This window comes from Anomalospiza imberbis, chromosome Z (genome assembly GCF_031753505.1).
Source record: "Anomalospiza imberbis isolate Cuckoo-Finch-1a 21T00152 chromosome Z, ASM3175350v1, whole genome shotgun sequence".
Lineage (NCBI taxonomy): Eukaryota > Metazoa > Chordata > Aves > Passeriformes > Viduidae > Anomalospiza > Anomalospiza imberbis.
In genome coordinates, this window is record NC_089721.1 from 11,714,558 (window position 1) to 11,822,521 (window position 107,964).

Consider the following 107,964-nt stretch of genomic DNA (forward strand, 5'->3'; position numbering starts at 1 on the left):
TTGGGTGTCTTTGTAAACCCACATAACCAGGTAAACTAAGATAGTCTGAAATAACACGGCTTAGAACTTTTATGGCTGTTTCAGTGTTAAAATAAAATAGAGTAACAAAGCTTGTCTTTGTTGGCAAAGAGATTTTTAGTGCTTCCTTTTCTCTTTTTTTTTCCCCTTCTTCTCAAGCCTATCACAAAGTGACATTCCCTTTGGAGAATTAAAATATTTTCATATTTTCAGCAGTTGCTGCCAAAATCTGGGGTTCTTTGATTTCATATTTCAACTTATGACATATCTCAGGGGAGACTTTCTAGCAGGCCTGGGGTGGAAAAGGCACCGGAGACTCTGGCTGTACAATGCGTACTGAGGGGAAATTTGCTGTGTAGTGATAAGAGAGCAGTTGAGGAAACGGTTTAGATACTGACCTTCAAGTTAGAAGGGAGCAAAATCTAGGACAGCAGAAGGAAATCTAGTAATGTAAAAGAAACAAAGAGCTTGTGAAAGATGTTTGAGACAAGAAAGGAAAGAAGATTCTCTTGAAGTTGGGAAGGTTTTGAACAGACCTAAGCTTTTCAAAAGCTAGGTTCAGCAGTATTTTGGGAAGGTGAAACAATAGTGGGAATAAAGATTCATGAGGTGTAAGTCTGGCTTTCTGTGGGACAACACCTCATTCATACTCAATCCAGCTACCTGTGGAAACATCTTTATTCTTGCCCCAGGATTAATCCTGTCAGAGGACTTACTCAGACATTTACTTATTTGCTGATTACTAATGTTCTAATTCTCAGATTAAATGTGTTCCAACACCATTTGCAACCATTTTTAATGTCATAGATTCATAGGATATCCTGATTTGGAAGGAACCCACAAGAGTCATCAAAGTTGAACTCCTGCCCCTTACAGGACAGTCCCAAGAGTCACACCATGTTCCTGAGAGCATTGTCTAAACAATTCTTGAATTCTTTCAGGCTTGATGCTGTGACCAGTTTACTAGGGAACCTGTTCCAGTGCCCAACCACCCTCTGGGTGAAAACCTTTTCTAATATCCAACCTGAACCTCTCCTGACACAGTTTCAGGCCATTCCCTTAAATGCTGTTACAGAGAAGAGATCACTGCCTGCCCCTCCTCTTCCCCTCATGGGGAAGTTGTAACTGCAGTGAGGTCTCCAGGCTGAACAGATAAAATTACCTCAGCCACACCTCAATGACTTCCTCTCCAGACCCTTTACCTTCCTCGTGGCCCTTCTTTGGACACTCTCTGACAGTTAATATCTGTTTTATGTTGTGGCACCCTAAAGTGCCTCCAGGACTTGAGGTGAGGTCGCCCCAGAGCAGAGCAGAGCAGAGCAGAGCAGAGCAGAGCAGGACAATCCCCTCTTGCCCAGCTGTTGATGCTGTCCCTGATGCCCCCAGGACAGGGTTGGCCCTCCTGGCTGCCAGGGCACTGCTGACTCGTGTTTAACTTGTCATCGACCCAGAGCCCCAGGTCCCTTTCCCCAGCACTGCTTTACCAGCATCTCCTTCCCCAGTCTGTCTGTACATCCATACATCCCTGGCCCAGGTGCAGAATCCAGCACTTGTCTTATTTAAATGGTTGGTGATTGCCCATCTCTGATTTGTCAGTGTCTCCCTGCAGGTTCTGTCTGCTCTTGCTGACGTCAACAGTTCCTGCCAGTTTAGTGTCTTCAGCAAAGTTGCTCAGTGTTCCTTCCAGTCCTGAGTCCAAGTCACTTCTGAAGATGTTGAAGAGCACAGGACTGAGGATGGGGCCCTGCAGAACCCCTCTGGTGACAGGTCATCAGCCTGATGTCACCCCAGTCACTGTAACCCTTTGTGCCCCACCCATGAGCCAGCTGCTCACACATCACAGGATGTGTTTACCCAGCTGTGGGCTGGACATTTTGTCCAGAAGGACACTATGTCACAAGACCTACTGGAATGCAAAATATTCCATCAGTTGTCTTCATTTTATCAGCTGGGTGGGGTAACTTGCCATGAAAAGAAATCAGGTTTGATAAGTAGGACTTTCACCTCATGAAGCCATGCTGGCTGTGACTGAGGACTGTGTTGTTCTTCAGCTGTTTGCCAATATCTCCCAGAATAATTTTCTCCATAACTTTACCAGGAACTGAAGTGAGGCTAACAGGTATGTAGTTTCTAGGGTCATCCTTCTTGCCTTTCTTGAAAACAAGGGCAACTTCCAGTCAAATAAGACCTCTCTAGATTCCCAAGACTGCTCAAAAATCATTAAGAAAGGCCTTGTCATGACATCAGCCAGCTCTTTGAGTATTCTCACATGAATCCCATCAGGCCCCATAGATTTTTAAGGGTTCGTCTGGAGTAGCTGATCCCACACTACTTCATGGTCATCTGAGAACTGGTCACTGTCACAGCCATGTTCCTCCAGCTTAGAGCACTCAGTCCATCATCTGTGTTGAAGACAGAGGCAAAGAAAGCATCAAGTACATCTTCTTTGTCTCTGTCCCTCATCAGTGAAGTGACCATCCTCATCCTGTAACAGGCTGTTATTTCCACACTGACTTCTGTCAAAACTGAATTTGAAACTTTTTGTTTGCCCCACATTTCTGTCCAGCTTCTACTCCAATTGAGCTTTGGCCACATGAATTTTCTCTCTACTGTAGTATATTTCTCCCACACCACCTAACTTGCTTTCACTGGGAATACACTTTTCTTTGTGCCTTAGCTCCTTATCCCCATTCCTTTTCTCAGTGCTGCCCTTTATTTTAAATAACTTTTTACTTTCCCTCATTTTTACTGTTAGAATATAGTCATAGAAATCATTGTGTCAGACATGTTTTTTTTAAAGTACTTAATCCACTCCAGTAACACAGAAACTCTCTCTTTTTTATATTAAAAGATGTGTCTTATTTGCACATCTTATATTTAAATCTGGTACATTCATAAATGTTTGAAAACCACTACTGATTATCTATATCAGCATAACATGAAATCCACATGACATATTTAAAAAGAAATGAGACTGCATTACCATAATTTTTTTAAGTACCTGTAAACATACTTGTTCTGCCAGATTGTAAACTGAGTCTGTCCTGAGCTTTTGTAAAGTAGATTTTGAAGCTGAAACATATTATCTTAAGGGCAGTATTTTTTACACTTGTTTTTATTTTCTCAGGTCTCTGTCTTTGCAAATATTTTGTTTGGTTTTTTTCACTATAATGGATTGAGGACTTATATTTTCATATTAGAAAATATTTGCCTGATTGAAGTAATATTTCAATTAGGTACCACGTTTTACATTTCAGAAGAATGTAACACTTTCCTTTTTTTCATCCCACTAAGTTTATTTTGCAGTTTGAAAATACATTTTCTTCCAAGTATCTTGTGAAATGACACCCAAGTAAAAAGTGCCAGAAAGACATCAAGTTTGCAGAGTTAAAAGAGTTTTTATCTTCCTTTGGTGATTTGTTGCCATTCTTGAAAAAGTCCTTTTGGAGTTTTGTTCTTTTGATGTAGAGATCTAGATAAAAAAAAAAAAAAAAAAAAGAAAAAAGAAAAAAGAGAGATGTGTGTTATTGGTTTAATATGTACACTCAAGCCTGATCCAATACACAGAGAAAGCAAAAGCCTTCCATTAGCTTTTATGAGCCCTTTAAACATTAGCATATCCTCCAGTGCAGCAGCTGATAAATTGTTGCTGATTGTGGCCTTTGAAAATGAACCATACTGGGGTTTTTACCACTTCCAACAGAATCCCATCAAGGTAATCATTATTTACAAACCTAAGTAAGAGAAACATTTGTTCTGTAGCATATTATTTATGTTTCTCCCCTTGTCTCACAGTATCTCTTTCATTACACTCCCCTTTCCTATTTATTATCTCTGTAATCAGATTTTTTCAGTATGCATAATTTGTTGGAATCTAGTTGGTATGAAAGGCACCATAGGAAATAAGGTTTTATTTCATAAAGAATTGTTTTTAAATGTTGGGCATATTGGCCATTGATTTAATTTTTATTGCACTGTGAAATCATAAGCCACTTGAACTCTTATATCCTTCATAGCAAATAAGCATTGAAGTAATGAATAATACATTTTTTATTTACGTTGCTTCATGCAAGTTCCATCTAAGGCTATTGGGTGGATTTAGTTTTCATTGCACTGTGTAGCTAGCAGTTGTACATCCATAATCTATCATAAAATAAACATTTGTATTGCTGCATTTAAAAACAAAAGGAAAAACTTGGTGGGGGGGACTGTGCTCCTGTTGAATAGTCCTGTTGGACTGTGCTCCTTTCCTTTTGTTTTTGATATCAGTTTTTACCCGGAGATGCTGCTATGGACAGGTATGGTGAGTTTCCTGTTTATGTTTTATGTGAATGTGAAAGTAAAATGTATTTAGGTATCTAAGGAAATGGTTGTGGATAGACAAACTCTTAGGTATTCAAGTTAACATTGCTTTGGCAATGAGGGTCGATGTGCCTGCTTTGCAGATGACACATAAGTGTTAGAGCAGCCTCTTGATTATTCCTACCTTAGACATTAGACATATCCAACACATGGGAGCCTTAGGAATTTGAGTGTCTTGCCAACACTCAGATGGTATCTTGATGTTTGCAAAATGAAGTATCATTCCCCATCACCCTCCCTTTCCCATCCATCCTTCCCTTCCACGGCTCATTTCCTCCATTTTTGCTAGTAAAATGACCCAGGGTTAACCTGAGATATTTTTTGGTTTGTTTTATTTTGTTTCAACAGACAGAGTCTTATCCAGCCTTTTTTGAAAATCAGATTTTAGGGGTTATCCAAATAGCTACACAGTCAGTTCTAAAGGAATAAGAAGACAGGTAAAGGCACATGCATAGGATCAGAAAAACTAACTGAAGCACAGATGTGGCAGTTTTTCAGGTACTGGAATCTTTCCACTAAGTTACAGGCAAATGCTTTTTTTAACCCAAATGCTTATATTCAAACTTTCCAGGGCCTGTTTCGCCTATAGATCTCATCTGTTAAGGATGAGGAACTCTTTGTAACACAAGAAACATTCAGAGGTGGCCTTTTTGATGACTTAAACCATGATTTTCCCACCTTTACTCCAGCCCTGGACCTGATTATGCCTTTCCATATTAGGCTAAAAACCACCAGAGCCAATACTGAGGCCTCTATTTGTTCTAACTGATGAAACACCTTAAGACCCATCAGGGTATCTACATCTGTGCTCCAGAGGCACAGATGGAACAGAAGCACCCTCATGTCCTAGAAAGACCAGATCTTTCTGGAGACCAGAGGTCTGGAGTCCACTGAGTAGTTCTGACCCTGCCAAGGCTGAGAGGCCTCCAGAAGGTCCCTTCCTTCTCTATAGCTCAGTTCTCTCACCAGCTAGGTGGGTGTAACCCCTTCCTAGTAAAACACTTTCAGGCTCACTGATGGTGGTCTAAGAGCTGGGGACTGTCAAACTGTAATGCAGCATGAGAGTGTGTCCACAAGACTCCAGTGACATTGCAGGTAGGCACTGAAGATAAAACAGTTCTGTGAAGATAGTCAAAGACCCTTACTAAGTCACTCATGAAATTGATCTTTGTTTTCTTCTACTGCCAAATCAGAGCAAGTAGAAAGGCTCTTCTAGACACAGTATCATGTGTATAACAGTTTCCTTTCTTTCAATGAGCTGACCTTATAGCTATAATTTCTGATGCTGATAGGCAGAGCTAGGCTCTTGGTAGCCTGTTCTTCCTGGTACCCAAAGAACATTGGTGTCATCACATTGAAGTTTTCTTCCATGATTGCCTTTAATACCCAGAAGAATGATACAGAAGGTCCTGATAGTCTTGTGAGTCTGTGCCAGGGGCCCTTTTGAACTCCTTTTTGTCCTACAGCACCACGGGTGTTTTCCCGAGACACACAGTGGGCTCATACAGGGGTAGCTCTTAAGCTTCACTACCACATATTCCAGTTACTTGTATCAGTTACCTTCATGTTTATAAGCTTTCCTTCTTGCTGCAAAGGCTAGGATCTTACTTATTTTCAGTGGAAGCTGCACTACTGAATTATCTTATGCCTCTAGAACATGGGGCTTTCAGTGTGGTATGGTAATATTTACAGTATGGGTTGAACCTCCTAAAGAAAAAAAGATCAGATAAATTGTTAGTTTATCTGGGGGTAAGAATTCACAGTGGCTTCCAGTTTTACTGGTATAGGCCCCCTACTTGTGATCATTTGTTGCTAAGCTTAACCCCTCTTCCAAAGATTTCTTCTTGTTCATCACTATTTTCAATTTTAAATACCTAACCTCCACTCTGAAATAAGCTCAAAGCTCAGATCCTACTTCACAGCTTCTCTATCTTTGTGCTTCTTTTGGCCTCTCAATGCCTTTCCATTGCTGTCACCAGCTGCTGTCTTTTTCTCATCTCTCATGCAAGACTGACTTCGACATGCTCAATTAGAATTGAAGTGCATTAGGTGAGTGCCTTCTCAGCACCTGACATGATGTTCACAGAAAAGGAAATTAAAGCTCCCAGTTTTTCTAAATATTCCTGTGTGTCTTCTACTTAGAAGAGGGTGAATTTTGCATCTTGTACATCTTGATTCTGTTGCTTACCATCTCTTGGGCCATTGAGGGTTTATTGCCCAGGATCCCTTGCTGACATACACATTTTCCTTGAATATTGTAGCAGAAGTTAGGATGCAGCTCTGCTGATTAAGCAGTGGTATTGAGCAACAATAGCACTATACATGATCAGAAGTATTTTTCCAACCAGCAGCTCTTGGCAGCACAAAGCTCCCTCTCATCAGGCAACGCCTATGGATATGTGGAATACAAAGTCAGGCTGTGTGCAGGAGATGTTTAACAGAACAGCACCATGCACTTTACCACCCATAGGCAACAGTGGAAAGGGGACCAGGGCATGGAAACTCAGACCAAGAACAAAACTTAGCTCTTGGACACTGAGGCCGAATTTGGTAACAGCTAAGCTTCTCATGCAAAAGCCTGTTCAGTACAAGCAGTCCTCCTGAAAACGTATCACTGCAAGTGTTCTGCCACAGAAAGAATATGTGTCTGTCCTATTTACCACATGGTAAATTGGATACAGCACAGCTTTGCATCCTTCTGCAGTAGGGAGGCCCTGTGCTATAGGAGAAAGGGTAGTCCAGTAATGTCTGTGCAGAGATTTCTGAGAAGTCAGCACCAGAGTGAAGGAGATTATAGGACTGCTCAGAAGTACCTTTCACAATGAAAAATGATCCATGGGATGTGCAGGAGTACATTATAATGCCCATATCTAATAACAGTAAGTTTCCTCACGTACCCCACAGAAATCTCTTTTGCCTCTACACCACTGCTATACAAATGTAAGAAAGGAGATGGGAGTCTCCTTGTTCTTTTAATCTGAATCTGGGCATAAGTGTGAGACTGAAAACTTCAAAGTTACCTTCAGAGCAAATGCTACTTATTATTTGATGGCCACTTTCCACGTAAGAATCAGTCATGCTTAATTTTCTTCTGCCAAAGCTGGATTAAGGGGCTGGGTGGGAGGATGTGAGATGTCTCCTGATTACCGTCTCAGCACATCCAGATGAGTGCCACAGGGTTTCTTTGAGGTTAAATTGCAGTGATGAGGGAATAACCATAACCTGCCAATATGTTGTTTCCTCCACAGGGTGTAAATGAGATGAGCACTCACAGGGGAATTAACATGAGATAACCAAAATACTGCAATTCCCTTGCCAGTCAGTGACCCTCCTGGCAGACAAGCCTTCTTTACACCATGACCTTAAACCAAAGCAGTGAAATGTGTGCTTAGCATTGCTTTGCTATAAACTGTCTGCTGTCCCAGTAAATGTTTTAGCTGCTGGTGTCAAGCATGCCTATCCTTGGCTGAAATACTAGCATTCACAGAGAAATTTGCACAAGCTTGGCTGAAGAGCATCTGTGTGTGGACAAATCTGGGCAGAAGGACCTCTTTGGGGTTCTAGTACAGTGTGGCCGTGCAGTATCTTTGCTCATCTGTAACAGCTGGGGTCCTCTAGGCAAAACAGAAAAAAACCCACATCTTTTGTGTGTCCAAAACCCCATCTGCACTCCTGACCTGTGACAGAAACTTCCATTTCTGTATGCAGGGTTTTACACTCAGATTTTTCTTCGCTGCTGATCATTGCAGCACAGAAACAGCTGCACACAGCAACATATTCATGATCCCAGCATCTGTGTACAGAAGGGCAGGAACCTTCTGCTGCAGTGCAGGAATGCAGCTGCCGAGTCATATCTGGTATCTTTAGGAGTGCAGCAGGTAGACAAGAGAGTGGAGATTTTTCCCCAGAGTATTGAAGCTTTTTTTCACACACATTTTCCATCAGTAACATTACCTGCTAGCTTAGCATATTTAAATTACTAGAAATTTAGAGAATATTACACTGATTCACTGACAAAGACACTGACCAAAGATAGGGTCAGTCAGGTGGAGCCAGTACAGCTAATGCAAGAAAGTACTTTTGTCTTTTATTGTCACCATGTGCTGTTGTTTGTGTTTGAGAGAGAGAGTGTGTGTGTGTGTGTGTGTGTATTTTTAGCAGCTTGGGTGTAGAATAAAACTAACTTGATTCCCTTACAAAAAATATTAAACATCTGACAAGAAGTGTATGTTCAGCAATTGCATTCCACATCTATTTTCTTTGCCTTTTAAATTATTTATACAATTACACCCCCCCATAGCTTCACAGTGCTTTGCACTCAATGCAAAAGTTTCTCTGTGGATAGGATTCACTCTTTTGTCGTGTCTTACCTGCTATAAGACATATAAAGTACAATGCAATAACAAACAAATGGCAATGAATTATACGAAAAAAATTAGATTTTTATTACATGAATACCTCAAAGACATAAAGAAGAGTTTATTTCTGCAAAGGGAAAACAGAGAACAATAATATAAATACTGTAGCAAAACAAGTAAATAGATCATATTCCTAGGCTTGCTCTTCTGATTAATTCCTAATGAAATACACAGATTTTTCTAGATTTAATTCCAGACATAACATGAGTGGCTTTTCACTGATGAAGTCACAGTCTGATGGCCTGAATTTAAGAGAATGATGGATTCTGAATATCCAGCATCAGCTTGTGAATCAGGTTATATGCAGTCAGACAAAACACACAGGTAATATAAAATTATAGAGGCAGTGAACCTGAGACTGCACCTTGTCCTTATCAATGCTGATGGCAAACTTCCCACTGGCTTTAGTCTAAATCTTTGCTTGTTTGTGAGGTTGGATAAATTATTATTAACTTGAAGCTATGTCACAGAAATGCTAACAAGGCAAAAAGAAATAACAAGGACACCAATTTTAGCAGGAATACTAATCATTATATATTCTGTAGAAAATAATTTATGTTCTTGAAATGTAAATTATCCTTGGATTCACTCTTTTGCAGATTTCTCTAAAATCAAACATCAAGGAAAGATTTAAATTTTCTCTCTAGGAACTTCCTTGTTGCATTAGAGAAAATAAAGTCTGACTTAAAACAGAAATTTGAAACTAAGCACTGACATTTTGAAATAAGCACTTTGGTTAGTTTCAAAATGTTGTTTTGAAAAATGGAAATATTTTTTCAAAACTGCTATTTCCCCAGGGGGGGATGGGACTCTTTAAATTAGGAAATGCAGGAAAATTTTCTCCTCCACTAATTCATCTACTTTGACTTTGGAATTTGAGAATGAAGCTGAAGCAGTTCTTTGAAGGAAAACTGAGTGTCTATAAAGAAGAATAAACTCCAGTGCACCTCTCCATCTGCACAATATTATATCATGTAATATATTTTCTGTATTTTGCAAAGCAGGAACAGAAACAGACTATACATCTGTGCTGTGCTTAACCTAAAGATATCATGATTTTTGCCACAGTGCTAACAAGAACCAAAATGAGTTTGTCCAGTTCACTGTAATGTTTAATAAGCCAATGAATAGAACTTCTACACATCCTGGGGAGGTAGATTAAAACACTCACTCTACTATTTTCTTTTTTTCTAAATATTCCTCAGGAAAGCATCAGGACCTTCTGCTGCTCTTCAGCATATTCCCACCTCAGTTGTAGTTGTGTCACTTACATGTTTCAGAGCTCTGATGACAAACATATATCTGCTCTTTCCTGCTTCAAGGCAATCACTTCCCTGCACTGAGTCTGATTTTCTGCAGATTTTCCTGAGGTGAAAAGAACTCATGCTCCAGACAAACTCAGTCCCCTTGTGCTGCGTACAGAGCTGATACTAATCTTGCTAAGCCTAGAAGCTCAGCTCTAATGTCCGATACGGTAAGTCAGTCTCATCCTGTTCCAGTTTCATAGCTGAAGATTTGGAATTTAACCTCACATGATGGTTTTCACCCGGAGGAGCCACTTGTTTCAGCTGGGTGCACTAAGGACATGCCTCAGATGACCAAAAGCAGTCAGACAAGATTGGTGATAACTGCCAGAGATGTGCTATGCTTAAATTCACTGTCCCAGCCTCCGCGCTGACAGAAAGGCATTGGGATTATACCAGTGGGATAATCTTATATATATATATATATATAAATAAAGAAATGGCTGGCTAACTCAGTCCTTCACAATCGACATTGTTCTGTGTTTCACCTCTTCCTACTTTTGCCCTAGCAAAGAGACAAAGTAGCCATCAATCCTGGCTTTCCAGCTGGCTCCAGTAGCCTCCCCACCATGCTGTGCCAGGGTCTGCATCAGGCTTGGGCCACAGCACAAAGGATATGTGCTCTTGATCATTTCTCTGCTCTTTAACTCCCTGCCCCCTGAACTTGAACTTGCTGATAGAAAATCACAGTCTGTCTCCATATGTTCCACACAGCTGTGCTTTACACTACAGCCAAGAAGTCAGTAATGATTCTCTGGAGCACAGGAGAATCCACATTTCCCCTGGGATAACATGTCACTTCCTTTCAGGTATTAGCTTGCAAGCTTTCCACTGTCACAGCATGAAATCACAAGTCTGGACCTTATTTTGATTTTATATTAGCTGATTGACACTGGTAGCCGAGTAGAAAATAAGACTGATATCTTGGAATAGAGTGAAAAGCAAATGGATTTGACAGTTGCTGCAGATACCCCAGGTTATCTTCTCATTTCCTCACAGAATGGGAGAAGGTTAATTTTTCGGGGTTTTGCTGTCATTTGGGCATGTGAGTAAAAGTGAAGTCAGTGCAGCTGCATCTGACTGTATGGGTGCCAGGCAGAGCATTCCAGCCTCAGGGCCACCTTGGATGAGCAGCCCTAGGGCATCTTGTTTCTCCATCACTGATTCTCTTTTTTTGATTTTTTTATTTTTTATTTGAGGTACTAAACAAACACGTCCTTGTGAAGACATAAAGCCTCTTGTTAAGTGCTAAGTTGTAGTGGGTAAGGGAAATCCCAACACTTGCAAAATCCTTCATTTCACATTCCCCTCCTTTAAAGGCATGTGAGGGAGTGTGGTAATGTGTGTTCTGTCATAGCATCCCCTCTCCTCAAACGCAAAAGGATATTCCTGGGATAATCCCAGGAATACAAGTTTGTACATGGATATCTCCTTTGAAGAGGATTTTTTTCAAGTAGAACTGCCTGTAGAGATAGGAGAAGGGGTAATGGTTTTAAAGTGAAAGGGGGTTAATTCAGACTAGATAGAAGGAGGAAATTTTCTATGCTGAAGCTGGTGAAACACTGAAACAGGTGATCCAGAGTAGCTGTGGATGCCCTATCTATGGAAACAATCAAGGTCCAGTTAGATGGGGCTATGAGCAAAATGGTCTAGTTGAAAATGTCCCTGCTTATGGATGTTGGACTAGACGACCTTTAAAGGTCCCTTCCAACCCAAGCCATTCAGTGATTCTGTGATTTTTTTTCAGGATAATGCTTTTAATATATGTATTTTCTGGTTCCAATGTGAAACATAGTAACACCTATGTCAGACAAGTAGTCATCACTGGGCTGTGAGGGGGTATGAAAAGGACTGGAGAGGTTTCTCTTTGCTTCTCTGAACTTCTGTCCTCAGAGTGGGACTGGGGAATAGATAAAACTGTGGATGTTCAGGAATAATATTATTTGCTTTAAAATTATGTAAAATTACCCAGTTTAATAAATTTCCTTCCTGCTAATTGCCTTTTGCTGATGTTTTTTTTTAGGATTTATGCAGAATACTTCGTTTTTCCTCCAATTTAAACCACAACAACTGAGTTTTAAATTAAATCTTTAATCTCTATATGGTCATGTAACTACTGGAACTCAAGTTTTATAATGCAAAAATTGTCACTCCAACTTTTTCCTCAAAAAATTGAGGGATTCAGAGCTCCTATAGAGCTTTTCAATAGAGATGCAGTTCTGAGCTGGTTCTTTTATCTTCATCTTTGACTTGCTATCTTTAGCACTCTCCCTAGACTTATTTTATGTCTCTGATCTTACATACCCTGCACACTTATGTACTTGGCTCTAGTTTTTTCCCCCTGGAGTTTGCTCTTCACTGGTTCTTCTCTCTGGCACTCACTTTCTCTCTCTATCAAGATACATCCTCTTTTGGAGTGTGCATCTCAAATCTCCCTTGTTTTCATTATGCTAAACCCATTTCAGGCCTGTGTCCATGTACTTTTATCTTTGCCTTGCAAATAAAGCAGATTTTATCATCTCTTTTAGCTGCTTTTTTGTTTTCTTTTATCTTCTGTATTTGTACAGTTTATCTGTTTATAGTCAAGGCTATGCTAAAAATTCTTGCACTCACCTCCGATGAAGCTTTTTTTGACTCTTTGGATGATACAGCCGTATTATGGTGTTGTGAATGCTAGTACCCCTTTCTTGCATGCAACCATCACTAGTAATTTCTTTGTTGTTGATCCTTCCTTGAAGAGATTTATGTTAGGTATTCCATTACCTTGATTATGCATGGATGTCATTTACATATGCACTTTGGGCAACTGGACCATATTAATATTGTTTTGAAATGATGGCTCTCTCTCTTTCACAGATTAACTCATTACACAGAACATCCTGTCATTCACTTACTAGAAGTTAGGCATTTCACATCTCCAGGAATTTAGAAATACATCCATTTTACCAAAGAATAGTTATTGAGCTATACAGACTTCCAAGGGAAGAAATGGGGAGCTGGATCATTTTGATAAGGCCAAGGACATCTTATAGACCTAATATCCTATTAGCAAGGAAAAGTTTTCAAGAGTCTGTGTCTCGTCTGTCATCGGTCTCCTTTGCTTATGGAGAATGGGAGGAACAACACAGTCACTGCTGGTACAGAGCCCTTTCTCCTTATCGCTTTGTTCATTTCAAAAGGGAAAAGTTTAGCTGTCCTACCTCATCTTTGACCATCCTTTCTCTGTCCAGTTGCGTGGGAGGAACAGCAACCATCACAAAAGTAGTTTTGTACTTCATACTGCGCTGCTGCACTGCAGTGCATAAAAGACAGCATCAGCTGTACCTACCAGATTCTGCCAGGAGAACTGTAACCTCCCTTTAATTTATTTACACAGATAGGAGTCAGTTGAAGGTTTCATTTCCTTTGTTTCCAAGAAGTGGTCTGGAAAAGAAGTGTCCCAGTTTCGTAAAGCTGTCCTTCAATTTTCTAATGATCCACTAATTTTCCCTTTTTGTGCAAGTTTTTTTCTGGAACTTATTTCACCGATGTTTTCCTTTGTAAAAGCCTTTGTATCCTGTCTAACATCTTCCAAGATCCTCACTCACAGAATCATAAAGTAGCTGAAGTTGGAAAAGATCTTTAAGATCATCAAGTTCAGTCTAGCACACCACCATGTTCACCTTTAACCCGGTCCTCAAGTGCATATTCACATGTTTCTTGAAGACTTTCAGGGATGGTGACTCTACCACCACCCTGAGCAGCCCATTCCAATGCTTAATACTGTTTCAGTGATTAAATTCTTCCTGATGTCTGACCTGAACATCTTCTGGCACAGCTTGAGGTAATTTCCTCTTCTCCTGTCACTGGTTGCCTGGAAGAGGAGGCTGATCCCCACCTGGCTACAACCCTCTTTCAGGAGGCTGTAGAGAGTGATAAGGTCTCCCCTGAGCCTCTTTTTCTCCAGGCTGAACAACCCCAACTCCCTCAGCTGCTTCTCAAAAGACTTGTGCTCCAGACCCTTCCCCAGCCCCACTGCCCTTGTCTGGACACTCTCCAGCACCTCAATGTTTTTCTTGTACTGAGGCACCCAGAACTGGACAGAGAACGTGAGCTGTGGCCATCACCAGTGCCCAGTACAGGAGAACAATCACTGCCCTGGTCCCGCTGGCCACACTGTTGCTGATGCAGACCAAGATGTCCTCGACCTTTTTGGCCACCTGGCACCCACTGGCTCATGTTCAGCTGTTGGCAAGCACTCCTGGTCCTTTTCCACCCAGCAGCTTTCCAGCCACTCTTACCCCAGCCTATAGCACTGTCTGGGGCTGTTGTTACCCAAGGGCAGAACCTGGTTTACTGAACCTCATACAATTGGCCTTGGGCCATGTACCTAGCCTGCCCAAATCCCAACTGACCCACCAGATCTTAGACAAGAGAGCAGTCCCTTAGGACTGGATTGTGAATCTCCAGTCTAAGCTGAGATGGATGGGAGGAGCAGCATCACTTTGTGTGGGGATCAAAGTATAGGCTTTATCCCTAGCTCTTGTCCCCTCATTTGTTTTGGAAAAGCTGATATCACAAGCCTACAGAATGGCACCACACTGTTCCCTGCCCTTATACTGTCAGCCCCCAACAGTGGCTGGCTTCCACAGAAATGGGAGGCACTAATTTTTCCCTGTTCTACTGCTATCCTTTTCCTAAGTCACCACTTTGCTTCTTGTAGTGTGAGGAGAATGAAGGTCTTTTTTATTTTCTTCACTCAGTAAATTGGAGCAGTGTCAATTTAGTTCTCAGAGAGCAGGTCACACCAGCCAATAAATAAACCCCAATGATCCCCTACAGCTTTCACAGGCCTGCACTTTGACATTTGATTTCTCAGACTCCCACTGCAACTGAAAAGGTCTGTTCACATTTTGTTTCTAAGAGCTCTGTATGACATTCAAACTATCTTGTGTACATACAACATGGGTGAGGAATTTAATTGTTTAAAATGTGGCTAGGTATTCATAAGTGTTTAAAGAGTCCCTAGACCAAGCCCCCAGTGCATGGTTGCAATTCTAAGTCCCATTTGTTTTTAAAATCTTTCTTGTTCATATGAAGAAGACTAAGCACTGTTTTTTACCACCTAAACCAATTTTTATTTTTGTTTTTCCAGAGTTCACGAGCAATGGGTTTGCAAATAGCAAGAGAAGTGGTTACAGCATGCCTGGATGGTTTGTCACAATCATCATGACACCAACCCTATTGCACTCAAAGACGACAGATAGGCCAGCAGAGTTCAGATGTCTGTGCTGTCACAAGTAGTTCAAAGTCAGGGGCCAACAGAACAGTTTGCTATATCTTGGTGTTGCAGAACAGTTTGCTATATTTTGATTTTGGTTCTGGACACTGGTAGTGAGTGCAATTGCAGTGCAGCTGAGAGCCACAGCCCAAAAGCCAGAGCATTCTGGTGAGATCAGAGGCAGAACACTGCAGAAACTGTCTTCCTGATGTGCCTTTTTGACTGTGCTGGACAGAAAAAATAATAGCTATTTAAGAGTTAAATTCTGCATAAAGTCAGCATTAGATTGCTAGTGGGAGGAAAGGTTACAGTACTGGTTTTCAGCAGTACGTACTAATATAATATCTATAAAAATGCTGATGAAAATATTTTAGGCTCTTAATTACATGCCACATGCACATAACACAATAGATTTGGTTAGCTGAGATCTTGACAAACTTACAGGCTACAGAAAATGGAAATATATATTAGTATATAATTAGTTATATTATTATTATTAATAATTATTATTATTATTAGTTATAGTTATTAGTTATTAGTTATATTATTAATATTAATATATTATTAGTCAGAGAAATTTAAAGAATGAGCCTCTTTAATGACTGCCATTCTATTGCATGTGAAGAATACCACAGATAGATCCAAGTGGTGTTCTCTTAACAGAAAATAGCATGGCTTACCTCTGGGATTGGTACAGGAATAGAAATGAATCAAAGAAAAAATTAGTTTAGGAAGATACAGAGTGGTATTCTTGAGGAAAGATATCTAAATATGACACCAACAAAGCGGCATTCAATACATTTTAAATTGTCTTAATCCAAGAGACAGTGTGCTGCCTCACAGATATGATACACGTGAAGCAAGCTTCTATTATTTCTGTTAACAGAGTGCATCTGGATGGTCCTAAAGGTCTGAGAAGTTTTTATGGGCAAAACTTTCTTTCTTTCTTTCTTTCTTTCTTTCTCTTTCTTTCTTTCTTTCTTTCTTTCTTTCTTTCTTTCTTTCTTTCTTTCTTTCTTTCTTTCTTTCTTTTCTGATGGTAGACAAAGGGAGAAAAAACACAGCTGTTCTTTCACCTTGTAAAATAAAAATTAAAAATAGTTTGTAATGTTAAATATGATGTTAGAGTGCTTTTAATTAATATGAAAACTCAGTCATTGTCTTCCTCCTGGATGAGTGAGAAAAAGAAGGCCTTGATGACAGTGAAGAAGAGTTTGGAAAACACAAGCTACATAAACACTGGAATCTTATTTCATGGGCATACTGTCCCTTCTCCCCACACTGCTACAAGGTAATGTGCTAGGGCCAGACCCTTGGTCATTGTGAGAGGCAGTAATTTTCTGAAGCTGATGGAGCATCCTAGGAGCTGTCCTGACTTAAGTCTACAAAGAATCTGATCTAATATATTACAAAACATAATATGGCTGATGTAAACGGGATATACTTATATCCTTATTGGTCATCTGAGTGTTTGGCAGAAGCAAAGTGACCTCAGGAAACACGGCTGCAAAGCAAATATACAGGTGGCACTTGTTGCTAAGGCAGTTTCAGACAAAACTACAAGCTTAGAGTTACATAGCAAAAAATTACTTGGTACCTCCTCTTAATAAAATCCCAGGACCTCCTGCACCCAGTGTCTTTGAGATTTTTCTCTTTTATATGGAGGGTCCTTTAGTAACTAGAATAGAGAAATACAGCCTGGATAATTCCACTTAATCTATAGTTATGTATACTCCCTTTATCATTGCTCTGTCTTGAGCCTGACCTGAAAAATGATCCTGAATGAAAAAAAAGTACTATAAATCCAGAATAGCTCCACAGATATGGGTAGAGATGGACAGATCACTCTGAGTATAAACTGTTGTATTTTCACTTTCAAATTGTGTAAAAGTTAGCATTTACTTCCTTCTACAAAAAAGGTAGTTTGTCTAATATTTGATAGAGCTCATTGCTTACTAGAGTATAAACATGAAAGAGGCACTATCCAATGTTAGAGGAGCCATTTTTCTGGCTACTCTTGTTCTGTCTGGAAATTTTATCTGGACAGAATTTAGGAACTTTTGTACATTTTTACAATCTCTCAGAATCAGGCCCAATGAAGCAGCAGACCTGATGACACTCATTAAGTATCCGTATCCCACCCAGTACACATGCTCTTTAGACCAGCAGAGTAGGCGCCAGACCATGCACACAGAGGTGAGTTTCTGAAAGGAAAACCTGGTCAAAGCCACAGTAGTACCACTGAAATTATAATATTACAGAGTATTGCAATTCAAAACAATTTTTAAAAAGTGTTGCATATAGTAAGGAAGTCTCTCAAAAATGTGAAGTTCTCAATTCCTATAGAAGAATGTTAAAAAAAACAAACAAACAAACATAATTTTATTCTTCCCTTTAGCTCTTTATTTTCAATATTACAGCTGATTTAGTTCAGCCTTAGGTTTACTGTCCTTGTTACAGCATATCTGTGCAGATATTAAGACTATTTAGGAAACCCTAATAATCTGTAGCACATGCACCTGAAGAAATAGAGCAGTCTTTAGGGGGTTGGGTCAATGGCTTCCTCTCTCCTGTCTTGTAAGGCAAAGCATAATTTGTTGTTTCTTAACTCTTTGTTAAAAAATAAATTTGATGGGTTCTCACAGTGTCCACATCAGCTTTCTGGTCTCACTAAGACTACGCAAGAGTTTTGCTCTTGCACAAGAGCAGTGTAGCTCCGAGACCTTCACACTGTTTGGAAGCTGGATACAAAGTGCTACATATGTGCATAGATCAGAATACAAAGTAGCATTTCCCAACTACTGCACTTTTTTTGCCTTGAATAGTGACAGAGTGGTTGCAGCTTCATGCATCCCCAAGCACAGAGGTATTAAAAATCATGCCTGAACACCTTAACATTCATCTGACAAATGCAAAATCTACTGAAGCCACTAAAAGGTTTTCAGCTGACTTTACCAGCTTTGATTCCAGTCCAGTAAAGCAATTGCATTAATAAGTTTTCCAGAACCATGTGGTCTAAGTTACAAAGTGTCTTATTTGTGTTAGATCCATAGCAAAAAATGCTAAATCAGATGGAGAACTCATATTTGAATTACAAGCTGAATATGCCATTCTGTTCCCTGTCTCTGGGAGAAAATAAATAGGTATGTCCATTGGCAAGGGGCCAGCTGGCCAATTTAATGCATAACTTCAAGTCCAAAACCACTGCCTCACAGTGACTTTGCCTCTGCACTTGGGTTGCCATACACCTCAGCAGTGGAGAAGCAAACAGAGAAGCAAACCAGAGAAGCAAACAACAAAGTGGTCAGCATTGAAACTGGGGTGGCAGTTTTAGGAAAAAAGCTCAAGAATGACATTGGGACAGGAACACAGAATCCTACACCCCACCTACTCTGCAGTATAACAGGACTGTTGGGTGGAGATGCATGTCAAAACTGCCTTGGCATTAGAAAACTGTGCTGGAAAAATCTGGCCTTGAATTTCAAAGTGAAAGGAAAGGGAGATGCATGAACGGGCCAGGAGGCAGCACAACTGACCAAGACTTGAGACAGTTTTACATACACTAGCATAGATATCCCACATGATGTGAGTGCACAGCTGCCCTGCACAGAAACCAGCAGACACCTTCCGAGTTATGGTTGCATCAAGGGAATAGTACCTTCATCTCCTGAAACCAGCACCATTTCTCTTGTACTGCTTTGCAGCCCACCAAGACACTTGGAGCCTGAAATACTGATCCACAACATAGTCATTATAAACATAAATAAGATGAATTATGACATTTCCTACTCCATAAAATCTGCTGCTCTGTGACTACTCAAGAGTTCATTTGGTCATGTGCTCTTGGGGAAACAAAGAATCTCCCAGATTCCTTATGTTAACAGTCTGGGCAGTTCTTGTGCTAGCAACTGCCACCAAGCAGTTGCCCTTGGTAGCCACAGTTGAACTTGTCCCTCTAGAATTTTGTGGAACCTAGATATTAACCTATGCAGGTAAAGCAAAAGGAAATTGGTGTCTTGCTTAAAACTTCTTTCAGGCTAAAAATAAGAATCATGATTTTAGGATAAAATGAGTACCTCAGTAACCCACTGTTTTTGTATTTCCACAAGTAGGGGGCTTTTATAATGACAAGAAAGATGTAAGAACATGTTGAGTTAAGCTTGTGAAATAAATAACACATCCTGTGAAATAAATAACACATCTTATTTTTTAATTTTCATAGTCAAAAAAAGAAAAAGTTAAAAGATTTCACAACTTATTCACCTTCTAATCCTATCCTGGTGCTGTTGGTGCCTTTATGGTTTATTGGCTGGACTTCACTACCAGCTATTTTTATATAAACATTACTACTTTCCTAGGGCAAAAAACTGCTTTTAAAGATATCTTCAAAAAGTTATGATTTCCAAAAACTCCTTAGAGGCTTGTCAAGATGCAAGACAGCTGGAGTTATCTCTATGGTATTTTCTCTGTGTTTCAAGACAGTGAAAAATGTGCGACAAGAGAAGTTTTCAGTGATCTTTGGAAAGAGACAGAGGAGGAAGATCATAGATGAATCAATGATCAAAATTAGCTGGACACCTCTTATTTTTTATATTCATGTAAACTGGGAGACCATGTGATACCTACAAGAGTGTTTTTTAGTTTCAGGTTCAAGAGGTAAACTAGTATATGATGTTATATCCATGGAGTGTGTTAGCCCACCATGACTGGGCTCCTACAATGTACATGGCACTCATTCAGCAGTTTTCTCCTTGACTTGGAAAGAAAAATTCATCTTATTAAAACTTTTGTTTTTTCCTCCAGTGCTTATGTTTCCCTATGGAAGGAGGAGAAGAGAATGACTGAGTGAAAATGAACAAGCAGATCTTGTGGTCTTCCATTCTTCAATGACCTTCCCAGAAATGTTATTCCTTCCGCAAATTCATCTTTTAGTGCTCTCTCTGACAAGTAAGAAGGGAGTAGTGGATGATACCCCAGAGTGCTGCACAGCCCTTCAAAAGAACCTTGACAGGTAGGAAAGATGGACAGAAAAGAACAATCTGAAATTCTACAAGGGCACATACAGAGTCCTGCACCTAGGGAGGAACAGCCCTGGGTACCAGCATAGGCTGGGGCCCAACCTCCTGGAAAACAGCTCTGTGGAGCAGGACCTGGGGGTCCTAGTGAACAACAAACTGTGCACGAGCCAGCAGTGCCCTTGTGGCCAGGAAGGCCAGCAGAATCCTGGGATGCCTCTGGAAAAGCACTGCCAGAAGGTCAAGGGAGATGATCCTGCCCTGCTGCTCAGCTCTAGTGAGGTCTCACCTGGAGTCTGTGCTCAGCGCTGGTCTCTGGAGCACAACAGAGACGTGGAGCTCCTGGAGTGGGTCCAGCAGAGAGCTACAAAGGTGATCAAGGGACAGGAGCATCTCTACTATGAGGAAAGGCTGAGAGAATCGATCCTGTTCAGCCTTGAAGAGGGATAACTGAGAAGGGACCTCATCCCTGTCTGTCAGTGTCTGCTGGGAGGGGTCAGTGCAGAGCAATAGGACAAGAGGCAAGGGGTGATGTAAGTGATGCACAGGAAGTTCCACCTGAACATGAGTAGGAACTTCTTTACTGTGCAGTGCCTGAGCAAAGGAACAGATTGCCCACAGAATCTGTGGAGTCTCCCCCTCTGGAGATATCCCATCTTTTTGGATGCAATCCTGTGTCATGTGCTCTGGGATGGCCCTGCTTGGGCAGGGGATTAGACCAGATGACCCACAGTGGTCCTTCCAAACTGACCTGTGATTCTGAAATTCTGATCACAAATGTGGGAAAAATATCCTGGGAAATGATATCCTAAGCAGGAGTTATACACCAATTTGTGAAGTTAACAGATGAGAGGGTGGGGAGATGATACATATTATATTAAACAGAAAAACAATGAAAGACAATCTTTGAAGTCACTTTTTTTAGAGCAGCAGAAGGACTGAAATGGGAAAACAAATATGAAGATGGTGCTCTGAGCTCCTCAAAGCATTGTGGATCATTCATTTTTCATTATATCATTATCATAAATGGAAAAGACAAAAAAAACCCTTTTTTCCAACACCTCCCACACTTACAAATAATAAATATTTAATATTTGCTGCATGTAGACTTTATGAGTGTCTAAAGCAATATCAAGTTTGTAAAAGACCACATTTCTTCCTTCTGCTGCTTTTCATTGCATTTACCATAGGTCCAAGGAACTGACTTGGTAAGAGGAGAACTTGCTCTGCTAAATCGCCAGGAATAAACCTGGGAATTATTGACTTATCTGAGATTCAAGGGTGAGAGAGATGTATAAAAATATGCTTATATTCTTAAGTGAGACTTTTTTTTGTATTTTGGTCTTTGTGCTTCTGCTGTTTCTTTATGAGTTGAATAAAGGACACTGTAAAGAGTGTCTGAGTTCAAAACAATGCTTTCCCCACCTTACCAAAACACAGCCAAGGAAGAAGAAAGGAGAAGGAAACCAAGGTTATTAAACCAGGAACCTACAAATCCACAAACAAGTCTGACAGAAAGAATAACTAAATAGCTTTCTCATAAATAACAAGTGTCAGGTTTGGCTCTCACAAGCTACCACACATGTTGTTGGGCCCCATTTCCAAGGGGCTCCTTTGCTTAATCTTGTAGTTATATTTACTCAGATTGAATGGTCTTTGGAGCTTACTTTGGACATCTGTAGCACACTAAAACCCGTAGCACACCATCTGTAGCACACCTAATCTGTGACCAAAGAGCTGGCAAATTCTTTGCTACAGGAGTCAGAAAAAGTAATATTTACCAAAAGAAACTACAGGATTACATTTTAGGATTTGAACACATAAACAACAACATCAATTTTAGTGTGCTGGCACAAATGAATGATTGTGCTCACTCCTAATCACACTTATTTTAAATTTTAAACAAAGTAACAAAGTTGGCCCACAAACAGAACACCTACTGTTTATTCCCTATAATCTTATTGTTTTAGCAGTGTAATGCATACTAGTTCTTAATTATAAATTATTATAAATTATAAATATAGATGATCTTAATTATAAATATACTGCAATGTGTGACTAATAAAAATGTATAGTGTGTTAGGAAAGAACACTTGATAACATGATAAGTACTAATGTGGCATAAAATAAAAAGTGAAAATTAGTGAGGGCGAAAGAGTGAGACAACAATGAGGAATGCAAAGTTTTATACTGGCCAGATGACTGCAGGGCTATGACCTCTATTTTCCTTGTTGCTCATCATCCTCCTATTCCCCACTTTTGTTCTCAGCATTTTCTTCTGGCATGCTCGGAAGTCTGGGCCACAATGAGACCTTTCTGTGTTATCTCCTGGTCTGGGTGTGTAGAGCTACAGGTCTTGGCCATGGTTTGTAAGTCCTGATGGAGTATGAGTAACCCATTAAATGTATTTAATAAAACCATCCTTAAATATCATAGGAAGCAAAGAGATGGAGGGATCAAAACATAACCCAGAATACAGCAGGAAGCAGGGAGGTTAGGAGAAAGAGCTGACAGCACATGAATGAAGGTTGTAAAGACTCTTCTCTGTAGCACAATCATTGCTTGCAGATACTCATGTGTGCTTTCTGGCAATGCTACAGCCAGTCCATACGGAGAACAGAAAGAATCTGAGCCCTTGGTGAGGTTTATGGAGTTAAAGCCATCAGTTTGGGTAGTAAATATATGTCAAATATTTATTGATGTGACAAGAGAAGGCTGATGCTGTTTGTTGGGTCTTGCTTTTTCAGCATTTAATAGATGTACATGTGTAGTATGTGTCTGATGTATAGTTGTTTCTATATTAAGATATCAGTAAATGGCAGGCAGAGATTGTCTTGGGTTCCTCCCCCTAAATTAATTAAATCAGGGCTTCATAGACTGTCTTATGGAAAACATAGAGATAGAAAGAGCCTTGAAGGCTCAGCTGAGATCCAGATCTAAAATAAGTTGATGGTGTCAGAAGCTGGGAACCTAACAGGATAAACTCATCCCTTCACTGTTTCAAGGTAGTTTAAATTTACATAGACCTTTATTAGTTTCCTAACAATATCCTGAGGAAGAAGCCCTACCAACTCTGCAGGAAAACTAGTTTCCATGACCCTTGCCCTTTGAGTTTGTTGGGCAGCCTGAACTTCCTCTTCAGATGTACAATGGCTGAAACAGTAAAATATGGCTGAAACATGGAAAATAGTCCTTCTATTTTCCATAAATGTATGAAGTTACTAAAGTCAATAAAAAGATCTCTTCTTCTATATAATTCTATTTAGCACATATACAGATTGGTATAAGTCTTAATCAGTGTCTCATTGGAATAAATACCAGGATGGTAAAATAATGATCTTGGCATACTAAAGGGACCTTAATAGGTCAAAAGTGTATGCTCTTCCTTCAAGAAGTACCTATGAAAAACTCCTGACAAAAAAATCTATAGTGGATCATGAACAAATTGACACAATGCTACATATTTGGAATTTGTCTTTTAAAAAATGCTGATTATTAAAAAAAGAGGGAGAACAACAGAATTTTTAAAGCTTTAATTAATGAGAAAATAATCCATTCTTCATAATTATGAAAATGTCCAGATTCCAAATGTCTTAGTCTGACCCCATACACTCATCATAAAAAGAATTATAAAGGTATATCCCATTTCAACATGAGATGCCCCCATTTGTACACTTCTACCTCAAAAGACTTTATCACTGTTTTTCTTTTAATCCTTTTCTGGACTAAATGTATCCACATGTTGAGCAACTCTGAAAAAAGTTATAAATTTACACTCCTCTTTCAAGTGGAGACAAACTCCAAGGCAAAGACGAGACTCTTATGAATTACAGTGGAAAAGCCTGGTAACCTCACTGGCCAGGTTCTTCTGCTACCCAGTCTCTCCATCTGCTCACTTAACTGCCCACTAACAAAGGTATCTATCCTTGCTTCTACCAAATAGTTTTGGGGTAAACATCCTGTTTTAGGTCCTTCCACAGTGATTTATTGTAAAATAAATCAGGTGTTGAAAATAAGTGTAGGGATCTATTTTTAACTATGAATGAGCAATGGTCTAGATGCCTACTGAACACATTTTGTTCCTTAGAGAGTCTTGATGCGTCAACTTCGAAATTTACCAAAAAAAGGAAGTCCTGTTACACTGGACCTCCAAAACCTGAAAGGGAGGTTATGGTCATGCTTGAAAATTTGGTGCTTTGCATTTATATCTATTTTTATCTTTTCAAGGAAAAGGGGTGGATCTTGATTCGGGCGCTTGGAAATCACATGCGGATATGTGGGTAGGCTAATGTAGCTGCAAGATGAATCAAGTTGATCCTTTTGGATGTAGAGTTTTTAGAAGGGTCTGAGGACATAGAAGTATAAGACGCACTCTCTCCTGCCTTACCAGGACATCATTCCTTGCATCCCTATTGCTAGATACACATGCATTGCCTCTTAAGGAAATGAGGTGAGGGGAAAATTCTCTGTATTGTATCCCTTTTTTTCACTGAGTAAGAAACATTGTGGACTGGAGTCTGATTCCTTCCCAGAGCTACAAAGCAAGAGAAAGAATGGAATATTCAAGCTGAACACAGGGCTAGTATATCCAAATTCATCTGCTAGCTTAGTTAGCATCTTTCCTAGTGGAGGAGATAATGGTGGAAAACTGCCTCCACCACCACTAGACTCCTGGGTTTATGGACTTTTGAAAGACTGCTCCTCAGTCCTTTTCAACAAGTATTTACAACCACTGGAGAACCAAGCACCTGAAGGATATTTTACATATTCTCTGGAACGAAACAAAAGTCTCATCACTGGTATAGAGGTGGCTCTGAGGCTGAATCAAATTGCCGACCACTGATTAAAGCCAAATCCAGACAGAACAAGTTTCAGGTGAGAAGCAGCTGAATGAATATGCTGACAAGAGGTACAATTAGTAACTGTGCTTTTCTGGTACAACAGACTCCTCCATGATAAAGGAGGATGTAAGATGATGATGTATCTCACAAGATGGTCTGAAACAGGCACAAAACCCAGCAACAGTCTAATCTCCCAAAAATCATCACTGTCAAATGTTCATCTTCACTCATCTTGCCATCTCCAAGATCAATGAACAGCAAGGCATACATTTATCTTTTAAACAAGCTTTAATTCTACATACTCCCCTAAAATGCTTCTCCCTCTGACAGGGGTTGCATTAACAAATATGTGCCAAGTTTTATTAATTTTAATCAGTATGCTACTAGAAGACAACAGGGACTATGCCAATGAGGAGAGTGTAAAAATCTTACCAGTGAGAAAGCCACTGGAAGTCATGTTGTTATTTAGAGGGAATTCACCAGGCTTGTGGTGGATTACATTTGTTGGTAGGATTTTCAGGAAGAGCACCACTCCATACATCCAGAACTGAGTATCCTGCTCCATCACAGCAGAAGGCAAATTGCCAACTTGCATGGCTGCAGAGATAATCTCCTATAACTGTAATTAAAATTACAAAATTTGTCTGGATCTTACAACTGCCTGAAACTCAGCAGTATCAACTTCGGTGTTCCAATCATTTTGGCCTCAATATGTCCAACTACAACTCAGTCACAGAGTACTTTGGGTAGATAGGCATATGTGAGAAGACAAACTACAGTGGTTATTATGAGTACTGCCAGAAAAGAAAGTCAGAAGAAGGCAGTGGGGGAGTGAAGGAAGGGAGAAGGAGATCAAGAAGAAAAGCAGAAATTGTAATGGATTTGATGACAGCACACTGTACAAACCACAATTACTTGGAGTGTATATAAAGGACAGGCTGTGCTTTTCTCCACCCTTGGCTGTGATCTGCTTGCCATTTTTGTCAATGAGTGAGCAGTTCATGCGCCTTTTGGGCAAATATGGAGTCCAGAGTTCATCCTCTGCCCTGTCAACTACAGTTTCTTAGCACACTGCAATTACTGACCCTGCCAGGAATTCCTGCCATGAGTCCTGCAGCTCTCCCACGTGTACTGCAATTCCTCTGCCTCTGCAAAGGCAGCCTGATAAGAGTGTGAGACAGACATACCGCTGGCATCCCAATCACGCTAACAAAACTACTCATCATCTTTAATTCCTGTAGTCTTGAGCATATTCTCCTGGCAGTGATCAGTCTGGAACTTGGATGCTGCCCTTTCTAAGGGGACCAGTTTCTGTCTCCTCTCCTTTCCTGAGGTAGGCAAGGGCTGTCCTCTCCACTGTCTCCTGTAAAGGCTTTGATAACTGCCTCCAACTTCTTCATGAAATACTTGCAGTACTTTTACAGGACAGAGGATCAAACTCCCTTCCTCTGATCTTCTGTCCAAAAGGACTTCATCACCATTTCCTTGTCTCCTCTCATACCCTAAAGAAGTACAGATTTCCTTATTTTCCTATATCAGCATTGCTCCCACAGAGAGATAGTTTTTCTTCTGATCTCTTCCTGGTTTTTCTCCACATGTCATAAACTTACAGCATGGAACTCATTGAACAGAGTATCAGTTTTACAGATTCACAAAGCGACTGTATAAACATACATAATTTATATGGACATCAAACACACTGAAAGTTATCAAAGCAAACAGCAAAATAAACAAATGAAGCAAATTTCCAAACCAAAGCACACACAAACCCTCAAGACATAACAACTCTGATGTTTCAGGGTTTATACTGATCTCTAAGTAACCAAGATTAGGATGAGACCTGGAGCAGAGGACAGATAATCTCATGTCTGCTAATACAAAGTTTCTGCACTTCTGTCTTTTAAATTTCAAAGATGGGATACTGAACCAAGTGTATTTTGTCCTTCATCCCACCAATGTCTCATTGGTCTGAAGAGATGCTTTGGATGTCTTGATTATCTCAGTTTTTTTCTGGTATGGTCAAACTTCAGCACTTCCCTTTGCCTTCCTCCCCCTGCCTTCTCCATCCCCTCTAATCTCCACAGGGTTTCTATATTAGTCTGAGTGGCTGGATAGGTCTCAGCCTCCATCTGGGGGGGGGGGGGGGGGGAGGATTAAACTTAATTTATCCTCTTAATTCAGCAACAATTTCCTCACCAAATCCTCTTCCTAGCTTCGCCTTCGCCCCAGCAGTTGGCTAACATTTCATGTCCGTACCTTCGGGGGAAAAAAAGGAAGAAACCCGTGTCAAATGCCGATGCTCCCTGGGGAGGGCAGCACTGGAGTTGGAGTCCCTCAGGGCGGAACGGGGGTCGGGGTGGGGGAGGGCAGGGGTCCCCGCTGAGGAAGGGGCGCCACACTGCCCCATGGTACCTAGGGGCACGGGGTTTTCCCGGCAGGGGACGCCGCAGCCCCTCCAGCGGCGCTGGCTCGGACGAGCCGGGGCGGCGGCGCCCCGCGGGGGAGGTGCCGAGCCGTGCCCCGCGCCGGGCGGCCGTAATCCCATCAAAGGGCCGGACCCAGCCTCCTCCCCGCTTCCCTCCGTCCCTCCCCGTCCCTGCCCGGCGCGCGTCCCAGCGCCGCTGTCCGCTCCTTGCCGCCCCGGCTCGGCTCCGCACCCGGCTGCCGCCCGGAGGGGACGCGCGGCGGCGCCGGCTCCCCTCGCCCGCGGCCAGCGGCCCCAGCTCCCCGCTCGGGCGGGGGGACTCGGCGCACATGGAGGTGCCGGGCGGCTGTCACCGCCGCTGCCTCGCCTTGGTGCTGCTCCTGGCTTCGTGCATCGGATGTGCGGCCACGCCGCGCAGGAACATTCCCCGCCGGCAAGGTAGGACGGGCGGCAGCGCCAGACGAGGGGTGCCCGCTCCGCGCACGCTTGCACCGGCGAAGTTCCGCGTCCCTTTGATACTGGGGCTGCCCCGGGTCGGACACAGGCGGCAGCGGGGCCGGGCGGCAGCCCCCGGGTGGGCAGCGGGGCAGTGCCGGAGGTCGGGCCGCCGCGCTCCCCGTCAGGGAGCTCGTCCGGGAGCTCCGGGTGCCCGGCGAGGCGTCCGCCTCTCCTCGCCCTTTCCCTGCGAGCCCCTGCCGCCCTCTCACGGGGAAGAGAGGATGCCCAGGCAATAGCAGGGACCCGTGAAGTTGTGGGATCGGTGTATGACCCTTCCGACATTTTACACCCAGTGCCGGTGGGCGCACTCGGTTTACAAACCAGGACCAGGCTGCAGCTACTGCGGAAAAAATCGGAAAAAAATTTAGCTGGTTTTCCCTGGATGCCGAAACCTGCGGTGTGGCGTGAGCGGAGTTAGAAGTCAGGTGAACCTCTAAGCCAGTCAGGGGTAACCTGTCAGGAAGGCTGTTCCGTGGCTGTGACATTTGTATGTGTGGCAGCGAATAGCCTAAGACACAAAGTAGTAAATGCGAAGGAAAAATTACTAGAGAAGCAATTATTTAGTCTCAAAAATGTATCTATCGTGTGCCAAGCATGATGTGGTGTGCCTCCTGGTCGTGCTCCTGTTCTGTGGGAGAATTCCCACGGCTGTCGGCGGGACGTTTGCGCGCTGATCAAGGAAGTCCTGCAGAGTCCTTAGAGGTTGAAAGTTAAAACCCCGAGTCTGTTAAAACCCTTTTACAGTCTGCAGCATATGAAACAGTGAGGTAAAATGTAAACAATGAGATGAGACATCGTGCATAGTGAAGTTTGACATTCTGTATACTTTACAAATTGTTGTGTTAAGAGAAGAAAACTATGCCTGGGACTGTCTCAAACACTGGGACTGTCCTGAAGTCTTTGTGACCAGCACCGACTCTTATCACTGAGTTCACTGAGATCAGTTCAGCTGAAAATACAGAAAGTTTAGTAAGTTCTGCCTCATCTCACAAAGTGTTTGTAGATTTAGATCCTTTTTGTATCTATCCCAAAGTACTGAAAGATTTTTATTGCTGTTTTTTAGAATCACTATTGTGCCTTTTCTTGCTCATATGAGAAGAAAACAAATGCCTGTACAGTTGGAAACTTAATACTTAAATACAGCCTAAGCTTAAAAGCCTTACTGGACAGATGGCTAATTTTACTGGTCTGACCTTGTCTCAGGGATCTAGTCCCATGATCCTTGGTTGTCATAATAGCCACCATTAAGTACTTGAGGAAATTAGGCAGACAGTCATTGTGAATGAGATGATTAGTAGCTTGCATTAAAAAATACTGGATATGTGAAGTTGGGGAGACAAATGTGTAAATATTTTAAAATATTCTTTGACTGTAACATACTGTTGTACTTGTTTCCCCTAGTCACAGGAGAATGGCAGACCTGGGGAAAATGTATTTCTGTGGATTAAATTAAAACACCTTAAAGCCTGGAAATTTAACTGTAGTGTTGTGAAGGAAATGAATATGTTTGTATTGTGTTTACCTTACTTTTGTTAGCACACTTTTTATGTTAATTTTTATAAGATGCTTCAGATTCTCTGATTGATTCAGTCATTCCTTTCTTGCTTCTTTTGCTGAAGAAGTAATGAGTTTTATTGGACAAAATTTTTTCAAAATCTGTGCAAACATTTGAAAATCCACTTGTAGCAAGATTTGAAGAGGGAGATCCCCCACAGAGATTGTGTGCAGTATATATATATATATATATATATATATATATATATATATGTATATGATTTAAATCCCATCTGCATTTTGTGGGGACTGTTGGAATTGAGGGTTCCCAAGCATCCCATGACTGGGTCCTTACTGTGAAATGTTGCTCTCAAAACACTCAGAACAGGTTTAAAGTAGCTGGAACATCTCTGCCTTGTTTTGCAGCATATCATGCTGGGTGGTTAAGAGTGGAAAAGAACTATCATTTACTCACACATCCAAAATTACACATTCAGTGAGTAGAGAAGAGATAAGATAGTAAAAAGTTCTTCAGGATTTTTTTTTCCTTTCATTTTGCCCTTGTAATAGTGATAGAAATGAGACTTGTACAGGAATTTTAACTGAGGTGAAAGCAAGAGGTTATATCAAGAGAGAAGTCATAAAACCAGTTGATCTTCAATAACAGAAGCTGGATAGGTCCTGTGGATCAAAGGAAAAAAGATAGTAAAATGGATCGCCATTTTTCCCAAGTTTCAGTTCAGGGTTTAGCTTACAAAGATCAGTTCTGTAATCCCAAGAAAGCAGCAAAGTGAACAATCTGTTTGTGAAGTTAAAAATATGTAGTAAAATGGCCACAAATGCAACTTCTTAAATTAATCTTCAGGGAAATAGGCTGTTGTACTCAAATACAAGACATTCTGATGACTGCTAAAATAATTTGAACATTTTTTACAGTTACATAATACATTTTCTGGAGACAAGAAAACGGGATGACAGACGCTTTGGGAAGGGCTTAAAACAAATCCTTAGACACCATGTGGTGAATAGTATAGCTGGGAACAGATTAGCCTGGGATTCTCTATATCTTGTTCTCCCAGAAGCTGGCACTCAAACTGCTGCTTTCACATTGTTTTCTTGCTTTTGCCTTCTGCAAAAGCACAGGTTTTTGCCATCTCTGTTTCAAGTTTCAGCTGGTTGAAGAATTAAGAGTCTGAAGCTACCTCCCAGTGTGTGTTACTCTGCTACTAATATAAACACAGTATTTAATTTTAATGGTTGTGTTATTTTAGAGAATTTTAGGGGAAAGAGCTGACCGGTCCTGTGGATGTTCATGGCATAAAGTTGTTGCACTGTATTACATTCATGCTTCTTTAGTAAAAGAGTGTAAAATTCCAACGCCCTGTAGAATAATAAAATGGGTAAGTTGGTCTGCATGGAGAATAAAAATAATCATATCTGATGCTCAGGAATGTTTCTCCTTTTATAAATATATTATGCTTTCCAGCTAATATAAATAAAGACTTTGGTTTGTATCTCTTTCCCAGATGTCCATAGCAGTAGATATCACCAGCCTTCTGTGCAAATGCTGGAGGAATCAGACCAGTTAAAGTCTGAAGACTTTACAAGAGAGTAGCACTCAATACCAGGGCCAGAATTTCAAAATAGTACAGATCCTTGGTCAGCACTACAGTAAATGACTTTTTTTTTGTCAGGATTTGGCACTGGGATACTTGAATTATTTAGAAAATCTAACTATAGTAAGAGCTGCTACATAAAGAACACTCTTGAAGGTCTAGCCATATTTATGTATCAAAATAGGTCAAACTGCCTTGCAATCAGGTCTACAGATAGGAAAAATGCAAAGAAGGTTCTTACTTGAGTTTTTAAATATTACAGTTTTTTGGAACAACAATAGGATGAATTCTTATTCACTGTCATAATAAATCCCACACGTAAATCATGCAAGGGTAAGGTTGATTTGTTGCTAGATGTGAAGTGTCTGAGAAGAGGAATGACTTGGAAACTGAATGATTTCTAATGTGAGGGATGTAGAGCTGTCAGAGACAGTGCATATCTGTGAGAACTAATACAGTTCTATACAAGAACTAATATCTGTGAGAACTAATACAGTTCTATACAAGAACTAATAAAGAAGATGTGAATAATTTATTTGAGGGAAGATTAGTATCATCCTCTTACAGTTTCAAAAATGCCTGATTTATTCAACACCAATAAAATCAAGCATTCATTATATATGTATTTGTTGTTTTTGTCACCTTCAGGTGTAAGTTGCATCACAGCATTGTATGACATTTGCATTTTGATTGAACTTCCTCTTGTACCTCTGGGGTCCATGGTCTGGTAAATTCTAAAAACTGATCAATCACATCACCACATCATACAGATGGGAGCATTCTGATAATACTTCCAGGGCAGCAATAGGAATGTGGTGAATTGGTCCACTTGAACATGTGACTCTGTGGGTCACTGTTACTCATTTTGAAGTATGTTTTCTGACTTTAGTTAGTCTCACTTGTAGCAAAATATCTTGTGCCCTTTCCACCATGAAATTGCAATCTTCTCTACAAGGAAACTTTCAGTAAATGTTTTTCATTGGCACTATTTTGCCAATGCCAATGTCTGAAATGACTATTCAGACTTCTATCAGTGTTCTGAAAGGTAAAATTAGCCAAGACATTCTATACCAGATACTGGGATTCACAGTGATGCTTTGGAGAGGAGGGGTTGTTTTGGAGTTAGGGTACTAGAGTGATCCTTGGGAAATCTTTCTGCCTTGAGACTGTCACAGACTGTCTTTGATGGCTTGGCAGTCCTTCACAGGCCAGATTTTTATTTTTAAAAATGGGAATTGAGTGGTTTTATACTTTTATCCTTTTCCAGCCATGCCACTTTAGACAGTGAAATTATTGCTATAGGGTGCTCATCATAGCAGTACCCCAATTTTAGTCAATGCTTCCAGGCTTTAACTGAGTGATAATATGTGGGTGATTTTCATGGTGTCTTCTGGTGTGTCTTGCAGAAAAAAACCCTCTTTTTCTCTCAGTGACATTGGACTAGACAGGACACAGCACTGTGTACTGTTTGCAGCTTATTAGATGCGAACACATCCAACAGTCATACTCACCTTAAACTTAGTGGCAGGGATTCTGAATGTCAGTCACCCAAAAGACATCCTGAGGAACAGAATAGTACCTTGTTTTCTTAAACTGGAAAATTTAAGTGCATGAGTTCTCTTCAGTGCCCCTTAAAACTCACTCATTAGCTGAGAGAATACTTGGAAGTTTGTAACTCCTCAGGTCATGCTTAAATTGGGACTCAAATTTTTGCATGTTTCTATTTATGCTCTTTCAATATGTGTTTATGCTCTTTTTTTGCTCTTTTTTAAATTGAAAAAAAAAATTAGTTTTAAAAAGGTGACTATCATTGCTTCATGTCCTCCATACAGGGTTGATAGGACCTTTTCACAACTTTTCCATCACAAGAAAATGAAACTCCGAAATGCTTATAGAAAGGTTTCATATTAAAAAGTCATTAAAGGATATGAAAGATACCTGTAATCTAAGCAAGCAACCATGAATAGGTCTTTGCAGAGTTTATTATTTCATTATTGAGTGTACAGTTGAGTGTCATATCTATCAGTGTGATGGTGGCATAACAAAAGACTTCCTAAATCACAGGGACACGGGAGATTATGTTAGATGTGTGATCTTGAATGAAATTTCTTAATTGTTTTTTGTGCAAACAAATGATCTATCTAAAAACAATTCCCACAAACCAAACAAATCCCCAGACCTTTTCTTCATGACTAATTCCAGCTGAAAGGAAATACTTTTGGATAAGGCTAGGCAAGATTTTATTTTCTTTTATTTTTTACTTTTAGTGAAGATGCTTACACATGACAGACAACCAGATCAGTTATTTCATACAATGTGACCATCCAAACCACAGCCAAATATCAACATTACTTTTTCAGACTTCTCAGAGTCACCGAGCTGAGAACAAGCACGTCAGAATTCATCTTTGAAAGTAACTGCTTCAGGAGGGCATAAGCCACTGAAAATTGAAGGCTTAGGGGGAAAGCTTTCGCACAGCCAGGTGCCTAACTCAAACCTAGATAATGATATACTGTGTGATGATCCATAAAACTCTGCAGGTGAGAGGTGTATAGTGTGAAATACACCAAGTTCATGCCAGTTCTTCCACTGAACATAGGGTAGCTACACCCAGGAGTAAAGACTAATGTTGAGAGAAGTCCCTCAGGATATTGGCCTCTAATGAAAAAACGAATCCACACAATATTGATAAAGGGAGTCATTTGCTCAAAAGGGAGAGGACAGCTATGTGGTCATGGGAGGAACCCTTTTTTCTCTTGGGTTGGATCCCTGTAGGTGGATAGCCAAAATGCATTGGCTTTCTTTTCTTAAAAAGATGTCTCACTCAAGCATCACCAAAGTTATCCTGGATAATTTTTTTAAGCTAGGAAATATAAACCATATGGAGGTGCTAAACCACATGGCTTTCTGACTGTATATACCCCCAGGCAGTGGGGTCTTTCCCCTTATATATGTTAACCTTACAGCTAATAAACACATTTTGTATAACAGTGCAGCTAGCAGTCGTGTCAAGAACAGTTCTTCTGAGAAGAAGACACTGAGTGGTTCTGAGTTTCCCCACATCCTCAGAGGATAGTTAGTCCAGTGTTGTTTACACAAAAAGATCTCTGAAGCTGGAAGACAGATTACTTGTAACACCTCTCTCAATTTTAAAGGTAGGTTAAAATCGCTGGCATCTATGAAAATGATGGTATATATCAATACTTATGTACATTTGGAACTTGCAAAATTGTCTTTCTAAAATGATGGGAAATGAACATCCCGTGAATGTTGATCATACTTCTTTCAAATACAGAAATCATTCTGATCTTTCTGCTGTGCCAGAGGTATTGTTGCACCATTTAATACAATGTTTTAAATCAAGACTGGCTTTGTGTTCCTGTGCTCAAAAATATTTTGACAAAAAATCCTAAGGGCAAAAATTATACAGTATTTCACTCAAGTTTAATTGCTTTTATGCATGAAACATTTCAACTAGAATATAATTTTAGGAAAAAAGGAGCAAAACTATGAACAAAACCCATCAAACTGTAGATGATGGAAAGTACATGTCTAGAACCAAAGTTTTTGTGGTTTAATTAGAGATTGCAGAAGCCAAAATCTGTTCCTTGGAACTGAAATGTGAGGTCTCTTTCATATTCTGCTTTCTAGACAATTACAGGAGAAGGTAACATGTTTCCAAAAATAAACAGGCATTTTATGAAGATGATTGCTTACAGAGATGTTGGCATTGCAGTTGATATGCAGCCATGCGTGGAGATGGATGTCCTGCTGGCATTTTTAGTTCCTGTTCCCATTTCATGATGTTCTCATTCCCACATGAACCTGTGGTGTGCAGGTTGCTAATGTTCCCATCTTAATTGGTCAGTCACAATGGCAGAGTTGAACTTTGCAGTAAAGAACTGTTTCTCTGTCCATGTGTGTGCCAAAGGACTCACTCAGTAGGGTGAGATGAGGGCTTCCAGCCATTTACCCCTGCAGAGCCATAGGGTCATAGGATGGAAGAAGAACCCTGCAGAATATAAACAATTCTTTTGGGACTTCCGGACAAAGAAAAAGACAGCACCTAAAATGGCTTTAAAGGGGAAAAAAAGCGAGCTGTTTGGACCAGCTGATGCCAAGTAAAGGGTGCATGGTTTGCATGAGTTAGCCCTGGTAGAGGCTTGGGACAAAGGGTTGGACTCTATAGGCTGCAAGAGACACTGAGCAGGGAATGCTTTGAGAGGATTAGGGAGCGTTAGATACTAGCTGTGTGGACATCATAGCTGTGCCTGGGTCATGTGCTATTTTCTGCCCTATGTATTTGTTCTTTATGCTGGGATATATTTCCATGTCTTATTGTCTTTTGCACCAAAGAGGGTTTTGTCCTTCCCTGTCAGTCTCAGCTCTCACATCCTGCTACTTGTTACTGGTTCTTTGAATGCACAGGCCATGTCCCACACTAAATCAGTGCAGAGATTCAGGTTTAAAAACCACAGTTATTTCAGTCACTTAGTACAGACAAAGAATTTCCTCTGGTTTTACTGATAGTGCTGGTGACTGGAGAGACTTGCTGACTGCAGAAGGTATTGAAATTTCTTATGGAGGAACTGAGTTGAGGAAGAATTTCCTGCTCCTTGAGAAGATGCCAGATTTTCTTCAGAAGTAAAATATTTGTAGGAATCATACAAGTGTATGAGGGAGTAATGAACATGGAGTTAGGCTTTTCTCAGTGGTGCCCTGTGATGGGGCTGGAGGGAATGGACCCAAAGGGAAAGCAGGATATTCCCTTTAAAGTGAGCAAATACTTTTTTACTGTGAGGGTGACTGAGAATTCAGCCTAAGAGGTTGTGGAGTCTCTGTCCTTGGAGATACTCAAACCCCTTTATGCAAAGTCTTGGGCAACCTGTTGCAGCCGAGCCTGCTCTGAGCAGGGGTTTGGACTAGTGATCTCCAAATGTGCCTTCCAGCCTCACTCCCTCTGTGATTTTGCAGAGTGTCACAAGGATCTCCTGAAAACATCTGTTTCTTCTTGCAGATTTAGCTTCCTTTGAGCTCTCCTCCACCTTGTCATAGACTGAAAACACCAACTGGAACAACTACTCTGCTTTCTACAGAGAAATTAGTGTTTTCTGGCTTTGTGATCAGTATAAAGTGTTTGGTGGGAGGTTGCTACAATTTGTCTTGTGTACCTCTGTGAGGCCTGTGCCAGAACCTCAGGGATAATAAACCCACATGCTGATTTTTGTGATACTTTCTGGGGCAGGACCAGATCATTTGTGTCCATAAATAATGAGCTTCAGAACAGTCACTCAGGACTTGGAAGGATTGTGGGAACCCAAATGCTGCATGTCACGTCCTACCCCTGCACATGTGTTGCCTGTCATGTGGTCAGCTTTGTCCTCTTTACACTTTAATCTTTTTGCATGTGTGTACGTAATGCACGTGTGATTGTCTGATTGTAATTTTTTTCTATCTGACCACTACTCAGGAAGCTCCCCTTTAATTATTTTTTTGTACCAAGTAAGATGTTTCTACAAAGGCTGTTTTGTTCTAGGTTTCAGCAAGAAAGAAATGTGTAGTAGATAAAGTGAACCAATCATCAAGGAGAGCACTTTTCAACTATCATGAACAATTTTGCCATGTGTTCCATTGAGTTAATAAGATTTGGACAGCAAACACCTGAAAAATAAGTTATATTAATTGATGGGATAATAAATTTTCAAGTTATTTATTTGGCATTTTTACAATTTCACTATCTTTTTACTTTTCAGCGTGCTGTGGTTTATGAAGCTCCTCCAGTATTTGTGCTTCCTACCACCTCGGATGCATAACCCATGAGATAAAAGAGGTGGGACGAGATGCCAGGATATGCTACTGGAATGCTGGCTCCTAAGCAGCCCGTCCCACTGATTACAAAAGTCTATTACACAGACAGTGTACAACATTACAACATCAAGTACTGTTGCTTAATGTCAGCTACCTTCTGGCACTTAAGTTAAATCTCTTAGACACGTTTTTTCAAAGTTATTTGAAAACTGCTGAAGGAGCTGACGAGAAGGCTGGCTGCGGCAGGGCAGGCAGTGCGCTGGCAGCAGGCAGGACTGGCTGCAGCCTGCCAGTCACTTTGCACATCTGCAGGGACAAGGCAGGTTGGAGCCCAGACAGGAAATCCCAAGCCAGGAAAAATGTTGAGCTTTGCATTCAAGCAACTTGTAGGCTGGAGAAGGGAAAATAGAGCCTCAGTGCTGTCCCATCCCTCCTCCAAGAACAGGAACCTGGTTACCAATTTCCTCTGCCAGGCCAAGATGCTGCAGAGATATCAGGAGCTAGGACAGCCATGCCCCAGCACTGGGCCTTCAATGGGCAAAGCACAAGTCTGGTTTTAGAGGAGTAAGCTTTAGATTTTGACTCAGACTTCCAGAAATGCACTGGAATTTATGTAAGTGGAGTGTCTTGGTGGGTTTTTTTACAGGCACTTATACTCCATTTCCTCTGGAAGTAGAAAATGCTTCCATTAGGTGAAATATTTCACCAAGTTATCCAGGTGCGGTACAAGGTATGAATGTATACACTTTTGTGAATCAAACTGGCCTCTGAGCAGTAATTGTTAAAAACACAAGCCTGTAAGAGTTGCCTAGTAATTGCCTGATGTGCTCATTTTGACTAGGGCAAGACAGATACAAACTAGACCTTTGGTCAGAGATATGATGTCCCCTGCTTTTTATAACCTTCAGCACGAGGAATTCTTCAAAAGTGTGTCCAGAGCATAACCATCCAGAGCCAGAAATTTTTATATATAGCTCTCCAAAAGTTTGTTTTTTTTTTTTTTGTTTTTTTTTTTTTTATTTTTTTTTTTTTAAAGTAGCCACTGCTTTTCCTTTTCAGTCCTGAAGTCACTGTTGCACTGTGCAGGGCTCACCTCCTCTCTCCTTCCCTTTGCTGCAGCTGGAGCCTTCCTGGGAGCAGAGCCTGGCTCCAGGAAGGAGTGTAAGAGAGAACATCCCCTTGCTGCCTTCCTGTTCAGTGATCTGCAGGGCCAAGGTACAGCAGGAAAAGCCACAACAAAGCCACCAGTGACACTGTGCCTGTTTGTTCTTAATGGGATTTGTGGTGTTGCACTGTAGCTTAAGTTCTGAGCTTTGTATCCTTCATTCCCCTTCGCTGGGCTATAAAAATCCCAGTGACTGTCACCTCAGTTGTCCCTGGGGCAGATAACAGATGCTATATAAACATCAGCAAAACATCACATGAGTCCAAGCCTGTTATTTATTAAAATGTTGAGAGATATTTTTCATTGTGGTTTCTTTTGCAGTATTTTAAAAGGACTAATGAAGGTCAGGTTAGTCTCCCCAAAGATTTGTGCACTGTGGTTTGAATCAAAAACCATGGTGCATCTCTAGGGCCATGTTACCTGCCATCTGTGCTGCAGGATCTGATGCAGTGGTAGGTGATTCATTCAGAGAAACAACTATCAAGATTTTCAGTGTGTGGATGTTGCTGCTCTAGGTGCAGAACCAGGACAGGCTGGCTGAGATTTTCCAGTTTCGAGTCTTTGTCCTTTGTAGTTGTTGTGGCTGCAAAATTCTTGCTCTCTTACGTACTGCTGCTGGGCAGTGGGAGCTGGAAAAGGCTTCAAAGAAATTTAAGGATGGCATATTTTTTTCATTTAGGATTTCCTGACCTTTTCAGTTTGTCATGTTGCCTTCCTTCCACTGTGGTGTTTGCATAACTTTCAGTCTGTAAAATAAGGGAAGCAAAAGACCTTATCACTGTTTATTTTTTAATAAATAAGAATTTCAACAGTATTTCAGTGAGAGAGTGAATGGACTGTTCTACACTTTGTTTCACCTCTTGTTTTTTCCCTTGAAAACAGCCATTACAATGATTAAATGCTATTTTAATAAAATTCATAGGGAGGTTTTTTGTGAATTGGTGAACACAAATAATGTTTCAAACAGAAGAAATTCAGAGGTATTTCTGGAAAGTGGTTTTTTTTTTTTCCTGAAAACTTCAATTTAGAATTAGTTTGAATAGTTTTTCTTGAGCTTTTTAAATTCCTCTTTTCTTATATTGTGACATGTTATTAGTGACAGCCAGCATTTCATCAACAAGTTTCACTTGTTTCATGGGACACAAATGGGAGACACATCAACCTGGAAAATAAGGAGCCCTTCAGTCACTACCTCTTAGGCTGTTACCCACAGAGGTTTAGGAGTAAAACAGTGAAATGCTTATCTCCTTTCATTGGCTTATGCTGTCTTGTTAAGAGTAGTACAGAAAATGTAGTATAAAGAATTTGATTTTCTAAACTACAAACTCATAAAGATGGAATTAACCATCTATTTTCCCTTAAATGTATTACTGTATTATTGCATGTGGATTGTATCAGTGAATTTGCATGTTGTTTCAGGATCTGCAAGTACCTGTGACTACCTGTATGCCTTGATACAGCAACAACATCTAAAAAGAAAAGATTAAATTCAAAATATTATTAAAATTCTAAAAGAAAAATTTCTAACACAAATCCTTTCAGATATTCCATTCATCAGTATTTAAGATTAGAACTGTTTCCAAACACTAGTACTTTTAATGTAATTTAAAGTTTGAATCAGTTTTGAAATTTGCTCTAAAATAGTAGTAGTAGTAGTGGTAGTAGTAGTAGTAGTAGTAGTAGTAGTAGTAGTAGTAGTAGTATATACTAGTAGGGATGAGATTTATCCAATGTATCCAAAGTGCTTCAAATGTGAAGCTTATGAGCATTAGAAATGTATTTGGTTTGAAGTTGAGGTTTTTTCTCACAACTGTTCATCACTGTAGTAAGATTTAGGTTTCAGTCCAGGACTAGAAGGAAGGAAGGAAGAGCTTCCAGCATAAGCAGTTTTTTTGCAGTAGCTGGAGGAAAGGATCTGGATGAAGTGGCTGCTCCTGAGCCCTGCATAAGGCCAGCATGATTGGCCTGGGAGCAGAGGGTGGATTCACTGGAAATGTTTCTACTGTATACTCAAGGTAACTGCACAAAATCACAGGGCAGACGTGGAAGTGACATTGCTACTGGTGGATTCAGTGATGGCAAGGAGCACCAAGAGGCACTGGTACACAGAATCATAGAATGGTAGAATGTTAAAGGATTGAAGGGACCTTAAAGACCATCTAACCCCAATCTCCTTGCCATAGGGACACCTCCAACTAGACTGGGTTGCTCAAGGCCTTATTTAACCTGGCCATGAGCATTGCCAAGGTTGGGGCGTTCACAAACTCTCTGGGCAACCTCTGACAGTGCCTAACCACCCTCACAGCAAACTGCAGTAAAGGATAACACCACTGATGGGCCCAGGCTGGGGACTATTCCCAGGAGGCACACATTCAGCCTGTGGCCACCCTGATGGTAGCCCATGGGTGTTTAATATATGGGCAGAGGCTGTTGTATGTAGCAGTGAGAGCCACAATGGAAGTGACACTTGCATTGAAGGCATAAGCATTTTCACAATTTTGAATTTGATTTGCTTTTGTGAAGCAGAAATTTAAATAATGGTCATTTTGAAATGGTAAAATTTACTCCATCTCAGGGAGACTTCTTATGTATTCTTCAGCTTACTTGGAGAGCTTGTTTGGTGACCTTTTTACCTGTTTGGTGGTTTTTGCATATTTTTAGAAGTACAGAACCAAAGATGTATAAACACCAAGGAAAGTAGCTGTAAGCAGAAAAGTAAACACAACATTGTCAGCTCAACATTGTTTATCTAATGAGGCTAAATCCTTGTTAAGTTCTTGTGTTTGATATACTTTCACAATGTATAGACATAATATGTGTGAGAGTGCTCCCCCTTGATTAATGGCTTCTTTGCATGGCACTGGAGTCTTTGCTTCCATTACCATAAAAGCATTTTGGACAGAATTGAACTTTCTGTGCCTGATGGGCCAGAAAGGAGAACAACTGTGTTTGTACAAAACGTGTTAAATTTTATTGTTTATATAAATTGGCTCCTTGTTCTTTATGATCAGAGCAAATCTCCATGCCTCCTTAGGTATTCACTGACCGAACTGCAGAGGGCACTGGCAGGGGAATCATCACTCAGGCAGATCTTCAGAACATGTACAAGTAGTGGATATGTCTCACTTGTCTGCAGATTCCCAATCCACAGGTGCAGAGGGGAGGAGGCTCTGCTTGTGCCTGGTGCTACGAGAATAACAGAGGTTTCACGCTGAGTTTTGAGAAGAGGTATTTCTGACCCCAGTTGTAGGAGAAACTACAAATACCCCAAGAGTTTTACCCTTGAAAACTTTTTATTATTTTTAATAGTCTAAACATGACGTTTGACATAAAGACGTAAATGTTTAGACCAGCTTCAATATCTGTGTTTAGTGTGCATAATACATGATGCTCTGTAAAATCAGGGAAAATACGTTAAGCTCAGATTTATCTCAAAATGGCTTGTCAGTAGAGCAGTGACATGCGCTGCAGCAGTTGTGGTCAGCTGACAAACTGCTTTGATATGGTTGTTCAAAAGCCATGGCATTTCCTGCAGCTCAGTGCTATAAACAGTGCTTGTGTCAGATTCTGCCATCACTTTGCCATGGCTGCAAAGGGAAAGTTCAGTCCAGAAATGGACATTTTTTACTTTCTGCCAGGTTGTGAGAAATTCTGACAACCAGAAGTGACTCTGAATCCCCAGATGCACATCACCGAGCTGTCAGGCCAGGAGTGGTGACAGCAGAGGACTCTGGGACTGCCATGCTGTGTGAGATACTCCTCTCTGCCTTGCCCTCTAGCCTCCCCAGGAAATAACTCTGTGCATGGGCCACAGCTGCCACTGGCTTTCTTTTTCCTCTTGGCTCCTGGTCTGGGCATGAGGCAGCAGGTCCCCTGCAGTGTGAGTGCCATGCGCCTGCCTGTTGCACGGCTCTGTCTCAGAGAGGGCAGGATGCAGTGGTGCAGTGAATGCTGGCCATCACCTGAGGCTGCTTGCAAAGACAGTGCTAGGGCTGATGGTGCTTATGCCTGGTTCCCAAGCAAGCACCCAGCCATATCCCTGTTGTGTTAGGGGAATTCCCTAACTTCTAGGGAGAGCCAAACAGGGAGGAAAAACTATAGGCCTCTCTGGCTCCTTGCTCTTGTTTTCCCTGGCATCGCCCAGGGCTTTGTATTTACTCCACAGTGACAATTTATAGGCCAGTATAACTGAGGTCACTGTTTGGCTCTCTGTGTCTCTTTCATCATCTGCAACCTGGAGATAGTAGTGTTTTCTAGGGCTAAGTGAATAATTCATTATTTGGCTCCTTATTAAACAGATGTTGTCTCTCTGTTTGCAGATAGTCTACAAATGGATTGCATTTTGTTCAAATTTATTTGTTGTCCCAAATTATTCACCAAATACTTTCAGTAAATAATGTTATTGGCCCATAGTGCATTCAGAATAGAAAATTTGTCATTTCGGCAACTATGCCTTCCAGCAAATTTGTCTCATAGAGCTTCTCCAGAAAGTAACACAAGGATGCTATGAATATGTTAAGAGTGAATGTTCAGGGGGTATTCTTTCTTCCTTATTACTAATGCAGCTGAAATGCTAATCTGCCTCCTCGGGTGTTGTGAAGGCTGGAAAGCTGTTTTCTGAATGTGAAATGCTTCTTAAGTGACACTGATACACCAGCCCTGGCAGCTCATCCCTGCCACTCCTTTAGGTAGCAGGTGGTGTGTGGTTCCAGCTACTGCTGAGTGCAGGGCAGAAGGTGAGCATAGGAGGTAGCACATGCTGTGTTCAGGGCCCCTGGACCAAGCAGGAATCCATGGGACTAAGTCTGTGCTAATGAAGAAAATGGGTGAGGGCCCAGGGAACATGGCATGGTTTGGCTCTCTTCCACACTTTCCTTCCCCAAGATGTCCATACTGACTTACAGATGTGGTGTGTGAGAGGTGCTGTCTTCCAGACCATTCCTGGGAGATGTTCCCAGTAGTCTGAAACTGTGCCACAGCTGTACTGTACAAGCAGTATGAATGTGTGAATGTCCCTGTCTTTGGGTCCTGGGTAGTATCCAGCATTTCAGGAATATATTTAAAAGCCTATGAGCTGTTCAATGGCATTGCTTGAAGCACTGGGTGCTCCTAAGCTGAGAAACATCTTGCCCACTAAGAAGAGGAGATGTCCCCCTTTGCACCCTCTCTCCTGGTGTTCCACTGCTACCTTGTAAGTCAGAAGTGGAGAGGGAAAAGGGGGACCCAAGTCAAATCTGAGTAGTGGGCTATGTTTGACAGTTTGGAGTGAGGGCAGCACAGGCCTATTCTTCAAAGACATACCTGCCAGGCAGCTAAAGGAGAAGGGTTTTTCCTATGGCTCCTTATACAATGCCATTTTGTTTTTAGCAGATAGGCTGGGGCCTCCTCTGGATATTCTGCTGGATTCACTGAACTGCACAGCGTTCAGCGTGCAGTGGAAGATGCCAAAGCAGCACGCGAGCACCATCACGGGGTACACGGTAAGTGATGCTCTGTGCTGCTGCCTGGTCTCAGGCTGCACACACTGAAACCAGCAGGACAGCTCCTTCTCCTCACAGACAGTGCCACTGCCCAGAAAACGGCCAGGGGACAGTGGGCTTGAGCGGACTGAGCTGTAACCTTAAAAAACAAGCAGCTCGTTTTTAGAAACAACGTATGATGGGAATTTGGGTTGGATTACAAGGGTCTGCATTGGATATAGATTGCTTTTCTGATGTGGTTTTCCTGCAAGGGTCTCAGTGCTCTCTGATAAAACAGTAAAGTAGAGCAGAGCAGGTCGATATTGCACTGTGCAAGTGAGAGACATGCACATCCTTTGACTTGTACTTCCAGCCTGAGGATTACTTTAGCAGGAATATGTATTCAAACTAAGCCTCTAAAACTTCCCAGACTTGCAGCAGGTACAAGGGAAGGACTGTTTCACAGAATCTCTTCCTGGATAGGTACTGTACTGCCTAGAATCCCTGGGAACCCACCTGCAGCCCCAAATATCAAAAGGGCTTTTGTTTTATTCCCCCCTACCCCAGAAGTCAGTTTCTGTTAAAGAAGCTGAATGTTTTTCCTGCTATACTCAGCAATTTTATTGGGAAGTCTCTGACCCCCATCAAGCCTCTGCCATGTTGCCTTCTGCCTGTAGGGCAAAAAAAAAGGGCTAGGCTAAACTGGTTACTGTATTTAGTGTGCAAGAAGAAAAACAATGAGCACTAATGTGCCATTCATTCATTTTTGTTAGGTATTGTTTTAACAGGTATTCCATGGCAATGAAACTCAGTCCCAAAATGCAAGTGAGTCAGTGGAAATTAGCACCAAAGGTGTGAGATGTTGACTAAAATGTGTTGCTTTCCCCTTCAACAACAACAAAAACCGAATAGCAGTTTTTCTTATTAGCATTTTCTGTGGATAGATTTGAAATTTCCAGGAATAAAATACCCAAAATTCAGTTTTATGTAAAAAGGTGGAAAGTAGAATACTACCGAGTACCTTATTATTAATGTACACTAAGAGAAAAAAATCCCTGCAATAGGTATTTCTGGTACACATGCTCCTTTATCTCACAGTCTTGTAAATGACACTAGTGCAGCCCAGTTGCAGAATTAATTTTATTGTTATGATAGTGCTATGAACTAGCATATGGTAGTCTAAAACTCCAAAAAGCACTTGCTGTGGCCAGGAGCTGCCTCAGGTGGGCTCTGTGTGTAGCTGGGTCCACCCTTCTCTGCGAAAACAGAGGGGCAGGGAGTAACTGGCCTGAGTCATAAACAGTGGTCACTCTTCATGCATGCAGATCAAGCATCTGAGCTCCACTTGTTTTTTTAAGCCTTGAGCTGGTGTGTGGCATGATCATAAAACCAATGACAAGCAGCATCAATAGTGCTCTACCCAAAATGCCTTCACTGTAGTATCTTGATGCTCTGGCATGTCTGGGTCTATGTGCACAACAAAGCAGATTGTCTGTCTTGTTAGTCTCCAGTACATGGCAACAGACATGGAGAGACATTTTATGATTGAGCAATTTTTATAATGTCATAATCATGGAATGTCAACATCTTTCTTACATGAAGTAAGGTGCCTGTGTAGTGCAGACTAGTCCCACAACTGTTCAGATGTCCATGTTAACCACAGAAAAATGATGCACAATGAAACAGCTTAGGCCTGTGCTACAAGCCCTACAACTGTGTTTCACATTAGGGAAGTGTATACACTGTGTGATGGTGTCCTTAGGTCACACTGACAACTTCTAGCAAATATGTAAGGAATGTTAAAGGACTTCGGCTTTTCCTGCATTTGAAAAGGCAGGGGATCATGGGCTCAAATTCTGTCCTCAGTGTGACAATGCAGTGGTCCACTCATTCTTAAGTTATTCTGAAATACTGAGTTATTGCTGTAACTGGTTTGACTATATCTTCTTCCCAAGGTCTTTTACTCAGAAGTTGAAGGTGACAAAGCAGTTAAACAGCTCTCCCATGATGTTCCCCTGAGTCTGGATATGATTAGCATGGTGAGTATTTCTTTTCATCAGCAATCAGAACACTGGAGCAGAACATGCAAGTGGAAACTTGCAACTGTCCACTTGTAGTTTTGTCTATGGTGGCAAAATATGGTGAGGATCCAAGCCCCAGATCTGCTCTGGGTATTGAGCAAAAGGAAATCACAATGTTTTTGTGTTTGAGTGATGCACTTTTTCTCCTTCTTGTCTTACTGTTTTATCATGTAAAACTATAGGAAATTGCTCTCAGCTTCCTAGTACTGACCTTTGTCAGTAAATCTACTAAAAAGAACTTTTACTCCTAAATGCATGCATTTTCACACATGGAAGGGGTGGAATTGCATGAGTCTATGAGGGAGAGCTGCACTATCACCATATGTGTATTGCAGTGTCTGACACAGCTGTGTGAGTTAACACACAGAGTGTTTTTGCTTCTGTGTGAGACTGTGGCCTCCTGAAATATGGCTGCTTTAGTTGCAGTTCTGCAAGTTCATATTCTAGAAGATTCCCCCAGCTGCTGGTGTTTATTTTGCTCTTGAAAGGACTATTTTTGTCATTTCTCTTCATTGTTTTTAAAGTTATGTTTTTTTCTTTTATACCTCTTTTGCATTCTTGCTTTGGTTTGTTTGGTTTTTTTTTTTTTTTTTCCATTTCATTTTTCCCTTCTCTTTCCTCCTTCCCTTTTTCTGCCCCACTTACTCACTAGAAGTGTGAGCGAGGAGGATACTCAGATTTCCTGCAGGTTTCCATCACTCTGGTTGTCAGTTCTGACTTCTGCAGGATTCTGGGATCACAGTGAATAAAACAATATTGCCATCATGATATAACATTTCTTTATTCATGCATTATTTTCTCCCTTCTTATCTTTATCTCGGTATTCCTTTCTCACCTCTTTTGTTTCTTAAAAACTATTTTTGCTAGTACTGCCAAGAAAGATCAAACACCACTAGGTTTTTTATCTTTATCCTAACAACAGTACTTCTTAATCAGTGGGAGAGGGAAGTCTGTATCCCAGTACTCGTGCAGATGATTAACAGCCACACAGACTGCTATATGCTGCAGCATTGGTCTTGTTTAATTCCCTGACCCATTATTTATTCTGCTTTTGCCATCACTTTTTATTATTTTAGTTCTTAACAAGTCCTATTTGCTTTTTCCCAGGGTCAACTTGAAGGACAAGCAATTTTTGTAAGTATTGCTTCACATGAAACTTAGTCACAGATGTGATTTAAAATAAAATTGAATGTTTCTGACTTGGTTTCTCCAAAGACTCACACAGTCAAAAATTGATCTCAAATGTTAATTCTATGTAGCACTTATACATGATCTTTCGTGGTCAAAATGTAGCAGATACTAGCCTCAAAAAGCTCAAAAATCCACAGGTGGATAAGGTGGATACCTGTAGGCAAAGTAGCTCCCTTTTTAGCAATGGATAAACCTTTTTATCAGTCACCAGAGGTATTTATGGATGCCTTGTTTTGATGGAGTAAATTTGTGTAAAAAATGAGATATATCCAGGCAGTGAGGATTTAGAGATGATGGGGATGGTCAAGTAGTCAAACAGACAGTAGAAGGGAAGAACAAAGTCTGGCAGTTGGAGAGGAGATGAAGAGGGAAAAACCTGAGCCAGTCCAGAGAGAGCCAAGGAGGAGGAGGAGGAGCACAGGAAGAGGCCAGCCTTGCAACACCCAGGAGGAAGGAGTGGGAGACTAGCTACTAGTATAAAACAAGTTTGAAAGAAATACCAACTCTCTTAATGGCTTTGCAGCTGGTGAATTAATCAGATTGATTATTTCCAGTCCTGCATCCAGTCCAGTCTGCTTCCTGTGAGCAGTAAACAGGTTGGGTTTATTGTGAGCAAGAAGCAAGCAGGAGGTGCTCGGGTTTGGATGGGGAAAGGACAGTAATTTCAGTGTTTAACTGAAATCCCTAGCATCAACAGCCTCTTGCAGACTTTTGTTTTCTGAGAGCTATTTTAGGAATAGAGAAATCTCACATGGTTGGTGGAGCTCACAGACCTTTTGTGGTCTGAAATATGTGGAGTTTGGTTGGACTATTGGAGGCTGAGTCCTCAGGATGAACTTGAACCAGGACTATCTGGTTCGATCCTAGCTGAGCTGAGTCTGGATTATGGCATTTCAGAATTGAGGTTCCATGCTGGGCACTTTTTTTCTGCTTGATAAAAATAACACTTCTGAGGCGTACTTGTGGAGAAGTATGAATGGCTGGAATTAATCAGCTCCCAGCTGTCATTAATCCTCCAGGAAGTGGTGTTCTCGATGAAATGCTTTTTGTTGTATTCATACCAAACTCAACAGAAATCTGCAATAGTTTTGTGGTTAAGTCTGCATAGTTAATGTTTCCATCACTTCTCTCCTGGTGCTGGGTATCACCCTGTTGCTTTCTTGGAGGCTTCCCTGGGCCATGTGGCATTGCTGTAGCAGCAAGAGCTGATTTGCGCTGCCTGTTTCTGTTCATGTGTTTGTGTGTTAGCAAAGTGGATAGTGTATTATTGTGTATTATATCATCTCTACTGTAAAGTAGAGAATATGTAAGTGACAGCAGCCAGGGGAAGTGCAAGATGCAGTACCATTTAGTATAGGCGGTTGTTCTAACTGGGCATAATATTCAGGACACATAAAAACCAAGAAAAGTCAATAAAAATTTGTAGGCTTTAAAGGTGGGAGGTTTTAGGTTGGGCACAGAGCTCTGGAGAGCAACACCGCTCCCTGTCAAATCACTAAACATACCAGTACAAAATGGGACCAGTAGTTCAGGGAAGGAATTGTTGCCAGGGGAGAGAGTGTCATTAAAACCAGCTCTGTTCCTGCAGCTGTGCTGTAATCCGGAGTCTGATGGATTTTGGATTAAAACAAAGCAGAAACCAGACATTCTTCTTGAAAACAATTTGTAATCCTGGTTTCTGTGAGGCAGCTTACTGAGCCTCACAGTTTCAACACACTTGTAGGGGAGGCAAGCTGTGTGGCAGGGCAGGGAGGGATATATGGGATAATCTATGTGAAATTGGCTCCCTTACTGCAGAAAAGGCATCACATTGCCTCACCCCATTCAACAGTGTGAGATTGTAATTAGAATACCAAATGTCATTTATCAGGATTTTAACAAGAGAGTCGTGCAAGGCAAGAAAGTGACTATTGCAGCATCATCAGCAATTGAGTGTTGAGTTTGGGCCACCAGGCTTCAAAATATAGAGCTAATCTGAGTGGAGGGGGGACTACAAAAATGATGGAGATAACTCTTCCACATACTACCTAAATTTGTTATCTATGAGGCCACTCTGTCTCTTCTGAGAGGGACAGAACTTGGGTTTAAGACCTGTTTTCTAAATACAAGCAAAAAAATAAATTAAATATGTACTCCCAGACTATTGGACAGTGGGGCACAAGGAACTGTACTTCTTTTCCAGGATCTGATTTGAAAATGTTCCTGGTGTGAGGAGGGTATTCCCTGACATTGCCACAGGTCAGGGTAGCTTGATGGTGTCCTGAATTTTTACTTATTCACTGATATCCCAATCCTTGAAGATTAGATGTTTGGTTTCAGAGGTACCCACTGTGTGTTCCAGGACTGTGCTCATGGAGAGGGCACTGCCAGAAGGAGGCAGGTAGCCATGTGTGTAAAGCATGAGTACACCTTGCTGAGGTTTTGAGAGCATGCATGTTGAACTTGCTGAATACCTTAGTAGATATTAGGGCTTTGATCTTGACTGGCCAGGCACTCAAAGAAATTCTCTCTGTTCAGTTTATTGTAGACTTGAGTCTGGAGGTAATAATATGAGGCACATACATGAATATCTAACTCTCTCCAAGGGCCAAGGTCCTGAATAGTGTGAAAACAATAAGGCAGATAATGAAGGATTTTTTCCTCATAAGCATGAGTGTAATAAAGAGGAATACTGTCAGGAAAAAAAATGCACATAATTTAAGGGCAGACAGACAGTACGTATGGCATGGAGGATGGAAAGGCAGGAGCAGGGGCATCAATTCTGTCACCAGGAGGAGGTCATGGTTTTCAGCAACTGGCTTCTCAGGTTACATTGTAAAAGACCTCAGTCCCTTCAGCTATGAGACTGAAAGACCCAGATTAATCTTTCAGAGTGAGCGTTCTTGCTGCCTTTCTCTGGACAGTTACTATTCCAGCATTGTCATAAGCTCAGATTAATCTCAGACCTGTCCAGATCATTTGAGCAGATCAAGGGTGAATGATGGAAAAACATGATAGTGGTCAGGTGGTCCATGTTAATAGGAAATCAGTGTTGGAGCTCCAAAACCATGTCCAGAGAAATGACAGATGGTAGGGTGTTGCTGAACAATGTTGTAGTAATAATATAAGTTCCCCAAAGAGTAGAGAGGAAGTATTTTTTTCCAAAAGACCATCAAAAGGAAATTTAGCAGTTAATAAAATGTGGGGCTTGTTTACTATTTTAATGCAACTGGAAGTGCAGATTTAAAGTCTGTTCCAACATGAAGAAAAAGGAGAACTCTGCATTTTCAAATGCACTGTGACTAATGTGTTTAATATCAGAGAATGAAAACCAGAAGAATAATAGCTGTAAAACTGTTTTTTTAAAAGTGCTTATTTTTCGCACTAGAACAGTCTGTGGTATAGAACATGATATTTCTGTTTCCTTGTATATGCTGTCAAAATTCATAATTCTGGGATTAACATAGACATTCCAGGTAGGCTGCAGGTAAAGAATACTCAATTTTTTTACACATGTATGCACTCTCCATTAAAGATCAGATCTAAATGTCTGAGTCTGGTCCATGCTATGTGAAGCAGCCAGTGATGAAATGTAATGTTTTGGTGATATTTTCTATTTTCTGGGAGATTTGAACAGGCTCCTCTAAAGAGTATTCATCATCCCAAGCTCTTCACATGGAGCTGAGCATTGCCTCCTTTACAGTAGTTGTCTGTGGGTTAATCTTTCTGTGTTTGTGGCAGAAGGACAAATAAGGGAAATGCTTGCTTCAAGTCAAGGCTGTTAGCTGAGCTCATAAAATTGTGAGAGATGATGGGATAGGGCTCTGCTCCGTGAGAAATTAAGGATCATCAGTTCACACTGCATCAAATTGCTTCACTCTCAGGAGGTTTTATGGCCTCTGAATTTAAAAGAGAAATAAAAACAAACAAGGAAAAAAAAAGGGGAAAACACACCACACTGATACTAAATGCTAGCAGTTGGCTCAACTGAGGGAATAATATGTGACTTTGGCTTCACCAGTGAAAAAGCTGGATATAAAATGCAAATATCTGCAACCTTATAAGTTATGCTGAGAAATGGGTCCAGGTCAACCTTGTGGATTCCCCTGGGGCGAAGCTGCAGCTTGAGAGGAAACATGGTTCTATTTGTGTTTGTTGTTTCTGAGCTGTACTGGGCAGGAGACAATCTTCCAAGGAGAGTACAGGGAAAACACCATGCAAGATCCCTGAGTCCCAGCTCACAGCACCATCCCCAGTTACACAGAACTGCTGTCACAACGTGCTTGTCTGCTCTTGACTTGGCAGGATGTTGTTATTGGCGACCTGAAGCCAGGCACTCCACACCGCGTTAGCGTTGGAGCGTATGGCTGGGCAGGGAAAGGACGGCCCAGCGTGCCCAGGGAGGTCACAACTTTATCCCAAGGTAACTCTGCCTGCAGGGCTTTGTTGCAAAACTGGAAGGGTAGATGTCTGTAACTCTCACACCTAACCTCTGACATGTGCAATATCATGGTGTTTCACTCATACTTTTCCACATATGTAGGGTTTTAGAGGGGCAATAACATGAGGGGAGAAGCCTATGAATTTGATTCCTAAGTCTGTGGGTGTTGGATATTGTGTGTAGCAACCCATCTGCTTCTCTAATGCTACTCCTTTGCACTTCTTAGATAAGTGCATGCCTCCTGCGCCACCCTATCAGCCCCAGATCGTGGTGGTTTCTGATTCAGAAGTTGCCTTGTCCTGGAAGCCTGGAGAGAGTGAAGGAAGTTCTCCCATCCAGTACTACACGGTGGAGTTTATCAGGCAAGTTTGCTAGTGGAGTCTGAGTTTCAGTGTTTGCACACTATAGTGTTTTGGGGTTTTTTAAACCTAAACTGCATTATTCAACTGCATATAGATATGATTTATTTACTTACTGTGTATTGTATGCTTAGTTTTCCTCTAAGTGTGTGTTGAATTACCATGGAAATTTAGTGACAAAAACAGAAAGGATCCAATTTGTTATAAAATCACCAATAAGTTGTACTTTCTGATGGAAGAAAAATAAGGGCTGATTTGATCTGTTTCCTCTAATAGTGGCTTGGATTAATGAAGTTATAAGTTTCTCCTGTAATCAAATGCTGTCAAACCATGCTGAGAAAAGAATGTTTGGCAGAGTGGTTGCCTAGGCTGCTTTAGAAAATAATCTGAGGACTGAAAATTCAGTATGTTGGACAGTTTTACCTGACAAAAGTTATAGAATCATAGAAATACCAGTTTTGGAAAAGACCTTCAAGATCATCCAGCCCAATCATCAACCTAACACTGTATCCCTTAAATGTCTAAATCACATAACCCAGTGCCAGATGCAGACGCCTCTTGAACATAAAGTTGTTTGGGTCTCAAGCTTGCAGGATTTAGACTTGCTTTGTTATGCTAATGCAAATCAAATTTACATTAAATGTTCATCTCTCTGTTTAGATTTGGGGGGGTAAATGGGATGCTGGTGGGGTGCTTTTTTGTTCTTTTGTGAGGAACTCTTAAAATTCACAGTAGTAGAACTGAACTGTCAGAAGTTTCAAGTCAAATTGCTTTTACAAGCTGCATAAAAAGGGCCAGGAGGAGGTGATTGTATCTGCAAGCATAAACAAGTATCTGTACTTGACTGTTCATATGCTTGTGTGAGCTAATATCTGCATACAAATCTATTTATTTTTATTTGCCTCAATGTACCCTTACAGTGAATGTAAAATTCACCCTTTTAATTCTTTGAGTGAATACTTGATTATAGGTTTTAGTTGAGGTTCCTGAAAATGAAAGAATTGATTCTTACACTACTCTGATCTGTAAAAGGTAAAAAAAAAAATTGTTATTAAGGAAAACATGGTAATTTTTAAAAAAAAGAATTGTTATTGTTAAACACACAGGAAGAACTTGATTTCAAAGTATGGGTACAATCTAGAAGATACTGATATAGCAAAAAGATACTGATATAGCAGAAAGAATACCCAGACTGAAAACCTACTTGTTAACTGATGCACTTTGTATTTGGGCTGAAAGCCCCCATATTTAGTTGGAAGCAATCCAGTATTCCGTGCACTGCAAGGTAGGACATGAGGGCTGAAGATATTTATCTCCTTCGTGTAATGTCTGCTGTAGACCTACAGTGAAATTTCTTCAATATCTATTTTTGAACACAATTTTTATCTGAGCTTTTTGCTCTCTCTGCATCTCTTCTCTCCAATTTGCTTAGTTGATGGGGAAGGGATTTTCTTGCGTTCTGAGTGACTGCACAGTGGAACCTGAAGGCTTATATACACTTCTTCATAGCACCAGGAGCCTACTAATGGAAGAAGTGGGCACCATCATCTCCATCTGACACACTGAAAGTGCACCCTTGAATGTTTTTGTTCAGCCAGGGAGTGGAAAGCTGCTGTTTAGGTCAAAAGATGCAAGTGATTGAAATTTCAGTGTTTCATTGGCTTTAGACTTTGGGAAAGAATTTGCTAACAGCAAAATGTTTTGATTACACTGTTTAGTTTGAGGTTTAAAGCTAAGTTGAAAGTGCCTTTGTTAATCTTGGGATAATGCTCTCTTAGACTTGGAAGCTTGCTTGTATATTTGGAGTAAGTTCAATGAGCCATAAGCCCTAATGGCAGCTAAAGGTAAACATTTAACTTTAAGCTTCATTGTATTTTGCTGCATATAGTTTTAATTACTATAAAATGTACTATCATGAGTTAAAGCTAGTAAATTAAACCAGTGTAAGGCTAAAACAAATCAGTTCGAGTAAATTAGAATTGGGTCCTCTTGTGTCAAAGAAATACACCATTATCCTGTGATTTTGCAAAATTAATAACTTTCCAATGCAAATCTGTAATTTTGCTTTGGCACAGCAGAGATATCTAAAAACTATGACATTGTTTAAGTAATTTCCATCTCTTTAGAATTAACTTTATGGTTTTAACCATAGGAAAAACATGTTGCGACAAAGCACTCCTCTCAATTGCTCAGCTGTGATACTGGGGAAATTCAAAGCATTCATGAAAACTCAGTATATTAATTGTTTTGAGATACCAGAATCTAATCAGAACCAGAGCTAGCCTGCATCCTGTCTCTATTCAGGGTCTAAATTTGGTGCTTTATTTAAGCACTTGCCTAAGGGATTTCCCTTGGGACCAAAGGAAGTAGTTGGTTCACTACAGGCAGTGGAGGGTTGCAGGCAGCTTCAGATATAGGATGAGCTGAACTAATTCAGGCTCTACTGTGCTGCTGACTAACAGAGGATGCTAAGGAGATCACAATCCCACTTGTCTGAATGCTGAAAGTCCAGAGGGAGACTGTAGGACTCTTCACTGGATAGTTCTAAGGGAATGTGCAATGGAATATGTTAAAATCAAAATATACATGTCTGTGCAAATTTATAGGCTCAGTGCAAATATTTTATTGGTTAACAGTGAGAAGTATTTAATGAAAAATTACATTTTTATGAAAGTCTTTAAAGCGAGACCCCAGACTTAAGCATATGAGCTTGGGTATTTTTTCCTAAAGATGCTATGCAAAATTAATTCTTAAAAATGTCTTGGTTATTTTTCACTCAAACACTCCAAATACTTAATTTTTTAATCTGTTGAATGCCTACATGATCTTTTAAACTTGGTGATTAACTTATCTGAATTTTTATAGCCACACAGCAGCTACAGAACCACAAGGGTTTAGCAGCACATGCCCTAAAACAATCAGGTCACTTTATTTTCATCTCTTTGGTATGTAGATGAAATCAAAAGCTTTTAATATTAATCTTGGCATGCAAAGGAAATTTTTCAGTATCTTGGTAGTGACATGAAACTTCTGCTGCAATGAACTAGGCAGGTTCTGCTGATAAAACTGGGAGATTTATTTGTATTCAGATGTTAGGGTGGTGCAGATTCAGCATAGTGTTGTGCACAGATTTCTTGATTAGTTTGAAGCCTTCCCTCTCCCTCCCAGAAAAATCTATCCCTGAATCCATTCCCTGCTGAACTGTCTGTCCCTGGCACTGCACTGAACCAACAGTCATTGTTTGCTTTTGTTTGCAAAGAACCTGAAACAATAGATCTGACCAGGGGGACACCTCCCAGTGTCTAGGAAAAAATACTTTTAATACTGTTTCCCTGATTATTGCATGAAACAGGTATATCTGACTTAGTATTTAGCTCACTGCTTGTGAGATTAACTCCTTGAAAAGATAACTGATGAAGAAAGAGGAGTGAAAGATATTAGGGAAGAAATGCTTAACAACATTAGACAGCATCAGAAGAATATCTAACAAGAGAATGAGTTACCAAAATTGTCCACTTTTCCTCACAGCTGACCTGGCATATCAGTTGATCTGTTTTGTACAAAGTGTCACAGTGATGTGAAATAATAATAGTTACTAAAAATAATTTATTATAGTGCAGTATATTATACAAGAGATTTCTCTATTGTAAATGATGATGTATTGTACTTGTCATCATATTTATTATTTGCTGGAATACTTTTTAAAACCATTTTAAGATGAACTTTCCCCTTGAGATGAGTATGAATACAGCATGGAAGAAAAATCAGAAACGTTAAAAAAATTGGATTGCTAGGGGGTGCCTCACACTTAAATAATTTCCAGGTGATTTAAAAAGGAAGTTCAAGTGACTATAAAATTGCTGTTCTCTGCATCAGAAAGAATTCCCTTCTTTAATTGCATCAGTTCCCAAGTTACAACATAAATCAATAATCCAAAATTTTTGGGTACATTTGGCATGGAATTCTGCCCGTGGTTTATACGTATCCAGTCCTATTTGCTTTAGCCATATATTTATTATTTTAAAACCACTATGACTTTTGTTTGATTCTTTCTGCATAGCTTTTATGTGTTGGAGTTGCACATTTGCAACTGTGAGTGGGCAATGTCCATGGAAGTTGTCTGATTTCCCCATTCACAGATACAATGTTTGGAGCTGCCCTGCAAGGTGTTGTTCCCTGTGTTGGGGAATGTACTGCTGCAGGAAAAATGAGAAAAGTGGTAACAGAATGAGCCCTTCCAGTGTAAAAGTTGACAACACACTGAAATATGACATAAAAAAACAAGACCATGGAGACAGTTTTCAACAAAATGTTCTCATCTCAGGGAACATGGGAGCTGGCTTGCCCTGGATGCACTCACCAGCTGAATTTGTGTTCCTTTCCCCATCTGTTTGCCATGTTTTCATCTCATACTGTTTTGTTCACACAGGGAGCATTCTGGAGAAGTAGCAAAGGTCAAGTGATAAATCTCCCTCTTTCCTTCAGCTGCAGATCCTTACATGTTTGCAGGCATTTCCTTTATTATAAACTTCTGCAGAAGGAAATGTTGGGAGGGACAGTCAGTGTATTTGAAGCCTAGCCTGCTGTTTGTGTTATCTCCTAGATCTTTTTAGGGTGCAATGCCTCCTTTGGGTCCCTTCATCAAAGGTGTGTTGTTTCCACTTGGGTGGACACACGGGCAAAGTCTGTTGCAAAGAGGCAGCTCTTGAGCTAGTAGGAATTCCTTGGATGGGAATTAGAACCAAAAAAGGATGTGTACAGGAAAATTGAAAACACTGCTAAGCAAGCCTTTGGAAGGAGGCAGTGTTAACAGCTTTCATTTGGAAAACACTATATATTTTCATTTTGGCCCAGGCATCAAAAGCTCAGAGGAGGGAAACAATGGAAGGGTAGCCAAAATAAATGCTCTTCTGTCTACCAGGAAATGGTGGTGAAGGGTGACTTAAGATGGTCTGTTTAGCTATCATTACGTCTTGTGTGTTTTTCTGATTTTGTTTTTATTTTTAGCAAAATAATGAAATACTCATGTCCTGTGTGCCACTGTGCACTTGAGACAGGCACCTGGGAACTGCTGCTTTGCCACGGCATTTGCCATGGTGGCACAAAGCAATGGACTTCAGCAATCAATAAATCTTGTATTGACCACTAAAAAAAAACATACATTAACTTTGGCATTTCCTTCCAGCTGAAAATAAACAAATACAAAATGCCTGCCTTGTGCTATAATTTTTAATTTGAAGCCTGTTGGAGACATTTGCAGCTAGTCCTGTGTAAACACTTGTAGATTCAGGGTGCACTTGGAGGCTATTTCCTGTAATAAATATTGCAAAAACAGTGGAATAATTTTCTCTGAAAGCTATTTCTGTCCTTATTTTACTTTCATAAACTTTAATTATAATATTTTGGGTGGCCTAGAATGAATGTTTATATTATTATGTTGTTTGTATTTGTTTAACTTCTTATTTTGTTCTCTCTTTGATAAGAAGAGGCCACTTCTGTAGAGAGTGGAATTGGTGTGAAAGCTTCAGAATACTCTCTCAGAGTACTTGAAGTCACCCACCCCTTTACAATGTGCCTGTATGCATGAACTTAAAACACTTGATAACAAACTGCCATGTGAATGGTTACACTGGTTTCACATGAAATATAATGGCACCTAGAGAAGTACTTATTGGCAGTTGGCTTCCAATATGAATCAGGAGTTAACCAGGGACCAGGGATTGTCCAGAAGCAGCTATAGGAATGTTGTTACAAAATCCAGGTACATAGGCCATGTTCTCTGCATTATTGTTCTGTGGGTTTTGTGTATTTTCTGTGTTTGTGGGTTTTTAGGTTTTTTTTTTTTTTTGGTTTTTTTTTTTTTTTTTGTCTGTTTTTTTTTCTGAAGAGAAGACTTCGGCTCTGTATGTTCCTATGTGAGTGGATTAACCTGATTACCTGGGAGAACAAATGTTGGATTCTCATCTTGCTAATGGTTGTATATGTTCAAAGGGACTTACTGGCATTAGAACACAAACTATTATATATAAACCAAGATCTTTCCCTCTATTGCCCTCTATTGCCTTATACAGCCACACAGGGAGGTGGGTACTGCGGGTAATAGACTCTTACTTGGAAACTCTAAATCCAAAATCCACAAAACAGATAAACTAAGTGGATTTGTCAGTTGGTTCTTGGCTTTATAAGCAAAATCTGAGTAATTGGGTTTGTATGATTATACAGTTTTGACATCACAGGCTTCACAGCTTGGTAATGGTGGGTTGCACAGTCTGATCCTTTAAGAGTGAAGGGTTTCAGTGATGATTTAGTAGACTTCTGTCTCATTTATTAGTGGATTCCCAAGAAAAGTATAAATGCAGCTAATATATACAGCCAGCTTTAATTGTTCAAGACCTGGTCTTTGTTTGATCCTCAAGGCCAGACCTTGACAGCAACTGGACGGTAATAAGAGAGCAGATCCAGATGGAGTCCATGGTTCTCAAAGGACTTCTCCCAAACACGAAGTATCAGTTTGCCATTCGAGCAGCAAACTCCTTTGGATCCAGCCCTGCCAGTGCACCGAGCGACGTCATCCGCACATTCAGTGAGTACAACCACCTTTCTGTTATTGAAGCTAAACAAAAATGAAGTACATCTGTAAATAAAGTATATCTGGGGTATCTGTGGAGGCCTGCTGGTGGAAAGAGTTGCTCTCCAGGCACAGTCACCTCCATTCTGACACCTCTCAGTCCTGTCTGAGGAGTTTGCAGCAAGCACCCCATGAAAGAAAGCCAAGAGCAAAGATCTGAAAAGACCCAGGCAGCACCACTCTCATGCCATTTCTTTGCTCTGGAGGTCATTGACAGGTATTTTTGGACCACTACTTTCTGAATTTTGTGCTGGCTTAATGCAGTACAAATAGGTGAATATCATGGGGAGAAATGAGAGAGACAGTCTATCGTTCATTTTTTCTGTTCTTTGGAGGATAATCTTATATATTTCATTTATAATTTCAGCAACTCGGACCAAATCAAACTTGTACAGTTTTCTGAGGAGTAAGACTCTTAACTATTAGCACAGTCATGAAAATAATGATATAAGGAAATAAGCACCCCTTTTTGATCAGAAGCTGCATAGCAAAAATATTACGTGAACCTGCTGACATACTAACTTGTTAACTATTATATTTACATTTGTGTAGCAATATAGACCATGCACACTGCTAAGTGTTAGTCCAGTTGCTGCTGGGCTTCCTCAGGATGCAATCTTCTGCTAGTACCGGTGTCTCTGTAGACTGACCTTAAGGGGCTGTTGCTCCTCATCACACCCAAATTCCTGGCTTGCATGTGAATTCCTGAGAATCCCAACAAAGCCAACACAGAGCATATTGGGAATTGCTCAAATCACATCTTCTAACAGCAAAACCCCAATGTCATAAAGAGAAACAATGGAGGAAACAGAGCTAAAGCCAGCAAGGTATGGAGACTGAGCTAAATCATTAATGTTCCAAAATTTTTCTATAAACATGTGTATCAGTACTTTAAAGTGCCTTTTTTTTTTTAATTTTCTCACTCTCTCAATTGCAAACTATCTCCAATTACCTAGTGAAAGTGAGCAGCAAATATTCAGGTAGGACTGTGATCTCTGCAAGAAGAGTTTGCACGCTGCAAAAACATAAAAAACATGCTTAGTGATCCACCAATTTAACCTTAGAAAGATTGCTTTCTAAACTGCCCCTCTGTTGTGGAATCCCTTTTTTCATTGAGTCTTATATGGCAGTTTTTTTTTGTTTTTTTTTTGTTTTTTTTTTTCATTGAGTCTTATATGGCAGGTTTTTTTCCTTTTGTCTCTCTGTCATAAATTCAGTCACTTGAACAGTTTGCATGTAGTTTGCCATGGCTGCTGAGCTCATAGTTTAACTTCTGAAGTAAATGTTTGTGAAAACTTTGTGCAGTGTACTCTGGAGTTCCTCGGCCCATGGATCCTCCAGGGTCAACTCCAGCTGCCTCAAGCACACATGTGCTCCTTGGTATCTTGTTTATCTTTGGATGCTAGCAGCTGCTTCCTTTGGTCAGAAAAAGATAAAGTGCTTCGCTCTATTAATAAGGGTGGAATCATCCTTATGCTGAGCTTATTACTGCAGTACTCCAGGGAAGGCACTTTGCCTTGGAAACTGCTTGTTCCACAGAGGCCTGCCAAGATATCTCTAGAACATGGGTTTCTGTCATTAGAGCTTGGAATCAAATTCACATCTGGTATGCATAAGCACTGATTTCTAGAAAGGTTCATAAGGGACATTAGCTTGGTTCTCTATGCCTGGATCAGACCTGAAAATTCAGTGTATTATGCATTTTGCACTGATCTTTGATTGGGCTTAAAAAAGCTGGCCCAGGGTAGGTGCATCAGTGCTGCAGTGGCTGAGAGGTTGGTTTCCCTGCTCCAAGGGCCTGGCAGTGCTTGGCAGAGACCCTCATGACCAGGCAGATCTCCTGCAGGCCAGGGCCATGTCATGTCTGTGATGTGCTCCAGCCCTGCTCTAGACTTGTACTTGGGGCTACTTTGGCGCTCTGGACCCTTTGGCAAATGCAAATGTTGTTCTTTTGTCAGTGTGCTATTTGAAAATAGGCTTAAAAACTACATATAGCCACTATGCATGAAAACCTGCATTATCTTGTGGATACCTGTCATCAGAACAAGCAGATTTGTGCAGAGCAAGGAGTGCTGCTCAAACGTGTCAGGGATGCATGCCTTTAGAAATAAATTATCTGGTTTTCTGAAGGGAGGAGTGTAGCTGAGATGATAGCCTAGCTGATACCAGCTCTCACTTCTCTCTACTTGTGATGTCTGTGTAGGAGACTGACTATGTTAACCAGATACACAAGTATTCTGCATGTTAGTAGAAAAGCTAAACAATTTATGAAAATTGTTCTTCATTAAAGCTGTCCATAGCCTGAACATACATTTTTTCCCCAAAACATTAAAAACCACCACAGAATGATTCAATGGACAAGTTTCAGAAAAAAAACAGGAACAGAAAAAAACCCCAAACTACACACGGTGCTCAAGGACATCCAATCAAAACTCAATCCTAATTCATATTATGTATCTGAAGGTACCGTCCTGCTTCTAGCAGCCAGAATGCCCAGAATTTTGGTCCAGTTAATCATTAATTTCAGTTGCTCAGGTGTTAAGGTTCAGCAGATTTGAGGTCCTCAAATTTTTGTGGTTTTCATCAGTCACTGCAGGAGGGCATGTGCCATTCACAGACACTTGATAGTCTCCTGGGGCTGGCTCAGGTGGTACCAGTTGCTTGACTGTCTCAAAGTGCCAGTGAGTGACCTATTAGTCACCTTCCTTTTTGAAAAGATGCCAGACAGCTAGCATCTCTGAAACTGAAGCACCTTTTTTCTTCAGAGAACACATCATAAGAATTACTACCTTCATTACTACTGTGGTTCCTCCTTCCACCTAAGCAGTGAAACATGCTACATGCCACAGATTTTTGATGCTATTTTCTGTCTGCCTATGTATTCTTCAGAAATTCCTGAAATATCTTAGAAAACTGGCAGAAGTTATGTCTGACTCCTTTGCATTACATTTAGCTCACATGGTGCTGACACTAAGGTGTTTAATGTGTTTCGATTTCAAAAATTTGCAATTTTACACTTTTATATGCTGGATTTTTTATGCATGACTTGAAATAAGTAGTGCTTTTCTGATATTTATTTTAATTGATTAACAATTTCCCAACATTACCTCAAATGCAGAGGACCTTCAGGGTCCATGACATCTTACAGAGGTTCTCTTGCAGCTCTTGTAAGGCAGACTGAGGCAGAGATGAGTCCATGCTACCTGGGGATGTTTTCTGTTGTGGTTTATCTCGTTCTCGCAGGTAGCTCACTCATTTTGTTTTTAAAATGGAGGTGGATTTGCACTATTCCTGACTGCATTGTTTCAGGTCAGCATAGGAAAACCTGTGCTCCCCAAAAGGGATGCTGACAGTATCACCTAATGTGACAGACCTCCCAAGGTCCTTGAAAATAGAACATGTGGCCTTGATTATAAGCAGTTACCCCCTTACCTACTAAAAAATGCATGCTTCGTTAATTGCTCCATTTTCAGGGAGTAAAGAGAGGGCAAGTTTCCTCAAGGGTTCTCATTTATTTGTGATTTGGTTTCATTAATTTTTTTTTCTAGAGTGAAATGATGCAATAAATAAATTTTTTGTTGCCTTTCTTAATTACAGTTGCATGTTGTGGGTATTTCACCTACATGGTTGTTGGGATTTTGTTGTATAAAATCTTTCAAAATGTCATGGACAAATCACTGGAAAATAAAAGATTGCACATACTCAGTTTAGAAATAATAAAATAAACTGTCCTAAAGAATAAAACAAACAAACAAAAAAAAAAGTCATCACCTGCATTGCTTAAATACCCTTCATCTCCTCGGGAAACAGATGGGGTTTGCACTGTGCCTGCAAGGTCACCAGCTTTGGGCTTTACCAGACCAACAGAGGAAGTGTCTTCTGTTAAAAATACCCTCCTGCTTGTCTCCACAACAAATGTGACAGAAATGACTGCTTAAGCAGGGCACATCCCTTCCTCTGGTCCTGGCTGTCACTGCCAGGATCACATAGAGTAGGGCATTGCCACAGATGCTTATAAATTCTGCATGGAGCTTGAATGTGTCAGCTGAGGCTCAGGCACAAAAAAAGGGCAGTCTCTGGGGCCCAAACCTTGATTTAAATGATGGTAATGTGTCCTGGAGATAATAAATGGAGAAGGTTTTCCACAGAACTGTTTCCCACACACCTCCAGAGAATTTACAAAAGCAGTGTTGGTAGTTGTAGGGACAGTGACAAAAAGCAAGGGACAGGACAAGAGACATGCAGTGTCACACTGTGAGTCACTGAAAAGCATAAAATGTGTTTTAAAATGTTCCCAATGTATTTTGGATTAAGAAACCCCTCCTGTGGGGGGTTTTGTATGAAGCCAGTCAGTCTGTTAACACTTCCATTCAATCTGTCTGTTATAGTGCCCCCTGTTCTACCTCCTACACTCTCTCATGTCTCTTCATCAGTAGGATGATGGCAACATAATCAGCAAAACAAAAGTTTTTGCGGCTTAATATTTGTTTTGAGAAGGATTTCTTTTGTATAACTTAATCCCTAATTATTTGGAAAGAAGCTGTCTAAAGTTCATGACCCCCACAAGTTCTTAAATTATTTGTAAAACAGGATTATAGGACCTGGTAGAAGGTCTTATTCAGACTTCATCTCCTTGTACACTGGAACACTGATTTAATTAAATATAGCCTGCTTATAATCTCTGCAGTCATTGTTTTGGTATTTGCAGAGTACCACTTTGCTTAATTGTCCCTGATTTACCACCCATTACAAGATGAGCTCTCCAGGAAAGCCACACAGTGCACTTGAGAGATGGGCTGATGTAGTGGTTTATTTACAAAAAGTCCTGTTAATTTCTCTGCATCCTGTTTTGTAGTTATATTGCATCACATCACATGTGGCTGTCATGATGTTTCCAGTGAGCAAAACCCAAATGTAGGGAAGAACAAGGCAGCTGAAAAGTACCTCATCAGTTGTGTGTGTACTCACCTATGTAAGTTCAGACATGGTCAGGAGTCCATCCAGAAGCTGCATTGCTCCCAAGTGCATTACATGTTACCAAAGCTGCTCACAGATCAGCAGGCAGAGCAATGTAGCATGTGCTGGCTGAAATGCAGATAGCTAGAGTCAGGAACAGGAAAAAATTGGAGAGTTGGAGACCTATGGATATTAGGACATCTTCTGAAGTCACACTTATTCTGGTGACACCAAACGTACACAGTGAATGTCTTTGAAGAAGGGTCTCAAAGCAGTCTTTCTACCAGATACAATCAGCCATACCTTTGTTGTTCTCTCCAGGCTCTAAATGTTGTACCAGTTACTAACGTAAAAGGAACCATTGTCTGGTTTTACATAGTGGGTACATTTGGTCTTCTGAAGTCTTCTGTTGGAAAAACATGGAACATTTTGATCTACTGGACGAAAGAGGCACACCTGCTGTTTGGAGAACTGCCAGTCTCTCCTAAGCTACCATGTTTCATTGCATGCTGGTGGTTATTAACGTGTTTAGTGATAACCACTCAAATTTCTGTGAAACTGGCATGACATTAAAATCATACCCATACATGCAAATGCATTTATCTGAATATGAATTTGAGATCTAGTGTTTTCCTACATCATTTTCTGCATTGCTTCACTTCTTCCATCCTTATTGAACTTACATCCCATTAAGCCAATAGAACGTTTGATTGGAAAGAGAAAAAAAATATGACAGCATTTTGACCATAACAGATGTTTATTTTGTAGCTTATGAGTTCTAAGTTAGAAAATGGAGTTTGTTTATTACAGCTTGTTTGAGTACAGATTAGATTGTTTCCCTTGACACATCATTGTGTCAAATTATCTTTATGGCTTCCATTGCTCTTAGGCAAATTATACTTTTATTCATTGAAAGAACAATATTAGCTCTGAAATACTTTCAGACACATAATATTAAGGCAATAAGCAATAGTGTTGGAAATTATGCAACTAAAATTTTTAACTAACTTCATTTAGGGGTTTTCTTCATCTTTGCCCTGGGGGGAAGGAAATGGAAGTTTCTTTTTAAGAGACTGTTCTCTGGGCAGGGCTTGATGAGCTTGACATCTCAATGGACTGGGAGCTGCCAGAGGATGCACAAGGAATAAGTGACCATTAACAAACATCAATGCCTTATCTTCCTCCCTGGTGTGCCAGAGACATCTGGTCTGAGAAAAGATCATTAAGAGAACCAAGAATGACGTCCTAATTAGCATCGAAGACATCAGTAACCAATAGGAAACCAAATACTAAGAACTGTGTAACTTAGGACCAATGAACCAATGGATTTCTCTGGGTTTTGACTGTATAAGTATGTGAAAAATCTAGTAAAGAGACATGTGTGATGGAATGATTTTCTCTGCACAACCCAGACAATGTGTGGATGAAATTATTTCTGTTGCATATCCTGGCCAGAATAAAGTAATGCCTTAATTCTCTAATACTTAACAAATGTTGTTGGAGAGCTTTTATTTCTCCCGCAGTTTTGGTCACAGTAGCATTGACCTGATTTAAAAGCAACAGTGTTGAGGGAGCTGAAAATTGCTGCAAATGCTGGGAGCTGAGTTAGTGCTGTCCCTTCCCATGGCATGGAGGTGTGAGCATGATGAAGCTGAACATCTCTTTCCCAGCCACTGGCTGCCAGAAGCCATTGAAGTGGATGATGGGTGTGAGCTAAGAATGTTTTATGGGAAACAAATGGCCATAGAGGTCCTGGGTGATTCCCTTGGTGAGGAATGGAAGGGATGTTGAGTTTAGGCAAAGAGTTGTTTTGTGTGGTTAGCTACAAGGTTAACTGCTAGATGCAGCATAAGGAGAGAAAGGTTTTGGTTAAAACTGATGCTCTCCAGCAGTAAGGTCAAGGGCATATCTGGATTGCTCTCCAAGTGAAGTCGTTGTACACTTGTAAAGCTTGTCTCTGAGAAATAACTGGCAAAAACTGCAGGCAGCCGCTGAAAGGATTGTAACTTTTGCAAAGGGGAAAAAGAAGTCTCCTGGCCAGGTAGCCTGTGGTCAGTCTAAGATGGCTGCCCAGGGAGCACATGGTCAGTCTAAGATGGCTGTCCCAAAAGAGATAAAAAACATAAGAGAGTCTGGCTACCCAAAAAGAGAAGCACATTTTTGCTGAGGAGCTGGTAATGGTGCCAATTGCCTTGAAGGCTGAAACAACAGCTTGTCCTCAGGGCTGAGGAAGAGCTAATGGCCCAAAAGCAACTAGCCCAGAACCCCAGAAATCTGTTTGTGCAGAGCTGAATGGCTTTAGAATGCAAATTAACATCTTTGAGGGAAGCATGATGGGCCACCCTGAACATGACCTCACCCCCATCGAGGAGTTTGCACCACAGCCAGACTCCTCCCCACACACTGAACCCTGCCCACCTATAAAAGATGAGGAGGCAGACAGAGCGGCAGGGCTCCCTGCCCAAGATGTCACTGATGCCACCTCCCTTCGCACCTTGAAGGAGGGCGATAACTCCTTGGAGCCACCCTCTCTGATAATCACCTTCAGGCCTGCTCTTTTTTAAGACATTAGCATATGATGTAGCAGAGCTGATAGTGATGATACCACACCCTTCAACAGAATTACCTAAGTTACAAAGGACAGAGACTCTTTTGAAAATTTTACTGATGTTGGAAAATGAAATAAAGCCTTCTGAAGAAAAAGCATATGACAAAGAGCTGTATCTTTTAATCAGAATGCATACTGTTGCACGAGAAGTTTGGACTTGTGGGGGAAGGGGGAACTGATCCCTCTAACCACTCCAACATGTGATAAAAATATTGGAAATGTGGGGGAAATGGTGAGCTTTCAAACAATACCTGAGAGGGAGCTGATACCCCGTTGGCTTTTTCCCAGATTATTGTTACTCTTTCCAAAATTTAAAGATCAGTACTGAGATAAAAAACTCTCAGAACCACCCCCAGAAGGTGAGCTGGGAGTGGGGGCCAAATTGGAATATCCCAAAAAGCTCATTAAAAATGCATGGAAATTTAGTTTCCCTGTATTTTCAATGAAAATTTGCGAACAGTGTTCAGTGTGCTCTAGTGGCCAAGAAGGCCAATGACATCCTGGCCAGTATCAGGAATAGTGTGGCCAGCAGGACCATGGCAATGATTGTCCCCCAGTACACAATGCTGGTGAGGCCACACCTTGAGTGCTGTGTCCAGTTCTGGCCCCTTCAGCTTAGGAAGGAAGTTGAGATGCTCAAATGCATCCAGAGGAGGGCAATGAGGCTTGGAACACAAGCCCTATGAAGAATGGCTGAGTGATTTGGGGTTGTTTAGGCGGGGAGGAAGGAGGCTCAGTGGAGACCTTATCACTCTCTACAACTACCTGAAAAGAGGTTTTAGTCAGCAGCAGGTCAGTCTTTTCTCCTAGGTGACCACTGACAGAACAAGAGGACACAATCTTATGCTGCACCAGGAGAAGTTTAGGCTGGGCACTAGGAAGAAATTCTTCACTTTAAGAGTGATTAGGCACTAGAGTCATCTTCCCAGGGAGGTGGTAGAGTTACCATTCCTGGACATGTTTAAAAAAAGACTGGATGTGGCACACTGCCATGGTTTAGTTGATAAGGTGGTGTTAGGTCATAGGTGGGCCTTGATGATCTCAAAGGTCTTTTCCAACCTAGTTAATTCTGTGATGCTGTGATTCAGTGAGCTGAAAATTGCTGTAAATGCTGGGAGCTGAGTTAGTGCTGCCCCTTCCAGCAGTGACAATGTGTGAGCACGGTGAAGCTGAACATCTCTTTCCCAGCCAGTGGCTGCCAAATGCTCATTGAACAATGGGTGCAAGCTAAGAACATTTTATGATAAATGGATGGCCACAGAGCCATTCTGATTCCCTTGATGAGGAGTGGGAGGGATATGTTGTCTGGATCAGTGGTGACAAAGGTTTCTCCATGAAGCAAGGCATCCTGCCTCACAGATGTGTCTGCCTTCTGCTCAGCAAGGTGCATTCCTGCTATCACCCTAGAAGAACTGTAAAGAGAAAGTGCAAATCCGTTCGTGGTTGCATTGTTGATGCAAACTTGAATGTCCTGAACTCTGTCATAGTGAAAAAGAGTGAAAAGGGCATTCTGGGGCTGACTGACACAACCCTATCTTCTTGGTCCCAAGAAGACCAGCAGAATGCCCAACTTGTCAGAGAAGGATGACATTTGCCAGTATGTTGTGAGGAAGCCTCTGAACAAGGGGGGCAAGAAACCCAGAATCAAGGCTTCTAAAATCCAGTGACTAGGGACTACTCAAGTGCTGCAGCATAAACGCAGGCATATTGCTCTGAAGAAGCAGTGCACTCAAAAGAACAAGGAGGAAGCAGGAGAATAAGAAGCTCTTGCTCAAGAGAATGAAGGAAGCCAATGAGGAATGCTGGGAGCAAACTGTGAACTGGAGCTGGCTTTCTTCGTTGTGCTTCTACATCTAAATCAAGGCAGAAGTAAGGACATTGTATGTGATACTAAAAAGATATTGTACATGATATTACCAATAAATCCCTTTTGTGGTGAACTTTAAAGAAAACCCCCAACATTAAAGCCAAAATAAAATCATCACAACACAGAACAAAAATGAACAATTTGCACAAAATTCACTCCTTAATCCTTGACCACAATTACAAGAAAAATTCCCCATGATCATTCTACTCTATAACACTTAACACTTTTCAGTACTTGTTTTGCCTATTACTTCTCCCAGTTATTGTCTTTATCTCAAAATCTTCATGACTGCCCACATTCTCCAGTAAGAAGACTGGATTAACCTGGGCAAGATGCCAGGCCCCCACCAAAGCCCCTCTCTCTCTCCTCTCCACAGCTGGACAGAGGAGAAAAAAATTGTTAAGGTTCATGTGTTGAGGTAAGGACCTGTAGAGATCACTCATCAAATATCAGGCATGGGCAAAACAGGCTCCAGTTAGAGACTTGAAGTGAATTTTTACTAACAAAATCAGAGCAGGATAATGAGAAGTAAAAGAAACCCTAAAAAACATGTTCCCCCACGTCTCCATCCCAGCTCTACCTCCCGCTCCAGTAGTGCAGGGAGATAGGGAATGGGGGCTGTGGTCAGTTCATCACTCGGGCTTCTCTCCCTGCTGAGGGAGAGGAGGAGTCATTCCCCTGCTGCACCGTGGGGTCCCTCCCACGGGAGACAGTTCTCCATGACCTTCTCCGGCATGGCTCCATCTCATGGACAGCAGCCCCCTGCAAATTACTGCAGTGTGAGTCCATCCCATGGGCAGCAGCGCCCTCAAACACTGCAGCAGTGGTCACTCTTCTGTGGGGTGCAGTCCTTCAGGGACAGGCTGCTCCAGCCTGGGAGCAGGGCCCTCTTCCCACAGGTCTCCCACAGGCTCACAGGCTCCTCTCAGGCACCCACCTGCTCTGGCGTGGGCTCCTCCAGGGGCTGCAGGTGGATCTCTGCATTCCCGTGCCTCCCTGTGCTGCAGGGGCACAGCTGCCTCACCAAGGGCTGCACCGGGGGCTGCAGGGGAATCTCGGCTCTGGTGCCTGGAGCAGCTCCTGCCCCTCCTCCTTCACTGACCTTGTGTTTGCATGTTGCTCTCCTCACATGTTCTCACCTCCTACTCTTTTATTTCAGGAATTAAAACTGCACCACAACTTAGTTTTTATTTCTTCTTAAATATGTTATCACGGGGGCATTACCCTAATTTCTAATTGGCCTGGCATGTCCATCTTTGGAGCCACCAGGGACTGGCTTTGCTGGATATGAAAGAAGCTTCTAGCAGCTTCTGACAGAAGCCACCCCTACAAAACCACCCCACCCTGCTACAAAAACCAGGGAATCCAACTGCAAATCATGTTTGTAATGCATATATTTGCAGTTTTACACAGTGAAACTCTTTTGTAGAAATGCATGTCTTACAGAATCACTGTTTAACAAAGGGAATTCTGATGCAATCATGGGTAGAAGATGCAGCTTGCAGATGATCATTGTAGGTTCCTTCCAATGGAATAATTTTCTACTCTATGCTGCTTTGCTGTACTGTACTGTACTCTGCTCTACTCTATTCTGCTGTACTCTACTCTTCTCTGCTTTAGTCTCCCTAGCTTCCTACCTGGCGTAAAATTATTCCGGATGGTGATTAACCTGAATGACTATAAAATTGAATACTAGGAGTAAGAGGGGTGTTTTACGTTTTGATTTCAGCATGGTGAAATTCATTCCAGTTTTTGTCGGACTGGGACCAGTTCATAAATGTGCAGTCTGATTCCCTAACAGTAATCCTTTGCCTGTGCGTTCACAGTCACTAGCAGAAATAATCTGGATGTAGTTTGTCCTGTTTGCCTTATCTTGTTACTGGTCATAGAGCGGAGTTCTCTGCTTAGCTCATTTAGTAGAACTCAGTGCTGAATACTTCTGTTTAATGTACAGATAAAATGTATTATTTACGGATGACTAGAAGTACATGTTAGAGTGGAAAGACTTACACACATTCTGTCACAGTCCAGCATGCTTTCTTGGTTGCAAGTGCGTAAGCCTCATCATTTCTACTCGTTTGTTTCTAATTTTTCTGTATGCTGATGTAATGTGCAAAGCCCTTTGATAAGTAACCTCTTCAGAGCATACGGAGTGTGGCCAGTTAGTCAGCCAGGGCACACATTCATCTCTGGTGCACTTATGTTGGATTTCATAACTCCCTGCCAGGACTTCTGGGCTGCAATCACAGCAAAGGAGGATAGAGTACAAAAAGATTTAGGTAAGTATGCTTAGCTCACTAGAGACTTTGTAAACCAAAGGTTGCTTATGCTGTTTTTAAGTGATGGAAAAATATTGTATGGAAAAGGCAGATATATGACTCTGTTGTTGTAATGGTTTAAAGATATCTGTTCTCAGCCTCACTGAAATGACAAGTAGCTGTAATGATTTGGTTACTTTAACTATATTTTTTCATGACCTGGTGAATTTTAATAGCTAAAAAGCACAAACCATTGTTTAGGCAGAATTTGCTATGTAAAGTGCAGAAAAGCACAGATACTTTCTGTGAAATAGAAACGAGGATCCCCTTACTGTTTAAACTGTCCATTCCCAGCCCAGAGTCCTCCAAAGCACAGTTCAGCACTCCGGGAAGTGGCAGAAATAGATTATGTACTAGGAAAACACGTGGTCATAGAATCACACAATATCCTGAGTTGGAAGGAACCAACAAGGATCATTGACTCCAACTTCTGGCCCTGCACAGGACAGCCCCAATAATCCCACCAAGTGCCTGAGAGAATTGTCCAAGTGCTTCTTGAACTCTGTGAGGCTTGGTACTGTGACCACTTCTCTGGGGAGACTGTTCCAGTGCCCAGCAATCCTTTGGGTGAAGATGTTTGTGCATGTTTCTCATTTCAAGGTGCTGAATTGTGTTTTAAAAAATAGTCTAAGAACATACATCGGACACTAATTTCAGGAGTTTTGGAGTCAGTAGAGGTAGATTAAGTCCTAAATAGAGTGTACCTTACCTGTACACATATCTTTTGCTGTTCCTATTTATTATCTCTTTTGCTGTTCCAGTAACAGATACAAGACCGTGTTTCCAAAAGGGAAAAGCTTGACTTAAAAACAATTCAGTCATTAAAACGTTGCCCATGCCAAAAAAGTCTGAAACCTTTTTTCTGGAAAAAAGATGAATACAAGTCAGTTTGCTGAAGGAGAACTGAGCTTTGCCTGCTTTATTTGTTTAATCACCTAGTAGGTGACTAAATTAAGGTTTCACTTTGTTTTAAGTTGTGTGTATATCAATTGGACAGGATCTGTCATCACCAGACTGACACTCTCATTGTTTGTACAGGATGAACATTAGCATCAGATTTAAGGGTTGTGAATCAGGGGAGTGGTAAGATCTGAATTGCTGTGTGCAAAGAGAAAAAAAACTATATGAACTGAATATGCCAGTTATGTCTTTTCAGGCTCTGAGGAGTTGGGAAGTGGAAGCTATGGGCATCGGTACATCACAGACACAGTGACTGGTGATGGTGATGGATTTGATATTGATGATTCAGACTACGACATTTATATAGAAGAGGTAAATGTCAAGATTTGTCTTTGGCACTTCTGTTTTCTTTATAGTCTGGATATTTTAAAGTGTCCTGTCCTGTCAGGAAATTTAATATCTGATATTAAGTGCTCAGATATAGTGATGTGGTCACTTCTTTTTCTTCATTGAAGATAAGTTTGTTGCCTCAGATCTGCATCTTAAAAGGTATTAATTTTGTTTCCCCATAGAATTTTGATTTTTCTGAATTGGTGTTTCCTCCTTTCAGCTCAGACCACTTCCTGCTATTAAAGGAGGCAACAGAAAATTTCTGGTGGAAACAAAGGTCACTCCAGGGTCTAGTTCCAGGCTCCTGTCCCGGGTCCTTCCAACCACTTCTGAACCCACTACTTCCACTGCTGCCATCACACGGCCTTCAACCACAGCAAGGGCAACCACGGTGAGGGCAGTGCGGAGGGGCAGTGCGTCCTCTGCCGCGCGCCTCCTTGACCTGTCCTGCGACGAGGCCGTGTGCTCTGCAGACAGCTTCTGCATCAACGACTACGACCGGGGCGGCTCACGCTGCCACTGCAACTTGGGCAAAGGAGGGGAGACCTGTGAGGAAGGTAGGTTTCTGTGTGCCTGCTGCTGCTGGCTTTTCTTTTTCTGGGTCAAGGAGCAGCAGCTTTGCAAAGAGCCCACCAATGTGCACTTTGGGAATAGCCAGTTGGGCTTTGTGGATCCCTACCAGTGGCAAATTGCAGTTCAGGCATCACCCCATTTGCTTTTTTCCCCTTAATGAGATGGAAAAAACTAATTCCTTAATTAAACTGAATGCAGAACCTGTGTGAAGATGCATGGGGGCAGTTAATTATCCTTCCCTCACCTCAGAGTCAGGGGATGATGAAGCAGGTATTTTGTTAATCACCCAGGTGTGACAGGATCCAATCATGGCACCCTCAGATGGAAGCTGAAGACATTCAACCCCACTTTGACACTTGCCTTTTGGCAGCAGCTGAAGCCCTGAACCACCCCCATTTTCTGTGTGGTCCAGATGATGCTGGTCCCACCACAAGGATGTGAGAAAACTCCCATTGTAAAAATACCTCCAGAGAAGTCTTTCCCCATGGCCTGCAAGTCTGCAGTGCAGCACTCATGTCAGGCAAACTGGGGCAAGGGAGGAACAAAATCTCATCCCCAGTTCAAAAAGCATGCCCTGAAGGCTGAGTCAATGTGAAGATGTGTTTTTCTCAGTCAGGACTTCCCACCCATTCTATTGCCTCTTTTCAGGGCATCTGAGCCATGGCAGGAACTTGCTGAGCTGAAGGAGGTTGTCCTACTTCTTCTTACCTCACTGCCTTCTTGTTCTTTCCCTCTAGAGACCTAAACCCCCACTTTCACAAGGTTAACACTGAGCAGATCACCTGGTGAACCAATCCAGCTCCCTCACCAGGCCATAAGCAAGTCACTTTTTCCCCCTGAAGTAATTTTTCTTCTGGTTTGGTGAGCAAGGTGTCAGATGAAAGCCAGGGCTCATAAAAAGAAAATGTCCCATTAGCTGTGGTGGTGCTGTTCCTCCAGCTAAGAAGGAGCTGATCTGCCCATCCCTCTGGTGGACATCCCTCTCATCTGCCCATCCCTCTACATGCTGATCTGATCTGCCAAGACCATGCCATGCAGCAGAGCATCAGGGACCCATGGTTCTTCAACAGGGTCACGTTAGACTTTCATGTTGCACAGCATCATGCCTCAGGGATACAGACACTGAGGGTGGGGTGCTTCATCTTCTTAAACTGGAGTGCTGGAACAGAGAGAGCTCCTTCTGAAAACAATTTGATGTGACTCAGCGACATGGAACAGCTGCAGATATGATTTTAGGCCTTGATCAAGTATGAAGAGTTGAGGATTTATTTGAACTGACAAGGCCATATACAACTTGTAAAGCAGTCTATTAACACCAGTCCAAACCCCCTATTTTTCACAGGGGAGTGTGTTATTCCAGAGTAAACATCATGTGCCGATACTCCTTTGTACCGAGTTTGTCTTCAGTAGCCAATATTGTTAAATAATATATTAATCTGAATAGAAACATGCTTTTCTTCACATCCAGCAGCTGCCTGGCACTCTGGTCCTGTCAGTTCTGCTTGTGATCAGGACAAGAAATGTTCTCTGCTGAGGATGCATTCAAGTTTATAGTACCAATCCCCTTCACCTCAGCCTAAAATGTATGCCTTGCAAGCAAAAACACTGAGCAAATGCCCAGATTCAAAAATGGAGTGAGAAAAACTCAGTATTTAAATAGCAAAGAGGTATAGGAATCCTTATCCTTCCTTCCTCTTTAGACTTAAATCCACTGTAAATATAAAAAACTCAAGCCTGAAACTGTGTCCGTCCTCAGCGCTTCTTAGGAAAACAGACTGCAAAGGTAATTTTACAGCTGACAGTGTCTTGCAGTAGCACATCTCTAATTTTCATTTTCTCTCAGGGTCAGGGTCTAACACAAGACAGCAAAGCGTGAGGGTTGATAATGCCATTTGAAAAGAGCAATAAAAAGAGCCACTGTTGCAGCCAGGGATGGAAAGATGCCTGCAAGGACTCTCTTCTCTCCATTACTCCTTTTAACTTCTGCCCTGAGCTGACTTGAGAGAAGTGCTGGAAGCTGCTGGGCTGTTATGAGACATCCAGTGATTCTCCAGATGCAGCAGCTACAGAGTAGCAGTGACTAATGCTGCCTAGAGTCTGGCCATATTTCCCATGTGTGTTTTTGTAATCCTGCAGAACTGAAAATTACTTTGTCCTCTCTTCCTTAAATCCATTCGTAGAAGAATATAAATATAAAGTTGATGTGGTCTTTCTTCTATAATAAGGATGAAAACCTGCCGAAATTTCCTCTGAACTCTCTGATTAAACTATTGAGCATTATTTGGCCCTCAGTATCCTGTTTCCTTCCAAGTTTACCAGGTCCTTGGGAATAAAGGAATTAGCTGTAAAAAGTGGTGGGAGGACAAGGCAATAGGTTAACTGATTGTTGACTGCTACTGACTAATAGTTGTCTCTGGAGGAACTCTGCCTTTCACTACCACCTGATGTTATCTGGTACTAAATGTGTATATTGATTTTTATACAGAAAAAACTGCTAAATAACATGCTTCCGTCTTTGTTTTTCAGATGTTAGTATCCAGTATCCTCAGTTCTCTGGCTACTCATATATCACCTTTGAACCACTGAAAAAGTCCTATCAGACATTTCAAATTACCCTTGAATTCAGGGTAAGTTTAATCAATTCTCACATTGGCATTTTAAATTTTATTTACTTACTCTGATGTGGTGGACAATAGAGCAGTAACTTAGCTTCAGTACAGCTTCAGTATAATTGTGGTGAACCTGTGTATAACCTTCATCTGCAAAGATCTGGCTCACCCCTCAGTGGATGTAAATTGTAAGCAGCTGAAGGGTTTTCATCCACTGTTGGTAGGTACTGTGTAAGAGAATCCCTGGGACTAGTAGTTGTGGACTAGCAGCAGTGTACACTGGCAAGCAGTGTACAGACACGTGGATGAGCTACAGGCTGGAGAACACACAGAATTTTTGTGAACTAGAGTTTGAAAGCGGTATGCAGTATTTTTGTGGACAAGAGATTATGATCCTGTCATACTGAGCAAAACACTGCCCTATATATAGCATTCCTTTCCTCCTCTACAGGATTTAAGTGGACATTATTTTCCCCCTCTGAAGTTTGGGACACGGGCTACTGATACATTCAGGATACTTAAAATGCAGGACTAAAGTGCGGATACATCCCATGCTGGCTTGTGTTAGTGCTGTCTGTTCATTATGGACAGAACATGTAGGGCTGCCTCTAGGGAGGGTGGCCAAGCTCTTGGATGCATCCCCACCCCTACATAAAGCAGACTCACCAGCCTCACAATGTGGGAAGGAGACTATTACTAAAGCAGCAGCATCAGTTGCCTCAGTTGTGATCTTACACTCCTCTGGAAATTTGCCATTTTAAAACGCAGGATGACTGCAAAAAGCCACTGTGTCAGCTGCTATGAGCATATGGAGAAATCCTGCCAGCACAGCCTGTTTGGCGTGAGGAGTGCCCGTAGCAACAAGTGTCAGTCTCATGGAACATGTGAAGTAGGGTGTATGTATTCTTGCACAGAGAGTCTGATGTGTCTACACTTACCAGGCTTGCTAGGACATTCTTGCTAGACTTTTTACTCAGGAGTTTCATATGGGATACGTCTGACAATCTTTAATACTTCCAGGCTTTTTTTCTGGTCTGATAGTACCATACTTTAAGAGATGGTCTTAAATTGTTTAACCATTAAGGCAATGGTTTTCTAGGTTTTTCAAATGCAGGATTCAAAAACCGATCAAACAATTTCTGATCCTGCAAGTTAAAAACTCATTCTGAAAAATAATGACCCTTTTCTGGAGAAAAGTCCCCCACTGCTGCTTGCTTTTATCTGTAATTGTGAGGCTTTGATTTTTCATGTTGACCCAATGATTGCAGGCTGAATCTGAAGATGGTTTGCTGCTGTACTGTGGAGAAAATGAACATGGTCGCGGTGATTTTATGTCACTGGCAATTATCCGACGTAGCCTCCAGTTCAGGTAAAACCTCCATCTGAAATCTGATGCAAAGAGAAGGGGCTGTTGCTGCCTCCTGGGACTGCTATATGTGATTAATATCTCCAGTGTCTTTGACTTCTGCCCCATACAGTGCAACAAATGGACAGTATAATTTCATTAAAGAGTACTTCAATACTTTTTTCTCTCCTCTGTCTTTAGTGTGTGAACATGTGCCCTGTTAAGCTCTTTAATTCAGACCTCAGTGTAAAGGCAAAATGATGAGTTTTCTTTAAGGCATTTATCTAGGGCTCATAGCTATGTTACCAGAAATGCCAGTGAGCCACTGTGTTTGCTAAGCTGATGGTATATTGAGTCAGTGTTTTTGCTTCACAGAAAAAGGCTTGCAGATAATGTAGCAAAACAAAGGATGTAGCGCCAGCAAGGGTCCACTAACTTAATTTTATATGCTTTGTTTAGACGGTACCTTGTTTAGGTTTTTTAAATGAAGATGGAGACTGTGTCTTGCAATCTGATATATATGAAGCAAGTGAAAGAGTATTTCCAGGATCTCCTTACTTGAGTCCTTTAAAAGTGGGGAATAACAAAGTGGGTGATGTGCCTTAGTTGTGTTTCTGTTCACCTGCACTGCATGACAGTCGGGGAAAATGGGACGTTTTGTGCACATTCAGCTCTCCTGGAGGTCTTCCTGTCAACAGGCACTGAGTTTCAAATAGACTAGCTGAGTTATTAATGTATCACTGCCTTTCACCAGGGAGCTAGAAAAATTCCCAGGAGAAATTACTGTGATAGCAGGAACTCAGATTATAATACACTCCATCTTGAAACAGTTTCAACTGTTGGCAAGCGTAGTAATGCACTAGGTATGGACAGAGAATGCAAAATCTTCTCTACGTTAGAATGACAGATAATGAAGTTTAAAATTTGGAACAGATCTTATGTAGGCTTGCTGTCTGAATTTCCTGTGCTAATATGCATTGTGGAACAGAAAGGTTCCCAAGTGCAAAAAGAATATTTGGAGTCTAAAACCAACTTCTGGTTATTTGGTTAATGTAAGATTATCACCTTGCCCTCTCTGTCTTATGTTCCCAGGTTCAACTGTGGCACAGGAGTTGGAGTCATAACGAGTGAAAACAAAATCAAGCTGGGGAATTGGCACAGTGTCACATTGTTCAGAGATGGGGTGAATGGCTGGCTCAGGATGGACAACAATGCTCCAGTGACGGGAAAATCTCAGGTTGGTAATCCTGCCCTTGTGGCTTGATCTTGGGGTCTCTCAAGGTTGTGATGATGTTTCTTTTCTCGCCAGCAGAAACCTGATCAGATTTAAAAGGCACAGTTTTATTTATTTGTGTTAGGACATTTAGTGAACTAGAATCAGAGTACAGATTACTCTTCCAAATACATAATCTAGAAATCACAGAGATATATATCTCAGGGCTGAATCCCATCACAGTTTCCCTGTTGTGCCCCATGTTTGCTCTGCTACCCTTCAGCTACCCTATGCCAGTCTCAAGTTCAGGCCATTAGAAGTTTACTAGATTTTACAGCTTCTGTCCCTGATTGCTTTCTTTTTCGAGCCTCAGAGAACTGCTCTTCTTCCTCAGACATAAAAACTAGATGCATATGTGTGTATGAGTATATATTTATGTAAAATATGCATATACCCACACAAAATTTGTATACAGAGGTGTAATTACATGCATGTTCTGGACAAAGATTTAAGCATAGTAATGGAGATAGACATTCTGCTCTGACTTATGCCAACACCAGAAAGTTCATACAAGGCTGACTAGATAAAATATAATTCAGGAAGATGCTTTGACTTTTTCATCTGTTACTGGGCTAGAAAACAAAACTAAGACACTGGAAGAAAAGGAAATTTCAAATTGTTTCAGATGTCTTTCCTTTGATAGCCACTATTAACATGACGTCCCTAGCCCTAAAAGAAAGCATCTTCAGATGTCTTATTACTTTCCACTTTTATGTGCAGGCACTTAAGAGAAAAAAAATTGCAGTGTATTGAGTTCTCATCAGCTGGAAATGAAAGAGGAAAGAATTTCAATGTGTCATATGTTGCTGTTACCAGTGCTATGAGGCCATGCAAAGGGCAGATGTGAATCAGAAGAGAAATGTATTGTTTCTGCAGTGTACTGTGCAAGTGTACACCTGCAGACTCAGTAACCTCAGCTTATTTAGCCTGGCCAAATACAGGCTATGGTGATAGAATTTATTGTTTTAAATGCTGTTGAGTAGGAGGCAAAAGTCATATTCTGATCAATTTGTGGAAGGAATTTTGACTCAGTTGGCCACAGTAACATGGAGTTTGGGTCACTGGTCCAAAAAGTTCTGTTGGTTTTGATGTTTTTTGTACTTTCACTGTAGCAATTTTAGTAAATTTGTATATGTAGATTTCTATAGATTTGTTAAAGAGTTGGGCAGTACATTTAGCAATGACCCTGCTGAAATTGTGACTTTACTGGCTTTTGCCTTTTCTTAGTTTTTACCTTTTTTTTTTTTTTTTTTTTTTGTTTATTTCATAATTATTCAATACTGAACACTTGCTGGGTTCTGTCCAAAAGACATTATCTCACTGGTCTATCCCTTAGGGCTCATGATTTAGAAGACAAAAAATTTTTTGGCAAAAAGAAAGGAAGAAATTGCAGCAAAAGATAGACCATGTTTTCTCCTCAAAACAGTGATTTTTAGTATTTTTTATTGTGCTTTTAGTGATAGGATGCAGATGAAAAAGGTTGATTTCAAATGGTGGGCTGATCTGGGGAATGACTAACAGGAAGGAATTACCAATGAACAATCTACATATATATTCCCTGACACAGTTCTTTATGGAGGAAAAAAAAAATATTGCAACCCACTGTGGCTTAATGTTGTCCTCTGTTGTATCTGTTACATAGCATGCTGTGCTCTGCTCTCCCTTCAGGGCCAGTACAGCAAAATCACGTTCCAGACTCCCTTCTACGTTGGCGGCGCTCCCAGCGTGTACTGGCTGGTCAGGGCCACCGGCACCAACCGTGGCTTCCAGGGCTGCGTCCAGTCATTGAGCATCAATGGAAAAATAATTGACATGAGACCCTGGCCACTAGGGAAAGCTCTCAGTGGTGCTGATGTTGGTGAGTTTAATGGTGTGTGGTCTTCAATCAGTGACTAACCCAGGGTTACTTTTTGTCCTGTTGGGACAAATTGAGTGATGGTCCAGGTTTGAGAGGTGGAAGGAGCAATCTCTGTTTTTGGCCTGGTTTTCCTCTGTTCCTTTGCACATTGCTCTTGCTGAGTCCGTAGTAGGGCAGTTCATCAGAGTGCACAAGCAAGCCCTTTGCGGACACACTGTGCACTGTAAATAGTAAACCCATTTTCATGAGAGAACAGTAAGATCTGTGTTGCAGATACCATTACAACCACGCCGGTATTTCTGCCAGCAACTCTCAGGGCACCTCTTCATGCCCCTGACTGACAGTCATGTCATCAGAAATCAATAGTATGTATGCTGAGCTTGCGTTTGAAACAATACAGACCCAACAAAATCTGTTTTTCCTAAAGAAAAAATGCATTTGTCCAAAGTAATTCATGGATCTCTCAGGCCCACAGCAGCCCTGTGGGTGTTAAGAGGGCTTCCTGTGTTACACCCTACCACTGCTGAAGCATATAGGCTTTCCTGTATACCATCCTTTGTTTTGCTATCCAGAGCCATGGTATGATTTAAAAATATCTTGGAATAAATACTTCTAGCAGCTTTATGAAGTGTTATTATAAAATTATTTTCCCTTCACAGAGTAAAAGATGGAGAAGTAGGGAAGCTAATTAACTAGTCCTGTCTTATTTATTAATCTCTCTCATCCTTTTGATGGGCACTTGAAAAAAGGCAGGGCAACAAAATCCTTGCTTTATGATCTCCCAGTCTAAACAATATAAGAATAAGGATAAACCCAAGACAGAAGGCAAGTGCTAACAGCTAGAAATAGATTCCATACCCCTGAATTCTCCGAGCCATGCTTCAGCCACAAAGTCATCTTTCTTCTCTTCTGTAGCTATGCATTTGTCATCCCAAGAAGGAAATGATTTATGAGAAACTTCTTAACAATTGCTCTGTATTCTCTAGATAACATGGCCAAACTTCTCTGCAATATAGGGGTAGAACAGACTGGCCAAAGAAACAGTTGCTGAAAAGAGTAAGATTTTAGAATCAGAATGTAATTTCATGATAGAGTGAGAATCTATGGAATTTAGACAGATGAAAGCCCTGCTGAACTTCTCTAGCCCTAATCTCTATTGCTTTTTGGGATGCAGCTAGCTTCATTCCCATCCATGAATGCTCCACATACTACTGTATTAAAAATCAACATCAATGAAAATAAATGCTATGCTCTGCCATGTGTAACTCAAAACTGACTGATAAAGCCTTGCTGTCCTTGTGTGACTGCACACATTTATACAAAACTGTACCAGAAGAGACTTGCAAACAATAGGTCATGTAAGTATAACTTAAAATAAAAAAAATTGCAAGTAAGCTCTGCAAGGGTTTAGGAATGACTTTTGCGAGTCAGTGACTTGGAGAATTTTTTCTGTTGGCACAGTATATAAATCAGGAGTGCTGTGCTACTTGGATCACAGAACTGAGGGTGGCGAGGAGAGGGGTTCATCCATCCCTCTGCTCTCTCTTCTGGCAACAGCAAAGGTCCCACTGTGAGCTGAGGGACCAACAGAAGAGGCACCGCGCATGGTTTGGAGTGGGCATGGCAGGACCTGAGACTGCTGCTGCAGCTTCTCTCCTTCTTCATCTGCCGTTGGAGCCAAGCAAATGCAGCCACCACACTTGTGGTTTGTCTTCAGCATAGTCACCTATGCTGGCCCAAAGGCTGTGAAAAGCCACTGGGACATTGGGAGAGCAGCCTGTCCTTAAATATCAAGACCACTCCAGTTCAAGCTGTTTCTCAAATGAGGGATCCCCTGACTGGTCCTGTTGCTGTTGCCTTCCTTGTTCTTTTCTGTTTCTTAAACACTTTGTTTATCTCTGATCTGTTTGAACATAATGCTCCAGCATTAACACTGGAGCAGATGCAGCAAAGATGAGCACTCTCTTGGTTTTCTGTTTGGGTATTCACACTTGATGCATAGAGATCCTTGTTTACATGTTCTGTTTCCTTACCTATAAAACAGAGCTAGTGCTATTCTGTCAGTGTCACAATAACTGGTGAGTGTATGAGGGATCTGAGGGACAAGATACCTCTCCTACCTTGGTTCACTTATGGCCATTACACTGCAGGCCAGAAGAGGCAAAGACAGCTCAGTGAACACAGCCAGCACCCCTGATCCCATGGCTGGCCATGGGGCAGAAGTGACTGTCCCTTTCCATGGAAAAGGAGCATTTTTTCCCTGCAGGGAGACTTGTATGTTTTGTCTGTGCTCCTCAGGTCAGCCCTGGAGTCCTGTGTCATGGCTGCTGTACCCAGACCTTCCCTCCATACAATGAAAAGTGGTCCTGGTAGGAGATTTGTAGATGTGCAATACTAGATAAGTCTGGTCTATCAAGGAGTTGTATCAGATGACCTGCGAGTTGTTGCTGATTCTGGCCTGAGTTAGTTAGAAAAGGTTGTTTTCCACTGTGGAGAGCAGAGTGATTGGGATGGACCAGCACATCAGCCATTTATATCTGCATATTTGTTTGTGGTTTTCTTTCCAGCTTTGGGATGGGAATTCAATCTGTAAAGCTGGTGCTGTACAAACAGCAATGCCTTACTGAAGATGTGTAGAGACCTGCTCTCGAAACTGTCCTTGCAATCAGAGTTCTATGTTTGGACAAAAAAAAAAAAAGGGCGTATCTCCTCCTTGCAATAGTTTTTCAATACTTCTCTTAATCACCTCAAGTTGCAAAACTGTTTCCCAAGTATTTATTGCCAGAATTGCCTCATGAAACCTTTGTCATCTCAGAGGTGAGACATCTTCAATGTCCCTCAAAATAAGTGTGCTAATTCTTAGTTTGCTATAAAACACTAAGCCCCTACAAATGGTATGCTTACCGTTGTACACCACAACTTGGTCTTTCTTAATGTATACAGATAATGTAATCAGTTTGTTACTATTAACAAGGGGAGAGTTATTTGATCAGAAACTAAAGGAGAAAATAAATTCAACGAGAACTTCCATCAGGTGCACATTTGACGGTTGTATAGTTTGGCTTTATATATATCAATTTTAAGAAGTAAATGAGAATTTATTTGTTCTACAACAATTTCAACTAAAATCCAGAAAGAAGAAATAACCACTTTGTTATCTAAGTTGATATGGCAGCATAGTAGAGATGCTTCTTAAAAAGCCTATACGTTGATGATATGGATCCCTTTTGGTGCGGACAAAAGGGTAGACAACCTCATTTTGGCTAACAAGATTAGTTGATGATGATGAACACCTCCCATGCTCAGCATGGCATGAATTTATAGTGAGCAAAGAAGCACTTAAGAAAATTGAAATTAAACCAGACTTGGTGCATGTAAATAATTTAGAAATTTGTATCTTATGAGAAAATAGGAAGAAGAGCAGACAATAAGTAATCCAAGGAATGATCGAAAGTTGCATCTGTCATGGTTTGGGCTGCATCTGTCATAGTAAGGGCTACTTTTTGCTGTTTATAAAATCTCTTGCTGGTCTGATATTAAAAAAATGCTAATAATCAAGTTCCTTGTCTAAATTGCACACCATTTGACAAATTGGGAAAGAATCTAGGAATAAGAACAAATTGTGTTGGTTAGTAGCAGTGATCAACAGCCAAATAAATCTTTGACAAACTTCTCCAATAAACTGATGTTCTGACTCCTGTGTTTAGGTGAGTGTAGCAGTGGCATCTGTGATGAGGCAGCCTGCATCAACAGTGGCACCTGTACTGCAAGCAAAGCAGACTCTTATATTTGCCTTTGTCCTCTTGGATTTAAAGGTCATCATTGTGAGGAAGGTGAGTGGCTACTGGGATGCCTCTATTTCTTTGTGTGTGTTATTTAGCGTTCAATGTGTTTTCCACTTAGAGACACCCAAGGAGGTTTCATGCTGTTACACTGACAGAAGAGAATACTTGTTACTTCATCTTTTTAAAGTCACATACTGAAACTCTTCCCTTACTGCTTTGGAGCTTCATCCAGCTCCCACATAATCAGTGATTCTCATACCTCTTTGCTTATTTAAACTAACTGTACTTAAGTATCTTGAAATTTCTATTCAGAAATTAAAATAATGTACTACTCCACAGCTGCACATTAATCCTAAAAAATACACACCTTTCTCCTAAAACCAGTGTCAGTTGTATATTTTGAAATGTAAAGGATATAATGTCAATTGCCTGCTAATATCAGAGATACAAGTAGTGAAATATATGTGGCAGTATTTTTTATGCTGTAGAAATTTTCATGCCACCACCCACTGTGTGCATGCTAGCTACTTTGAAAGGCACTATTATGACTCACTAAAGAAAAGGTACAAAATGCTTTACAGTGCAAATACGTACTGTATTTGTAGATGGAAAAGGAATGGATTAACCAGTACTGGGTAGGATTATAAAATATTTTTAATTTGGATGAAAAAAAATCATCAGGTTGTTTTGCTAAGCATTAGCTTACTTAACACAAAGAGCAGACACTGGCTGGTAAGAGTCAATCCTTTATGTTTGAACCTCAAGTGACCTGCTTGTGATTTCTGGATTTCTAGCACTCACCTTGGCCATACCTCAGTTCAACGAATCTTTAAGATCATTTGCTAGCACACCCTGGCCCTTGGAACCACAGAATTACCTTTCCTTCATGGAGTTTGAGCTGACATTTCGTCCAGATTTAGAGACTGGTGTCCTTTTGTACAGCTATGACACAGACAGCAAGGACTTCCTCTCCATTAACATGGTGGCTGGCTACGTGGAGTTCAGGTTCGACTGCGGCTCAGGAACGGCTGTTATCAGGTAAATGGTGCTGCTTGTGTTTCCTTCCCAACAGTGCCACAGTGCTGATCCAGGAGAGGAGTGGACTGGAAAGAGTCATAGCCTATGATGAGGTGTGCGAGCCCCTTGGTCTCTTATGCCTGCTTCTAAGGAAGCACAGAAGAACTAAAATTTTGGTCAAGGGGATGGGATTTTCTTCCTACATTAGTATGTTTCAAAGCTTTGTGCTTTGTCTTACTGCAGATGTTACATTTGTGTCTGTATAGTATTGCAGTAATTCCCTTCTTGGCCCCACGACACTGCACCATAGCTAGTTAGGGGATCTATAAATATTTTACATATATACTTTCTAGCCACAGGATTTCACAATATTGGCACTTGTGTGAGCATCCTCCCTTCTGGTTTCCAGTTCCAAGCAGGTGTGCCAGGCTGGAGGTGGCACAAGAAGATACACCTCCAGGTCCCTCCACTTTCTCATAGTGCTGTTTTTTGGGGGACCTGAGTCTAGTATCCAATTTATACAACATAAGCTGTCTAAAACATAAATATGTGGTTTAACCTGGTCACCAAGGTTCCCCAGACAGACCTTCTGCAAGCGACTCATTGCATCCTAAAATTAATGTCTAGGATGACAGAAGCAATGAAATGCCTCAAAAACACTGCTCTCTCCTTCTGTGTAACTGAGTGGCCAGTCGCTGGGCAACTGTTCCTGGGCTTTCTGAAAAGGCGCTGGGCTGAACAGAGGCACCGAGTATCTTGGATATGGCCCAGGAGGTTGCCAGTTTGACCAGGGTGACCTGATATTTAGAAATGATCTATATAAAGCTTATGCAAAATGTGTACACTGTCTGCAAGTCTTGCATACCAATGATTCCTGTAGATGGGGATCAGGAATTTTGACTATACTGTGATTAGGGAAAATGTACTGATTTTACAATGAATGAGGACTCAAGCAAACAAACTCATTCAGTTTTGCAGACTAAATTAGATATGAAATATAAAGGGAGCAAATGCAAAATAATGCACAAGCCTAACAATGCACAGCTGTGGAAAAACAGTTAGTAATGTCAGACAGAGAAGGATCCTGGAGTTGTCATGGATAGCTCTGTGGAAACGACAGCAAACTGTTTGAAGACAAATGCAGAAGACTAAGTACAATTCAGAGAATTATTAGGAATGGAGTAAGGAAGAAAGTTTCTTCTGAAACCCACAGTGCACCCTGTCTTGAAAACTTGCTGCTATTCTGGTCACATAATTTCAAAAGAAATTAGCAGAATTAAAAAGAAAGAGTAGTTTTGACATCCAGGAGAGGGAATGAAACATCTTCCACAAAGCTCTTCCACAGCAGGACCTTTCAGCCTGGGAAATAAAGAGTTTGGTGGAAGTATGATAGAGGTTTTAAAATAATGAATGGCCTGGAGATTAATGAGTATTCTGTATTTTTTCAATATGCAAAGAAGATAAGGAAGCGAAGAAAATAAAACTTTTTTCTTTGGGTTTGGGGTTTGGTTTTTTTTTTTCAGAGGAGTACATAAATAAGTTGTGGAAACTAATAGTCACAGCAAGTTACAGATGCCAAAACTATAAATAGGTTAAAAAAATAGGACAAATTTGAAGAAAGCTCCATTGAGGGAGATCAAACGCAGTTATACGGATGCAGCCTCTGACTCAGGAAATTGCTAAATGACAAGTTGCCAGAAGCTGAGAGGATATATCAAGGGAAGAATCACTTCATACTTGCCCTATTCTCTTGCTGAAAAGTGGCAGAAATAGCTACTTTTGGAGACCTTTTCTCCAACTCAGAATAGCCCTTCTTACAACAGCCCTCAATCTTTACTGATTGCAGCCTTCTAATTCCTGGTACTGGCAACTGTAAAATATTAAAGTAGAAATTTATTTTTCTTCCAAGAATATTGAAGAACTTCAAAACACCTTGTACTAAAGTTTAACTGACATGTAGGGTTATGAAATGTAGAGAGAGCCACAAGCATATGCCTGGGAGTAGAAACTGCCTCCTTTCTGTTGGAAAGCAGAAGAGCAAGCTGGATGGCAGCTGCTGCCTGAGCTACATGCACTGGAGGAAAAGAGTGTGGTGAAATAGCTGAGTAATGGGCGAGACTGAGGAGACCATCAGGATTCATTGAAAGTTGTCAGGCTGTCCTGTTAGCTCTTTTTCTAGATAAAATGTGCAACTCACACCCTGTCATCAGCTCTGTCAGTGATTAAATAAGACAAATAGATTCCCTCTTTTTCATGCCTGCCTGGTCAATGTCCATACTACATCAGGCCTACACTGTGTCTTTAGCAGGGGTATGGCTCTGGTCATCCTGATACCTCTGCCATAGAACCACCAGGCTGTTAGACATTATATTATAATCAAAACACAGCCATAATAACTTTATAATTAGGATGAGGCAAGCTTATTTGTGTATGCCAGCAGCAGCAGTAGGAGAGCTGATGATGGCGAAGGTTGTGATTTCCTGATGTATCCCTGGATGGAAGCAGCACAGTGTGCTCTGGGGGCTCCACAGGTGGAAGGGATGCTGAGTGGGTGGCCAGATGCAGAACCTGAGCACTGAAATGGCTCAGAGGAGAAACTGTTGGGATTTCCCTTGGCCAAGCAGGATCAAGGTCTTCATGATCTGGTATATTTTTTAAGCTGTGGTTTACATGGGAAAAAGTAACCCCACAGCACATGAAGAGCCAGGAGTGTTCAAACGTCAGAAGAAAGTGTTACCAAGATCATGTTGGTTTCAAAAAGCCCACAAAAGATCTTGCAGCTCTGAAGTGATGACTCTGCAAGGCTTAATCATCCCTGATAGTAATTAAATCTAGCAAAGCAGGAGGGTTAGGATGATGATGACCTAAGCAGCAGAGGAGATAATGTTTATATTGCCACTTACTAATTAGCTAAACCTATCTGGTTCCTTTATATGTGTATGTTGACTTCTTCAAGGTGATTAGATTTCCTTAGCTATTGATTTACCCAAGACAGTTAAACCCTAAGTGGTGCTACATAAGAAGGAGGGCAAGTGACTGGCATCGCTTGATAATATTTTTAATGGAGGTTTTATGAACAAAGTGTCATTCAGAAGTGTCAAGTAATACTGCCAGCATCATCAAAATAGATAAAAATGAGCTTTAAGAAAATTTGAAGGATTGAAAAAACCATGACAGAAATGTTTCAAAACTGATGTTGATTGTTAAGAAAACAAAAATATTATTTTCACATTTTCACAATTATTTAAGTTTTTTAATCAGCATTTGAATCACTATTGGCTCACTATTTCAGATTACAATTTTTTCCATTTGTTTTCATTTCAAAATGTGGGGGGGGGGGTTGTTTTTAAATGCATGTATTCTGAAAATACAAAACATTATTTCATCCCCAGAAATTATGTATTTTTTCACTGAAGCTAGGAAGTCTTAGGGGTCCTAGATAACACAGTTCTGATTTTTCCAGCTTGGCCAGTAAATCAGACACAAGTTTCCAGTCCTCCTGGAGGAAAGGCTGCTGCATCTCATTTAGATATAAAATGCTTTAACCAGAGTAGTTAAATGACATTTGAAAACAAGATACAAAGATCTATAGAACTTGTGAAGGGAATGTGGTTTTGCCCTTCATACAGGCTGCTATTCATATTAGTGCTGTGCCAGTAAAGATTGTAAGAACTGTTTAAAAATGCTTCCTTTGAGACTGGTGAATACTTTGTACAACTGGGATTATTGTTCCTAGCCAAGATCTCATCACATCATTAGGATAATTTTTAATTACTTCCCTTTTATGTATAGCATCCGGGCTGCATGTGTGTGTGTGTAGATGTCAATGTAACAGGATGCATAAATAGAGCTGATAAGCCAACACAAAGTAGTTCTGTTTTAAAAAAAGATGAAGAATGTGGGGCTAGACCAACCATTAAGTGGGAAGCTTTTAGTGAGATGAGGATGTACAGCTGAGACAAAAACTCATTTTTATGTGATATAAATGGCTGAGCAGAAAAACTAGCACAGAGGTAGCTAAAGTGTGTGCTGGTAATAGTGTTTCATTTATAAATAAAACTAGAGTGCTTGTTATTTGCTCTAGAAATATGGTCTTTGCTGATGGGGCTCAGCAGATTGTTACTTCCTTATAAGGGAAGAATCACAGTGGCTGATATTTATTTTTTATTTAGAAAATCATCCCAGAAGACTTGACTTTTTAACATTACAGAGTATCAGAAAGGCGCAGTGTTACATGCTCAAAAATGTTCTTGCCCTTAAAACAGGAGTGAAGAACCTGTCAGCCTGGGTCAGTGGCACGAATTGCGAGTGTCTCGCACGGCAAAGAACGGTATCCTGCAGGTGGACAAACAGAAGCCAGTGGAAGGGATGGCAGAGGTGAGCTTATGGCAGCCTTGTCTTGAATGCAGCTGATGGACTGATTGCATGGTAGACTGCAGAGCCTGCTCTCAAAGCTCTTACTAGCTTAAAACAGTATACACATTAGGGCAACATTTTCTTAAGCCCAGAGTTGGGAATTTGTGTGCAAGGCCTTCCCTCTGAGGACAAGGACACCTGTGAAGGCAGGGATCCCACGGGAATCTGACTGTACCTGCTCCTGACATGTAACTGGCCTCACGTTTTTGTGTCTGGCTCATATATCTTTCTGAGGTTCTTTTCTTGGTTCTTGCTGTGGCTAAGTCTGTTGAGCAACATGTGCACTATGAGAGGTGTAATTTGAAGAAGTATCATGCTGAAAAGTACGTGCCCAGTCTTTTTTTAACCTCTTGCTGAATATTATCCTGAAAAGGTAGGCCTGAAGAGAATTGTCTCTTTGTCTTCCTCTTGCAAAAGTAATTTTCAGGCCAGAGTAAGGGCTGGAACAATCAGACAGTTGATGACTTGCTTTTTGTTCTTTACTCACCAAGTGATCATTGTGAATCAAATTTGTACTAAAGTGAAACCGTACTTGTACCAAGTAGGATATTCACTCTAAGCACTTAAATGTCTGCACAGAGGCATTTTCTATCTTGATAAAAGCCAAGGCTAGACCTGCTTAGGAAATGTCTTTTACCTAGTGGAAAGTGCAGACAGAAAAACAGACTGCAGATCCCATAGCAGAAAAATTCCATAGCAGAAAAATCCCATAGCAGGCTCTTCAGCAAACTGGGAAACTTTTATCAAACCTTTGACTGTTCTTCAAAAATTTAAATAAATTGAAATTCCAGTTGTCTGTCAGGAAACAAATTGAGTGAGAAACATTTGTCTGGAGCTCTCAAGACTTCTTTAGATAGATGGGTTAAGGTGAACACTCTGATTTTTTTCCTCTTAAGTGCTGCAGTGCAGTGCTCCAGGAGGAGGGTGGCTGGGACTGCCAACCACGAAAGAACAGAAGCTTCTGCAGGACTGGAGTTACACAATTATTCTGTCTTTAGCTGTTAAATGTCTTTGAGTTTACTCCAGGAACCTGAATATTCCCATCAGGTATCCTGAGCAACTGCTTCTGGTAATTGATGCAAACTCAATGTTTCTTTCATTTTGCCCCATAACTTACAGTAGGTTATCTCTTAGATGTTGGAAATACTGAATGAGTCTCTATTGGGTGACCTTTGCTCTGATTTTAGCTTTATGAACCTAATTCTGGTTATAGATTTACATCAGTGTACCTCAAGTCTTTGCAAATAAAGCTAGATATGCAGTCATAAAACACAGTGAATCAGTTTCCTTTCTTTCTTCCTTCAGTATTGCCATTTTGAAATACTTTAGATTTTTCAGCTACTTATGACTGGGAGTCAGTCAAGAGTGTCCTACAATGGCTTTCTTGATTGTACAAACAAGAGGCATTGAAATAAGCTATAACATCTAATGTAGGGCTATCACAACTCATGTAGGCAAATCTGAAGATAGAATCATGGTTCCAGCTACTCTAATAAAATGTTAATCTATGTTTCTTGCAGGGGGCTTTTACACAGATTAAATGCAGCTCTGAAATATTTATTGGTGGAGTCCCTAATTACGATGATGTGAAGAAGAACTCTGGGATCCTCAGACCCTTCAGTGGGAGCATCCAGAAGGTGTGTGCCCAGAGAAACACACTGTGGGCATTTATTTCCATTGTATCCATGCATGCTTTTTGTGCTGACCGGCCATTATTCAACTGGTAATATTTAAAATAATCAAGGATTTCACCTCAGGAGCCCACCATGAAGTGGTTAAATTATTATTTCACAGTGAAAAATCCACCTAGTGCATTCTTACACTGCCATGGAGATGCACACCATACTGCTTTCCCCTTTTATAATTTTATATGGGGCACATGAATGGAGGAGAAGTTTTCCATTGTTAGCAGACATTAGGGATGATGTTCCCATGTGGTCAGCTGAGCGTGAGTGCAGTTCATGTCAGGCCTAGTAAATAATCAAATGAAAGTGAAAACTGAACTTACATTTTTCTTTCTAAACATACTTAAAATAACTTGGATAAAGTTGAAAGGTTGGCCCTGAATCCTCACAGTTTTAGAGGAGTGAATTGCATCAGATTATAGCAAAGAAATAACAAATAAAACCAAATTTTTAATAATAGTTTTTATTAAAAAAATTTAAAGATCTACAGTCAACAATTGCTCCAGGACAGAAAAGTAATTGTAGTTCAGTGCAAATGGTTTAATTACTCATCTGACACCTATTTACTGCCTTTGTCAGCTGTCCAGCAGAAAGCATGAAGTTCAGGAAACCTGAGGGAGTGAGTAATAGTGATGGGAACAGGTCAAACACATGAACATCATTGGTAAGGTAGACTTGACTAAACACAATGTATTTTGGGATGCAAGATAGAGAGCCTAGGAGCAATTAGCACAGGTTACAATTACAAGGTGAGGTACCAGTGCCTTTAATCTATTGTACAATAGAGTAAAGGCACTGGTAAGTATTGGGAAATGCAGAGTGTGAGCCTTTATCTCTATGATGTACTGAGTAAGGTGGATTTGTACTCTCAGAGGCATGAATGGGATGTCAAGGAAAAGTACTGCCTGCCTTTTGGGCACTGGGAATGTTTGGTTGCCTTCTTTACACATAGTAGGATTTTTGAGAACTGTATAGAAATAGAGCTGCAAACCAAGTACTGCAAAATATGCTGTGTATAGAAAGACCTAAGATCACAATATGTTTAGTTTAGTTAGATAAGGCTGAGAAGTGACTTTATTGTGGTCTTCTATTTCCTAGATGAGGATGAAATTTCTTTGGATACATGGTGCTAGAATTATGCAGAAAAAGACATGATGAGAAACAAGGGCTGGAAACTTAATATAAGTTTAAAACAAAAGACATGTTTTTATGAGTGGAGGCTTATTAACTTCTGGAACAAAACTCAGAAAGAAGCTGAAAACATAATGGAGTCTTCCCTGGTCCATTACATGACAGCACTGTATGTTTTGTCTACTCTTAGAGCTGTGTAGTGCTCTATGTAACCTCTTCTCTGGGTTGGATCCCCTAAGGTGCATTGTCCGAGTTATGCAGGAGCCAGAGCAACTATTACCTTTCTCAGTTCTGGCCTTAAAATCTATTGTTTGTTAAGATGTACTTATTTTGATGTAGCTGAGATCAGATGCTGTGCCTGCATGCAATCTCTCTTGCTGAGATGTCAGCTGAGATTATACAAATGTTGGTTTATTTTGGAGCACATATGCTGCTGACATATTGGAAAAATCCCAGCATTTAGCAGTTCTCTTCCATTTATATACAAACAGTTTTGTGAAGTCATTATTTATGTTTTTCATTCATCTTAACTCTAGCTTCTTTCGGGCAAGATGAGATACTAGAAAGCAATAGAAAATGTGAAAACCAAGCTGTTCTGCTTAATATTTCTGTTGTCAACACCCATCTCCTGGGGGGTTTTCTGATCTCAGAAATGGTTTTCTTCAGCAGTGCTCATCTAATTTTACCATCCCAGCTCATGGTTCAGCTACAACAAATGTTGGGCCAGTGTTCAGGCACAGGCCTGGTGAATTCCACACAGCTTCACCCTTTACAGGGGTTGCCTAAGGCTGTTTCACAAGACAGAAAAGAGATTAATCTCCAGTGGATCAGGGGGAGCAAAAGTTGGACCTCTGCAACTGGAAAACACACAAGAATAGGGTTTGAGCCAAGTTTTGAGAGTTACATTACTCTGAAGCTTTTCAGAGGAATCTTCTAGCTAGCAGTAGGATACTCTGGATTTGGAAGTTTAAACATTGTTTTTGTACTCTTTTTCCTTTTTTTTGTTAACCACATAGATTGTCTTGAATGACCGGACAATTGACGTGAAACAGGATTTCACTTTTGGAATCAACCTAGCAAACGCTGCCCACCCCTGTGTGACCTCACCATGTGCAAATGGAGGCACCTGTGTTCCCAAGAAGGACAGCTATGAATGTGACTGTCCCCTGGGCTTCGATGGGCAACATTGCCAGAAAGGTAACAATGGCTGGATATCAACCCAGGGATCTGGAGCTGATCACAAAAATAAGGAAGATTTAGCACCTACAACTGCTGCTGTACACATGCCTTTAAATAGAAACCCTGGAGGCCAGAGCTCCCCTTTCATCTGTGCACTTTCCATGTATCTAGGGAAGAATTTGTTTTGTTATTTAGGAATGTGGTAACTGTTATCCCAGCACCGGGCTAGGATCCATAGATAGCAACCTGGTATCTGGTTGCTTGTGGTGAGTGGCACTGAACACTTACACTTCACACATGTCCCTAATTGTGCAGTGCTGTGCAAAGGGGGAATTCCTGCCAGATTCCTCCAGCCAGCAGTTGTGTTACATCTTGAAACATGAGCATGGATAACCCTTGTAATTTTATCCTCCATGAAGCTGACAGCAAGCACTGTTCTCACACACAGAAAGGTCTGCTCCTGTTTTAGGCACTGGCTACTCTGATGGAGATTTCACCATCTGCAGAGATCTTTCCTTGGTGGGGCAAAGGAGACCACCAAGGAGGAAAACCCATCCACATGCACATTACTCTCTTTTCTTCAGAGCCACTGTAATAGTTCAAACCTTAGATTCAGGAAAGGGATAAGAGTGCAAGAAAAGCATTTAGAAACTCCGCTTTGGGTTATTCCACTAGATGGAGTCGTTTAGCTTCGGTCAAGCTTGATCTTAAAAAATTATTGAGGGGAAGTTTTGTAACGTAACAGTAAACTCGGTTCAAAAGAGCTGGCTGACATTATTGTCTTCACCCACTGCTTCATTTCTCACAGTCATAAACTTCAAAGTTAAATGTAGTGGTTTTGGTTAAATTGCAATGAATATATTGGCCTTTTCTTCAAAACAGACAATATCTTAGAACAAAAGCATTATAATAAAATGCAATGCAAGAAACCCCTTTGCTTACGTTGTTGTGGTCTAACTATGTGCTGAAACAACGTCATTTACCCTGGCTTTTCTGTAGGGGGGCAGGAGAATTGGGATTTTGACTTTCTAGGTATGTGCAGGGTGCTAAATTCCCGACTTCAAGATGGTATCTGTAGCAGTACAACACATCTCCAAGGGCAGTCATTCAAGGGAATGCTTTGCATCCTGGGTGTGCGACTGCCTGCCCTTTTGGTGTGCAGTGCTGGGGCCACAGTTCCTCACCTCTGCTCAGCTCCTGGCCTGTGCTGAGCCCAGGGAGCAGTGTCTGAGCTCATGGTGCCAGCAGTGGTGCCACTTGGCTGGCATGTCCTCCCTGTTGTCACCTCAGTGGGTGTCCAGGATTTCAGAGACAGTCTGAAGCACCTTTTGGCTGTGACTTGGCCAGATCCTGGGTGCTGCTTCTTGTGTGAATCTAATCTTTATTAATTTTTAAGGGTGTTGAAAAGCACGAGCCTGGTTTCTGTTCCTGGTGCCTGTGGCTCCTATTCAGGTGCAGTTCAACCTCCCTGCGCTTGTGCAGCCTCAGCTGCCACTAAAAATTGAAGGGTTTTCTGATAGATGTGCAGAGAGCATGGAGTTGCTCCTGAACCTCAGTCCATGACAGCCTTGATGAGAACAACCTGAAACAGATTACTCAAAGTAATCCTTACCTGTGTCTCTGTTGGGGTGTAGACATTGTTAAGGTGAGATGCAAGTCTATGTCCACTTCTGTTTCACAACAGGGTTTTGATTAGTGCACTCAGAAGATATGTGAGGTGAAGGTGCTGTCTCCATCCTTCTCGGTGGTAGGTTGCTGTAAAAAAACCCCAAAAAGCAAAGCTCTTTTGAGGCAGCGAACCTCATTCTTCAAAATTACACACACCACTTAAAAACTCAAGTAATGCTGGCATGAAGTATATGAGATATTGATTCATATTGTAATGGATCATTAGCTGAAGATTCAATAGAGTTTTTGCTGTCATTGATTGGTTTTATATCTTCTGTCCAAGCTTGGGGAGTGCTAAAGGTATTTTTATACTTTAACTGTAAGATGGAATAGAACAGCAAACACTTGTTTTCCCTTGGCTAGAGCTGATCCCTGGGTAAAACCTGGTGAGTCACTGAGATTTGACAAGCAGGACTAGAAGAAGGATTTGCTGCTGGTCCCATCTGTCTGTCCCTTTGTGTGTTTTGAGCAGACAAAAATAGATACTTGGCGCAAACCAATAATGAAAACAGTACTACCTTCACAGGTGATTGTAGTTGCTTATGCAAATGGTAGGTGGGAGATTACACATTTGCAGAAAAGTGGGCCTGAAATTGGACTAGAGGATATTTTTATGCTTCAGAATAATAAACCCAGAATATTTTTGTTTTGTTTTGTGCTGACTCACTGCAGAGTGTGGAAGTTACTGCCTAAACAGTAAGTACTGCAAATTATGTGAAAACTGCTCAGTCATTGTGTGTTTGTCTGGATGCTGGGTTTCCATTAAGCTGGGCAAGTGTCTGTCATTAAGCCAAAACATTTTCTAAGGTTATATAGTACTTTCTTAAACATTGTGCTGTTGATATTTCAAACTGCATCCAAAGCATTTTCCAAGCTCAGAACAGTGGCTGTAGAGCTGGTCCCAGTATTTGCAGAGCAGAGGGCCAGGCAGCTGGCAGAGGGGTCTATGGTGTGACTTCAGGTTGCCTTGCAGCCCAGAGCTCACTTCTACTTGGCTTGAGAGCTTTGGTGGTTGACTGCTGAATTGTGATGAGCAAAGAATGAAGGTGTGTAGTCCTAGATCTGCTTACTGGCTGTGCTCCCTTTCAGCTGCAAAGATCCTGGCTGCATCAAGGGTACTGCTAAAATATGCTTGTTTTTCTGCACTCGCATTCAGTGAAACAAATGAAGAGCAAGCAGAGGTAAATGCCCATTAAGCTCTCTAGAGGAAATCAGAGTACTCTGGCACAGGCAAAGGTTGCTGCATGACATGGGCACCTGCCCCTGCTGAAGGCAAGAGAGCAGTGGGGCTCTAATGCAGGATGTGATGGGGGAACAAGGGCTCCTTTCATGCTCTGCTGCCATCAGAGACTGTCCAGTGCAGGAAGTGTCAGACCTGCTGAGGAATGTCTGGCCAGTGTAACACAATTTTGCAATATTCCAATGACATTGGCAGACTGCAGGCTGGACATGGCCTGTGGTGGTTTCTTTAGACACATTAAGCAGCTTTCCTGATTTCACTATGGATGAAAACAATCATTCATTATGACCTAAAATTCTCAGTCTTGGCACCTACAGCTAAATTTCATATTGCTGTTGCTGACTGCCAGACTACACCAATTGTTGCGTATCTGTGTCACAATGAGCTCTAAAAGCCCAGCCAGACCCTGTGTTGCATAAAGAAAGCAAGCATCCTTGCCCTGGAAAGCTTGAAATTTATATAGATGGCATTAGCTGTGGGTTGAAGGGATTATTCCTCAGTAACAAAATAGGATGAAGGCATCTATTTTGAGTAATTTATACAACTGGCTTATATTAATGCAGCAGTTAGTTATGGGAGATCAGCAACAAACTTTAGGATGTTCACTCAACAAAAAAATCTGTTCGGGCCAGTGTTCATAGCCTGGTGAAGGGCCCTGTATCAGGGATGTTCTGTGGTTTATGTCACATAACTGAGTTATTTTGCCAAAGTCTTCTCTGTGGGCAGCAGTGCACCAACTCCAATTCTGGCTGCAATGTTTGCCACTGTCCCAGCCATACACCATAGCGACTGTCCCTAGAGAAACGCTCTATGGGGGACACAGAAAATGACCTCCAAGGCTGCTCTGCAGTGTTGAATACACCAAAGGGCTCCACAGCCTCTGCCATGCAGCCTTTAGCATAGTCCCAGTTGTTTTCAATAGACTAAAGTGATCTGGGACTCTGGACTGTAACTCTCTGTTCCCTGGAGATAGCCTGACCTCCACTGCACCCCAGGGGTGAGCTCTGAGCAGGCAGCAGCCACTCAGTGCAGTCACAGACACTGAAAGAGAAAACAGGGAACTCACAGGTAGCTCCCTTTGCAGGGTGAGAAGTCCCTAATGTGCTCTGCATATTGTGCTCTGTTAGCAGCTGGGGAGGAATTTCTTAGTCTATAAACAAAGGGGGTTAATGCATAAGATTTGGCAGGAGGGAGCATTGAACCACATAGAGAACCAAGGAATGTAGAAATGGGGGTAAAGAGAAAATTTGCAGTGTTTTCCCAATGCTTCCTAATTTTCTGCACTAACATTTATGGTGTAGCAATATGTTAGGCTCCTGACATAGAGGCTGTAAGCAGAGGGACTGTCAGCCATTTAAACTCCCTTAACTACTGTCCCTACCCTACATTTAGGTAAAATCTGGCAGTGCCTTTTTGCAAAGCAGTGTGGATTCAGCTCAGTTCTGTGCCACTGGTAGGTACCTGCCACTGCAGGAGTAAATCAATAAAAGAGCCTTGTTGTTTTTTTCCCTTCCATTTCCAAGTCAGCTATCTGACATTCATCTTCATTTTTTTGTATTTACTTCTCAGCCATTACAGAAGCAATTGAAATCCCACAATTTATTGGTCGCAGTTACCTCACATACGATAATCCAGATATTCTGAAAAGGTAATGTATCTCCTTTGAACCTAAGTATTCTCCTAATATGGACCTAAGTATTCTGTTTCTTAAATGTTAAAATGTTAGGAGCCTTATGTGAGAGAGTGTAGTATATGTACATGTTTTAAGCTGTATTTATAATATTTCTAACAGCATTTTTACCATATTTTTAAATTTCAGGGCAAAGTACATTTCAAGTGCATATTCCTGTAGCTTAGCTTATTTTAATTGAGCATCTTGCAGCCTATCAAGAAATAGCACACCTGTGTCTGGCATGGAGAGGGACTGGTTTTTCCCTGGGGGCAAACAGACATACAGAGCTTATGTCTCAAAAGAGACCTTAACTCCTTTTTAACTCCTGCTTTAGCCTAACATTTAGATCCTCAAAGTTACTTTTTTGACTGCTTTGTATCCTAGAACATCCCCACATTCCAGTAAATGTTGGCTTGATTCAACAAATTCCTCCATCTACCTTTATTTGAGCCACTGAGTAGAGAAGGGTTCACCAGCATCCTCACCTGCCATTTGGTACCTCTGACCTACTGGGACTTACGATTTGCCCTTGTTACGCTTCTCCCATTGGCTTCTGAGGGCATCATATCTACTGGGCATTCTCAAAATCTGCTTTTTGGGATGGATTTTACTCTAGGCTAGAGGAGAAAAAGGATTTTCTCTTATTTGCATGGAATAACCTGGCAGCTATTGTGTTTGAGATTCTGGAGAGAGGAGTTAAATTCCCCTACTCTGAAATGATGGAAATGAGGATTTAAGCCAGAATCCTTCACAGATCAGCATGTCAATGAGTTGCAAGACAGTAAACCACCAGACTAGCAGAGAATAAATACTGCATCATCTTTTATGTTTTTTTGAAAGAAGACTGGCACAATTTAGTATTTTGCTATTATTTCCTTGTTCTGCATTAAACAGGGTATCAGGAACAAGAACAAACGTTTTCATGAGGTTTAAAACCACAATGAAGGAAGGCCTTTTGATGTGGAGGGGAAACAGCCCCATGAGACCTAACAGTGATTTCATCTCTCTAGGCCTTCAGGAGGGAGCGTTAATATTCAGGTAAACTTTCTCTTCCTTGTTTGTGTAACACACAGGGTCAAAGGAGTTGCTACAACACATACAGTGCACTTGTCCCTTGGCACAGTGTGAGACACTCTCATCCTCAAAGTTTTGTTCAGTGATGGGTCTCATCTGCTGTCTGGGAGAGGATGTAAGTTGAAGAGGTAATGTGCTGCAAGATTTGCATCACTCTTTCCCAATTTTTCAAACATCAGGGCTTTATTATGATTTTCTGAAAGATTTCTTATGGGGGATGAATACTCTTGGTAAGCCTATTAAACATGCCTATTAAATCTATCTCAGGCAGAGCAGGGTGGGGCTGGCAGGGGTTGAGGACGAATTTTGGTGGTGCCAGTGCTCACTGTGGGCTCACTCTATGCCAGACAGTGCACACAGGAGCAGGGCTTCCACCACCTCAAACCCCCAGATATCCAGCCCTGTGACACACACACAGCTGTCACCACACTTTGTTTCTGCTACCACCCACAGAATCACTTAATTAAGCAGTAATACTGCTGTCAAAATGGTGAAATTGGGAAGTATTGGGAAATGATGGGGTCTTGCTCCAGCATCTTTCTCCCTTGCAGACACTCAGACACACCCAGTGCAAGTTTTTGCGTGGTGCTTTTTTGGGATTCCTGTGTTTTGAAAGCCTTGTATTTCCTCATGGTGCTCCTTTAGGTTGCGTAAGGCAAATACTGAAACAGCAAACCACAGATGCCATCACTATCGTGGATTATTGTGAAACACTGTCAATCATGTAGCAGAGAGTTTATTATTTAAGATAATTTTTTTTTACTTTACTTAACTGGCTGTTCTTTGCTACCATGAATGTAGAGATAAGTTGCATATTTCAATTTAAATTAATTTATTTTAAGCTTTTTTTAAAATTGCGTTTTAAGAGTGGCTAACTTGGCAAAAACTCTTAGTTTCCTCATTGATTTATAAACAAGGAACTGACTCTGCAGAAGTGCGGCACTGTTTAAATGTCTTTAGGAGGGACTGTCTTTCTAAGACACATGGTAGTAAGTGGCCACACTATTTTGTTTCCGAAACACAGTGCAATTTTTATCAGGTTGCTGCTTTTCCCCAGAGATGAAGATAGTCAAAGACTTTAGACCAAACCAGCTGAATTTTACTGAAATACCTTCCATATTCATTTAGGAAGGCAAAAAATTAAACTACCAAAATAAAACCCTCATAAGCAATAACTGTTTACTGAAGGGGAGCATCAAAGAAGATGGTGAAAGGAAAAATGCATTAAAAAAATCATTCTGAAAGATTAATCCTCATGCTATATTTTCGCATTTTGAGAGGTGAAGTCAAGAGACTATCAGGGCTGTGACTTTGTCTGAAGAACTTTCCTGCAGCCCAAGTTTAGATATCTGTGTTCTGATCCAATTTGAAATCCAAAACACACTTTTACTTTCCCATTTTCTATGGCTTTATTCCCTGTATAGAGTACTTGCTGCTATAAATTTACTGTTGCTCCCTGCTTCTGTCAAAGGTCATTTCACTCTTGTAGGGGGATAGCTGTTGTAGAGGGATTCATTAGGGATATGAATCTCATTTCTGTTATCAAAGGTCTAACATTTTTATGCAATCCTGAACACCCAAATCCTCTTGTTGTTTTTAACCTAGGCTTGTGTCTGCATCCTGGGTAAAAGGGAGTGCTTACCTGAGACTCACTTAAACCCCTGGAGAGGAAACAAATTTAGGGTAACCAGTTTGCTCTGGCAGCTCACAGTTTAATGTGCTGTTCTTAAGAACCTCACCCTGGCCATGAGTTCATTCCATGTTCAGTCTTTTTTGGAGAGATAGTAATGTTGGCTTTAATCCCTCCTGCTTTGTACAGGCTGAAGTCCAGCAACAGCTAGTTCATCCGGAGCACTCAATAGCTCACTGTGCTGTAGCAGCTACTTCTCTTTTATTAAGGTTGGCCCAAGCTTCAGGGACCCAGAAATTAAGATGCCTGAAGTGTAAACATGATGGGGACATTATATCTGCTGAGCTTTTTTTTAGTAGAAGCAAGCACAAAGAAATAGAGTAGTAGCTGAAGTGGCTGCATTTATTAGACTTCACCTTTTCTAACATCACAGGTCTCAACCTTCCCTATATTTCAGATGGTTTGTAGATCTGTTATAGGCTGTATGCTTGTTTGCTCTTGTAAAAATTTATTTATTAACCATATTTGCAAATCCCCACTGCAGTCTCCAATTAGGCCAAAGATCTGTAGATCACTGACTTCATAATCCCCTGCTTTGGGGAAGAATGGCCATGCAGAGGCTCTCTTCTTGCTCCCATGGGAAGGTGGTGATGGTACCCAGTCTGTCTCAGGGAGTTTTACCTGCTTGTCCATGAGACTGACTTTACAAAATAAGAGCACTGCTGCTGAGACTCCAAAGGACTCCACTGATTGCCCCAAACTCCAAGCCAAAAGGGAGTAAGGATGCCTGAGCAACTTGGCAGGAAACCGGTCCTTTCAAGGAAGGCAGTAACATTTCAATTTTTTTTAATTGTAGCTACAATCTGGGCAGTGGCATTGCTTCCATCACGGTGAACGGCTCTTTCAGCGACGGCCGGTGGCACAGAGTCAAAGCTGTTCGGTAAGTGGGCAGGCTTCATCTGGGAGGTACTTGGGAGCCACCCTGTCATTAAAGATGCTGGTTGGTGTGTCTGGGTGCTGGTGGGGTGTCAGTCACTGCAGCTCCAAACTCACATGTCGCTTAGGAGTGGAACTGTTATCAGCTTGGCTGTTTCAGGATGATGTACACAAAGATTGCTGTATTTGAGGTGACAGTGCCAACTCGGCACAGCCCAAGGCAGGCTGCCAAAGTCATGCAGGGCTATTCTGGGGCTGTGACAGACATTCTACTAAACCCATACCATTTCGGTTAAGAGTATTTTTTCTTTAATGTCTGCATTTTAAAATTCCCTGGTGACCATTTTGTGGGCTGGCACAAGCATTGGAGCACAGACAGTGTAAACCTAGTTTTTCTATTTGAAGGAGGTGCAGACATCTTGCAGTGTATATATGACTCATATTTATAACTCTTTACCTCATGGGAGGCAACTGTGTCCAGCAGGGATAGCATACATCTCTCTCTTCATGAGAGGTTGATTCCCTGGAAATCACAGTCAGACATTTAGCACAACTTGTTACCAAATTCAGTGAGAATAGGACCCATCAAGTAGCTTTTCTGTTAATACTCTTATTGACCATATGTAAAATGGCTCTAGTAAGAAACAAAACTGCTTAAAAGTAAGTTTTACCATAGCTTGCCCATTTTTTCCCCTGCTGTTGAAGCTTCTGCTGTTAACTTTTAACATTACATTTGATTTTTAACAACAGGTCAGAATGTGTCCATCCCCTCTGTCCCCTACCTGTCCAATTTGATTATTTTCCAGCACTTTCTGCTCTGCAAATGTGTCCTGCACACTTTGCAGGTTTCTTTGCAGGACACTTTGCAGGACATCTGTTAAAAAAAATCCTAAAACCTGGAAATTCTGCATGGCCATAGTACACTGTGTCTGTGGGGCTTCCCAGTTCCAAGCCTTCACCATGACCCCAGCTAAGCTCTGAGTTGCTCTGGTCTCCTGGCGAGTGGAAAATGCCGCTGCTCCTCCTCCCTTCTGATTGTAGGCTGGATGAACAAGAGTGGTTTGCTTTTTGTTTCAGGGATGGACAGTCTGGCAAAGTAACCGTGGATGATTATGGTGCCAGGACCGGTAAATCCCCTGGGAAGATGAGGCAGTTAAATATCAATGGAGATCTGTATGTAGGTGGGTGCTAATTATTCACATTCAGGACACAGATGCAAGGTCAGCTGCAAGGCAGGGCTTTCCAGCTCTGTCCAACTCCTGGTGGAGGTGTCACACAGCAGCCTCTAGATTGCCACAGCGTGTTTTATGTGAGGAGGTGTCATGATCCGCTTGAGCAGGGTGTCGCGATGGTTCTTTTCACCAATCCCAAAAGTGCAAAAACGCAAACAACAAGGGACTATCAGTGAATCACAACAAATGCACCTTTATTAAGGGCCAAAACAGTAAATGTGATAGCGGGGATCAGAAAGGAGATAAAAGGATAGAGAGAGAGAGAGAAGAGGGGGATGGGAATAGCTACCAACACAGGCGAGATCCTCAGTGGTCCGGACGATGGGGATCCGTCTTGTCGTGTCGGGGAAGTCTTCGAAGTTCTGGCCAACGCAGGGGTCCAGTTATAGTCCACAGAGGAAAGAGGGGGGAACATGCAGGACAATGAGAGTCCATTATGATTGCTGTGGGGGAACAGGTGAGTCCACCGAAACCACCAAAGCAAGGTGAACACAATGAAGAATAAGTCCATTGGAATTACTGAAGAGGAACAGGTCGTGTCATTAGTGGTTTCCCCACTCCCTGTGGGAGGGGTCTCAGTCTCAGTCCTTAGGAGGAGGGTTTTCGATCTCCATCCGTCTGTCACAGTGGTAACGAAGCAGATGAGAGGTCTTCAGTGAGAGACCACTAGGGTCACCCCAAAAGTTCATTCAGCTTAAAAGAGGAGAGTGGGCAAATATGCAGCAGGCCGATCATTTCTGGGTCCACACCAGGTCTTTGCCGATTCCTTGCCAAGTCCTTGCCAAGTCCTTGCCAGGCCTTGTTCGGAACAGCTAACATAATGGTGCAGCAGCTAAACCTGCACCGCCGCTCTCTCCAAGCTGGAGCTGTAGTGGGGGAAGGGGTTTCTCCTTGTGGCATTCGGTAGGCAAATGTGGGGGCTTCAGGCAGCCTCTTACAGGAGGCCTCTCTGAGTGGGATGGGGGAATGGTATAAGAAGGGACGAGCACTATAGGACACCCAATGGTACTCCTGGCATGTACATAGAGAAGCAGCAAGAGGCAGCTAGAAACCCCACACCTGGGCACAAGCTGATTCAGCTCTTACTGGTGCTACAATTTCTGGAATAAATAATTACTGTCCTAATTCATTACCTCCTGCTTATCCCCACTGTATTTTCAAGTGCTTAAAAATGTTACTTAAAACAACACAAAGAAACCTGTAAGTTAAAATTCCCTTCTGGGGTGCACTAGGAATGCCATTGCTGGGTGTGCAGCCTGGCAAGCAGGAGCACGTGCCCGTGTTGGTGCTGACAGCTGCCTTTCCCGCAGGTGGCATGAAGGAAATTGCCCTGCACACGAACCGGCAGTACCTGCGGGGGCTGGTGGGCTGCATCTCCCACCTCACACTCTCAACTGACTACCACATCTCACTGGTGGAGGATGCTGCCAACGGGAAGAACATCAACATGTGTGGGACCAAGTGACAAGAGAGGAATCCTGGTGCTGAGGACCCGTTGTGTGCTTGTGTGTGTGGCTGAGTGAGAGCTGGCTGATGTAGCCCTCTACAGCCGGACCATGTTTGCCATCTGGGAAGGTGACAAAGCCAAAGGGAAACCCAAAACCAAGAAAAACAAAAGAACATTTTTTCCTCTCTCATTCCCTCTCCTTTTCTGTCCAAATGAAAACCAAGCATTTTGTGTATGAACCGTGCCCTCTACCCCTCAAATGTTTAGTGAATGCTAAAGGTTGTGCATCTGTGCAAATGGCAAAGTGTGATGTTACGAGTAGCTCAGTGACTGTGTTTTGTGGTCCTTAGGTTATCTTTTGTAGTATCAGAGAAAGCAATCTTGAAACACCTGAAATCATCCCACACTACAGTGATACAGTGACTGTGCTGTTCAACAAATACACCATTGGGCAGTATAATTCTGCATTCACATGCAGGTCCTGGAACAAGCAGTTCTCCTTACCACTCCCTGATTTAGCTAAATTATGTTTCATCCTGTGTAACAGGATAACAGTTACAATGACTGGTTTCAAAATATTGTTGTTTGTTGAGGAGGAAAGTTCTTACAAGTCTACTTTTTTATTACAAGCAACAAAAAAAGAACCAATTTTGTAGAAGTAATTTTATACTTGTCTATTTTTTATAGCAGCAGCAGACCTGCTTACATGGCATCACTTTTAACATCTACATGTACTATACAATTAGCTCTTTGCACACTTTCCTAAAAATAGAAAAGTGACCTGTGGCTTAATATCTGTATTATACAGTTTTAATGGGGATATTTGTGAGTTATGACCAGTTTTACATTTGACTCTTTTTGTTCTGTAAATTTTGACAGTTTAAAATTGTACATTATGAAGCTTTCCTGTCTGAAACAGATTAAAAGATTAGGAAAAAAAAAGAGCAAATACTTGCTACTGTGGTATTATAGTTTTTTTTTTTTTTTGAAAAATGAGAAAAGGTATTGCAAGAGACCTTGGAAGGTCACAGTCCTCTTAAAATGTTATGTTTTCTAGGCACTGGACCAGCACTTATGCAACCTTGATTGCCAAAGTGTAATTTAAGCAGGCAGAGTGCTGTTGAGACCCTGAAAGAGTGGTCCAGAATTTCACAACTTGGAGATTTTTCTTCCTTAATTCTTTGTTCAAAGTGAATGAGCGAGCCTGTGAAGGGGCTGGGGGGAGGAAGAGAGACCAGCCATGCTGCAGGGCACCCCACAGCCTGCCACGTGCCTGTGGCAGGGGAGCCACAGACTTCCTCAGGGGCACAGACTCATCTGAATGCCTGTGAGCTGAAAGGACCTGATGTGGCGAAAGCAATGGATATTAAGGTGGTTTCTGCTGCATTTTTACTGTGCCCAGAGTGCTCCTGCCCCCCTGAGAGCTCACACATAATCCCTAGATTAATCCCACCTACAGCAAATCTAGATAATGGTACAGACAAATTCCTGCCAAGGACACCTCAGCTCCTGCCCTGCATGCTAAAGTGACACCCTGATCTCTTAGGCTAAAGATGTTGTGCTCCTTGTAGGTGAAGTAGCAGAGGCAAAAACAAATGCAGGCGCTCATTAGAAACAGAAAGTAAAAGAAAAACACGTGGTGGTGCTATCATGTGATATGCACCTGTGCTCTGCCCCCTGTTCGAATTATACTTCAGGAAAAAAGTTTGTGGAAGACACAGACGGCTTGCAGAGGAACTGGAGACACTCATGGCTCTCCTCCCAGGAGAAGCAAAGTTTTGTTTGGCTTGGGAGCCCCATGGGGAAGGAGAAAACCTCTGTGGCTGGGAAAAAGCAGGACAAAGTATACCAGATTAAGATGTGCCTTTGAAACGAAAGTAAATGGAATTGCATGCCTTGGGATGTAAAATGAAAATATGTTGAGTTTGAAAAAGAGTGAAAAAAAATTCTGGAGGCTGAAGATGTTTCTGTCTACTCAGTGTAACCCTGTGGGAGTGGCCTGACACAGCCTTGGGTCGTGTCTGAGCTGCCTGAGAGGGAAAATTCACATCTTATGAGTTTGAGGGGTTTTCCAGATGCTAATGACCTGTCCTGACCTGGCACAGAGTAGGGGGATTTGACTGGCTGTAGCTCTAATCCTGTGGACATGTTGTGCTGGTGTTGATGGGGCTCTACCATGGTCCACAAACAGCATCATCCTCTGCTCTGTCTTACGTGTCTCGCCTTTCCCATCCTTTATTTTCTGTCACAGGGTTTGGAGACCAGTTCCAAGACAAACATCTGGTGGGAGAGGTCTCTATTTTAAGATAATTTACTGCAGAATACCGGGCGCTTTGGTACGAGGCAGTGCTTCTCCAAAACAAAAGCGACTCTTCTGAAATGTTGGGTAGGGAGGGGCGTGGGTAGGAAATACCTCTGTTGTTGTTGTGGAAAAAGCAGAGCAGCGAACGGCAGCTCCCCCGCAGCCTGCTTCCAGCTCTGCTTATCACTACGCGGGAATTCGGGGCCGGCGACATCACCCTGCAGCGGTGCAGGCAGAGCAAGGGCAGTACAGCCGCGCGGTGCCGGCCGGGCAGGGGCTGGAGGCGTGAATAGCAAATAGGTTTAAATCGTTAAAAAAAGGATCCTTTCTGCATCCTTTTAAAGGCAATCTGAGAAACGTCCCTCATCTACGTCTCCGCTCCTCCTGGTAAAGCCTGGGGATAGGTTCCCTCTGTGGTTTCCACTCCAGGGGCTGAGCAGGAGACAGGTACCAGAAAATCAGGAACATCTGACCACATGTGGAGGTTCTGCCCCTCCTGCCCTCTGCCACCCTTCCCACTGACGCTAGGTCAGGGAAGGAGAAAGGAAAGGTGGACAGTGCATGGCAAAGTGATTAGTCATTTTCCCAGGAACTGGCCTGCATGTGCTGCTCGCTGTCTCCAGGAATGTTTATTAGTCACATTCCTCATTGCTTGGGCTGACTCAGAAGCAAGGCATGACCCCAGCGCTGAACATGGTAAGGTCCTGCCGGTTGGAGCCGTGTCCCTTTTGCTGCAGTTACCTGTGCAAACCAGCAGAGAAGGCAGCAGCCTCAAGAGCTTGTACCTCTCTCTGCAATTTTATCTCCTTCCTTAAACTGCAGTTCTTATTTTTCTTACTAATTTTTCACATCATTCCCCAAACATGTAACATTCCACTTAGTAGGGATAAACACCTGCCTTGATGCCAGCTTTGGCGGGCTGAGTCAGGCTTTGTGCTGAGCGCTGGCTGCTGGCCAGAGCTGCTTCCTGGTTGCCCCTCACTCTGCCTGGGGCAAAGTGTGTCTTTCTGCTCTCCACTACTCCTCCACTTCCATGGGAACCAGCTGCTAGGAATCAGAAGTTAGGTATAATCTGCTTCATCCTAAAGGAAAATAAGGAAAAAAGAAAATGAAAGCAAGTGAAGGGGTTCTAAAGCCAGATGAGACTTAGCAATGCTCCCTGTGGTTGGAAAATCCTTGCTGCACTCGTTTGTCCTGGGTCAGCTAGGAGCTCATTTCCATCCCAGTCCTCCCAGCTTGGCCCCAGGGAGGAAAAGAGTGAAGAGGAAGAGGAGGAAGGGGCTGCCAGGGTTGGGAAGTTGCCCATTCCCTGGATGGAGTATTACCCTGCAATAGCTGCCTGGTAAAAGTTGCTATTTTGTCAGCCAGGCTTTCCTTTTGAGAAAAAAATTTCATTCTGTTTGCACGGCAAAGTAAACTAGGTGGAAAATGTACTTTCCAGCTCTGCATGTTCAGCTCCCTCCACGACAGCATCACCCCTTGAGTGGCAAATCTCCTCACTTTAAAGGACTGGATAGGGTACAGTTGTGGTTATGCATGGAGAGCAACAGCCACATCCCATCAGATAGATATATCTTTTATCACCATTTTATTTCTTGGGTTGTGGGGGGTGGGGTGGGGGTGTTCCCCTTCCCCAGCTCTCTCCCTCTCAATTTTTTCATTGGTTTGAGTCATTGTGGGCACTGTGGGCCCCACAAGGCACTGTGACGTTGTGCCCTAGATTCTGCACTTAGGCATTTCACTCATGAATAACAGCCTGGTGCCAGCACCTGTGGTCACTGCAGCTCTGCAAGGTCCTGGCTTTCTGTCCCTGTGGACAGGACTCGCTCGTCTGTGAGTGCTCTCTTGTCAAACCCCTTGTGATGGAAACTGCCTGGCAGTGCTGTGACCGACTGCCCTGATTTCTTTTGAATATCCATTCACTGTCACAGCATTTTTCTTTGTTCATTGTGCACTAAGACAAAGATGACACTGTTCCTCTTCCCCTGCTCTTTCTTTTTAAATCTTCCCTCAGTCTTTCTTTCTAGGAAAACAACTGTGCCAGTTCTTTCAACACCATCCCCACAGGCCATGTTTTCCAGCACTTTTTGTTACTGAGATGTATGGAGAAGCGTGGAAGAAATGGAGCCGCAGAGCACGGACACCCCATGTTCTGTCTCACAAAACAGCAGCTTTCCAACCTAATTTTTTGTTTTGCAGACTCTTAAATAGCAACCTACATCATCACTTTTTGTGGACGTGGCAGATTTTTCCTAATTTTTTCTGTCTTTTGAAAACATGGGAGGAGCAATATCTACTATTTTCTTTACCATTTCACTTGCTTCCATTTTTTTTCCTCTCTAAAATTTTTAGTTTTGTTGTCAGAAAAGCAGAAATCAAAAATGGAATCACCTATTTATCATTATGTTTAGGCAGCTTTCATTGAACTGATTGTTCTTACCAAAACACAGGTTTCTTTTAAAAGGTAACAAACATTTCATACAGAGGGACT

General features: G+C 41.5%; 1 protein-coding gene and 1 pseudogene across 2 annotated transcripts; both read left to right on the forward strand.

Moving 5' to 3' along the window:
• The first annotated feature begins 27,915 nt into the window (after positions 1–27,915).
• Positions 27,916–103,368, forward strand: EGFLAM (EGF like, fibronectin type III and laminin G domains). 2 transcript variants are annotated; one of them, XM_068177320.1, is made up of 23 exons: positions 27,916–28,081; positions 43,592–43,704; positions 45,639–45,722; positions 46,872–46,898; positions 51,240–51,357; positions 51,602–51,737; positions 58,151–58,317; positions 71,268–71,383; positions 71,622–71,958; positions 74,501–74,601; positions 75,852–75,952; positions 77,021–77,165; positions 78,870–79,059; positions 82,767–82,892; positions 83,639–83,882; positions 88,127–88,238; positions 89,798–89,914; positions 92,110–92,290; positions 96,750–96,828; positions 97,747–97,890; positions 100,413–100,496; positions 101,570–101,673; positions 103,035–103,368. In XM_068177320.1, the coding sequence occupies exons 1-23, from the start codon at positions 27,973–27,975 to the stop codon at positions 103,187–103,189; spliced, it is 3,090 nt and encodes a 1,029-aa protein (XP_068033421.1). In that variant the 5' UTR covers positions 27,916–27,972; the 3' UTR covers positions 103,190–103,368. The 2 variants fall into 2 exon arrangements, with proteins under 2 accessions (XP_068033421.1, XP_068033422.1); XM_068177321.1 differs by having other exon boundaries at positions 43,595–43,704.
• Positions 64,964–67,783, forward strand: LOC137464377 (small ribosomal subunit protein eS6-like; annotated as a pseudogene).
• Positions 103,369–107,964: the final 4,596 nt, after the last annotated feature.

Coding starts and splice junctions, on each gene's coding strand:
- EGFLAM (XM_068177320.1), top strand. CDS start 27,973: ATGGAGGTGCCGGGCGGCTGTCACCGCCGCTGCCTCGCCTTGGTGCTG. Junction 71,959..74,500: donor AGGGGAGACCTGTGAGGAAG/GTAGGTTTCTGT, acceptor TTTGTTTTTCAG/ATGTTAGTATCCAGTATCCT. Junction 77,166..78,869: donor CAGTGACGGGAAAATCTCAG/GTTGGTAATCCT, acceptor CTCTCCCTTCAG/GGCCAGTACAGCAAAATCAC.